The sequence below is a fragment of the Drosophila yakuba genome, chromosome 3R (assembly GCF_016746365.2).
Source record: "Drosophila yakuba strain Tai18E2 chromosome 3R, Prin_Dyak_Tai18E2_2.1, whole genome shotgun sequence".
Classification (NCBI taxonomy): domain Eukaryota; kingdom Metazoa; phylum Arthropoda; class Insecta; order Diptera; family Drosophilidae; genus Drosophila; species Drosophila yakuba.
Window position 1 is genome coordinate 24243958 of NC_052530.2, and position 144179 is coordinate 24388136.

General features: G+C 43.7%; 1 protein-coding gene and 1 long non-coding RNA gene across 5 annotated transcripts; one reads left to right on the forward strand and one right to left on the reverse strand.

Moving 5' to 3' along the window:
- Positions 1–6453: 6453 nt before the first annotated feature.
- Positions 6454–93109, reverse strand: LOC6538188 (nucleolysin TIA-1). 4 transcript variants are annotated; one of them, XM_039375357.1, is made up of 9 exons: positions 92962–93109; positions 91630–92260; positions 43043–43130; positions 17849–17924; positions 9285–9387; positions 8990–9182; positions 7000–7344; positions 6696–6864; positions 6454–6638 (listed from the first exon to the last, which is right to left on the reverse strand). In XM_039375357.1, the coding sequence occupies exons 2-9, from the start codon at positions 91931–91933 to the stop codon at positions 6597–6599; spliced, it is 1320 nt and encodes a 439-aa protein (XP_039231291.1). In that variant the 5' UTR covers positions 91934–92260; positions 92962–93109; the 3' UTR covers positions 6454–6596. The 4 variants fall into 4 exon arrangements, with proteins under 4 accessions (XP_039231291.1, XP_039231292.1, XP_039231293.1 ...); XM_039375358.1 differs by having other exon boundaries at positions 91630–92449; positions 92962–93080; XM_039375359.1 differs by having other exon boundaries at positions 91630–92245; positions 92962–93059.
- LOC120321731 lies at positions 12078–13277 on the forward strand. Its single transcript, XR_005561442.2, has 2 exons — positions 12078–12861; positions 12934–13277. It is a non-coding gene; the product is annotated as an uncharacterized LOC120321731 (long non-coding RNA).
- Positions 93110–144179: the final 51070 nt, after the last annotated feature.

The window sequence follows — 144179 nt, forward strand, 5'->3', positions numbered from 1 at the left end:
CTCAAAAGCAGCTTTAGTTTTTATTACCATTAAAAGTGGGCGGTGCCCCTGCTGCCCGCTGCTGCCACCAAAAAACAGAATGTCGCTCATAACTCAAAGGCATAAACACACAGAAACGGCACATGTGGGGGTGTGGGTGCACTCGGAAAAAATTAACCTTTTTATATTATCAGAATCTCATTAGAAACTTAATATTTCATATTGCTATGCCCAAATCTTGTGAATTCCACTGCCAGTCGCTTCTGTTTTGATTTGTTGTTTACCTACAGCTTCAGTGTTATTATGGGAATATATCGAATACATACGATTAATTTTCCCAGTGTAGCTGTGAGCCCCCAACTGGGTCTTTCGGGGCATCATGTATTTATCAATTTTGGCAATGCTCTTTGCTGGCATCACCTGAAATCCAGCCCCTGGCCCAGTGTCCTCAAGCGCCACTGCCCCTCCACTCGCGCATCCGTGACCTTATTGTCCACTCGCCGGTTCAACGGCGGCTTTGAAAGCCAAAACTGAAATCAACTAACAACATTAACATGGCAAAGCAATTTCCACGCATCCAGCGAGGATGCGAAGGAAGAGGAGGATGATCTGCCCCTGGACCTGGGGACCTACGGACGAGGACCTGGTTTTTGGGCCACACACAAAAGCAGACAATAAGCGAGCTCTCTACCATTTCTGATGACTGCACCGGTGGATGGGTGTCCGCGGTGGTGCTGGTGGTTATTGCATATGCACACACCATATACCGCGCACCACACCTTTTTCCCGCTCGCAGGACAACATGGGTTAAATAGGCGAAAGAGAGAGAGAGAGAGAGCCTGCAGAGAGTGTGCCAAAAAAGATGGGCATAGTTGCCACGGGCATCCTGGAGTTGGAGCTGCATTTAGGTACTCAAGCGCCGTTGTCATAGTCATTTGCCATGCGAACGGGTCTAGTCTGGTCTGGGTTGGTGTAGCGATGGTTTTAGGTGTGTTAGCCGTGCTACGGATCGGCCCTTTTGGCTTTCTATCCAACAGCGTCACATATGCTCCTAACGATAATAGTTTTCTGCGTAATTTGTTCGCAATTTTAGAGGAAGCTCCGTCGGATATCGCGCTAAAAACTTAGGCCACGCATCGGATCCGAGCCCAGCTTTTTGGGATGGCAGTTGGAGTTGGAGTGGTAGTGTGGCGACGTTGCGTATAATTTAGTAGCCCAGCGGAGGACCCAATGGGTGGGATATTGCACAGATAAATAGAAAGTGCACTGAGAAAGGTAACTGCAAGTGAAAAGGTTAAGTTAAATATAATGAGAATACTACAAAGCCGGAAAAAGAGTTTACATAGCTAAATCATACTAAATATAATTAGTTTGTAGTAAAATTCCCAAATGTATTTACCCAATCTTCAGGTGTACAGATAAGTAGCGCGCTGCACTTCTTTACTTGCCGACACTTTGCGCTGTGACTCGTTAAAATTCATTTCAATTTGGCCCTGCTGCACAACGCCTTCGGTCCGCGGCCACCAATGGGTTAAGATAGTGGAAATGGCAGGACTTTGTCTCTATCTCCGCACGTGTCACCGATGCCGCCGCCGTGGCCGTGGTCGCATCCTGCGTAGCTTTATAAACAATTTTGAATTTTGCGGTTGTGCGAAAATTAATGGATGCCTCGCTCTTGTGCGGTTTTTGGTCGCGCTTCCAGACACGCCCCCTTTTTGGGGCTCCACCGCCCTCCGGCAAATTTTAGCATTTTGTCATTAGCGTTTGCTTTCCGAAAACGAGATTGTTGTTTGTCGTTGCGGCGGTGGTGCAATGTTGGTGGTGCGATTTTGCAGCTTAATGGCGGGTGAACTTTACACTGAAAGAGCAGTTGAGTTAGATTCTGATCAAACTCAAAGTATATTTAATGAAATTTGATACTATTACTTGCTTACTTATATAGATACCGATATAAAGAAGTAGGACTTAAACAGATTCTGTGGTTTCATACATGGCCCCTGTGCTTATTTACCACAATCCGAGGGCAGCAGAGTGCAATCAATTAATGCAGCAGCCGACGCCGAAGATGGCTCACACACATAAAAATGTTTCCCCGGAGTTTTGATGGCGGTGGTGGTGCAGCACGACTGCAGCTTCCACATGTGACTCTATGTGTGTGTAACTGTGTGTGTGTGTGCTATGAATAAGACAGGACGAAAACTTGGGCTTTTGACTTTGGCAGCGCCATGGAGCCGAGTCAGGCAGCTAGGCAGCCAGGCACGGTTAATAAAACAGACAAACACTCAAACTTTTGCTATAAAAATATCCAGCTAGTGTGTGTGAGCGAGTTTTTTAAGTTGCCAGCGTTGTTTGCTTGCTAAACAAGTGCTATTAAAAGAGCATAAAAAGGTGGAAGGTGAATTGCGGGAATTGGGAAGTGGGGCATGGATGGGATGGGGCCAAAGACAAAGACAAAGGAAACCCACCCAGCATTCAGGCAACGTTAAGGTCCTGGCTGTCTGGTAGCAGGATGTGCCACTCCCTATGCCGTAATAAGCCCCGGCAAATCTTCATGCAAACTCAGAGTTTTTATATTTGGCAGCTTAGGTGCACTTCTGCAGTTGTCCTTTTGGCGCTCTTAATGCACTGCACAGTGAAAAAAACAAAATATATATAAAATGGAGAAACAAAAGCCGGAGCGGAGCCACTACATGATGCAGTGAAATTTTATGCGCTTAGTTTTTATTGCGGAATCTTTTGCATGGCAGGGCAGTATAAAGAATTATCCACTAAAACTGTTGTAAAGCGAGTCAAGTGTTTGTTAAGAAGCACAGCTTACAGCTCCACCTAACTCGAGAGCCCACCGAAACTTTGGCCCCCCGACCCCTTTTATGGTGCAACCAATTTCGAGCTCGATGCGTTCGCGTTTGTGCGGCCAACAGGGCGTATGAGTAACATGTGCACTTTATGGAGGGAAGGGGCCTATTTGTTTTATTTATATTTCGCCGCGCTGTGCCATTTTGAGCGCGCATATTAAACAGGACATGGCTGTTTGTGTGTGGCCATCGGGCATCGGGACTGGCAGGCCAGCGGGCAGGATAACACGGAGGCCCAGAGACACGGCCAAAGTGCAAAATGCAGTAAAATATTGAAATTGTACAGTTCCCGTTGTGCAATGAGCCGCAATGCCAGCGACGTTTCAGTGTTCTCTCTGCACTATTTTTGTTTTTTTTTTTTACTTTTTTGTGTGCACTCACATGTGGGGAAGAATTTTGATTTTACGTGACTGGCATGCGACGATTGCAGTGTGGGTGCGGTGGGGTTGGGTGGTAAGGGGTCACTTTCATACTGAAAAATAAAATAGTTCGAATCGAAACATTCGGGGCTCGATTATGGGTGGATGGGTGACTTTGGAGCAGATTTTCTCTTATTTCCAATTAGCATTGCAAATTCATTTGCAGTTTATCGGGCTGAAATAATTCCACAGAACTCTGGGTGGCATCACCAATAATTTGAAGTTCTGCAAATGCATCCATTCAGGCATTGATGTGTGATTCCTGCCAATAAATGCATTCTTCTATAGGCCATTACCCATTATTCAGGTTTTGAGCTGTCTTAAACTCATACTTGGTCTTAATAATGGGCCGGAAATCATAGAAATGTAAAAAATCAAAATGTAAATAAATTTTAAGTAATCTCACTAATTAAGATCAACAAATCCCTTCCAGTTTCCCAAGAAAATAAGAAGACGTCAAGGCATTTGTTTTTAATTTTGTTTTTCTGTTTTTTGATTAACATTTTTCCATTTTATTTGATTATTTCTCTCTTGCTCGGCTGCAATCGCTGGCAGCGCCTTTTTCTATGCATATATTAACGTGTTTGCAGCCACACACTCAAGTGTGCGTAAGTGTGGGCGTGTGTGTGTGTGTGAGTGTGATTGCGTGGGTATTGGTGTGGGCATTAATGTGTATTTGTGAGTTTGTTCCGGGGGCTTCGTTCGGTTTTGATTGAATTGGATAGGCTTTTGATAGGCGCTTAACATAATTATGGCATTTTGCTTGCACACTTTTCATAATTCTCTTTTTTATACTGTCTGTTTGTTTGTTTATTTTTCATTCTACGATTTTCCTGCTGCTGTCACAAATGCAATTATATAGGCGAGTTGCTGGGTTGGTTGTTGTTTGGATCTGATGGGCGCTATTTAATGATCTATCATATGTCTGCGCTGGGCCTTTGCAAAAACAGATGCTCTCCTGCAGCTTTGTTTGCACTCGGCTTTGTTTTTTGTTTTGTTTTTGTTTTTACATGTATATGCAAATATTAATACAATTTCCTTTTAGTTAGTTTGCCTTTGTTATGCGCACATATATCTTGCTTTTAATTATATGTTTTTTTTAGATATACGTTTTTCATATTTTTTTATGTACATACACAACATTGAATCATTTATTTATATTTCTTTTGCTTACACCATAACTATGTTTATATAATTAAATATAATTATGCTATTATGTATATGTCGTAGAGTATTTCTGATTTTTTCTTCCGTTTCATTAAATTTATTTCGTAATTTTACCATAATTTTCCAACATTTCCAACATACGTTCAGCTACAATTTTATTTAATTTTCATTGATTTTCCATATACTTTCATTATTTATATATTTATATTTATATTTACGCATAGCTTGCTCTGACACACAGTTTTCTTGTCTGCTCAAATAACATTTATCATTGTATATATATATTGGTGTATATATATAGATTTGTATATATGTAAAGTGATGCATCCGTCGATGCACAGTTTGTCGTTGGCTTTCAAAAACATGTTATGCCAAGTTGAAAAAATAAATCAGTTTCCTTTGTCCGTAACATCGATTTGCTCTCATCACAACTTATAGAAATTAGACTCGCTTCTTTTGGCTCCACTCCGATTATCCAATTGAAAGATTTCTAATTTTGATTTCTCCGTTTTTGCATTATGAATTACGTTTTTTTTCTCAATTTTCGTTTTCTTTGGTATGTAAAAAATAGTTTACAATTTGTATTCGCATTCGTTTTCCGTTTCCTAGCCGTTTTGCCTTTGTAAATACCATAAATAATTGTGTTTAGGTTTACATTTTAGTGTATAGTGTTACAGTTACTCTTACGATTCTTAGCTACACATTGACTACAATTTGTATTTTGCTTTTGCTACACGTTTTTCTTTCATATCCTTTTCTAAATATTTCGCTATTTCCTTAGTTTCTTATAGGTTACCTTAATACATTTACACGTTACACAAACACAGATACATGAATAAGGATCCTTACGTGTGAGTTTTGTGCGTGCCTGCGTATGCGTGTGCTTGTGTGTGTGTGTGTATGTGTATGTGTAGTAGCCTCTTCTATGGGTATTGTTTAGGATATATAGTTTGATCTAGTCATGGGTCCATCTACATATATATATTCTCTGGCTCAATCGATCCGTTCGGTTTTCAGTGCAATTATCTACGCGATTTCTGGTGTGTTCTTCATTTTCATTTTCATTTTCGGGTTCGGTTTAGTTGTCGGTGCTTAACTCAGTTAGTACATTTACTTTGATATTTCTCTAGATAATGCTGGATAACACTCATAGTCGTGACTCAACTGATCAATGCTAATGTTGGACCATTTGACTGGCCCTTGACTACTTGCTAATTCTTAGGCCTATGCACATCGATATATCGGTGAAATGATCATCGTAATGGAATCTATTGGAAAATCATAGGTTCTATGCATTTTATCCGTAGATGGGGTCAATTTTCCAAAATGAGTTCTCAGTCAACGAAACATATTTGTCTTAACCTTTTGTTTGTTTGCTTAGTCTACGCTTAAATATTACTTTCGGTTTGTTATGCTTTCTTTTGCTATCTGAAACGTAAGCCCTGGTAAATCATAACCACTTTCTTAGTAGCACCCACTCTATTCTTACTCTGGTATATACATACCTACATACTCGTCTATATGTTTATACCTACTAAAATACATTTAGAGCTTCTAGTGTTTTTTCATTATTAATATATTTTTCTTTTCGACTGAGGCGACTTCCTCGAACCGCAGGAAAGTCCCTCAAAAATAGACACAAATAACACACATTTAAACTTTGGTTTTCGGGTTAACCGGTTTTGGTTTTCGATTGATTAGATCAACTTTGGATTTCGACTATTGCACTTTCTGGCCTGTGTGGTTGCTGCTGTCGCCGTGGCGTATACTTAATCTACGGTAAGATTTCGTTTACGTGTTATGCTGCACCTTCCTACACATCGGACATGCCATAAACCTGAGCCTGTTGCTGCGCCTGCTACTCGTTGTTTGCGACCTGCTGCTGCTGCTGTTGCTGTTGCTGCTGCTGCTGCTGCTGCTGCACCCAGTGCGATGGATAGTACAGTTGGTGGATATAGTGTTGCTGCTGCTGCTGATGCTGGTTGTGTGTGTGCTGCTGCTGCAGTTGCTGGTGCTGCAGCTGCTGCGTTTGGTAGGGCGGCTCCTTCACATATTCCCCGGACGTCTGCTGCTCATGTTGCTGCTGCAGCATATGCTGCTGCTGTTGCTGCTGTTGCTGTTGCTGCTGCTGCTGCTGGTTCTGCTGTGTGGGATACATGGCCATCCCTCATGGCAGCTACACGAGCAGACTGGGCGCCAGCCACTCATCCTCCGCCAGCTAAACGATGTACAATCGTTAGGCACCGCCACATCATCGAAATCCTCGAGCACTCACCTGTGGACTGACCTGGAACTGCTGCATCGGATAGGCGACCACTCCGGCCGCCTGCGGCAATGCGCTGCCCACACTCTGTGTGATCTGCGGCGCAGTGGCAGCCGCTGCACTGGCCAGCTGAGGCTGGGGCGGCACACTCTGCCAGGTGCCAGGCAGCTGGACGCCCATTCTGAAGTGGCAAACAATGAACAGAACATAAATAAGGGGTATAACTAACACAAAATATTCAAAAGCAATTATATATGTCTTTGCTATAGTATTAACACTACTTTTCTGACCCCAAAAAACCAGATGACGAACTCACCCCATGTATCCTGCCTGCTGGTAGCCGGCGAATTGACCGTAGGTGAAACCCTGCATGCCCTGCAGGAACTGTCCTGGCTGTAGGGCACTGGCGGGTGCTGCCGCCGGATATGTGGGTGCCGGCGGGTACCAGTATCCGGCCACCTGCTGTCCGTAGGCAGCCGCTGCGGCCGCCGCAGCCGCCGAGCCGAAGGGGAATCCCTGGGCCAAGGCCCCACCGGCAATGGCCGACATGTGGTTGGGGTCGCCACTCTCCTTGCCCCACGCACACTTCACCGGCTGCTGGTTGATCTCCGTGTTGTTAACGGCCACGATGGCGTGTGTGGCCGCCTCCTTGGTGGAGAAGCTGAGAGGTAAGAGAACAAATTGGTATTTCTTATTGTTCATATATCATATAACTATTAATAACTATCTTAGATTGAAAAAACTAAATTAAAATAAAAATTAAAATTTGGTAACAACCAATAAAAATATTTAATTTATAATTAGCTATCAGATATTTCTTCAACATTTCCATTATTGGATTTTTGTTTTTTTAAAAGCAGGCAGCAGATTGGCCTGGTTTAATTTCCGCTTAACCCGCTGCGGCAACAAAGCGCAAAAGTGGTACAAGCGTCTGTGGAATTATTCCGTTGTTGCTGGATTGGTTATAATGATGCAGCAACTCTGCCACAGCTGCTGCTGCACTTGTAGTCCCCGAGCTCATTATGTTACAAAATGCCAAACAATGCCTCCGCTCCGCTCTGTTCCGCCTCCCGCCTCCTGCCTCCTGACTTCTGCTCCCTCCTCCGCCCTTTCACTCACTTTCTCCTCGACTTTCTTTTCCCCTTTGCCGTTTTTTTTTTGCATCACGTTTGCAACACACAAATGAGTTTTGGAGCAGTGCACAAAAGGCGTCCATGGACATGGCCAGTAACTGCAATGCGTTTGTTGCCCACCCCCCGCGCGCTCATCACACTTCACACGTACACTTCACAAAAAAGGCTACTAATACTACTGTATGTAGTAAATACTACTGTATGTAAAGTTTGTGTAATGAAAGCATTTCACTGCACTCGTTTAAACTTGATTGAATAAGATATTACATTTTAATGATTTTGTAATTTAAGTTCAAAATCTCAGTTCCAGCCATATTTTTTCTCAGTGACTGAATCCTATCCGTATCTGCCCTTTTGGTTGCGGTGGGGTGAACTCAGTCCGTCGTGGGCCAACGGCTGCCATTAAAACCCTATCAGCATTCGTGACGGCAGCTGCGATCTCCACCGCCGACACCACCAGCACCACCGGTACCCAACCTATCTGCCCCACCCTGCACCTCCTGCACCACCGACTCCTTGGCTGGGGGCTTATCCCCCCGCGTTTTTACTCTTTTTTTTTTTTGGTTTTTACTCTTTGCATGGCATCGTTGTCGTCGCTGTTATTGCGGTTCATTGTTCTGTTTGTAACTTCAAATTTGCCTCTCGATGTTGCTGTTGTTGCATGCCTTGTTATTGTTGTCGAGTGTAAAAGTGTTGTTGATTTATTAACGGCGAGCGGTTTGCATGGGGGCCACGCACACATTCATGTGGCGTGGTGTGTGTGTGCAACGGCGACGATGACAATGAGAATACACCGATGACACCGCAGACCGCAGCACACGCACACCCATGCAGGCGGCAAATCAAAATGGTGGCCCACAAAGGGTTAATGTAGCACACTTATAGGGGCACACAGAAAATGGGGGAAGATTGCTCCATTATTTGATCGATTGCCTGATCGCTCATTGTACGGCGGGGTACTTTGGAAATATGGAAGCACACAAAATATAAAATTATAAAAAGAACAAGAAATCATGTTTTACAAACAAATGATTTTTTTGTTAACATTTAAATGAAATATTTGTAATATTTGGTCTTAAAAAATATTTTAAAATAAGGTATTCCTAATAATATATATATAATAATAATTTAAATCGATTTTATATATATTTAAATATTTTCCATTCCACTTACCGCACGAATGCATATCCTTTGTCCTTGAAGACCCTTATCTCCTGTATTGTGCCGTACGGCGAGAAGGTCTTCTGCAGGATCTCCTCGTTGAGGAAACCGGAGAGGGCGCCGTTGATGCCGCCACAGTAGACAGTGCAATTGGTGGGGCTGCTCTGGTTGTAGACCTCGTCAAAGGTCAGCGGCTTGGCGTTCACTGAGGAAGAGCGAGATGTGACATTGAGATGCGGGATGTCTTGGTGGGTTGCAGTGGATGGTGCTTGATGTTGGGTGGTTCAGATGGGATGGGGATACTCACTGTCTGCCTTGGTTGCCGGCGGCTTTCGTGTGGCCCAATTTGTGCGTATCGAGCGCGAGCCCAGCCATTGGCCATTCATTGCAGTGATGGCGGTTTCCGCCTCCTGCAACGAGCCAAATTAAATGGAGAGCGCAATTAGCTAAGAGCCCATTCCATTTACGCGGGCTTGTCTAGCCGCCTAAGCCGCTTACGGCGGCTGCTAAGTCGCCTCGAAAGACTGCTCTTGGTTTTTAAGTAGAGATCCCAGCCCCAAATTTATAAACAAACAGCTCAGAAAGTGTTAGGGCAGAAGCAACAAAAGTAGCAAGCACTTGGAAAAATAAAATTATACTTTAATTAGTCGCAACCCTATCCATGTTAGCAGAACAAGATTAAATTCCTAACAATTTGATGAGATATAATCTCTATAAAATAATTAAAGTGTTTTACTTTTATAGCTTAAACTATGAAAATTTAAGAGTGATAATGATTTTTTTGAGTGCCTAAGCGGCGATGAAAAAATAAAAAAAGAACGTGGAAAAACAATCGCGTTGGAAAGTTGCTCCTTGTGGTTAGCAGGCGACATTGTTGCTGCTGCTCTTTGATTTTCCTTGGCTGCGTTTTGTGTAAAGTAAAGTAAAAGCGGGAGAAAGTGGGCGGTGGAAGAGGAAAAGGGCAGGCTATATACGTAGCATTTACAAGGCCGTGCACAAATTATAATTTCAATTTCGCATAAAAGGTAATTCGTGCGTATCAAACGTGATTCATGCCGAAATGATTGCAACTGCCAGGAGGTCTTGCATGCAGTCTGCTTTCCCTGTGTGTATTGTATGTGTATGTGTGTGTGTGTGTGAGTGTGCTTGAGAGTGTTTCCGTGTATGTGTGGTGGGCGTTTCATAGCAATTTACTTGCGGCACACCAAAAGACCGAAGACCGAAACCGAGCGGAGCCGGCTAAAGCAATGCAATGCAATAATGGCATTTGCGGCGCTGCAGACGCTGCAGCTGCTCATTGCACGTCCTTTAAATGGCGGCAAAGTCGAATCCGCATCCGGATACGACTGCGGCTGGCAGCAACTGTAACTAGGCACCTACAACAGCCCGCCCACAAACCCACCCACCTTCCATCCTTCGTCCTTTCTTTTTTTCCATTAATTTTCCTACTCTTTGTGGCGGCTACGTGCAGCGCTCGAAATCAGCGTTGACGTGCACCGGCTGAAAAACGACGTTTCCAAACCGAAAGTGGACTGGAACTTTAGAAGGGGAAAACTTTCGAGGGTTTTCAAGAGCAGATCTCATTCGAGGGGTCTGTAATTGCCAAGCGTTTATAGACCTTCTCCAATCCTTAAACATATTTGATCTTTGTTTTCTAGCTTCATTCTCATACAGTACTAGAGTCATAAAATGAATTCATTGATTTTCACAAAAGGTTACTCAGTTAAATGTATTAAAATGACGCATTGAAGTCGTTTGTTAAATAGCTCTTACATGGTACTTAAAATCCCTCAGCGTAAATTGCTGTGTATTGGTTTTCTTGGCCCTGTAATTTAACCATTTGAGTAAGAGTCAACAATTGAGTGCTTGCCCCGTCAGCGATAAACCACGCAACTGTCGCCCAACTTTGTCCGTAATTTAATGTCTGCATGTGTGAGTTTCAGGATGTGTGTGCGTGTGTGTGTGTGTGTGGACTCCTATGTTTGCCAGTGTGCGTTTGTTCCCGGGCAACGTCGCTCAGTTTGCGTGCGTGCGCATTTTTATGCATTGCCAGTTGCATTTTTCATATTTGCATAAACTATAAATTTTACATTTTTTAAGCGATACGCATCGTTGATTACATATATATATACACTCACGTGCCCTCACTGCAGAAACGGCAACAACAATAACGATAACAATGGCAACCACAACAAGAACAAGTCCTGCAAACAATACCACAATACCCTTCCCTCGTCCTGCGATTTTCTGCCGGGCATGAAATGTTATTTAAATATTTCACCAATGACTTTACGCCAGCTTAAAGCCTAGCCAGGCGTTTCGACCGATTGTTCGTCCTTTCGCAGCGGGATACATCCTTCAGGACTTATCAAAGGACAGACACTTCAAGTGCAGTTACAAGTGCAGTTGTGCCGCTTTCTTCTTTGCCAATTCCAATTGCAATCGCATGTGTCAATGAAAATTGTCTTGCCATGATTGTGTGTGGATTAGAGGAATGAGACGAAGAGTTTGTTAGAACAACTTTAGCCCCGGCTAATGCAATGGCCAAGACCAGACACACATACACGCACACGCAAAAACTTGTCCTAACTGCAACGGACATTTTCGGTCGAGTTTTCCAGTTTTTCCAGTTTTTCCCGTTTTCCCAGCTTTGACCAGTCTTTGAAGCCAGGAAACTTTATCAATCATTTTGGTGGCAAATTGCTTAGAAAACAGGAAGTGGATGCTAGTGAAAGAAGAAAGCAAGCTAACAGAATAATGGTTGAAAAAAATATATAAAATATTAATCCTTGAACATGGGCAATTTTGCATTGCATAAACTTCGAATGGCACCAAGTTATAGTTAAGTTAATCCACCTCGACACAGAAATCTTCAAGCACCCTTAATGAGTTGATTATAGCACAATTTCGGGCCTCAAGAGCCTCTCAAGTAATTTACCAATTCATCTTGCTCAAAATGGGAGGCCGACGACCGCAATATGGCACCCACTACGACTTGTCGAACTATTTATGAAAGTCCGACCCAAAAGCCAACCGAATCGAAACCAAAACTGTTGTTGGCTAGAATGCCTAGGCTAATTGCAAATCTACGGCATTGGCTCAAGACTCGAGACAGACGACAATGGAAACTGGCCTGGGTTTTGGGCCCATTTCGCATCATTGGCAGTTGGAGCGACACATTTTCTTTGTGTGCGGTTTTGGTTGTTGTTTGTTGACTGGGCGAAATTAATTAATGGTGAATGGCAAATTTGCAGCTAATAGGAGGAAAACTTGAATCGTTTTCTGGTCTGTCGCTGTGACAACTAACTTGTCGTGCACTGAACAGAAAAGAGCTTAACTAAGGTCATAAAGTCTTGAGCAATTCCTTTAACACTGTGATGCATATGGAATGGATACGTGCATATGTGAGATATTTTTCTGGATTTGTGAACCGTTCATTTTCTATACCGTTTCGAGTTTTAACTCGCCTTTGATTAAAACTTCAGGCCCGGTTCGAAGTTTTTCCTTGTCGCTGGAAAATTTCCTAAATGACAACTTCCGCCTTCGAGATAAGTTAATTAATTTTCATGGACATGGCTGGCTGAAAACTTTTCCCCTTCCGCGACACTCAAATTTAAGAACATTTTTCGTTGCGTACAGATTGAATTTTCAGCGAAACTTGTGTAAAGTCAACTGGGACCGAGAGTGAGAGGCCGGGTCTTTTGTAAATATTGATTACTTGATAAGGCGCAGAATCCTTTAATGCTGCGTACCGTTGACCATGGCTAACAACGGAAACGAGTTGGGATGGACCAAAGTTTGCCGGGGGGTGCGGAGTTGTGGGGCTTTGGAAACAAGACCAAAAAGGCGAAATACCTTCATTAAGCGAATGAAGAAAAGCAAAAGTAAGTTGAAGAATTTTTAAGTGGTTTAAAAGGGTTTTGTCATACTTTTCATGTGGATCTCGACGGGATCAGGAACCCTTTATCTAATGCCACAAAATGGGGGATGCCGCTGGTTGCGGCTGACGTTTCGTGTGTATACAAAAACACCGTAAGCCGAAAGCAAGACATTTTAAATGTTTATTAAAACAATAAGGAAATGGTTTGTGCCGAAAACGGAAAAAGGCCAGGCGGAAAAGGAAAAACTGTTGCGAAAGAAGGTGAAAAAAGGCCAGCTCGACACACACAAAAGGGGGATAATCCCACGCCCGCACATAGACGACACCCTTGCCACATGGACACATTCAGGAAAAATAAGAGGGTTCTGGCTTTTCTTACGGCGACCGTTTTGTCTTAAAAAAGGTAGCAGACGTCCAGTATTTAGTGTTGGCCAAGCCCATACCTTCTTATTTGTTTTTTTCATCGGCTAAAAGGTTTTCTTGCCTTCCCAGCTCCTAAGCTGGTTTAGCTTTGTTCTTCGGTCAGATTCATTAACGTGGCTATTTAGATAAGCGTGAATGTAACCAACCAACCAATCCCAATTCCAATCCGAGTCCCCAGTCCCAAGTTGAATATTAAAGCTGTCCAGATAACACAAAAAAAAAAAAGAAACCAAAAACACCAGCATCTCAGTTCACAACTCGCAGTTCCGATGATGATTTTTTGATATTTATAAAATAACTCAAGTGGCAAATCGTTTGCTCAGTGAAAATGCTCTTCCATTTGCGGACTTCTCGAACGATAATGATGGTCGGCATCCAGCATTATGATGTTCTGGCCATCGAAGGGCGCAGATAAGGCCCAGTCATCTTTGAATCTGTCTGGCCCAGTCAACGGTAAAAACTGTTTTCATTCCGCTTAGGCCCAAAACGCTTTTCGATTTTTGACCACACTCGCACACATCCAAGTTGGGAATGGGTGGGTAGATTGGGTGAAGTTGTGGGAGTTGTTGACCAAAAAATCAGTATTTCACGCTAGAACGCATTTTTGTCAAGGCATAATTCCATGGGATTTATTTATGTACGAGTATGTCAGCTCTGGCCGTTGTTTCCCCCATTCCATTTTTCCATCTAACATTTTTTTTATAGTTACTGCCTCCGAGGCTTGAGCTTATGCGTGTGTAGGCAGTTTGTAAGCCATGGTGTCCCTACATCGCCCTCAAATCACTAGTTCCTGAATTATTATGGAAAGCATAAAATGAATGTCCAGGCCATTTATATTTATAACCGAGTTTTGTACGCTTCAGCAAATTTATTGCCTGGCTTGAAATTAAATAAATTGAAAAGCACTGGGTCGGGGTAAAAACTTTAAAGGCAGGCAGAAATATCGGAAGAGTTTTCGGTTATTGGGTTGAAATCTGTTTGATAAATTAGCTGTGATTTCTGCATATGTCCTGCGATGAAAAAGTGTCCTTTTAAATCTAATTGATTTACGCTTGTTTGCAGATTTGTTTGCTAACGGGCTGCATATGCGTATGCACTTCAAATATGTGTAGATTAAACTCAATTTATTTAAAGAACACATAAATAGCTAGCCAAAAAATGAGTTAGCATCGAAGGGGTAATCAATCTCATGGTGGTTGCTGATATTTCTCATAATTTTGGCTCTGGCAAGACGGCACGTAGCGCAAATTAAGGCCAATGTATGCGGAATGCTTTTTAATTTAAGTGCACATGCACATGACAAGCAGGCAGCAGGAGCAACACGCAACGGAATCATAAAAGAAACATCGCCACTGCCATTCGAGTGGGTGGTTGGGTGGTGCGGGCTGTTTGGAGATTGGGTGGTTGGGTGGTTGGGTGGTGCGAGGTTAACCACAGGCATTCTGTGCGCCGCGACGACAACGGCAGCAGCGACAACAATAAGAACAAATGATAATAATGCAACAATGAACTGCACAAGAAGATGATGAAAAGAATGGGGGGCGTGGCCGGGAAGTCGACATTATATCTTGTTCGCTGCACACATTGTCAATTCGCTTGCCTCCTCCTCATCTTCCTCATCGTCCTCCTTCTCCTGCATGCATTTCTTTTATTTGTATTTTTGTGGCCCTGCTGCCATCTACGTCTTCTGTTGTGGCAACTTTTAAATAAATTTAAGTGCATTATACAACGAAAAATCTGTCGTCGAAAGCAAAACGAGGCAAAGGCGATGGGCGTAATGCGATTAAATGCATCTCGGGCCCTGAGCCTGCCTTTGTCTCCATAACGCTGGCAAATAAGTTTTGTGTCAAAATGAAAAGCCACTCAAGATGCAGCAGGCGGTGATTTCCTCTTCCTGAATGTGCTGATCGCCTTTTATTTTTGCCATGTGAGAGTATGCAATAATATGTTAATATGCCTCGGCTGTGTGACAATAACAGAAGCCGTCGGCAATGGCGAAAGGCATTAGCATTTCCGGTGGAGCAGGAAGTGCTGCACGGAAAAAAGAAATGTGTGCAAAAATAATGTAGTATTCCAATCACACTCGAAGACTCAAGACCTTAGAGTACAACATGAAAAGATACCTTTCTTCTTACAAGACAAACACAATATTTATATTAGAAAATGCCTGTAACAAGTGCACCTGACTGAGTGCTTATTTCTCTATGTGTATTCCACTCCTGCCATCGACATGTTTATTGCGTTTAATGCTAGCGTAAATTTTTTCGTACTCGCTGGCGTTGTTGTTGTGATTTATGATGCTAATGACACGCAGACAGGCATCGTCTTCCCGAGAAGAGCTCCCCATGCAAATGCTCAGCTTGCCTTGATGGTTATTAAATTATGGCAATTTGTATGCGTCGCGTGGAAAGGAGGGAAGGCAAAGGAGCTGGCGTGGGAGGAGAGGTAATGCTCTGGTGTTTATTTAAAACATGTTGCCAAACAATTTACGTTAAATATTTCTCGAGATGCTTGAGCAGATCTGGCATTTTGGCATTGGGTTTATGCAAAGCCATGGCGATTGGCAAAATTTCATGCGCCGGCAAACGGAAGTGCTGAATGAAAGAAAACTGTTTCTTCCTTTTCCGCTTGCAGTTGCCATTGCAATGTGCACACATGCGAGTGTGTGTGTGTGTGTGCAGTAAGCCATTCGAAAAATAACTTTTCAATTTCCGCAAAACCACAGAAAATATCAACTTTGTACAAAAATTTAATAAAACTTTTCGCATAAATAAAATTTGCATTAAATCAGCTGCAAGCGAAGCCGGGACTCAGGCACAAGGGGGCGTGGCGGCTTAGGGCGTTCCGACTGTGTACAAAACGCATGTCGAGAAACTTAATTTGAAATATTTGAGTTTGCTATTTGGTCTGTGAGTGTGTGCGCATGCATTTGTGTGTTTGCACTTCGTCCTCTTTTCGTTTGCATCGAAACTAATCGAGAAAGTTCGAAAATTGGCATCCCATTCCCCACTTGCAGCACAAAAAGTTAACTAGTTAGCTGGGGAAAAGCATTAAGTATACGCCGCATTGGCCATAATTCCAACTAAAACAAGTCAGTTGCCAAAAGGCTTCCAACGGAGTGTTCGCTTTTGGCTTAAATATATCTATACATATATCTGTGCACATATATCGCCGAATGACAGCTGGGCGGGCGATCGAAGGGGGCGTGGCAGCAGCCAAGTGTCAGAGATTATGTCGTATTTGCACACGAAACATTCCAACGCAAATCCGCGCTCATCTCTTCGATGTCAAACAAATCATTGGCTTGCCTGCCAAATCATTGGGCCATGTCGGCTGCACACTTGATGGCATTAGCATTAAAATTTAATTAATAATTCGGAACATTTTGCCGCCTAATTGACTAGCGGCACCTTTGGCTTTTACGCCTTCTCCGGCAACTGATTTGGCTTTTCGCAAAGTATGCTCGCATGTGAGCATAAATCTCCGTGTGTGCTTGGTTGGTTTCGGGTTCTAAGCCTTAAGCTACCGAATTTTTTCTGCTCCACTGACTGACACGCAATTCACTTGGCTTTAGTCAGCAGCCTTTGATGATTTAAACCATGTTTATGCCATGCGTTTTATGAATTTTCGTAATTTCCAACCCATGGTTATGCATCAGAGAGGCAATGGTTGTAAAAAATTAAAAACCCCATAGATTTTACCATCTTTTATAAAACTAGTCACGGAAAAATGGCATTTTCATGTAAAAATATTGGTTACTAAGAACAAGTTTTTAAAAATCTTAAAGTCTTGAATTTCAAAAGCTGAACAAGTTTCTTGACATGATTTAACCACAAGGACCTCCCATAAATTGGGTAAAATCTCCCTTCTCTCGATTTCTCTGCGTCTTTGTCGAATTTTCTACCTATTAGGCACATGAAATTCAATCACAACACACACACACAGGGATCTGGGGATATGGAGTCCTGCCAGCAGTTACTTGGACCCTTATCAGTTGCGGTTTAAACATATTGAATATGATGTGTAAATGTTTACAGTGCCCCAAGGGTGGTTTCTTTTCGGGTTATTCTTTCTAGCCTCGGGAGCCCGTGAGATTCGCTGCATCTGTGGCCATAAAAAAACATTACAGATTCGTGAGCCGCACGCTTTTGATATACGAGTGTGTCCATGAGGAAGAGAATAAAATCAAATACTCGCCCCTTTGGCAGTTAACCGAGAAAAGGAAAAGCTGAATGCATTAAATCTTAAAAATGTGTGCGCTTCGTTTGGCTTTTCTTTGGCTTATGTATATCTTGAGCAAAGTAAGGAGCGGGTTTTGGGAAAGGTAGACGAAGCCACAGGTGTCTTTTGATATGTTAAGTTGCTGGAACGTCAAATGGGATTCCAGCTAAAGTTTCCACTTGTTTTAATTAAGATTTCATTTGCCAAATTCCCCCTTTGTGTGCTTTTGTGTGTGTGCTTACTTAGAGAATTAAACTTGTGTAGCGACTAATGCGAGTTTGATTGAAACATTTCTAATTGCCAGCGAAGGAAGCCTTTGATGTTGCATATCTTCTGCGATAGCTTACCGATTTCTTGACAAAGCTGACAAAGCCATAGCCCTTTGATTTCAACGTCTGCGGATCGCGCACAACTCTGCAGTCTCTGCAAAAAAAGAACGGAAAATAAAAATATTTAATCTCGAGTAAAAACTTTTTCAAACGAGAGTGGGAAACAATTAAAAGGTAGCTTTACGTAATTTATTTGGGTAATTTAGAGTTATCTGCTTAATGTTTATACACTTCAGAGCCAGCACAAAGGTCCTGTAAAGATGGCAGGACCCCTTGAGCCAATTAAAAGGCAAACGCTTGGCCAAGTTGAAGTCGAGTAGCAAAAGGCAATGTCGACATTGGAAATCCAATGGAATTACGTGTGAGGAAATATGAGGCGTTGGGCGGAGAAAAAGGGATTTCGTAATGGAGGTGCAGAGATATAGAGTGCAAGCCACCGCCTTCGAGGGTGTTTAAGGGGGCGTGGCCAAGGGGATTTGCCACGGCCTCCATTCGCCATTCCCCATTCCCCAATCCCTATCTGCATCTCCATCCCCATTCCCATTCGCATTCTCAAACTGAATACCAATCCCATTCCGAAAACCCGTAACCCCGCCAAACCACCAAACCACGTGTCGTGCCATGTCGTGGACGCTGCTCGAGAATCGGGCGTCAGCATTCGGCTTAAATATGTTGGCCCGTCCAACCTAAGCCACGAAGAAATATTTAGCCCCCTTTTCGCTTCAACACCCATGTGTGTGTACGAGTATGTGTGTGTGGGCCAACCGCAACAGCAACAACAAGCTGGCGGAGCTACTAGGCAACCAGTTTAGGCCACTCCAAAAAAGTTTGGGTTCTCTGAAATTCAGCAAAGAAGTGAAATGCATTTTTTAAAGAAATGCTTATAATGGCTTTTATGTAAATGAAATGCCTTCAATTTCAATTTACATGTTTATCATGGCTATAAGGTTCTCACTAATAGTAACACATTAACTATCAGAATCTTTTTCCTTTGCAGCATTAGTTTTGTTACTTCCCAAAATATTCTATATAGTATCCTTTTTTCAAAGTGTACGGGGGCCAACAAGGCAAAACCCGCATGTCGACCACGGCATTTAAAAAAGGCCAACTTGATTGTAAATCACGATAAAAGTCAATTTTTAATATGAGTTTTAGTTAGTCCGTGTTACCCCCCCGTTTGCCCACCCACCATATTAAGTGGCTGGCGAAAAAAAAAGAAGAAGGAAACGTATTTTAATGGCCTTTGGCGCTTTGGCTTTGGTGGGCCGCTTCAAGGCTGTAAATTTATGGTTGGGCTGGCCAGAAGCGAAATTGCAATGCGATTGCCAGCCAGCGCGATGCGATGCAGTCGATGCACACATAAATATCGAACAAAAAACATATTTAATTAAAGTTTAATATTTATTAGCTACCAGTGGAATTCGGCTGCAATCGCCAGGGGCCGAGGTTTGTCTGGTTTGGTCAGGCGAAAGGTTTTCTGCCCGGCGCAAGCAAACACACAAACACGGCATTTTGGCCAACACCAATACAAGCATCAGGGCAAACACTTTCAGTGTATGTATTGATATACACTTACACAATGAGTGGGAGCAATTTTCCGAAGAGCTAAATTGAATTTAAGTAATTTTGTATATCGTCAAGTAAATACATTGCGACTAAATTCTATTTGGTCTCTTGCTAATACAGATTTTATATTGAAATCTGCGAAAGTTTTTTCTCAGTGCGAGAAGCACACACATCCTGGCTGCCTGTCAGCGGTGCTGACTGCCATTGGTAAGGATTGTGCTAACAAATTAAAGGCCAGGACAGTATGTGCACTCCCTTGGAGACCTCCACCACCTCCAGCTCCACCTCTACCCAACTAACCCACCCAGCGCCATCTCCCAGGAGTATATCATATTTCACAATCGATAAACATCACAGTTCATATTTTCATAACGTTTTTGTTTGAATATTTTAACATGCAGACACAACATCAGAGTGGAGCGGGGGAGGTGTACAATTTCCTGCTTGCATGTAAATACAAGTTCGAAAATGTCTGCAAGTGCTCTTCGCTCCGCACACATGTACATATAGTATAGTATGGTATAGTATAGTATAGTATATCCTCCATCTGAGGGGCTGCAATAATATATTTGAACATTTAACAGAAAACAAACACAACCTTTGTGCCCCGGGCCAAGAGATTTTCGTGGAGTAGCATCGATGGCCCTCGAACTGCGTTTGCCACACAGTTTGTTATCATGCACGAAATGCTTGCGAAATTTGCAGGCAACGGCTGCAGCCAATGGGGGCGGGCACATCGGCTTTTGGGGGCGTGGCACCAGCTGTGCCCAATGTTTGTCCAAAGAATTGAGCGACGAAGTCGTTGGGGAAAGTGTGAGACGCTCGGGAGATGCAAAAGACAACCACGAAAGTCTGATTTCAAAGTGATTGCAATATACCCTTTACTTGTTTTTTAAATATTGCAAAAAATATAAATAGTGCAACAAATATATATAATTTTGAAGCCAACTTTTATTTATTGTTGTGTAGTGTCATGTAACACACTCCAAAGTTTTAACAGTAATTTAAACATTGAGCCTACAGTCTCACGAACTCAGCCAGCTAATGATTCTCGAGTCGTAGCACTCAACAATGAAGAACAATTTGAATTCGAAAGTCAAAGGGTAAAAGTTCAAGAACACTTAGGGAAAGGGGATAAATGCATGTGCATAAGTAAGATCTGTATGCACATGTACGGCCATAAGCCTTTCCGTCTTACTGTTTCCCCTTCTTTTGCTCTCGACTATGGCCAATCAATATATTTTTTACAAATATTGGCAAAAGTTTTGCTTATGGCTTAAGCTCTGTGCCTGATACTCGAAAATAAATTTAAGCAGAGGAGAAGGAAAATATTTTGCTATCTTAAGTGCATAAAACTATAATCGTTAAACAAAATATTTCGCATACACGCACGCACTCATAGAAATGCGGTTATTTATACTGCATACATACATATATTTTTTTGGCTTTATTCCCAAAGCCTTTGGCCCGGGACTCGAGTAGCTTTTGGCCCGATCTATTTGTGGGGAATTTGTGAGCCGAAAGGACGAAGGAATGTTTGCGGTGCGCGCTGAGCGCATTAGTTGTGGAGTCCTCGCTATTTTGGCCTTTGCAATTGGTTTATGCCAGCAATGCAGCTGCAGCTCCCATTCCGGCCCCTTTGCCATGTGTTGGAAATTCTTTTGTATTTGAATTAAAATTGCATAGATGATTTATAGACGCTTCGAAGTTGGCCGGGTGAAATAAACTTATGCATGGGATTTTTGTGCACCACAATGGTGAAATGGATGAAATGGATAAAATGGGTAGAAGGGGAAGTGTAAGCCCATTGATAACTGCATGAGATATAGCTCTTGAGTTTGAGTGGGCTTTTCCCGGTGGCAAACACACAAAATATGAGTTTGATATCGAGAACATAGCATTTCTAGCAAGGCAACAAATAAGTACGGAAACAGTTGAATGTTGGCGTCCATAATTCTTCTGCATGTAGCCATTGGCTTTTCCTTATCAGCCATTCAAATATAGACATAAGAAAGGCCACAATGGCCAAGACATCGACTAGTAACACATTTATTAGGGCGTAACTTGCCTACGCAACTTAACCAGCAATTTGCAATTTCCTGGCCACTTTAAGAGCATTATCTGCACCCCATCGGCACACTTGGCAGACATATAATTTACAAATCGGTCGATTGGAAAGGAAAGGGGATAGGAATCGGGCTGGCAGGACATGCTGAACACATCAACAGCGATGGCAAACACAAATTACTCAGCAGTGCAAACAAATGAAAAGCGATAATATCGCGTACAGCACAAGGGAGAATATAGAATGGAGTATATATGTATATGTATGTATATATCTACAGGATTAGCTGAAGCCAAGTCAAAATCCCAGGCACTAAATCAATGAATGGCGGTTGTCCTTCAATTTCCTTTTTGGCCACGTTGGTGCAACGAGAAGAATGGAGAATGGGGAGCTCATCGCATCTCATCCAGCATCCAACATTGGCATCATCATCGACATTGAGTTGCGTGTTTGAAATATTGAAATATTTTTGTTGGCCATGTTTACACATCGGGCTATTGACTGCGCACAGTTATTCCGCATTTCGGTTTTTTTTAAATTTTTTTTTCGACTCCCGGTTTTGAATTTCCATAGCGAATTTTTTTTCGCCAAGCATTTTTATTCGATTTGTGTTTGTCTCGTGCTTGCATTTTATTGGCTTCCTCTGCGCCGATAACCCTGATGGCTGATGATGATGATGATGATTTCCATTTCCTTGTTCGATTGCAGATCGGGGGCGGCGTGGAACGGGGGGCGTGGCAGAGTTACTTCAGCGACCGTTCAAATACCGAATACAGTTGTAAATTCAAATGAAATGCAAGCGAGCGCATTGTTTGAGCACCGAAATGGGTACAAATCGGATGAGGGGTTGGTGGAGCTTCAATTCTGGCTTTTTGGTTAGCCAAATATTTAAAGTGGATTTCTTGGAGCATTTTATGAGCTTTCCATTGCGGCTGCCTTCTTTTATTTGATTTGATTTTCCGGCCAGTGGCATCTGACTTTCCCAGAGAATTAAGTAATAAATTCGGATTCGAGGCATCCGGTTGCCGAATCCAAATGGCGACCGTGCTGAATTGCTGTGAATTACAAATCCGTAAACGTCGCATCTTTGATGCGGCATGCACTCTGCGAAATGGCCAAAAGTGCCAGAGTCAAACCGAAGAAAAAATAAAACAAGCACAATCGGAATGAAAACAAAAAAAAAAGCGGAGAAAAGTCGAGCTCATCACGTCCTTGTCCTTGTTCCCTTGGCCAGGACATCTTTACATTTATTTACACCAGCATGCAAAACTCGCATTGAGACAATTTCATGCTCATCTGCATAAAATCAATTCCATTTTGGAGACAATTTGAAGATTGGAATACAAATTTCGAATTATCAACATGGGACCCGACGTCGGGGAGTCGTGGCCAAAATGGCCAAACCGGCAGCGATCGCAATCAGCATTGAGACCTGACCCCCAACTTCATCCATTCTCCATTTCTTTTCAATCCAGCACTGAGAGAAATAGCTAGCATCCTCTTGCTTGTGCTGAAAACTCTTTACTCTTTACGAAGAGTACGCAGAATCGTTGGTTTTAGTTTGGAAGAGCAAAGCTTTAGTGCCTTAACTAGTCTCTATTCACTGCGCCTCATTCAGTTTTAGTCATTTATTTTTTTTCCAGTGTATAGAAGGCCATCTATCGCTTGACTGGTGCGGATGCGACTGCTTGACTTGTGTTGCTAGTTTTCCTCTTATTTTCGGGAGGAGCAGAAGCAGAAGCATGCCTGTCCAGGCATTTACGCCATTCACGATGCGACGCGGCTGCTTTGGTGGGCTCCTCGTCCTTTTCGTCCTGCCAACGTCATGCATACGTAATGCGCCTGGGGATCCTGGCAGCAGCGACTGTCTCACTAATTCCAGGCCAGCCATTACGCGCGTGTGTGAGTGCGCGTTAGTGTGAGTGCGAGTGTGAGTGTGAGTGTGAGTGAGTGTGTCTCCAGTGCAGCGGGAAAATTATGTGGTGTGTGATTTGCCATGGACACTGAACGTTTCCCGTTTGCCTCTGCTCATCCCCCTGCAATCGCTTTTCCCGAGGTTTTCCCCGCTTTGCTATTGAAATTTCCTTTTGGAGAAGAGAAAGAGAGAGAAAGAGGCGGAGCTGATATTTCAGAGCACAAAACGAGAAACAAAAAGGAGAAATTTGCATGCAACTCGTTACGCTTGGCACTTGTGTGTTAAGCCCGCTCGCCCCTTAACCCATGGCACCCCAACTCTTTTCCCGAGCACGTAGCGCAAAGTGTCGGGGTGCGGGGAATGGGTAAGAGGGGGTAGAGGAGCAAAAAGCCATATCGATTTTGCAGTAAATAAAACATTCAAAGATTGAAGTTGCCGCTTTTGAGCTTAGCCGAATGGTGTGTGGCCTCCTTTTTTATGGAGTGCGCTTCCTTTTATGGCTTCCGTTTCTATAGCAGCTGCCGCTGCATGGTTATGGTGGCTCCACTGTGGTGATGGTGGCGGTTGTGGTGGCTGTGGCGGTGTTGGGGGTTCCACTGTGGCGCGCTGAAGGGACACTGCCGCTGCCAAATTGTAAATATTTTTGTCGGCCACGTAGCGGCGCAGGAGAAAATATTGCATTTCTCGCTTGGCATAATAAACGATGTGCCGGCAAAAAAATGAAAAGCATAAAAAAAAACACACAGAAACCGAAAGAGTACCGCCAAAAACCACGCAGAAATACCAACAGCTGCACCGCACAAAGAACACCACATGTACACATCGGACAATGCCAGGATCTTTGTAAAGGACGAAGGGTAAACAATATGCTTCGACGGTCAGCCGAAAAAATAAGAGGAAAAACAGCTTTATGAAAGCGATGAAATCTATTTTTCTGAGAAATGTATGGAAATGAAGCGGAATATTATTGCTTAAAGAGATTTATCCTCTACGGTTATGTAAATCCACAATCACTCTCAATTTTAAATAAAGTTATCGGTGGCATATTTAATTACTATGCATTTTAAGCATTGATGTCATTGTATCATATGTACTTAAACTTATTACCGACAAAGTGGAAATTGATTTGCCATTTGCCAAATTTCCGTTGCCTACATTTGGGCGCCAGCTCCTTTTGCCTGACATTCGGCCATTCTTTTTATTCAATTTGCGTCCGCTTAGTTGAATTCTCATCAGCTAAAATCCTTAAATGGTCAGTCCTGTCACATATGGCCAAAACGACGCCGGCGGCAGACAAAACGGGCTGAGCAGGAACCAAAAAAAAACTGGTAAAATCAAATTAAAATGGCGCCGTTGTCCCACAGACACACGCAAATCCAGCAACTCTCCTTTCGTGTGTGTGAGTGTTCAATAAATTATATAAGATATAGCTTTAGCCGCGCTCATCCTTTCGGCATTGATTTGACATGAATTATTGCGTTGCCTTCGTCCTTCGGGACAAGAGTGCCAGTACCAGTACCAGTACCAGTAGCAATTTCTGAAAATCTTGCTCGTAAACTTTAAGGCTTCCGTGAGAATGGATAAATTCCATTAACCGATGCCAGCCGCAGGCTAAACGCTGAAGTGCATTTACCTTCCAACCGACCGACTGAATGAATAGGGCGTTATTTATAACGCAATAGTGCACCTCCTGCCACACCCTACCTACACCCGCTTTATGTATCTCCTTGAATCCATGGATCCACGGAACCATGGAACCATGGATGCATGGATCCAGCCCCCACACGCCACCCCCCTTGTGGCCACGCCCGGACACACGTCAATAAAACTGCTTCAAACTGTCCACATTGAAGTTGTTGGCCGCTGCAAGTGAAGCTGATGCCGGGGCGATAAGGCTACTTTAACGCTGTCCCCGATTTCTGCATGATGCCACACACGGTCGGCCCCTTTCGTGTTTGCCCCCAATAGTGGTTGATGGCCAGTGAGTGAGTGAGGAGTGAGGAGTGAGTGGGGCAGCTGGCTGGTTGGGTGGTGCGCTGGTCTCTGGATGGTGCAATGGCCGGGTGGTGCGATGGTGCGATGGTGAATGGAATGGCGGTTTCAAACATGCAAATTGCTTGCGGTTCGCTTCGGTTTTCCCCGCCATCGCTTTTCCCATCCCCCCATCCCCCCATCCCCCCGCTCACACTCTCTCACCCCCCGCCGGCATTTTTCGCTTTCATTGAGTGCTCCGCTTACTGTTAACTCGACTTTATCCCGTGTGTGTATGAGTGTGTGCGAGTGTAAGTATGTGCATGTGTTTGTTTTATATGCACGAGTGCAAAATGCAACAACAAAAATCCATTTAGATTAATTAGTTTTCAAGCGAACCAAGGCGACTCTGAGTTCCTGCGGCAAAGCTTAAATTTAAACCAGAAAAGTGGTAACGATTTCCTTTGAACGCATACATCTACAATTCAATGCAAAGTAATCAATAAATCATTAGTGCACTTTCAGCAGTAAGTAGAATAATCTTGTTTTGGTTCCATTTAAGAATGCATAATTGTCTTTACACATAATGCCAATATTTATTCCCAAAATTAAAGCTTTTACAGCAGAAATTAGTTAAAAAGTGTGAGTTGCTCGGAGAACTCTTTTGTTACATCTCTTTCAGAAAGGACGTCTGGAAGTCATAAAAGCTGAAATATTCGCCTTTGTATCTTTCCGTTCCCCTCCGAGCAAGTTGAGACTCACTTTCTGCCCGACTGCACTTGGCTAACTCCACCTGCAGCCCCCAACTGCCCAACTGGCCAACTGGCGTCCGCAAAACGGCGCTTAATGATGCCAAAGATGAGCGACCCCATCGTGTCAATGGACTGGATGCGACCAGAGACCCCCGGACATCGGCTGCATCATCTACATCATCTACATGGCTAACTAAGCGTGGCCTGTTCGGCTGCTGTTCCCTTGGTGTTAAACTTGTCGTACATGCACCACTCAGCCGAGTGGATCCACAAAAAGAAAAAAAGTAGTAGGATGCGAAAGTAGTGAACTAAAGTTTGCTCAAAAGTTTGTTTATTACACCGACAACGGGCAGCAGCGGCACACAAAAAACTGGAGTGGCTTTCACTGCGGCCAACTTTATGGAGTCGTTTGTAAATTCATCATCTTTTCAGCAGTTTATGCGCCAGTTTGCTGCCTACTTTTGGAGTTCTAAAGTCTGGAATGCAGCTCCTTTGTTTCGCTCTATTAAAAACTTGTAGCAACTTGGCTCGTTATCCATTTTTTTTTTTTTTTGTTTTTTTGGTAAGCATAATTTCATCCGGCATTCCTTTGAATGTCACATCGCCGGCCATAGTTTTATTGATAGCCGAGCACTGGCGGCAATTAAGTGCCAGTTCGAAGAAGCCAAGACAAATGCCCCAGCCATTTACTTGAGCTGCGAAACTTTGATTGCTTCGGGCCTGAAAGGGCTAAAAAGCGGATAGCGGGGGATTCAAGAAAGTTTTCTCGGTAAGACTGTGACCCCGGTGACTGAGATAAAGCTACAGCTGCGGACATGGACAGTATGAGACTAGCAGATACCTCTTACTCAAAGATTTTCATCTTAAAGCGGTACTTAAGTAATCAATTACTTTATGCGCTGCAACTGCTGATTGATTTTATTTTATAAAATGTATACCTTTTATCTTCTCTAGATTTCAAAGAACACAATAAACTCGTTCTGGAAAGAGTACTTGGTACAAGAAGGACTTTTTACAGCATCATTAAGGATAAGCATCGCTTGCTGGCGTTGGAATTTGTTTGTTGCCATTCTGCACATTGTGCTATTCACTCTCTTGAGTTAGCTCTTCTCTATCTTTTTAGATAAAGGCAGCTTTAATTTTGAATTCAACACCAATCGCAGTGGGTGTTTATTTGGCATACTCCTGCTGCTGGGCCAAGCCAAGCCAATTAAGAAATAATTTAGAACGCCAACAAGTTAACAAGTGTGGCCTTTCAGTGCCACCTGCCACTCGATGGCCACCTTTTGCTGGCCATGTGGATGGCCAAAAGTCCGTAAATAAAACCTGAGATCTCCAAGCTGACCTGGGCCGTGAAATCCTAGCAAAATCCTTGGAAATGTTTTATTAGCCCTACGTACGCTTGAATAAGCCAGCTTAGCGGAAGCTATCGGATTTTATGCTTTTGACTTTTGCAACGAGTGCAGCGGCGTTCTTCGCCCTCTCAGCTGACCTGGGAGTTGCATTTCCCTCGCTTTTCCGACCCCGCTTTTCCTGTCTGTCTTGGCCAGTCGCCAGTCCATCGCCGCTTAAGCTGTGTGCCTTGCAGCAGCTTTTTCTTGCCGCTTGTTGGTTTTTGTGGCTCTTTGTTTTTCGTTTCATTTTATGTGTTTGGTGGCGAGTGCACCTTTGGGTGCTGATTATCTGTACGTGGCTAATGTTTGGTTTTCTTGTCCTACACATTGAGAAAACAAGTCGTAATATACGTATATGTCTTAAGTTTTTAGCTACAATAGACTCAATGAATTTGAAACAGATAATGCTGTCTGCTCGCAAAATAAATGGTACGCTCTTGCGAACGATTAATTAATATAAAGTCATTATTTCCACATGTGCAGCTATTGCATTTGACAATCTTTTCAGCTCCTTTTGGTCATTGTCGATCATTAAGTTGATGGCAGCCTGAAGAACATTCCACTGCGGCGAGGATTCCCAACGTGAATTCCAGTTGGAATTTCAGAGCAATGAGGGCCATAATGTTATGGCAAACATTACTGCATTGGCCAAATATTTATTTCGTGAGAGCACTGGCCGTGCATCAATTTTCGATATTTTGCGATATTGAAAGGAATTTCAGTGCACTCAGCAACATGTGCTGTAAAATACACGCATCCTGGCTGGCATTCCCATCGTCCTGAAATGCGAGTACAACACAACAAAGAGCAAAAGAGCCGGAGCTGGAGCCGGGTTAATCCAGCCAGTAGCAACGGCAATGCCCACGATGATGGAGATGGAGCTCCACACTCCCACTTTTGCGCCGATTTGAGACTTTGCTCCTGGCCAGGCTTATTGCGTTCGCCCGTTAGATGGTGGGTGGTTAAGTTGGAAATATTGAAAATTTTTTTATTGAAGCACGATATATGAATGGCAGACGCAGACTGCACAAACACAAACACATAAACCAATGGGCATAAAGAAAACAAAACGTGAAATCAAATTCCATGGCAAAGGAGTAAGCTGTGCGACCGCCGCTGCCTTTGCTTTTGCCTTTGTTGGCAAATATTTTAGATACCCAACAGATGTTCTCATTCGTAAACAGATTTTTAGAAATCGTCTCGGGCCGTGATTTGCATAATACTCGTGGTGAAAGAAGAGCTTTTCACGCGTTATTGAGAACACGGAATCGATTCAAGTCCTTGCCGTTTTCAAGAGCCATGTTTATGAGTTTTCTCCCCCAGAGAGTGTTTTGCATATCCCGTCGCAGCGGATGTTGCCATTGTCCTTGTCATTAATTATTCACTCGCTGGCAGTGGGAGGGATTTGGGGCGAGGGCTTACCAAATCATGAGGTGGGCTCTCGCATGTGCTCTCAACGCTCAACGCTCATCTCAGCAACAAAATAAAGATACAACGCAGACAAAAATTTTACTTCCGGTGGCCATAATTGATGATGTGCTGCCACAGATAAATACAGTGGGGCCAGATGGCGAGCCAAGGCAGTGGATGCCAGGGCTGGGGGAGGGAAATTTAATATTGACCCCACTGTTTCGGCAACAAACAGGAAGCAGCCAGTCCATAGACATAAATATTCCTCAGCTAATAACACACACAAAAGCGTACACTTCCGCTTACCAGATGTAAACTTGAGGGTAAACTTTTCCTCCGATTTCCCAGCTGATTGAAGACCGATTTTGTGTGTGCCTGTGTGCTATACACAATATATAAATCCAGCTCTTATGTTTTTTTTTTCCTTTTTTGCTTAGCGTGCTGCTGGTGTTAGCTAGACAAACATCAGCTTCATCATATTTATAAATTAAACGTCATCGATACGATACATCGATTGCGGTTGGCATGTGTGTTATATGGAGAGCCTGCCAGACCAAAACATAAAAATGAAATATTTATCATCCGAGGCGGTATCACTCGACGTCCCAATAACAATTCTCGATTGCGAACGTGCGTTGGCATCTGCCGATTGCCGGCAATCAGCGCCAAAAAGGACGAATCCCGACAAATACGAGTGTGTGGCTGTCTGGCTGCCTGGCTGACTGGGAGTTGCAGATACCACTGCTCGTGTTTCCTTTCAAATTTGTCATCATTTTGTCATTGCTTTATCGGCAAGGGGTCTGCTTAATTTCCTTTCGAGTGGCTGTGATTCGGCAAAAGTTGAGGCCATCAAATAGGCAGCCATCGATGGTCATTTCCAATCAATTTCGATTCTCTATACAGCGAAAAAAATGTTAATTAAATGGGAAATTTATTCTTAAAGGTTAAAGGAGTAGTTTTTCTATTTAGCCATAAAGAGAACATTCTCCGAAGTATTTTCTAGTTTCGTCATCACTTATTTTTAATTTAATCAAACTATTTCGTTTTTTATGGCGTAATAAAAATAATTATTATCAAATATGAGCTGCTCAATTCCCCAGTGAAGAAAACAATAAGCTGTCACCCAAAACGAGAAAAACATATTTGAAGAGTTTAAAAATTTCATGCACAACACGAAAATTTGTTGAAATGGCATCAACTTTTTTACGGCAATCAATACGAAGAGGCAGCCAGAAAAAAAGGCAGAATAAACAACTTGTACCAATTTGGAGTTTTGTCATAAAAAATTGAAAATGTCAAAAACAACGTGGACGTTTTGCCAGTTTGCTACCACCACACATACAGGATGTGTTTTAATGTGTGTGTGTGTGTATGCCAGTGGATGTCGATGTGTGTGTTGCCAGCATGTAGTTGACATCATTGATTGATTTAGCTGTCAATTGCATAATCACTCAAGCGTTATTGTTCGACCGCTGGGTTGTAGGCAGCCTCTCGCTCGCTTTCAGTTTTGGTTGCTTTCCCTGCCACGCCCACTTTTCCGGCGCCACCGCCCTCCGTCAGCAGCCAACCCAACCCACCCCCTGGTCTCCTGGGTTCTGTTTGTCTGACTTGGCCGGGCCAAATCAATGCGACACCGGGGGTATGAGTTTGCCCACGTGTGCGGCGCAAATAAAGCAGCTGCCCAGTGTCAGGCAATTGTCAGCAAGCCGCCGGCGCTCTAGAAACCACCCACCACCACCCACTGGAACACCACCCACCCAGCAAGTTGCCTTGCGAATTGTTGCTGTTGCCTTGCCGTTGTAATAGTTGTAGCTGCAAACCGCAACAGCGTCAGCTGTCGGTGAGATTGTTGCACAAGCATCCTGAGTCCAGAGTCGTGAAGGGTGTCTATGTGTGTGTACACGGAGGAAAACTACTCAATATAACTTTGTTCATGATCTTTTTGGGAGTACCTATAAAAATGAGGGAATGCTCAATCCAATTCTCTAAGAATTTTTATTTCTCAAACATTTTGAGCGACTTAACTTCTCTTGCATTTCTCTCAGTGCACGGGTGCGCCTTTGATTGCGAGCGCGCCGTATGTTTGTGCATGCGCCTCGCATATTGGCAACGGCAATTGATGTGGCAACAAATTAACATGCCGCAAATGGAAGTAATGGCCAAGTGTTAATTGTTGTGTGAGTGCAGCACACACACACACACACACACACTTACCCAGCATTCATTCAGCCAAACAAAGCATGGGCCCATTTATAGCCATTTAATAATGACGTGATTTAAAATTGATTTATTTCTATTTGCGGAGGTGAAAGACAGGAATTGACCCACAAAACAGAAAAATCAAGTCACAAAAAAATAATAAATTACCTTCATGGCAGCCCGATTGTCGTTGTTGTTATTTGCGTTGCCTTTGGCCAATGGCATTGTTATTCCTATAATACACAAATACACAAGCATACAAACACACAGAAACGCAGGCAGTGTGGAAGTGGGACGGACCAGCATAAGTCCTGTCCTGGCAAATAGAAAAAGAATGACCAGGCAGCCGGAGGGGCCACTGGGCTTGTCTAGGCTTGTAAAAAATGGATATGTCAACGTCCGGCATGTCAACAAGATAACATGACCATGCCCACATCGGCTGCCCCTTGTCAAAGAAAAAAGGAAAAAGATGAACAAAAGTTCAAATCAACAAAAGCCAAGTCTCAACTCGCAGCAACAATTGTGGGCAGAGGCATTCAGCATTCAGCATTCAGCTCTTAGCTTTCAGTTTCCATTCCCTTTTTTTATGGCATCTCTGCTGTTGTATTGCTTACCGAAAATCCAACTCAAAGTCAGCCGAAAGGCTGCTGAAAGCATCCTGAGTGGGTGGCCTGAATGAAGCCAAGATTAAGCAGCCAGCGGGATAGTTGGATGCAGCGAGGACTACGAGTGCACCGGGAACAGTAAACAGGACCTTCAAACTAAATGTGGCTCGGCTGAGCTTTAACATTTATGGGTTTCAATGCGTTTGATTTCAGTCTTGAGCAGGGGATTTATTAATAGTTCAGTTACTCCTGTTCGACACCCCTTTTCACAGTGTACAATTATGGTCACAGAGGCGCAGTAGGATGTCCTCGAAGTGGACATAAAGCCTCTACTTCGGCCCCGGCCCAAAGTAATCGTTCGCTGCCAAGTATCCGTTAACGGCCAATGCATTTCGGCTGCTTGTCGTGTCATTCCGGATATCCGGCGGAGTTGCAAGTGCACGGCGCGGACCATAAATCTTTGAGGAGCCAGCGAGCGAGCGGCAAAAGAACAGCGTCCTTGAGTCGGCCAGTCCACGAGTCCTTTAATCGTGTCACAACAACACAACAGCACAAACAGCACAACAGCACGACAACTCAGCAAGCAGAGGACAACACACTAAACAGCTTTCGCCGAATTGCAGTGTCATAAAAGTGGCAGCGCTTTCCATCCACTAGCCACTCGTTTTTGGCCGTTTTGCCGCCTTTCCTTTCCTTTTCTCTTCTGGCCAAAAGCATTTTATCGCTCGCTTTGACTGCTGATGGGCTCTTGTTAAGTCGACCGGCGGAAGCGCCTAAGCAGCTCGCATTTCTGGCGTGTTTTTTTTTAACTGCCAGCCGCATGCAAAATAAATTCGCAACGCGAGCTGCTGATGTGTGGGTGGTGGCATGGTGCGGCAATTGCAGCCAATGGAGGCTTGTTGCATATACGAGTATGCGTTGCAATTGCACGTCAGTGGCATGTTTGCACTTGACAATTCATTTCATTGTTTGTAGATTGCATTTGTCGCCCCACCCCCCCCCTACGCCCACGCTGAAAATTGTTAACGCAGTTTGGTGGAAAGGGGCGTGGTCGTGCAGCAGCTCCGAAATTGCATTCGCAGCACGCGATGCGCGCATTTCACTCGGCCATCCCCTTCAATGATTCCCTTTTTACTCCCACCACTTGCAAGTGCACTCAACAAATTTTTATAATATTTGCAAGGTTTAAGGAACGTATGCCTAAATGAAACTATTTGACAGCTGTTTTCGGAATATATAAATTATTATTTGTAATAAAAGTGTTTTGTTATGTATACCCTATATAATTGATTGAGTATTGAACCTTAGAAGTTAACTATTTTCACGTAAATTAATCCCAAAATTACTCTGAATTATTTTTGAGTGTGCCCTTTGCAATGCCTATTCCCGACAAACACAAAACGCCGGAGTTTATTTCCCAGCTGCCTTTTACTTTATTTTGCACTGTCGCCAGTCGAGGTTGCTACCTTTTCCATGTTTCTCCTGCTCCAGCGAAATGCAATTTTCTTGGCATTTTCGGCAAAACTTGAGCAGGGTTCTTTGAATTGCAGTATGCACGTGGTCAACAGGTTATCCTGTCCGGGGAACGGGTCCTTGGTCCTTGTTGCTTGGTCCTTGTACTCCTTGGCTGCCTGCCTGCAACGTTTATTTCCGCTTTTGTACCTTTTTGGCATTTTTGCCTCGGCTTGCTTTCTTTCATTTTTTTTTGTATGTTTTGTAGATATTTTTGTGTTTTGTCGGTTGCTGTTGCATTGTGGTTTTCTCATTTATTTTGCGCTGCACTATGCCGCAACATATTGTTGTTGCAAACAGGAAATGGCTTCAATTTGCTGTTAACAAGTTTAAAATTTCGCAATTGCAACGGAAATACACAACATGATTTCCACCTGAGCACGAGCATTGGCACACATAATTACTCAGCCAGCAGTTCAGTTGAGGTGTGTTGGCGAATTAATATCACCGACTGCATTTGGAAGGAGCTTTGAGCTGGGGAAAGCTGAAACTAACTAATCTGATGACTTCATCTTCTTCCCGTCTGCTTTCTCAAAGGAGCAAGTAATCAGTCGGTCTGAAAGCTTAGCATCTTGGCCGGCTCATCCGCTTTTGGCCAAAGTCCGAAGACTTTACACTGCAGCAGCTGTTACACGATGCCAATGAACTCCGCACTTCACATCTGCTTACATCTGGAAAATAAATTCACGCCATTTGGCAAAATCCTCGCAACGTGCACAGCCAGCTCTTTGTGGACATAGTATTTATGTATGTATATACGAGTATAGTATATACTACATGCATATATAGGATATATTCATATGCCGTGTCTGGGATTCCTTGGGGTGCGTAGGTGTGGGTGGGTTGAGATGACTGTGATAAATCAACAAATTCATCAGGCCGAGACTGGCAGCAGATGGCGACACTTTGGTAGTGAAGAAGACATTTAAGTCTTGGAGAAACTTTTTCAGATTTCGTTATTATCTAGAGATGTTTTCATATACAGATAAACTAGACAGAAAGTCCTTTTTATTCCAAAAAAATATTAGCTTAAGAGTAATGTTACCAAATTAATGTTTTTAAAGTTATACAACATAATCTTCTAATTAGTAAATTCCCAAAATTAATTAGAGCTTCTTCTGCTGAATATGTTAGCCTTTTAAGCTTCTTAATGAACACAACTTTCTGAGAAAATAGAAACATGGTAGAAGCCATTCCAATGAAAATCAAATTAACATTTTTAATTTAACCTGCTTCGCCACCTTTGCGTCATTTCAATCATTTCGGGAATTGTCGCCGCGTGCTTCATATGAATTGTCAACGTTTTTATTTAATTTGTTGTGGCTTTGCGCTTCAGTTTTTCTATTTGGTTTAATTAATTTAAGCACCTCCCCCACCAAACGAACTGTCTCATCGCACGATGACAGTGTCGAGAGGCCCACACACACTCACATGCACAATTTTATTACCTATTTTAATCATAAAAAGCGCGTGGCCATGTGGCACAGACAAATTGACATTATCATGGCCAGGAGTGGAAGTGGGAGTGGCCACCTCCCAGCCACGCACGCATTATCCTTCCATGTACGTGTACTTCTCTGTGAGTGTGTGTGTGTGTGTGCTTCGCTGCAGATGCGTAAGTTGATTATTAAGTGGTGTGAGTGGGTGACGAAGTGGCTGATGGTTTGGTGTCGGCGGAAGGGGGAGGGGGAAGGTCCTGGCTGGGTATGTAGCTTCTATAATTACGAGCGTGCCCAGAACCAGACTTTGCCCACGGTTCATGCCCAGTTAAATACAGACATTAGGCATGCATAGCTATTTAGCTATACAAACACATCTCACTCCCCCATTTGCCAGTACACGGCGGCGAAATATATCATTATTTTAATAATGTATTTGGCGGATTGATTGATGTTGTGTAGAAATCAGAAACGAACCACATATATCCGTAGAACTACTTAGGATACTCACTAATTTAATTATATTGCTGAACAATGATAGATGGCTTTATCTTCGCCTTATATAATAATTTATTAAGTAGCATTTCTCTCACTGTAACTGTTGATTTTATAAGAGCGCGTGCGTTCGAGGATTTCAATGCGGCCGGGTCTCAATTATAATTTTGCTTGATGGTCGCCCAGAAACGTTATGTCCTTCGTGCGTATTGCAATAACAACAAAGAAATGAAATTACCTCAAGGCACAAATTAAGCGCCCCCTCCCCACATATGCACTCTATGTGTCTGTGTGTGCGTGTGCATGTGTATGTGTGTGCGTGCGGAGCGGATAATCTAACGCAATTAATCGACTCGTCACTACGCACACACACACATGTCACAGTCACAGTCGTTTCGCCGTAGCTGGAAATGTCAGCGGTCTAATATGCAAATTAATCTGAAATTACAGCGCATTGCGAATAGAAGGGGCGTCGACATTTCAGTGAAGGCCCTACCTATTCTTTTCGGGGGCGTGGCAGTGTCCGCTATTCACGTGTTTTAATTAATTTTAATTGCAGTCTAACGCAGTGGAGTGGTGCTGGGCCGGGGCTTTTGCGGCTTTCGATGGGAAAAGATTAATTTGAAATGCATTCAATTCGCCATTGTGCTGCTGGTTTTTAAACAAATTGATAGACCCTTGAAACTAAAGGGAAATCAAAAAGACATTATGCAAATGGTTTGCTGGCCCCAAAAACACATTAAATTGATATCAATCTACAAGGAAATAATCTAAATATTAAATATGTATGGCTTCTGGACCCGGAGCGTTTCACTTTGCCCATTATTCCGGATGACGAATCCCTGGAACCCATGAAACCCCTGAACTCCCGAACCAACGACCTCCAATGAGCAATCCCAGACAAATTCAATCAATCAAACAAGGACGAGGCCAAAGGCAAAGGCAGAAGCAAAAGCAATGCCAATGCCGTTAGGTGCCCGTAATGAAGTCCTGTCCAAATTTGCCTTTTTCTAAATTAGCACAAATGTTCTTTTTACGACGGCGAACGAGGACCTGGAAGTGGCAATGGTCCTGCCATCGGTTCCGGCTCCTATCTGCGCCACTGTGGCTCCGACTCCTGCATTGTCTCTAATTTCTCATTAATTTGCAAGCGAAATCAGTGAACACGGTGCGGCGCTACCGAAATGACAACAGGCGAGGAGCCTGCACTCAGCGAAAAGCCAACTTATTTGTTCGGAAAACCACTGAAATTGGAAAAGTGCTGGCTTTTGTTAGGCTGCTATCCCATTTTATAGTATTGCCATAAGCACTCCATATAAAAAAGCTATCTTTTAATAGCTAAAAATCCATTATATATTCGTTCCCAATTTATCCGAGTGCAAAACGACAGGTTCAAAATGTAACGACAAAAGCGAAGCGAGGCAACAGGGCGTATGAGCGCTCTGTGCAAACGGCGGTTGTGGGTGGTCGAAAAGGGGGAAAGGTCGAAAAGGGGGAAAGGTGGAGAGGGAGAGCTAGGCGCAGGACAAGGAGTGCGAGAGGGATGGCCAGCTCGGGGCAGGTGGCATCGAATGAATGCTCGTCAGGTGTTTGCGGTGGTTTTTCGAGTATTTTGGCAGAGACCAATGCCAACGAACGCTGTCAGCGGCACAGCCACTGCCAAAGTCAATAAGAGGCTACGGACGGGCAGCTGCCGCTCCGGCTTTCGACTTAATTGAAAGGCGTTTATTTGGCTTTAAAAACGTAAATCAAATTCATTTAATTCACCCATCTCCCCGATCTTCTTTGCCCTTATCTTTTCTACTTTGAGAACCGCCCCTTCGGGCGTTTACCTCTGTCCGGCAATTACAGGGCACTCGACACTTGGATGGCTCTGTGGCAGATCTGCATGGTCGTCCGGCATCCGCCATTCGCCATTCGTATCCGCCACATCCGCATCCTCATCCGCATCCGGCAGCTCATTTTATAGCTTGTATTTTAAATAAATGTCTACCATCGTCGGGGCCCTTGAGTCTGGCCAAGCAAATTTCCGCGCTTACGCCACTTGGGGCAAACAAAAGGCGCTTGACATTGCCCCGGCATTCGCTTTTGTTGGATTAGCTTTGATTAGATTTCTCTTGTTTGCAGCTCCTTCTGCGCCATCCTGCCGCAGAGTGTCACTCAAGTGGGCGGGGCACCTGTACAGGCGGCACACTAAGCGAAAAACCACGAGCCAACTAATGAACAACTAATTGATTTCATACAAACCAGTCATAATGGTAACATAGCGAAATAGAGTCTTGGGGCAACAATAATGTAATTCTATTAATAATGAATAGGTATACATCTTATTCCTTAGTGTATAGACCGACTTTATTGGTCCATGATTACACAATTTTGTGCCCCTCCGCTAATTTTTGTGAGGCCCAAACTTTAGTAGGCTGGCCCAGAGGTCGTTGAGTGTTTTAAAATTACATTTCCGTGTCGAAATTGCACCTGTGACTTCGGCGCAGAGCCGGGGGCACATAAAATGGGCCACTCAATCTGTGTGACTCATTTTGTCAAATTATTTGGGGGATTTATGCGTTGGCAGCCATTTTTTATTCGCTTACTTTAATGGCAGTCAATTTATTGCCAATAAATTTGTAGCCAAAAGTTTAGAGCAAGGCCGTGGAGTGGCAAACTCGGCCCGAGTAGCAAATTTTTATTTGGCCAAGTGATAAACTTTCAACATATGTGCGGGCCCCTCAGCCATCGCCATCGTCGCCGTTGACTTGTTTTTTTTTTTATTATTTTTTTTTTGTTTTTTTTTTGGCAGCGGCTCAATTCCGGGCAGAGCCGAGATGCGAAGGACCAAAGAACCAGAGGCCCAGAAACTGCAGTTAAATTCAATTTGTGCCGCGCTGCCTGCAAATGACAGGCAGCCAAAGTGCCATTTTCAGCGGCAGCCAAAAATTGTCGCCCCTCGTCGTCCAAGGACGAAAAGGACTACACTCGTTGTCGTCTTCATTGCAGCATAATTTCTGGCGCGGCTTTGTTGGCGCGATAAAAAAGTTTGCGCTGCTGCCCTTACATCCCTTGTTGTCCCTTTTATTTCCGTTGATTTAATTTTAAAAGGCGCCGCCGCTCTGAAGCACTTTTATTTATATACATTTAGCCGCTGTGGGGCGCCGTTTTGCAAACTGTTTTGGCTCCGTTTAGTTGGCCCCAAAAACGCATGACATTGTCAGCCAGCCAGCCAGTCAGTCACTCAGTCATTCATTCACTCAGTCGCCGAGCATTTGGCAACAGACACTGTCCAAAAGGCAGCCAACCGTGCTTGGCACTCGTGTTTCGCCTTTGTCAATTTTAATGAATTAATGCGTATTTTATGGGAAAAGTTGCCTGGCCGCGGCATGAAAGTAAATTAAATAAATTTATGCCCAAGGATCCAAGGACGATGCTGCTATTTGCCACAGCCTGGCTCTCTGTCTATTATCTAAGCATTAAACCTGAGTGTGTATATTGATACACAATCTGTACAAATTGAAAATGAAATTTGTTTGCCATTTAATGATTGTGCAAACTTTGCTGGCCATTAAAATTATATTAAAAAGTTTACACAGCTGAATGTACTCCGGGTTTTTGGGCTGGTTTCAATTTTCTTTAATTTGCATTGAGTGGCGCTTTAAAGTCGCAGAACTTGTTCCAACTTTTGACACTTGCCACAAATATAAATCGTCGCAGGCGGCATGAAAAAGTGTCAGGCTTTTGCGGCTGCAACACAAACTGCCAAGACTCATTTTTCACACTACGCACAAACAGAGCGAAGGATTGCGAGAAAATCCGGGAAAGGCACATAGAAAAAAAATGCAATATAAAATAAAGAAAATGTTGTATTTTATACCTAAAAATAAAATCAAGAAATCCTTGCTTCTTTGTATTTTAATAGATCATTTAAAATAACAGCTCTTACATTTTTAAGTTAGTTTATACACTGTTAGTTAGTATGTTTTTATAAATTGAAGGGTTAATTTTATTTCCAAGTGCAGGGAAAATCGCTAAGAGTGCCAAGGAGATGATGCTTGACTGATTGTGCGCGTTTTGGGGCAAAAGTTTTTCGCATTAACTTCCGCTGCACGCCGCGTCGCATTTGAATGCGATTTTGATTTGTCACTCGCCGCCTCGCAACAAAAGCCGCCGCCTACTTAACAGCACAGTTAGATGGCGCGGGCCGCTCAACTTTTTGCGCCATTTCCGCCGCCCACTTGTCGCCGATCATTGGTTTCCGTTTCCGTTTCCCCAATCCCCAGCTGCAACTGAAAAGTCGAACGAACTGTAGAACTGTGGAACTGCAGAAAGGAGCCAAGTTAACTTGACGACGTGCACAAGCGCATTTTGAAGTTTATGAAAAGGGCTGAGGACGAAGCTGAATCCATCGCTGAAGCTGGGCAACTTTCTGAATAGATTAAGTTGAAAGTTTTGCTCATTTTCAGCAACGTCCCCATCGTCCCAATCGACGACTGTCGACTGTCGCTGAAACGGAAGGCGACAAAAATTATATGCCCCTCTGAAAAAAAAAATTGAAATGGATAGAAGGAATATCAGCGTAATGACGTCGTGGCCAGGTGGCAATGGAGTCTGCAGTCTGGAGTCTGAAGATGGTAGACAGCAAACCAAAATCAAAACTTTTCCAAGTGTCATTAAAAGTAACCGAAAAAAGCAAACGAGATACCGAGTGAGTTTATTTCCCTTTCGCGTTCCCAGTCGCAACTATCAACTATTATCTTGTTGATTTCTTTGCTTTTTTTTCGGGAAACCTCTTTAGGACTTTTACACGTTAGTTCAGCATAAGTTTTGTGTAGATGCACGGGAAAAAAAGTTTTGCCAAATGGTGAAAGAAGGATTACAGAAAGAAAAACGACTTTCTGAACCAAACTTTTGTATTGCTTATAAATTTAAAGCTTTAACTGGAACTCATTGAAATATGTTGAAAGATTAATTGCACTATGAACAGTTTTTTTTTTTCGAAGAAATTTTGAAATTTGTACAGACCAAGCTTGAGCACAAAGGCCAAGTTAAGCCCTTTGTGGCCGACAATGAATGGCGGCAAACAGCAAGAAGCAAGAAGGGCTGCCAATTACAGGCCGAGAAGGCCTCGTTAGCCATGCAGCACAAAAATGTAATTGAATTATGAGAGGCGGCAACAATATCGAGGAAACTAATCAGCCAAGGACCCACAGTAGTGCTCCTGCCAAATGGCCAGGACGTGTCCATGTCCCGCTCGCTCGCTAATCAATTTGCCCATTGTGCCGTAGTCCTTTGTTTCTCTGTCTCTATGTTACTGGTACTAGGACTGCTTCTAATTCCGATTCCCATTCCCATTTCCATTCTCATGCTCATTCTGAATCTGAATCTGAATCTGATTCTGGTTTTATTTATGAATGCGCCTCGTGAAACGAGTTCGAATCCGAGGCCCGAACATATTGCATGTGATTAATCAGGAGCATTGGTATCTGGTTATGGTTTTGGGCTGCCGCGACTGCAGGCGGGTAATTGAATTTCAGTTTTGTGCCCGGTCACGAATATAGTATTATAACCATATACTATACGAGTATATATAGCATATCTCGAGTCCCTTGAACTGCCCGTCATCGTCTTAGCTGCTAATGTTACTGCTACTGCCGCTGCAGTCGATTGGTTTCTGCGAATTCGCCTAATTGGCCAACTTGAAGTGGTCCTGGGTTTTATGTAGATCCTTTCGACCAGTCGAATAATTAATTAGCTGCATTAAAGCAAACACACTCGAGGCGTTGTGTTTTATGGGCCGACCTCGTAAGAATGAGGGGCTTCGCATTATATTGTCTAATCAGATTTTTGCTGGCTGCCAGTCCATTAAGCATCTGCGATAGGAAAACTACTTATTAGTGCTGCCCCCGAAGGCAAATTGTGTGCTGGGAAAGTGGACAAATGCTGGGTACTGGGTGCTCGGTGGTTTTGATTAAGAACAAGGTGTTGATTGATTTGGCAACTCAAAGAGACTTAATTATTTTGAAGGGATTATGAGTGCGATTACGTTTGCCGCTTGCAATTGTATTGCAAAAGGGAAGCAATTAATTGAGGGATTAAGTTCCTTTTGTTTCCTTTGCCTTTCAATAATTTCTCATCGACTGCCATAACGAGCTCTGTCTGGTGGAACGGTCTCCGAAACTAAAACCACAAAAAGTTTTCCGTAATGTCGAATTTTCCACACATATTACTTGGCAAAGTTTGCACAGTTCACCGCAGTTGAAAAGTTAGGCCAGTTAATTAAAAACGAGCTCAAGTCTGGTGGCGAATTTGTTGTATAAATTTAGCGTCCTAAATGAAAAATCCACCCATGAGTGCTGTTAACCTGATGATGAAAAGTAGGTAAAGCCAGAGACGACAACATATTTGCGATTATTTCCCACGCGGGCACTTAAGGCATAAAGAGCAATAAATTAAGAGACGAAGGCAGCTGCGAAGGCGAAGGATGTCCTGGTAGGAGGATGTCTTTGAAGCCGGCTGCTGGGATCCTTGAATCCGTGGACCCCGAAGGCAGCGCAGAACCACTTCAGGTGTAGATGGAAAATGTAATTATTTCGTAGATTTGCTCCTGCCATAAAATAAACATGCGGAAGAACGCTTTTTGCAGATCCGCAGCCGCGGGATAAAATTCGACGAGCACTTCAAAAGGACAAGCCCCCGAAATATTAAACGAACGTTTGGCGTTGCACAAGGAAAATTTTGGTGTATTATTGGAACAAAAGCTTGTTTAAAGAAAGCGAGCATGATGATTATCTATAAACCATTAGAGTTTGTTAAAGTTTGACACGTATAAAGTTGAAATTTAGCAATGAATTGCAAACTAAAATATATGGTCTCAATGTTTTTCTGAGTGTTCACTCTCGAATAAATAGTTTCTGGCAAAATGAGTTCAACGTTTCTCAAAAGAACTGCGAGCAAATAGCGAGGGGCGAATGGAAGATGGAAGATGGAGACGCAGACGGAGGCTGATGCTCATTAATTAAGGAAGTGGCAAATGAAAAGCCTGCGAAAAACGCTCCCAGGACGTCTTTTTTTGGTTACTGACCTGATGAGCAGACGCAACATTTCTGAGCCGGGCACAAGAATATATATTTGTACCCCATATATACATATATATAAATATATGTAAGTTTGTAGGGTAAGGTAAGGTAAGCCCACTTGAATCAGGCAGGGGTGTATAGTATGTATATAAATCAGTTTTATTTGCTTTCACTTGTTCTGCTCTAATATTTTTTTGGGCCACTCGCCCGGCATCATTTGTTTGCCTCGGCGTCGACAGCGGCTTGTGGCTTTCAACTGGTCCCTGGTCCCGGTCCCCGATGCAGTTTGTTTTTCCCCCTTTTTTTTGCTGCTCAAACAAAAACGTCGAAAATTAAATTATTAATTTATTGCCCGTTGCCTGGGAGCCACAGCCCCAGCCGCAGTTTCTATGGACCATTCACTCGTGATTTCCAGAAAACCAGCCGGCAAAAAAAAAAAAAATACAAAAAACAAAAGCAAAACCAGAACCAGAAATAAGAGAAATTCACATTGCTGTGGCACAACATTTCGCGGTTTCCTTCGACATGCACCCTCGGCTCGCTAATTATTCATAAATTAGGCGCAGAAAGACGGGGGACTTCATTTGCCGCTTGTTTGTTTATTTAACAATTTGCTCGGCCGGCACAAGTGCGGCAAAATGTTCTTTGATTGGAGTTAATGTGCCGGCAGCAAGATGAATCGATGCTAGCAAAGTTTTTTGCAGTGGGTAAAGTTCTAATAATTATGAAATAGTAACCCAGGCGATTACCAGATTGTTAGATGTCTGATACATACTTGCTTATATTATATTTACTAAATTTAGTTTATTTAAAGTTACTTACGATATTTCTCCGAATGGGGTGAATGCATCTTTTAGCTGTTGCGTTTCGATTTCGGCACTCAGATCGCCCACAAAAATGTGAAACTGTTCTGTAAAGACAACAAAAAGAAAGACAAATTCAGCGGCAATTACGGTCTGGGCAAGAGTTAAACTATAGTTGCTTAGTCTAGCCATCGGGCGACCAGACATAACAGACTTTCCCACTCGACGAGTGGCCCAGACAGACACTTGAGATGGCCAAGATGGCCATGTGTGCCCGACCAAGTGGCGACTGGCTGTAATCGCAACGTGCAATTGTCCACCCACGACGAGTTTCGAGCTCCCCCAGTTGGCCGGTGTCTGTTGCTGATTTGGGGCTTGACATTATCAAATGCCCACTGTCAGCCGGGCTGCCTAGTATCTCGCCCCCGAATCCTAGCCCGGAATCATTTCCCTGAGACCCGGAGCCGTAGCCCGTCACTCCGGTTGCCACTTTGCTTGCCGGTTGTTGTCGTCTATTTTCGGCACTCCTGCTCCAGCTTTAGCTGCAGCTCAGAGCCCAGATACAGATACAGATGCAGAGTTTCTGGTTCCGCATCCGGTTGCAGCTGCAATCGCTGGGTGAAAAGTGCCAGGAGCCGGCTGCCAGGTGGACACGAGTGCCATCACAAGTGCGCCAACGTGTCATGTTTGCATGCACGCGCTGCCAACAAACACGGGTCAACATCTATAAATAGGTTTGCTCGAAATTGCACTATGTACATTCACTTTCACCATAATCATTGTGCTAAAATTATGTTTAAGCTTTAAAGTACAAAATATTATTATTACACAAAACATTACGAAAGTGATTTATGCAAAGTATTTAGCTTTGTTGATTAAATGAACAGTTTTGTTGATTTTATGAGGCTTGCCTGTACCCACAGACCAGCACAGACCATCCGGGATCCTGAAACTGCTTTTCGGCTCGCGTCCGTGCCAAAATGACATAGTTTCGCATTACAAGGAAATTGCACTTGAATGTGCCACATCCACATCCACACACACACCTACACCTACACCCACACCCATAGCAACACCAACACTAACACCCCACGCCCTACCTCATCATGTGTGCAGTGGAAACAGAGTTGACAAATATGCCAAAAAAGAAAACTCCCCCAGCGACATGAATTACAATTCGAGTGGGTGGTGCTAGGTGGGTGGTGCTAGATGGGTGGTGCTTGGTGGCTGGTGCTTGGTGGCTGGGCGGTGGTGGTGCTGCGCGTCGTCCCGTAGCTGTGGTACTTTCATTTGTCCGTCCGTTTGTCCGCCGGAGCGGCAGGAAGTTGTGCTAAGCGTCATTTCCGTTGTTTTGAGTGATTGCAATTGAGATACGGTTTTTGCGGTTTCTTTTTTCGAGCACCGCTGGGGATCGCTGTCTCCCTGTGTCTGGCCAATGGAGCACGTGTCGACGCTTCTCTTTTCACTTAAGCGGTTTAAATTCCACTCGAAACGGATGTCTGCCTAATGTGCTGTAAAATGTGACCTTAAAGATTCACTCAGCAAAAAAGCGAGGGCCGGGAAATTGTATTTTAAAGTAAAAATAATTAATATTTGGCACACTATTTCACTTCAGTTTATTACTCTCGTCACTCATGGTAATGAACGTAGAGTAATCAATAGTTTTGAAATTAATTTTCTTTTATCAGATTGTATGTGTCTCGAAACAGTTACTAATATAGTAAAAGTCTGATAAAGTGCAACCCCAAAACCCCATCAGTCACAAACAACATTGGTTGCCGTGTAGGTCACGCAAAAAGGATTAAAGGGAAAATATTTGACTGGGTCGGTCATTCGACTGGAATGGAATGTTGCCATTTTGATGTTGACACTCAAATGCCTTTATCTCGGTGGTAATAAATTGTTCGGCAAATCCCCCAAATCAATCGCTGACCAATTTATTTTATGCAATCTCTGCATCTGACACAACCCCAACCCCACTATACCCCTCCATTCCCGTCCGAAGCGAGCCAACAATTTATTGCCCTAACTAACAAAACTGCAGCTGCAATCGCTGCGTTTACAAACCTTCCCCTGACCTTTCACCCATTCAGCTTCACCCCGCACGAAACAAAAACACAACCGCGCCGAAAACAAATGCACATTAAATCTGCACCAGTTACAAATTCTTGTTGGTTTTAGTCAACTGGTCAGTCGCAAAACAATTTGGACAGGGCATTTTATTTGCCAGCGGCAGATTTTTCAGCGCTTTTTCCGCGCTCTGTGTGGGCCATTCAACGGGTCCGGGGCCAATTAAGTTCCAGTCCATAAAATTTGCATCAAAAGGCGACCATTGACCTTTGGGCGTGTCCATAATTAAGAGTCTAAAAATATACCCATCCGGTGCGGCCTGCATTACGCACACAGTTCGGTTCCACAATTAAAGACTCCGCCACTCGCGTCTCCATTAAAAGCCGGGCCAACTTCCCAGCGAGCGGGCATAAAGCAGCTGGCCAAAAGGAATTCACAGCCAAACACCAGAGCACGAAAATGAGCGAACATCAACGACTTGGGAGGGAAATGCCGGTTGGTACGTAATTCGACATAAAAATATCGTAAATCTTAAATTAGAAATTTCGCACATTAAAAACTTGGAAATTGCATTTGGCTTTCTGGCTTCAACTTGGTCGTAAGCTCGCATTCGGGCAAAAGGCGGGAAATTCAAGCAGAAAACATCCTAAAATCTACATGAGAAAAAATAAAGTGCTTACAATTAAGAAAGCTAGCAAATAATACAGTGAAAATCAAAGTAAATTGATCATAAATAAGGTTACTTTTTCTTATAAAAAAGAGTTTATTTTCAATGGGATTTAAGCCATTTATTAGTTATACAATTTCTTGAACAAGCAGCCTGTTATTTCAAGTGTAGAAATATTTTGGCCCGATTCTGTTTATATTCCTATGTGTTTGTGTGGCAAACAAACGAAGCTTGAGCCAAAGTCGGCGTGGAATCAAGGATGCCCGGACTGGCCTGCATAATGCCCATTGGCGCACATTTTTAATGAGTTGGACATAAAAAAGTTTTAGCTTTTGAAAAGCTGCTGTTGAAATGAAGCCAATGAAACCCTCACAAACACCCAAAGCTCGAGGGAAAATGAGGAAAAGGACGCTGATGAACTGAGGCCTGGTCTGCGGACCATTGTCTCTGCGGGGATTTGAGTGTTGTCCTGCATGTCGTCTGCTGTTTTATTGCATAATCGTGAGTCAATCAGCGGCCAGAGGGAATCCTTGCCGGTTCCTCCAGCTCCAGCTCCACCTCCTTATCCTGCACCACCCACCTCCAACTTCCAACTTCCACCCTCCTTCAATATTCATCCCCTGTTCCAGTTGATCACGCATTCGACGCTAGTTCGACCTTCATCAATGCACGTCAGCTAATAAATACGTGCTGCATTTTGCCCTGACCTCCCAAGAGAAAAAGAGCCAGTGAACAAAAGGGGAATTGTTCCCCCATGCAATTAAATTTCACTTCAGCTATACCAGTTCGCTTTAATTTGCCGAATTTAATTGAATTGCGAGCACATCAAATTGCGCATACGCCCCGTGGTACGCAAACACACACACACACACACACACACCGTGACGAGCGGATGGAAAAAGTTGAAAAACATTGGTTTGCGATAAAAGTACACTAAATTCGTTGAAATTATAGATTTGTATGGTAATGCGTTTCAATTTGCCAGCATTTCTAATTCATTTCCGCCGCTCTCTCGATTATCGAACCAAATTCAAATGATGAGGCATTAAATGAGAAGTGGCTATCTAAACGGCTTTGTCCTCAATTTGGCTAAAATTTGGTAAATTGGCAGTTCGCGGTCGATCAATGGAGAATCAATGCAGTTCTATGTTACTATATGAACTTGTAATGGTACTGGATGTTATTTATAAATCTTTATGAATTTGTGTTATAAGAAATGAGATGATATCTTATTTAATTTAAGGTTTTCCTTCAATCATTTTGAAAATAGCATGAATGAGCACGGACAGAAGTATCCGAGTTGCATGATCATAGTATTGCAAGGTGTTGCATAAGCTGTAGTCATGTTTTTTGTTGGCTTTTCTTCCTTCGCGTACTTGAACTGTTTTTTCTCGGCTCGTTTTTTTTGGCGGTTGTCCAAACCGGAGTGACTACAAATGTGGTTGAAATGTGCGCGAAAAGCGGCAAACCGCAAAAGTAGCTGAACAAACACAAATGTGCCAGGCCAAATCGACAGAGAAAAAGCGATAAATTGGGTTGTGGAACGGAGGTAAACACTACTACATGTTCACCGACAAATGTGACGGACATGGACATGTGTATGCCCCCACACACACCACACACCCCTCACCCACCACCCCCAATCGTCGGCAGAAAATGCAAAATGCAAACACAAATATAAACACAGATGCTAACTAACCACATCAACATATCTGCCTGTGTGAAGTTTAGACTGTTGTGCAAACATATGAAAATGGAGATTTTCACAATGGTCCATTTTGATGTATTTTGCTCGAAAATTATGTTACAATGCCACTTGTATTTGCATCGCTCGAAAAGCCCAGCAATTATATTGCAAAAAAGAAGGCTAACGCTCCTGCGAATCGCTGTACATTTTTCATTGCAAACCCTCGACATTGCAAATGCATGGCCTCTTGAATTAAATCAACAGCAGCTCAAGCTGAAATTGCCGTGTAAACGAAATGGGAGTACATCCCGGTTTTTCCCGATCCATTTTCGAGTGCCCCCGGCCATATTATAGCCATGGGCAACGCAGCTGCTGAAGAGTCCTTGCCGTCCATTGTTGTCCGAATATAATTCATGGCTCAGCCAGACAACTCGCATCGTCAAGCTTTTCGGCTATAATACATGCGGAATAGCAGATAAGCAGGGGAAAAGGCATACATATAAAGGTGTAGCCCCCAGGCTACAGTTTAAATTTAATGAACAGCTGTGAAATTCTGCAGAAGTAGACTAAAGAAGGAGACTTTAAATTTGGTTTATGCATCGTAATTCAATGGTACTTTAAGTCAAGTTCTTCCTTAAACAGACTTTCGTTTAATATATAATTTAAGTTAAGCTCTTCACAGATTGTTGCCAAGATACTGATACATTTGTATCAAACGTCGCAAACGAGTTATTAAAGCGCTTTAAATGCTTCCAACTCCCAATGGTTTTCCGGCGGAACCACTACTTCTGTTTATCGAAGTGAACTATGCATTTTGGGAACCAAGTTTCCCTTTGTTGTTTACATTGTCAAATGGATTTGGTTTGGAGCCGCCGTTTGCACTGCCGCCGTTAAAAGCGAAGCGTAAAAGTGCCACAAAAGTTGAGAGCGCGGGTTGGGGGCTAAAAGCGAATGGATTAAAACACGTGAAGCACGCGACCTCAAAGCGCATTATTTGTTGTAAAAAAAAAAAGTATTACACACACTCGCACACACACAAATTCCAGTGCTGAAACGAAATGGCAGTCACACACATACACATTCAGAGGGAAAACGAGTGAAACGAACGGCAGGGAAAACCTAATAAGCTTTTGTGCAATTGCAAGCCATTGTGCTGCAGCTAAAGCCCGGCCAACCAACAGAAAGCTAATTCAAACACCTGCCACAAAAGGTAGGAAAAAGCCGAGTGTGAGTGTGTGTGTGTGTGTGAGTGAGAGCTGAGAATATGCAAACGTCGAATAAAACGTCGAGAAAAAAAAAGGGAAAAAAGCGAAAGGATTTTGCCAGCCACAAATGCATGCAGCGCGTAACATTTAGCCTGCCGGCGCGCTGCAGCGGTGGTTTGGCGGTTCGGTGGTGCGATGCCTGTGGTGGTGCATTAACACATGCGCCAATAAGTATGCAATGCGCTGTGACATTTTTAACGCGCCCCACAAAGACAGCAGCAGGGCGACAACAATGCTTCTATCTCCGCGCCTTTCGCTCACCCTGTCGCCTTCTCGTTTGCCGTCTGTTGCACAGGAAATCACGATTACAGCGAGTCGAAAGCAGCGCTACACTGGGCGAAAATCAACTTAATTGGTTATGATATAGGGTTATAATAACTAAGGTAAAGTAAAGCTTAAAAGTCTACTTTAGTTTCATTTAAATAGCTTTTTATATATTTTGGCGATGCTAAGGCATTCTATGCTATGTAACATCTCATATGCTTAAATTAGTTTTATTGGCATTTAATAGTATGCAGTTCTAAGCAGACATCTTTATCACCGATTTAAAACCACTTGACGAACTATTTTTTTCGCTCTGCATAAGCAGCATCAGTTGCATGTGGAATATGTGAGCGTGTCGCTGTTTGTTGAGTGACAAAATTAGATTTAAATATGCCCGCCCGCAAACGCCTCTTGGCGAAATGTCACCGCATGTCCTGCGCTTTCTCCTGCTTCGCTCCTGCTCCTGCTACTGCTCCTGGCAACTCTCATCCCGATGAAAATGAGCTGTCGGCGGAGTGAAGTGTTTTTGGCGCGCATATGGGACGCCAGCATTTTGCTGATTGTTTTTTATTTTTATTTTTATTTTATACAACGAAAGCGGCCGAAAGTTTTCACTAGGGCTTATAGAAAAATCAATTCCCTAGCCATATACACGCTTATGCGAAAAGTTTTCCCATGAAACTTGAGTCGTTTTCCCCTCACCCACAATTGCACAATGGCTGTAAGCCACGAGGGGATTACATATTTCCAATATGATTATTTACGTTTGATAATTACTATAAAAGCTCTGTAAGCTATTATGAAATATTGATCTGACCTTAGGGCTTAGCGCTCATTAAAAAACACTTGGTTGGATTTCTTTGTTTCATTGTTTAATTTTTTTTTTGTTTTTTGGCAACAGCTCCTTTCATTTCCGCCCATTGTCTGTCAATCGGCTGGAATCGCCTTGGCTTGAATCCGCTGCCACTGTCTTTGTCATTATGAAACGTAAAACGAAAACGATTTACAGTAATGCCAACACTTTGCCGCCCTGCCAGTGTCTTGTCGCTACCACCTTCCCATCGTCCTTGTCGCCGCCCGACATTGTTGTTAAATGAAGAAAGTATTTTTCAAATGCGAATTTCCGTTATGCTCCTCGTTCTCGACATGAAGACATTTTTGACTATTGTCTGGCAGAGCAGCGAGCTGAAAGTAGAATCTCTGAAGCAGCCGAAAACAGCAACAAAGTCGGTGCACTTCAAAAAAAATGTGCACCTTTTAAACAGTTTGTTTGCTTTTTGTTTGCATAAGTTAGTTTTCTTGTTTCGTAGACTTCTTAGAATGTGTTTAACTAGTTTGAGCTTTGAGCTTACATTTTGTTGAATTAGCACTGAATATATGTTCGAACAGTGTACAAAACTATTGCCAATGACAACGAGAGCGACAACGAAAGACGATGAGCACGACGGCACGACGCTGATGATGGCAAGCGTTTCCGCTTTTGTTGTTGTCACCGTTGTCGCTGCCTCAGTTGTTGTTGTTTTTGTTGTTGTCCTGGTTGCTGTGCGCGGGACACACAAAACATTGAATGACATTATCCTTTATTGCTTATCCCACGCCTTGTTCCGAGTCCTGTGGCCCGCGTTAGCAGCTGCCACGCAAAATGGACGAAGAAAGTCTTCTCGGGTTGAGGGGCGTGGGGCAAAAAGTCAAAAGGGCATACGCGGCGTATGCGTAATATTAACTAGAACTTGCAGGACAAGTGGTGTGGTATGGTGTGTGTGTGTGTGTGAGAGCGTGTGTATAGTGGGGTGAAAAGATCGAGGGCAGCCGCATTGTGTCCACCAGGACAAACTTTTTCATTTCCCCGCGGAAAAATTTTCAAAAAAATTTCATTTCCCAACGACTGAAGGAAAACTTTGCACCAAAGACATAGAAACTAGTTAGGAGTGCGGATACAAGAGGGGGCTTTAGTGGAAAGTGGGGCCAACAAAGCTGAAAAAGTCATGTCGTTTCATTCCCCCTCATACCCGACCATCCACTCATTCACTTACACACACACACACACACACAAATACAAACGCATTTCACGAAATAAAGTATTCAAATAAAATATGCTAAAATCTTTGAAGTACTTCAAATAGCAAAACGTAGAAAAAGAACCCAAACGAAACGAACAAAAAGAATACGCCACACAGAAACAGTCAAAAACTTTTCATACGAAAAGGGATATAGAATCGCAGTGAGAGGAGCGGTGCTGGTAGCGGAGGAAAATGGGAAAGCCAGGGAAAGCAAACGCGGCATAAAAGGCATCGAGAGAAATAAAGAAATGGCAGGCGAAATGGCAATAGCCAGGCACAAAAAGTAAATATCGTTTATGTTGTCATAACGCGCAATGCCCTGCAGCCAACACTACCACCACTACCACCACTAGCACCACCGCCCAAAAATCCACTCACTTTTAAGAGGCCCGCACCACCCAACCACCCACAGATGGAGCTCGGTGCGCCACAGCCTTATCATTTGAATTTTCCGGCGACGTGTTTGTCGAGCTGGAGCCGATAAAGATGCGATAAAGTGAGAACAAGTTGTCGGGCAGCCGGAGAAAAGTTTTGACCGAATTCTGACTTTTGCCCGGCTTGACTTGACTGACATTATTCGGCCAGCAGAATTGGCAATTTGTGTAAATTATTGCCTCAACTTTTTTGCCGACAAAACTTTCCCTCAAATTAATATGACGTTATAAGAATTTATTTGATTATTTCAATCGTTTGACGACTTACTGCATACGTCCTCCTTTGCCGCATACTTAATTAAGCAGAAACGTTGCACAAAAGTTTACCGAAAATTGTATTAAAAATTCATATTTGCCTCGAAATGTGTTCGCAGTCGTCCGCACACATGTAAAACTCACAGCTGTTAGATTTAATTTGACTGCAAATAATATATGAACAAAGCGGGTATTTGCCTTGTGCTGGTGGGAAAACTCGGCTCAAACTCAAACACTCGACACTTTGGCAACGAAAACTGTTAACGGAAAATGTGTGTAATGCCCGGCAGGCGGCTGAATTTATGCATTTTAAATGATATGTGAGAGTTTTGGGTTCCGGGTGAGGCGGCTGCAACAATATTTGGATTTGCCAATGTGTCGGCGCTCTAGCGGAATAACCAGCCATGTTTGCATTTCAACAAAATGCAGCCAACTTTTAGGCGCAAATTGTCGGCAGATTATATTGTCCTGCCTGTCAGGATATCGTATATGTGTGATTGTCTATACGAGCGTGTGTGTATGTGTGCGTATGTCTGTGCACTAATGCAGCGGCAAGTCTGCTGGAAATTATCCACATGCCAGACGATTTTCCATTGCAGTCTCTGATATTTGTTTTTAATTTTTCCACGCATTTCTTTTCGCTCTGTGTGCTTTCAATTATCATTGTTTTGATTATTATTTTAATGCTTTGCACAAACATTTAGCTCATCCCAATCCCGCGACACATCTGCATCTGCTGTCACATTTGTCTGTGCTCCCCTTTCATATCGTGATGTTGTTCGTTAGCCGCTTTTGTTTCGTTGTTATTTATAATATTCGTTTGTTTTTGGGGGACACGAACTTTATCAGTGATTTAGAGTTGAGTTTATTTATAATTAAGATCTGTAACACATGTTCTTCACTTTTAAAGACCACTTATGTGTCTACCTTTTTTATTTGTTTGTGTGAGCAATTCTTTTAGCACCTGTGTCAAATCCCTTGAAGCGTTATGTAACTCAATCATCTGTGCATGCCCAGCAGTTGTGAGCTTGATTTTCAATAAAAAATATCCCTTTTTCTTGGTTCTTACCTATTCTCGCTTTAAACGTGTCATTCGATTTTTCCTCGCCCACGGATTACTTTGCGAAGGGACTCACATTTCCAGCATTTGCTTCGTCAAATTGTCATATCGAATTAAGCTGGTCAACAAACTGCATTGATTTTGACTGTCCGAGCAATGTCCTGGTCACGTTTATTGTGCAATCCTGGCAATAACGTTCAATTTGCCCAAGACCCAACAATACTGAAAGAAATCAAGTCAATGGCGGAGTACACCGCAAATGCAGTTCAATTCGGGCAATTAGAACAAAGACAATCACAATTTGATTTGTGCTATACCTGCAGAAAATCAGTGATGGCAAAAAACTATGTTTTACCTTTGTAAATTCAGAAGTTTCTGGCTAGGAGTCTTTAGAAAAAGTAATGCTTTTAAGTTTCGGGTTAAATATGGAATGAAACCAAGTCCCATGCCATTTCATTTACTTTCAGACTAACAAATTCAATAATAATGCAAAACTTATATTGACAAATATGTGGATACACAGCAATCTATGGGGCTTCTCATCACTGCAGACAACGTGTCGTATGCGCAACGCAAACGCATGCAACTGCAACTCTTTTTCTGCATATGACTCCATTCACGTCGCCCCTTCTCCTGGCAGGCAACTTAAAGCGAGCCAAGGCAAGCCACATTTATTGATGTCTCAATTTCCTTCGCCAAATCACCTATTACAAATCGACAGCCAGCTTTGTTGGTTCTTACAACTGGTCGTGATGGTGGTATTGGTGGTGCTGCAGCAATTCGTACAAATTTGGCTGGCAAATAAAGCGCCTGGAAAAGCTGGAAATGTAAAAATTACCCTTCTGGCTGGTAATGGTTGGCAATTTGTTTGGCTCTTGCCGTTGCCATTTTGGCCATTGCACAAACTGCAGATACGTGTGGGTGGAATGGGCGGTGTGGGTGGTATGTTATGGTATGGTGGTTGTAGCTACACTCATTTGAGGTGAAATTGATAAGAGTGGTGCCTTTTATGCCTCCTTTCCAATAGTTGGTAAGACCTGCGCGCACTGATAGCAGTTTGATCATTCCATTACAGCTCGCTGCTGCTTGAAGCAATTTGCCACAAATTTCAATCAAACGTGCTCGCTAAAAAGTTGCCATAAGTTGCACCACCCACTCAGGTGGCGGTGCCACGCCCCACCGCCCACTCCCACCACTTACAGCTAACAAACTTTTACATTAAGACATTAGCGAAAAACTTATTTTTTCCCTTCATTTTTTTTCTGCCCTTTCCAGCGCTCTTTGCGATTTTTCTCTCATTCGGTTGCAGCTGCAACAACTTTCGCTCGAACTAATTTCTTATTTGTTTGGCTCTTGCGGTGCAGCGTGGAAAGCTGCGAGGAACTGTGGAAAAGTGCGGGGGAAAACTGTGGGGAAAACTGGGATTGCCATGTGGCAGCGACTGGCCGGCAAATGGAGTGCTCCATTTTCATTTGCTCGCCCTCTCACTTTTGCCGGCCAGCGGGATATTGCACATGAAAAACTTTTCGTATTTTCATTGGCTTTGATTCGGTTTTGCAAATGGCTTAGCATTGTTGAGGAGTCGAGAGTTAAGTGCTGATTGGATGATCTTTCGATGGCCGTGCAGTCGTAATGGCGAATAATGCTAATGAAGGCAGCTGCGCAACGAATTAAATTTAAGTTTTTGCCTAATTATGCGGATTTGTATGCATAACAAACAGCTGCTTTTAACTGCAGTAATTCTTAAAATTGTAGCTTTACAATCTCTTAAATGCAAGCAGCTCAGAATGATGAAATCATTGCCTTTCAACCTCCTAAGCTGCACTGTCTGATCCATTTCATCCGCAGATATTATTTCCTCTCCATTTCCCGGCCACCGCAGCCTTGACATTTTCCCCACCCCGCAGCACTTAAAAAATGCAAAACGCGTTAATGGCAGCCTGGGCAGCACCTGTGCCACATTGGGTGGTGGTGCATCGGTGGCACGGGGAGTGGGTGATGGAGTGCAGAGTGATGGTGTCCACGTTATGGCTCGTTGCCGTTTTTGCACCACAGCAACGCACTTGGCTGCGCTACGCAATTTCCGTTTCCGGTTGCGCAGAACCAGGGCCAAAGGCAGACAACTGCAGGACAACATCCCGGCCTCATCCTTGGCAGCCATTTGGCGCACAAACAATCCGTTAACACTTTTCTGCGCTGCTCTTTTCTCTTTATACCCAACCACCACCACCGCCATCACCACCAGCACCACCCCTTTTGTCTTTTGCAACTTTGTGGCCCTTGTTTCGGGGTTTCCGGACTGGGAAAACTCCTGTTGCTGTCGCTGACGCGACTCCAGGTTGTAAATTTCCATTAAATGTGCATTTTTGTACAAGTTTTTGAATTAAACTTTTTTCGCCTTGGCCATAGCTCAGCTGAGCTGCCTGGCTGGCTGGGTGGCTGTAAAAGCGACTGTCGGGCTTTTAGCCCGCTGCGCCATTGCTTGGCCATCTTGGCCAACAGCTCGGGCGAAAAGTTTGCATCGAAGTGAAACAAGTTCATTTCCGTGGCTCTCATTATTTTGCCAAGTGCAGCAGATACGTTACGCGTAACTACAGCCAAAGTAAAATGTGGGTTGGATTAAATGAAAAATGTGTTAGATGTGAACGATATTAAACATTTTTACTAAAATATAATGCATTCCGTAGCTGTAGCTAATTGTATTCCTTTTGCACTAATTTAAGTGCACCGCCACCTAATTTCTGTCCCACGGGTCCCATTGCTCAGTGGTCGTTTTCTCGCCATGCTTAATCGCTGGTCCAAAATTTGTTAAGCTTTCGCTTTCAGTTGCAGGCGAATGTTATAATTTTGCACCCGCCCACCATTTTTCTGGCCACCACATGCACATCCGGATCCGTATCCGCATCCTCAACCTCAGCCATATCCACATGCTGCATCTGACGCTGACTGGGCGAGTCATAAAAATCTCCCGAAGGGTCAGGCTAAGTGGGGCACTTGACCGGGGTTCAGGGGATTCCCAGAGCAGTGGTGGCATGCTATTACTTTTAGAATATGACCGAAACATGCAAAAGATTTCTCGCTAGCAGTTTTGCCAAAGGGCCGGGTGCGAAAGAAGCAGAGACAATGCAGCCATGGCTTGACACTGAAAAATGTGAAAATTATGCAGCAAACATTAAAGAAACTATGTAAATTGGCTGCTCCTTCTTCTGCTGCAACTGCTGCTACTGCCGGGGGGCGTGGCTGATTTCCACTCCTAACACCGCCACCAACTTTACTACCCTAACCCGATGCCATCAAATTTTATTCCCCTGGCAAGTTTGACTCACGCCTAATGGTTTTAATTAAGCGACTGCAACTCCGACTCGTGAGTTGCATGTCATGCATGAAATTCATTAGGTTCTGCCGACGTCTGCTTAGTGTCTTACTCGAGAGTCGCGCTTTTCCAGCTTCCTTTGATATACTTATACTTGGCATTTTCTTAAGCAAAAACTTTGCTGGCAACTAAAACCAAACTTGACATAGTTTCGGCAAAAATTGCAGCTAAAAACTTACTTAATTTCTACCAACTGCACTTACTCTGCACCAACTGTCGCCGTTGGGGTGGTTATACTACTTATTTCCCTTACCCTACACAGAGAGAAAAAACGTTAAAAAAGTAACTATTTTGGGCCATACCGATTGACAAAATTATCAAAACGTGGAGAGTTATTGCTTGCTGATCTCGTAGCTTAATTTCCTATTGTTTGATGTCATTCGCATTAAAATCGGACAACTTTGATTTTTTGACCATTTTTGCTAAATTTGATGATGGTACCCCTTATAAAAAATGAAAAATTGAAATAAAAATTTGTTTTCTATATCATTAAAAAATTGATATGGATCATTAACCTTGGTTGTCCGCTGCATAAAACAGTCCATATCTTGAGTCTGCGACCTAATTTGATCAAGTTACAGGTAAATCCCGTCTTAAAAAATTTAGTTTTTTCTTATGCGCATTGCCATTAATTTGCGTTCATAAAATAATTGGTATTTTAGCGATAGCAACCGACAAAATTAACCAAATGTCGAATGCCATACCTTTATTTGCTCGCAGCTTAATTTCCTATCGAATGGCACCATTGTCATTAAATTCAGAACAAATTAATTTTTCGATCAATTTTTGCAAATTTTGATGATGGTACCCCTTACAAAAAAATTAAAAATTCTAAAAATTTTTTTTTTTGCTTAAGATTAAAGAAGTGATATGGGTTTTTAGTTTGGCTTATAAGCAACACAAAACAGCATCTTTTTTGACTCTGCGACTAAAATTGACCAAGTTTCAGCCATTTAACCACAAAAAATACATGTTGTTTTTTGGGAATTTTACTGTTTTTTTTACTGTTTGCAATGAATGAATAGAAATTTTTGGTCAGTGCACCCGCAGTCCTGGAGGTACAGAGGCGCACACAGAAACACAGACACACATGGCACTCTTATTTGCATAGTTAGTCAAGTTTTCTTTGGCCCAATGGGAATGGCCAAGAACGGGGTCGGGCGTTTGAGCCAAGACAGTGGCAACTGCTTCCCGCATGTGAAGAGTCCACTCACTTTGACACTATTTCAACAGGCAAATAAACATGGGGTAGCGGGGGTGCGGCCGTCTTTTATTTATCTTTGACACTTGCTAATTTTTGCTGAGTTGTTGATGAAAATATTTTGCCTGGCAAGTGTCAACTTCTTAAGTTGTTTAGCAACCAAATACAACGAATTTAACTTGACTGTCGACGGGGGGCTTGCGAACTCCACTGACAGTCGCATTTCGCAACAGAAATTAGACCGTCTAAGAGCGGAGATGGCATGGCCAAGGAATTTTCGCTAAGCAACACACACAGTGGATGAAATGATGCTGAAATCTGTGCGACGCTCTAATGATTGTTCATGTCAACAATTTGCAAAACTAAATGAACACATTTCGCAGTCATAAATTATGCAATAGAACGTAGCAGCCACCAGCTAGCATTTGGCCACACAAACACATGTGTGTGCCAGTTGCCAGTTACCAGTTACCAGTTGGCAGTTGCCAGTTGGCAGCAACTTGTTAGCCAACTAGGAGACTGAGCTGAAACTCGGCTGGCCATAAAACACAAAATACGAAACGGAAAGCGACGGCAAGACACGGAGCCTGTTGAGGCCAACATGGCATACTGACAACATGTGTTCTGAGGTGAAGCTTATAAATAAATTATTGATAAGCATCTGGCATAGAGGAAACGTCAAAAGTTGTATGCTTAAATAAGCAAGGAATGAGAACGGGAACGGGAACGGGAGCGGGAGTGACGTGGCAAACTTGTTGTGCTGGCTTTTGAATTTTTAAATGCATTGAAATTACTGCGGGAAAATCTAGACTAAGTAGGATGAAAATTTAAATTGCACACCATCGCCATAGCCATCGCCATCGTCATCGCCATCGCCATCGCAGAGGAACACAAGGCGAAACGAGGGCAAACTTTTAGCAAGTTTGTTGCGCATTTTTAATTAATTTTCTTGCCTTCCTCGCTGCGCCCAAAGGCATGCTATATAATTTTTTCGCGTCGGCTTTTAGCCATATTTAAACGGCTCACACTGCAGTGTGCCTATGTGTGCATGCCTATGTGTGTGTGTGTGTGGTGCATTGACATGTCAATAAGAAATGAAAATGAATATGAAGACGTGTGCGAGCTGCCCGCTTGCCTGCCAGCCTCCTGAACATCGACGGCGTTGCAATTAAAATTGTAAGACAAATTAAAAACCCGGAGCACACTGCGAAAAAACTTGTGTTGTTCTAAACAACAAATGCAACACAAATAAGAGATGTGTTAAAGATTTCACAAAAGCGATTGTTAAATCTTCGGAGCATGCAACACCTTTATTTGTGATTTCCCGATTGTCTGGCTCATTTTTATTCCAGTGCACACACGTAACACTTGCAAATTCTGCAGAAATAAGCCAAGAAGCGGTGGGAGTGAAAAGATTTGCACTTGGCTGCTGATTGCAGTTCCCGACTCGTGTCCCCAATTTGACATTTATGCGAGCGCAGGCAAGCGATCCTTAATCGAAGCAACTGCGATTCCTTTCTTGCCAATTGTATGCACGCCTACACACGCATGAGTTCGTGTATGTGTTAGCCAGTATACACGTGTACACTTGTATTGGAGGCCAGAGGCCATGGCAAAGTTTGACATCCTCCTTCGTACGCAACTGAAACTTTTAATTAATTTATTTTGCCCAGCACTCGCTTTGTCTCGCTGACGTTGTCTGTTTGCCGTTTACCCGGCAGAGCCTCAATAAATGTTTTTGCCCTGACCATAAATGATTTATTTGTTATTTATGCGTGCCATGTTGGACAAGTGATGGCTCCTTCCTTCGACGGCACAATCAGTCCAGTCAAACAACTTTATTTAATGTCAAAGTAAACACGCCGTCACAGCCTCTTCACTCTGTAGATGGTGCACTCAAAAAAGTGTTTTCCAGTTCTTAAATGTGTATTACTTTTATTACAATTTGAGTACATGAAGTTACTGCAGTTAACTTGATAACTTCTTGCTACTTGATTAGCTTTAATAGAAAGATATTATATTCTTTGTTCAGTTGAAGCAAATTTGAATAGTGTAGCGCTTGTCACCTGGAAATTTCGCTTCATTTTCCCCACTTTCCTCATTTTCCCCAAACCCATTTGCCAAACAGCCGCTGCTGTGTTTTTAATTTGCACATTGCGGTCGGCGGGGCGGATTGCGCGCGCATTTAAACGATTTTCGGTTAATTATACGCCGTTACATAATGACATTTGCGCAAAGCCACGCCCCCAGCGAGCGCCCACTTACCCACTTGCCCACTTGCCGCCATTGGGCTGTTAACCGAGCTTCCTGACGGCCAACCGACCGGCTTCCATTTCATTTCGAGTGTCTTGCGCTGTTTGTTCAGGCCCAGGTTTGCATTCCTCGCGGTTTCATTACCCAGCCACTGTTGCCGTTGACAGTTAGCCACCCACTCGCATCTGCCACCACCACCACCAGCACCACCACTCACATCCGCCGCCCACTGCCAGTTCATATGCAGCAGCGTGTCCTGCTCTTCATCAGTGTGACTGCAATGGAGCCAAAGCCTCAAAAGACAATCGCTGGCGATGGAATGCATGTGTCAGATTGCAGAACATACCAGAAAAGAGTGGCTGGCAGTGCATTAATGCGGTGAAATTCCAAACAATGTGCGGATATCGCTTTTCCTGGCCCGGCTTCCGATCATATTTCTTGTTTACCGACACCAACTTACTAAATCAAAGTTTCTCAGTTACACATTCCTCACGCAGAAACAAATTTCGAACATATATTCATAACACGAAACGCCATCTGATGCCCCGAAATGAATGGGAAGTAGATAAATAATTTGAACTTATTCAATTAATATCATATAGCCAAGTAAGTTTGTGTCAAAGAATGTGGTATGCTCAAATTGAAACTTAGTTTTTAGGTATTTCCATATCAGAAGCAAAGTTTTAAATCCAAGTTACTCATTGCTTTAGTTTGTTGTACACACATGTTTTCAATGGAGCTCCATAGTTCATTTGGGTTTAGAGTTTCCTTGCTTGTTTGTAATCGAATTATATATTGTAAAGTTTTTAAATTACAATTACATACATGTCGGTTTTCTGTACAATCGAAAAAAAGTCAGACTCCCCCCTTCGATGAACATTCGATATCCATTGTTAAGCGAACATAACCGCAGAAACCATAAAACTAACGAAAATTCAACTTAAATACAAATTAAATGCACGAGGGAATCGATGGGTAAAAAAAAATGGGTAAAAAATTACGCCAGCAGCTAACAAAACTTTGTGTTGGTCAATTGTATTCGTTTTATCTTGTAATGTTGGCGGAAAAAATTGTAAATTACAAAAGCGCACAAACAAAAGCAAAGACAATAACACCAGCAACTATTTACCATATTTTCCCCGCGCGATGAAAAGATGGAATTATTGTTTGTATATGGCTGGGATGATGCTGATGCTGATGCTGATGCGCATACAAACACACACATAAGGGCATGTGGCTGGATGCGTATTTATGTATTTAAATTCAATTAATAATTAAGGTGTAAATGCATTTGCATGCTGGTTAATTAAATTTGTGCGGCTTTATTAAAGGAAATTACGTATTTTAATGCGGCAAGCACCGCAGAACCACCACCACTCGCAATAACAGCGACAGGATGCCCGAAAGCCCCGATCAAAGGATGCTGAATGGCTGTGGGATAATGTAAATTCCGGATTCCCGCCAGCTGTTTGCCAGCGAGCTTAAAGCCAGTTCGAGCAAACACTTAAAGCCTCGAGTGGATGGTTGAAGCCGGGATGCAGTAATACGGATACACAGGCGCATCTATAAATATTTCATGCGTTGCACTGCAGTCATTATGGCATTCATTAAATATAGAGTGCACGACATCCATACCCCCGACTTCCATACAATCCGCATCCATACAACCCACTACATGCGACCCACTCCACCCGCAGATAGGGAGCGTCAACTAAAACCGCCTCGCATCCATAAATCTCTACCAGCCTCATCGTTCCCATCGTCCTCATGGCCATGCCACCACTTTTGTCAGTAGTTATTCATATAAATACACAGTGGGTACTGTGGGTACAGTGGGGCCACAATGCCACTGACTCACTGACTCAGGCGTGGTGTTAGTGTATTTCTGATTTGTGGTCTGACAGTTTAACCAAAACTGCATGCATGTAAATTTATTTGTGCTCATTTTTGCCGGCGAACTGGGTACAGACCACCGCCTTTCCCGCCTCGCTTACATATGTCAAAATATTCAATTTATGCAGCGGCAGAAACAAAATGAGCCCAGATGAACGCCAAGGATATGGAATAGAGGGCGGGGGATTTGGCAGGATTTGCTACAAAAGCAATGAGCTCCGAGTGTCAGCCATTATTTGGCGTGTTCCTATTTCGGTTCCCATTTCACTTGCGCAGCTTTCATAACAGTGGAGCTTGGGTTAGAGTATGCCAAAGGAATGTGCATTCATACATTATGGTTTTGTAATTTAAATAATATTTCTATTTATTACATTTTATATAACCTTGAAATGAAAAATCTTCTATATTTTTGAGATAATTTAAGGAACAGCCCGAAGCTGAAAGCATTCGATTTGTCCTGGTTGGAGGCCTTTGGGAACACCCACTCCCGGCAGGACCTCTGTTCCTTCCTGTGTGCCCCATTTTGAGCTCTATTATATATATATATATATGCATATATATACTTTGCATGTGTGACATTTATTTTTGCATGCTGCTGGCCACTGACAATGGGTCAGTTCAGTTTCCAGTTGCCGGCGCCATTGTTCCGACCAGGCCCAAAAGCGAAGCCAACCGCTGCCGTTGGTGGCTTGACATTTCTGACATTTGCAACATTTATGGCCCTCTGCTGATACCCATGGGTGTGGCACGCCCCTCCCTCCCCCCCTTTCCGAGACCGCACGCATAAATGGATTGCAATTTCGCCACTCTTTACGGCAATTTGTATGCCAAAGTGCTGCATTCGATCAACTTATTAGTGAGCAGTCTTGAAGAGTGATCTTTTTTTGATACACTGTTGCAATTGACCCCTACCTTCTGCTTATTTGTTATTGCCGATGCCGCCATATTTTTATGGCGGCCATAGCGTTTTATGCACTTTGGGTGCACTACCAGCTGAACGGGAAAACAACAGGCAGCAAGTTGAGAACCTAACGTGCTACTTTATTTGCAACTTATTCACTTCCCCCCAAACTCTGTGGCCATGCAGATGTAGTTATTATTTGAAATTTCATAATACTTTTACAACTTTATGCAACTGCTTCGCTGGCGGGCTGCCTTAACGCCGCTTTCATGCTTTATTTTTTGCGGTTGGCCAAAAAAACCCATCCGACAACCAACCCAGATCCACCCACAACATCACCACCCAGCCACCCACTTGGGTTGTTTACTTTTGCAATTTTCAACGCTCCAACTGCATGCCATTTATTTCAGCTTTCGCTCCCCGTTCCCCATTCGCTCCTCAAACTCAACTCTGTTTATTTAGCCGGGCTTTTTGCTTCTGCTTCTGCTTTTGCTTTTGTTTCGCTCGGTAGCTCCATTTTTATGTAAAACATATTTTTCTTAAATAATTTATTTTTGGTTTTTGTTTTCCTTCTTCAGTCCTGCTACTTTTCTGCTCCTTGAGCAATCTAAAATGAAGCTTTTATTGAGTTCAGGTGCGCGCTGCCTTTCCCACTCCTTTTGGCTCCGCTGATGGCCAAGTCTACATTCTACATCGAAAGAATATTATATAGTACTTCTTATTAAAATGGGAAATAAAACACCTGATTGGAAGATTATAACATAACTATTACCATTTACCTTTTACACATTTACAGTGTGAATTACTCACTCTGAAATACAATTAATGAAAAGGTTTATGTCCTTAGATGTATTTCTAATTTAAGTTAATTTAAGTTCCATGACCACTAGATTAATCACTTTTTACAGTGTACTAGTCTGCCGGCATACTTTAGGGTTTTGATTTCGCCTCTTTGCTTCTTTTTCAATTTGTGGCCACATTAACGTTAGAAAAGCAGAAAAAATATGAATGCACACGAAAAGTGTAAAGAAATGGCCTGGCCTGTCGTGAATGCAGAATTTGGGGTGGCTCGCAGGTCCTTTTTAGGGTGGCCCACAGTGGGTTAGCGGCGGTGTTAAGCCGGAGTCTTCGCGTGCACGGAAACGTTTAGCTGCCGCATATTGCCGGGCTCCGGTGGCCGAAAAGCTTCTGCTTTTATTTTTAGAAAATATTGGCACTATTTACCCCACTCCCAGTCGCCAGATTCAGTTCACATTTTCCCCGTTCGCCACTCGAGTTGGAGCCATTCGAGCCATTCGCTCCCGGGGCTTTGTTCTTCGGGCCAAATGGGGCCAAAGTGGAAACGTTTGCTTATGCATGGCGGGAAAGTGGCTCTGCTTACCTGAAATGGAGAAAACAAGAGAAATGGATATTAATTAGAGTGCAAGTCGTCGTTCTGTATGTTGTGTTGGTGTTTTGTATTTGCCTGCTTATTATTTGTGAGCCACGATATCGCACACAACGTAGAGACTTTTACGAAAACTTAATTTATTATTTCGTGCTTATGCAAACACATCAATTTGTCGCAAGTAAACACTTCAAGCGCTTTTCGTTATCTTTGGCCAACAGTTGAGGCAGAGCCAAATTCATTAGAAATCCCACAGCAAATAGCAGCAAAAATGGACAAAAAAAAAAAACAAAAATATAGATATGTTTCGGGCGGGTCAAATGTTTGTTTAGGACCTGACGACCGACCGAAATAACTTTTCGACTTTTGGGCTAGAAAAGCGAACCCTAAAAAGCCACCTGGCCATCCAATGGCTTTCATAATTTTTCAATAAATTCGAAGACCATTCTATCGAACTAAGTGAGGGCTTCCTATTCAATAAAGTCGACATTACGTTTTGGCAACCCTAACTAGCCGGGTTCACCGCCTGATTGCTCCTGTCCCGCAGCCATTTTGCCACTTTTCTACTTGGCTGCTGTTTAACCGCAATTGAAATTACGCGCTCGCTTCCGTGACGACGAAGGCCGCTTGAAAAATTTATGCAAATTGCGTCACGTGCCCCGATGATTTCTTTCGAGGCAAAGGAGAGCGGAGGTCGCAGTTCCAGGATCTGAGCCACCTTTCCATCGGCACTCCTTTCGTGCCGCTGCCAATGCCGCTGTGTTGGCAAGTGAATCATTATTTAATTTAATGTAAAATAATTAGCATGAGCCGGAGCTCTCGGAACATTCAGAGCAGTCCTTGGCTGACAGTGATGAATACTTGAGGTCCTCCACACTTGCTGCTACCGCTCTGACACATTTTTTCAGCCACCACCACCACCCGCATCCATCCGAGTCCCATTTGCGGTCAGTCGATGATATATTACACACTGAGATACCCACACTCGAGGCCCGATTACAATTGAAGTCCCCTCGACTGCCGCACACTTGTCTTATGGTATTCTTTCGGAAAGAAACTTTTTCCGCTGTTAACATAATTTCCGCAGTTGATTGATTCACTCGGTTCGGCAGGACGAAGGACGCAGGACGCAAGGACTACGCAGGATACGGGCGACCATCTATCCGGCTGGAGCACTTAAGCTGCCTGCCTGCCTGCCAGCTCACAAGTCCACATCCGTCGACTGGCGCTTAGACAAATTGTACTTTAATGTAATTTTATTGCAAAACTTTTCGATTTGCATATTAAAGGACGAGAAGCGAGCACAATAAAAATTTCATAAGCGGTCGGCAAGGACTTTGACACGTGCCAAAGAAGAGATGTGGGCGGAAAGCTTGGGATATATTTTACATGTGCGCACAAAGGCGTTGAAAATATATTTCAAAATCGAATTAGAAAGGGATGTAATTGCAGCTGCGTTGGTAAATAATTTAATAGAAAACCTTTTTTGGAAATAGATTCTGAGGAACCTATTACCTTATTAAATCATATATATAGAACACAAATCAAAACGGTTGTTGACACAAAAATAACCTAATTGAATGCTCGTTTGCTCCTTCAGGACTGGACAACAATGGCGCTTGGGCTAAACAGGTAATTACGGGCTAGGAACACAACTTAACGCAATGCAAACACATATATATCACATGGCCCCTCCGAAAAGCAGCAGTAAAAAAAAGGTCAAGCCCATACTAGCACACTCACAAAATTGATGCAAAGAAGTCAACCTTGGGGTCATCGATGCGATTGCTTAACAAAGCCAACGTCTGGCGGGCTCAACTTTCGGGCATTAGCTCAAATTGGCAAAAGGGAGAGGGAGACCCTTGAAGGGAAAGTGAAAGGGTCCTCATTTTTTATTCATAAACATTCATATTTTCCCATTCATGCAGCAGCAGCAGCTGCTGCTTCCTTTTGCCTTTGTCCTGTCAGTAACTTTGCCTTTTTTTCTATTCCAATTTTGCTGATTTCATATCCACAATTTGTGTTGATTGATAAGCAATAAGCGGAAGCTTTGAAGTGCGGCCCAAAGTGCAGATACCCCAAATGGGACACACTTCTATTATATTACATATTCGTTCTGGAGTTCCTGAATTTCGCTAATTTAATGAGTACTTCCCAGTGTATGCCTGATAACTCGAGACAAAGGGAGCTGAGCTTGTAATTTAAGCCTTTGGAGGTTCGCCGTTGTGTGCATGTATAATCGCATCTTACTGCCCCCCATCTTAATCGGTGTTAATTGTGTGTACTCGCATATATGTATTTATATAGCCTGTGCCTATATATTTATATATGTATGTATGTCGGATCAGGCAGGACCTGTTCCAGCACCTTGTGGCGTTCATTGGCATTGTTGCAACGACAACTTCAATTTACACGCCTCGTCGGACGCTCATTCCCTTTGTTTTCCCGGCGAGGCGGCTGCCTTCTTGTTGTGCTCCAGTAGCTCTATATAATTAGAGCTGCCATACATATAAATATATATATTTGTATTTGTGCGTGGCTGGAACAACAATTATCCACCCACCGACACACACACATGGCAAGGAGCAGCAGTGCCAATAGACATTTTCATAAATTGTTAACAATTATTGCCGTGCGGCAACAAAGCGAAAGTCCGCCTGTGTCTAGCCAGCCCGAGACTCATCCTCTATGCTCAGTTTTCCCTTTTCCCGTTTGCCATTTCCCATTTTCCCATTTCCCCACTGCACTGTCTGCCTAATACAATTTCAATATTTGCCGGGGCAACGTGGCGTATACGTTATGCTTACATACACACAAATATGCCGCTGCTGCCGTTGCACTCATGTCTGATTAAATTAAATTTACAATTCATACGTCTGCTCGGCATTATTACAGAGTACCATGTGTACGAGTATGTGTGTGTTTGTGTGTGTGTGTGAGGGAAAGAAACTTTCAGAGAGATTGGTAAGCCAGACAACAATGTTGTTGTTTAATTGTTGGCTTCGTTTTTGCCATATGGGCGAGCCACGCCCCCTTTAATTACCAGACGCACACCCCGCCCCCATTAAGAAATGACATGTGAATATATATAATACAACAAACAAAAAAAAGTTGCTACTTTCCACACCATGGAAAATGATTATGTACATTTTACAATCATTTGGACATTTGGCTGATATTAAAATAAATCCTTTCGATGGCATCGCGAGGCGTAATATTAAATAGCAATATGATCAGCAACATGACAGTAAAATTGAACAGTAAACGCATGACAGCAATTCCAGAAAAGTGTAACCAATATTATCATACTTAACGATTAAGATAACTCTGGTAATTCAAAGAGCAGTTAAATATGTAATGCTAAAGTGCTGGTAATTTGGATTTAGCCACAATGGCCCACTCATCTAATTTTAATGCGTTGCTAAGTCAATTTGAAGGTGAATCTGACACTCTCAACAAGCCGTCGTTAATTGCCACAAAAGTAAGGGCAGCGGTGAAAACTCCTGCTCGCAGTTGAGCAATTGAGAAATGACCCGAGAAACGATTACAACAAAAAGTAATGGTCAAACATTAGCAGGAACACGCTCTACATTTTGCATTTGCCATTTTCCATTTTCCATTTTCTATTTTCCACTCTGCATTTGGCCACAACAGAGACGTCGACGAATCCGGCCCGAGCATAATTGCATTTGCGTTAAAACGCAAGCAAACAATTCACTTAAAGTGCAAATAAGTGAGGAGAGAAACCACTCTGCCCATATCCTTTATATATGCGAGTGTATAAATATCAGTGAGTGGGTGGGCCGAAACCGAAATGGCCAAACTGACAAACTGACAAACGTGGACAACGGAAGTCAATCAGACGGAGACGACAGACTTTGATACGCAAGCGCAGCGGAAGTTCAATTGCAATGAGCCGGCCACCGAGGACCAAGGACGAAGGACGAATGACGAAGGAGGTGGCAATGTCCTGGCGACAGGCCAACAACAGCTGGCGATTAGACGAAGGAAGCAGCCAGTGGAGTGAAGAGGAGTGGGGAGCACAGGAGAACAGGATGACCGACCACGGCAAACGCTGTTTAACTTAATTCAATAATCATTGGCAATTGCAATTTGCGGTCTGGCGACGTCCGGGCGACATTTGTGCAAATACAGAAATTATAATAATGACAGACTGCAGGCATGGGATTGGAGGTCCTTGCCCGTCTTGGCCGACTTGTGCAGTGTCCTGTGAGCGGGACGGCATTAAGTGGCCGAAAGTCAGGCACATCGATCCCAGGGACCCAGTTTTTGCGGTTCACATGGGCAATTACCATGTCGAGATCCCAAACCGAAGCGAACCGAACCGATTCCTGAAACAATTCTACGCAATCGGACGGATGACAGTGTCGATGGGTACGTGACATTTGGACCAAAACAAATTTCACTTATTGCCCGATAATGTTTCCAGCTTATATTAAATAATCATTTGGGTAATTTCGAATTATTGCTAGGTGGTCGGTCGATTGCGAGTGCACAGGCCGAGAATTGTGTTCGATGCACTAATTGCTGAATGTGCAGCTGCTCGAAATGGGAAATTTGGGGGGTTTTGGATTTCGAGGTACTGATAAGGGGTGTTCGAGCATTAGCAGGGCATAACCGCAATATTGAATTGAAATTTCATTAACGTATTAGTGTGTGTGTGCGCAGACAAATGGGGTACGAGATTAAATGGACACAATTGTATTTGGAATACAATGGGTGTAGCATTTTTGTTGCAGGCACCAACAGCTTAAAATATCGCAGCAATAATATAACTAACAATACCATATTATCAGAAAAATTGCTATATTATTCAGAGGCCTCTATTTCCACTTCATTACAACTTACACCATGTTTATTTGTGTATTACAACCGCTCAACACAACCTCATAAGCAAGATAAAGATGCTGCAACTTGGGTTGATTTTCATTCGATTCGCTGTAAGTGGCTTCTACCGCCACTCACCTCACACGTGTATAATTAAAATAATAGCAGCAAAAGCCTAGTTTTATTATTAATTATGCAAGAACACACAAACACACAGAACGCGTCACGCCCCCTCATTAATTAAACATGGGCGTTCATGATGGTGATGGTGAATGGTGAATGGTGGAGTGGAAAAGTGGGGCAACCGCGGCGCATGTGGCTTATTCAATATGGAAGTTGGCCAGGACTATTTTCTTTTTTGTTTTTGGTAACTCCCAGCCAGCGTTGTGTTTGGCTTTTAATGCCGATTAATTACATAATATTTAATACACATGTTTCACTTGGCATTGTCTGGGCAAACTTGGTTTTGCAACAATTTGTTGCTAATTTATTCATAAGATGTTTATTAGTTGGGCTCTTCTATGGAGGCGAGAAGCAACATCTTTTTTTCTGTTCGAACGAAAGCAATCTGGGAAATTAAAAGCCTGAAGCGTGGAAAATTACACAAAAATCAACATGGCGCAAAATATGCTTTTCCGTTTGCAGAACTAAAGCCGTCATTACCATGACAGCATATTTCTGGCGTCCTCAGCAACTTTAACCATAAATTTATGAGCGATTTTAAATGCTTTAAAAATGAGAATGAAAATCTCGGCGGGCGAGGAAAGAAATGAGATGGGTGGGGCGAATGAAATGCGGCAATGAATTGGACGGCATTGGGATGGAAAGAAAGATGGAAAGAAATCCGGGTCCCGGGTTTGGGTTTGGGTTTGGGTTTGAGTTCCGGGTCCATCGGCCGTAGCGCAATAAAACTGCGTCATTTTGGGCGGCATAAAAAATCGTTTTTGTGTGTCCTGACAGTGTGGCATCAGTTTGAAGGGGCAGAGCATGGGGCATGGGCACAAAAAATCATGTCATGTCATTGTCGGCATCGTAAAAATGTTATCAGCCATAATAACGAGCCACGATTTTCGGTGGGGGGCGGTGGTGGTAGAAGCAGGATAGCATGGCGAGCAGAATTTTCGAGGCTGCGGGGGTGTCGCCAGCGCTAATGGTGCGCAGCTAATGACTGGGTGAGGGGTGTCCTCGTGTACTGGTGTCCTAGTGTCCTGGCTGAAATGGCCGTTGCCCCGAATGATGATATAGTACCGAGAGTACCGAGCTACAGAGCGCTCCGGAGAGCTTTAAATTCCAATACCCAATACTGGGCTGGATATTAAATTGCCGCATTCGCAGTTCCACTCGCCAACTTACGCTTAATGGTAATAAAAAGTAAATCAAATCAGTGTCCTTAATCCCTGAATTGATGTGGGGCTTCCTCGATTGCGACACAGACGACACAGACTCCTCGCATCCTTCGTCCTCTGTCCTCTGCCTCTGAATACAGGAGTCCCCTACTTTCGTCTCGTATTTATGCGAAGGCATTTCTTTTTTTGCCGGCTGTCCTTACTTACAATTCAATTTCTGAACCGACTTTGACTGAGGCCACATCGTTGGCTGCCGGCTGCCTTTTGTGCCGGCTGCGGTGCAATGGAAGCACTTTGACCGGTCCTAAAGCCGCCATATTATGGCAGATGCATTGAGCTCTTGCGGTTTTGCCGATTGAGCCTTCAGCGGTGCGTGAACTTAATATATTCTGAGGTCGCTTTAAGAGGTTTCAAATGTACCTTGTAGCTTTTAATTTCTCTTAAGGAAATATCTAGTTAAGATGACTATTAACCATTGTAGGAAATTTAAATCCCCTTTGCCAATCAGTGATAGAAAAATGACCTCTCGAAGCGGCCATCACCCAGTTTGGCTTACTTAAAGCCAATCGTTGTTGGCATAATGCTCGTACTGCCAGTCGACTTGAATGGATGGCGGCCAATGCTGCGTATGCGCAATATTCGGGGCAACTGCCTGAAGCCGCCAAAAATGAACTGCCAGCTCGAGTTGCACTCATTAATCAAATGTTAAGGAAGAGAGGTCTTCCGCCTGCAGCCCAAACGAAGTAAAAAAATGTATGGGAAGAGGGGCGACTTTGGCAAGATTTTTTTCCCACTTGCAGGATTTCGGGTGAGGAGTGGGTGAAACTGGCAGTGTTTGTGCAAGCTGAAAATGCATTTAAAATACACAGAAATCCGCAGCGAGAAGCTAAGTGAAAAACCGAGCGGAGCGAGTGAGATGGTGATAGAGCTAAGAGCTTGAGGAGGCGCCTCGGCATTGTGTTCCATGCTATTTGCATTTTCTCTCCGCTTTTCCCCCAGTTTTCATTTTTCCCTTCTTTTTTTTTGGCAAGGCAAATAGCAGCGAGTACATAAAAAACAAGTTGAGAGGGGCCAACACACACCATCACACACCCATTTATGGTGGGGCGAAAGAGAGATAGATATAAATAATAAGTCCATGGGCGAGTGTGTGCAAAAAATGGGCGTGCCGCCCCCGTCGAAACAAAACCAACCAAAAAAGTGAAAAAGAAATGCTGGGGAAAAAAAAATGCATTTTATATGCAGATGCATGGCGTAAATTGTAGTTACGTACTAAATAAGTAAAATAGCGCTGAGTATTTTTCACTTAAAATGCAGCAAGGCAAAAAGCAAAGGGGCCAGAAAAAAAGGGGGCGGGAGGGGGCGTGGAGACGAACCTCTTAATTGGATGCATGCAGGCAAAATAACATGCGAGGCGTGCGCAAATTGTTCGGGGTTGAATTAAAGTGGAGGCTAAGTTAACTAGCCGCCGGCTAATTAAAACCTGAAAAGTTCGCCACACTTGAATATCCAACTTGGGCGTACTTCTGCAGCTCTATGCTCTATGTGTGTGTGTGTGTGTGTATCTGTGTGTTTGAATGGAATTTGCATTGGGAATTGGACTAAGACAAGAGCCGGCTTTTGTGAAAGTTGCTAAAGTCGAATTGGCTCTGAGACTTGCACAGTTTTCCTTGCCCTGCTTTGCTTCTCTGCTCGCATTAACAGCTGCTCAATGGAAATGGGAATGTCGCTTGTGCTCTCATTTTCCGCATAGACACACACACACACACACACACACTCAAAACTCTATTTGCATAAGCATTTTGTGTGGCTGTCTTTGTACACATGTTGGCAATAAAACCAGAAACAGCAGCAGCAACCACAAGAGCGTCAAAATTAAACACAATCAGAGCAGAAACTCATTTAAGGCGCTAAGCATTCGCAACAATTTCGCCAACAACATAAATTACACTTTACTCGTGGGCCGCAGGATAACCGAAAGCAAAAAAGAAAAGGAGAGAAGAGGGAATTGAAATTCCTGGAACGCCTCTAATGAAAGGATTAGCTTAGATTGCTATCAAAATATGAAAATTTATTCCAGCTGGAAAAGCCTGCCGCCCATTTTTACGAGACACCCAGGCCGAGAAATCCTTTTCTGGCTGAGAAAATCTTTGAGTTGCCGCCGCATTAAATGAAACATTGCCGTCCCTTTATTTTATTTAAATTTATTTTTGCTTTTTTTTTGTTTTTTTTTTGTTTTTGCTTTTCTTAGCGCCGGTCTGTGTTTTTTAATTTCATGCTGAAGGACACGCCTTGGAGCTTCTTCATTTTGTCAAGTTAATGGAGAATAATAAAGCGCAAAAGTAAATAAGTAAACAGAGCGGAGACGCAAAACTACAACAATAAAAGGGGGCAGGCGCAGAAAAGCAAAAAGCTGAGACGGCAAACGGCCGGAAAATAAAAGCGGACGACCAAAGCCACGCCAAAGGACCTCCTGCTCCCCATCCCCCCTCCCCTTCTCTTTTAGCATAAGGTGCGGGGAGGGGAATGGGGGCCCAGCACCAAGCACAGCAAGGCATCTTTTTGTTTTATGCGAAATGCACTAAAAATATATTTAAATTTATTTCATTTTCCCCCAAATGAACTGCGCAGGACATGGCCAAAGTGCAGCCTTGCCGTTTTCGCTTGGTAAATGTAAATGGTGGGGGGTCCTCGTCGTCGGACGTGGAGCTGCCATGACGCCAGCCAGGCGACAAGGACGATTACCCCGCTACCCCCGCTCTGCCTGCTGAGGGGCTACACAGAGAGAAAAGTACAGAAACAACATGAGCGTTGTGCTAGTAAAATGATCGTATATATTATTGCGAAACATAAAATATTTGTTGCCTAAACTGAAAATTATTGTCATTTGTTATGTATCTATATCCTTTTACTCTGTTTTGTAAGTTCTGATATTATGAATTATTTATATAATTATATACAAAGTCATCTCTGCCTGAAGTCAATTTACTGAGCCCTCTGTTTGCTGTAATAAACTTGATTGCGCATCCCTATGCTCTACATCCTCGTACCCCCCTCTGGTGTAGTTGTTGTTGCTGCTGGTTTTTAAATAAAATTTTTATGAAATTTTTGGCAATTGAACTCAAGTTTTAATGGAACGCCATAAATTAGTGGCGCTGTCCTTCTTCTCGGCCACTTGAGTCCCGCTGCGAAATTGGATACAAGCGCTTAATAAAGCACTCGAGAGGCTGAGCGGCGTCGTCTGACCGCTCCAGACCCCTCCAAATCCCCCCAGATCCCCTCCAGATCCGACCAAATCCCACCCTGATGTCACATCCATTTCATTTGCGCTTGGCAACCGACATCAATTCATTTTGTGCGCAATTAGATTGTTGTTGCCGCGGCGCACACACACGCGAGACTAAACTTTCCAATATGATCCGATCTGTTGTGTTTGTTGTATTTGATTTTTATGTCCTTTTGCAGCGCCGTCCAACTTTTGGCCATTCAGCGAACACTTTGCCACTGGCCATGGCAACGATTGACTGGGCCCCCGAATGGTTTTCAATGTATTTCGCACTCGAAACTTTTCACATTCATGCACAAGAGATGGCAAGATGGATGGATGGACAAATCAAAGCGGCAACTAAAAAATTTGAATGGCCAATGGGAAAAAAAGGGAGAATTTCCCGGAAGTGGAGAAACAAAAGCGGAAGTTCTAATTAGTTTAACTTCGCAATGGGATTACCCTGTTCGTGGAGAAAGTATTTATGACATATAAATAAATATTAAGTCCTAGAGGTTAAAAGGGTTTATATAAAAGGTGTAGCTGATTTTATTAATATTATCTGTGCAGAATAAGTATTCTTTTAATTTTATAAGCGCAGTAATTACAGAACGATTAGTAATCGAAACCATTTTCTGTAAAGGCTTTTTCATTTATTTAACATTTTGTTGTTATTTTGGCATTTGCATTGTGCATCTACTGTGTGCACTCTGATGCTTCATTAGTTGAACTGCAGAACGAAAGTTTGTGGTTTTTCGTCTCCACCGCCCTACCGCCCAGGACCTTTAGTTTTCCCCCATTTCCCTGGAACTTTACCCCATCAGCTATTCACCCCAATGCCGGCAATATATTTCAGCTGCTGGATCCATTGGGGCAGTTGTAAAGTTTGTCTTGCAGTTTGTCGGGAATGGATTGCAAAAGGGGTCAGAATGGAGTCAGTGCGATGGGGATTTATGGGAGCTGCTGGCTGCTGGCTGGTGGCTGGTCATTGGCCAAACGCGTTGATGTGTAATTGAGGACCAGGAATGCAACGTTAGATTTGTGAGATACAAACCCATTGCCATTCCCCTCGAAACCTTGAAAGTTGCGGTATAAACATATCATCTGATGCAAAGAAACCTCGAAAATAAATTAGAAAAAAAACGAAGCTTATTTATATATTTATTCGCAGTGCCTAAGTACACAAACAGAAATAAATCTCCGCTTTTTCTAGATGGTTAAACATAAACTAAACTCTTTAAGCACTCCCACACTCAAAAGACAACTGGGGCTAAAATGCAGCTGCCATGTGCCATGTTCCATGTTCCATGTGCCAGACGTGACTGAAAAGTTGCTGCTATCATTTTTGCTCGCAATAGTTTGCACTGCCGGCAATTAATTTATGTGACAAACTGTTTAAAAAGTTAAAGCCGCTGCCCAAGCAGCCGGAAATAGATTCAACTAAATCTGCTGCATCTGATTCCAACTGGAGCAACAGCCACTTGACTGCAATGGGAATGGATGCTGTGGGTGGAAAGTTGAGTGCAAAAACGGCGATGAAATAATCATGTTTTGGCTTCGAGCGTATTTTATCTTATTTAAGGTCAGTCGTGGAAATGTGATGAAATTTATTATAACTCGAGTTTGGCCACTGCAAAGTTTGCACAATCAACGAAATGGCCAGATATAGCGCCAAGATAATGGCAAGACAAAGAAAGGCCGTCCAAGGAGCTGAAAACACAGGGTCTAAATTACGGAATCCTTCTTGCATTATCCTGCCGCTAGATTAAAATGAACTATTGCATGACAACAACACCACAACAATGGCAGTGGCAATAATAATACAAGCAAACGATAAGCAACACGAAGCAGGGCGAAGCAACTTGGCTCGCAAGTGCTAAAGAATGAATGAATAAAAGAAAAAGCCTGGCCCAAGGAAATCTGTGAAAGACGCCGGGTGAAAGCGGCAATGGAGAAAGCAGCAACAACAACGGCCATAATAATGGCTGGGATAATAATAAGAATTAAGCAAGAAAACACCTCAGACAGACATCCGAGCCATAGCCATCGTTGTAGCCATAGCTTTGGCCAGGGATTGGGATTTGGATTCGGATTCGGATTCGCATTCGACTCTGCGCTCTTTTTTGGTACCCAGATTGGGGCTGTGAACAGGGAGCTGAGCACAACACAACACACGGCTTCCGTTTCCGCAGCCATTTTCGTGGGGATTTATTAGTTTTTGCTCGTTAGAACTGCGCACAGCTGCCGGGCCATGTTGAGAAGTGTTTAAGCAGGGCTACACGGCGAGAAAATAATACCAACATCTGAGTGTTCACTCACAGGGATGCATGCATAAGCAGAGCTGCATACTTAGCTTCTTGATAATGACACGTTTGCGTACTTAAACTTGGTTTTTTCTCTCTCTGTACCAATAGGGAAAAGGAGCTCGAGCAGCTAGAAAGCTCTAGCTGGAGAAGACGACTTCATGAACCAACAAAAATTAACACCCAGTGCAAAAAGTAGAAAACGAACGACTGAAACACACATAAGCTGCTTGTTTATAGTTACAGCTTATGCTGCCACCTAACCCCCATCCCCTTGGTACCCCATTTCCCGCTTTTCCCAGCTTTCCCGCTTTTCCAGTGACCAAGCCATTTCGCCTATGAACCATTTTCTTTGGCTAAAACTGCAGTCGAGGCAACGACGGCAGCTTCTGTTGCTGATGTGCATCAAAGTGAGAATGATTGATTCAATTTTAAAGTTGTTGCTATGTGTGTATTGGTGGGTTAAGCTCCTGCGTCCGTGTGTGTGTGTGTGTGTGTGGGTGGTGTGTTTCCGGTTATGTGTGTGTGTGTGTTTCAGTGTGTTTTAAGCACAGTCTGCTGCTCAGTTGCCAGTTTTAACAAATAATCTCGCTAGCGTCCATTCGTTTTGAGTCCTTGCTGCTTTTAATGCACCTAGGAAAATACAAGGACCTTCGATAACTAAAACTTGCTATTAAGTTTTACATTCTCAACTCCTGTTATCAATGCACGAAAATCGTTCAGTATTTCTATTTAGAAATGTTTATAGAAATTACATATGCCTAATCCTTAGATTTGTGGTCTCAGCCACTCCGCTTTGATTTTAAATTTATTGCGTTTCAGTGTAAGGACATGAGTGGGTGCACAGGATCTAGAGGGGTTTTGGGGTGGAGCAGGAGGAGCGAGAGGAGCTGCTGCCATGATGGAGTTCGGTCAGAGCCAGCAGTCGTTGGCTGACTTTTCTCCGCTTGTTACCTCAGCTACTAATACCAGAAATAATTACAAAAGTGAATTTATGTTGCTGCGGCGATAACAAATGCTTTTTGGCACCATCCCCTTCCGGACCCCCGACCCCTTTGATCCCTGGCCCCATTGCAGTACAAACACACTAAAGTCGAAGATTTATTTTTTCCCCCAAGAGGTTTTTGGGGGAAGGGGAGGGGGGCTTTGAAATGCGCGTAACTTTTGCCAATGACGCAGAGGAATTTTCAGCCAGAGCAGAGAGCAGATGTATGAATCGCCATAGATGGGGGATTGCGATGTCAGAGTGAAGTATGGCCTGCAAAGTGCAGCAATCCCACTGCAATACCACTGCAATCCCCCCGTCCAGAAGGAACCCTGGCGAACCTCCCAATGGCAGGCACCCAATGATCCACTGGGTGTGGCATCCATCTAAGCATGTGGCATACAAGACTGAACTTTCTTTATCAAGTTTTGGCAACATCACAGATTAAAATTTGGCTTTCTGACACTGCCGAAGCGACAGACTCTGGAATTAGTTCTGCTTCGTAAGGGGGCGGACGAAGGATGAAGGACGATGGGCGTGGCTGTTGCAGTAGCAGTGGCAGTGGCAGTGGCAGTGTTGTGAATTAAGCTGAGTGACTTTCAAATGAGTGGATGCGCCCAGAAGTTCATTAGTAAAAGCCAAAAGTTGCTTGATTGACGCCCGGCATTGACTGCAGTTTAGCTTGCTGAAGTTGCATGATTTCTGCTCAGGCTCTTGACAGTTACTTTTGGCTGGAAAAACATTTTCCCCACACAGTGGGAAAGCTACCCAATCTATACCAAACTATTAGTACTTAAATAGTATTTATTGGTACACACAGCCAACATTTCTCTCTCTTCATAATTAAATTTTTAAAAATCTAAGTTTCCTTGTCGTAAACCCAATTAAATTCTTGTCAGCCAACTCTTTGCCCTTCGCCTCGACCCTCGTGCCATAATTATTTTTCGTGTCCGTAATTACGTTTTCCATTTTCCATTTACATAACCTTTTGCCGCGGCCACCGAAGGCAATCACTTAAGTGGCGCTAAAAAATTATCTAACCAAATTATTTCAAGCGAAAACCGAAAAGAGCGCCGCAACGAGTAACAATCGATGCGAAATACTTGGATAATTGGCGCTTATTGATACTTGAGCGCCACATAATCGTCTTAATTACTTTGCAAACTAACTTTAATTGGCCCGAACGGTGGACGAGATAAAAGGGCCCAATTACAAACGCCCGTACGGCTGAGATCCCGGGGCTGATTGCATGTCTGCTTGCCATTTGAGGCCAAAAAAGGCAAAAAAAAAAAAAAAAAAGGGAAAAAAGGAGAAGAATCCAAAGGAGAAAAACTAGAGTAGAGCATGGAAAAAAAATGAGCGGAAAAGATGCCGATGCCACCATTCATTATCTGGGGCCCCAATCTCTGGTGCAGCAGCCAACACTTGAGCCGGACCCTTTCAATAAATAATATAATAATAATCCAATCATATTGTTACATCCGCGACTGCCAGTCATCAGGATGCAGAAGGAGCCGGAGAAATTCCAGCTGCACTGCCACTGCTCAGAGCTGTCCGGATCTGGCTACTTTGTTCTTGCGCTTCCGCCGTAACGCTTCCGTCGCCTGTCCACCCGGAATCCTCAGTCCAGGGTCCAGAGTCCCGATGTCCCGATGTCCTGATGTCCTGAATCCACTGGCAGCCAGCTAATATGCGTCCCGCCGGCGCAGCGGAAATTGCAAGCCAAGCCGTGGGATGCGGGTGCTGTGGGGATGTGGGGATGTGGGGCAGAAGGCGTGGGGCATCAGGATGCGGACAGAGACTAAGCAGCTTAAAGGCGCATCATCGATGCCAACGCTTCCAGCTGAAGATTTATCGTCCTGTTCGGGTTCAGTTTGGGTTTTGCCACGTGAGATGTGTTTTGGTCCGGGTATCCGGGCACCCGTTGCCCAGGGACACGTTGCTTTTCATTTGAGTGGCAGCCACAAGATGCAGGCGAATGGATAGCAAATGCTGGTATGCATCTATTAGCCAAATTGTTTTCCCTTTTGCACGTATGCAGATTAAGTGCGCTTAACCATTTGTTTTAATTTCATAGAAGTTTGCTTATATGATTGAATAAATATCACTTTAAATATCTCTCTTGATAAAATTGCATACAACGTTTTTAATTAAAGTCCTTTAACACTTAGTGAGCAGTTAATGACAAGTTTGCTCCCAGTGAGCAGCAATTTGCAACATTAATTTGGGTCATCCGGCTCCACGGCATTGGCGGCATTCGATTTGGCAAGATGCAATTTCAGATTGCGATCGTTTGTAGTTTGTAGTTTGTAGGGCGGCCTACAAACCCATGCCAGCCACCCGTGTGCCTATTTATTTATGCCAAGGGGATGTATCAGATTTACTGCAGCCGCTTGCCAAATGGCAGAGCCAAGAACAGCATCCATTATCATCAGCGGCAGCCAAGCATTACGACGACGGCCTCGTCTCAGCTCAACTGAGCTGCCTTTAATGTCATTGGTATGGAGCGCCACTGATTTGTCAACCCAGCCAACCCACGACCCACGACCCACTCGCAATTCTGATAATGGTCTAGCCCTCAACGATTTCCTTCCCGCGACTTTGCCACTGCCTCGCTGGGCGATGGGGCAAGGTGAAAATTGCAAATTACAGCCGAGCAAATAAAGCAGGCGACATACTCGTAGACCTAGGAGGAACTTTGCGAAATTACCAGTGGAATGAGCCTTGGCTTCCCTTCTAAAAACCAAATTGAATTCAGGGCTTTGATGGCAGACGACGTTTTGCGGGGGCGGACATTTTTTTTAGGCAGCGGCATTTCAAAGAAATTGTCATGACAAATTGAAACAATTTCTTTGGCTTTTGTGGCTTGCCAACATGCTACCGAACCCCGAAAACATTTTATGCAATAAATTAAAAAATTTGCGTACAAAAACCTCTTCGTCGGCTTATTCCACTCCAGCTTTTTGGCCTTTGTTTGTTGTTTAATGGAGCGTGTGCGAGACCCGAAAAACTCGAAAAACCCGAAAACGTAAATTTCAAATTGAGTGATTTTTGAAGGGAAAGACGTGTTTAATTGCATTTGCCGTTGGTCGTGACAAATGTATGGTCATGACATTCCCCCGAACTGGTAATAAATATAATTCGAAGCTGGTAATCCGAAATTCCCGCCTTACATAAGAGTTCAGTGTCGCAAATATCTTATTTCCAATTCCGAGCAATTGTCAACGCAAATGTCTCAACTTGGGCGCTAAGCGTCCAGCTCCCTGTTCCCTGCTCCCTGGTTCCCTGCCATCCGTGTCACTTTCGCTTCGTCCGGACAATGCGCAAAATTTCAGGAATGTCGACAGAACCCGTAGACAGAAGCAAGACATTTGCTATAACACAAATAGGGAGAAGGACGAAACAAAAACGAAGAAGGCAAAACGAGCAATGGTCACACGGCACAGGACATTTAATGTAAACGTTTTGTCGACAAATGTCAAATGGCCACTCTCCAGGACAACTGGAAACCAACAAATGGGATGGTTGAATGGGTGGATGGGTGGATGGTGGCCCACCGCCGAGCACCCGAAATTAATTCGATTTAATGCTCACCTTAGTGCGACGGTCAGGCGGATTAAGCAACAAAATCAATGATAATTTGCCAGGGCAATGAATAAGAGAACAAAGGCTGCCCTAACAAGTTCATTTCATTACGGAAATGAAAATGGCATAATTAAATGTTAACGATGCTGTCGTTGGTTGTACCGTGCTGGCCTTTTTTTTTTTTTGCTTCTTTCATTTCACTTTCTTGGCGCCCCCGGGTGCATCCACGTGCCCGAATAAATCAAATTTACCAGTCGGTATGCGGCTGGTTTTTTTGCAACTCACCGTTGCGACCTTCAAAATTACCGACTTCCAATCATGGCTCCCTTCTTGTTTTTTTTTTTGGCAAATGAACTCGCGGTCGAGACGGTTTCTTGGCTTACCTGTAACGAGAAAAATGGAAGGGGAAAGCGATGAGCATTAAGTACGACTTAGAAAATAATAATAAAAAGTGCGCTTTGGCTGCGGGCACGCACACTTTCATTAGCCGCATTCATAAGGCATTCATAAGGCATTAAAAACGACGGCGGGATATCAATTTGGCCAGACACGAGACCCATTAACACCGACGCACACACACATAGGCAAAGATCTCCGGCTAAATAGAAAATATAAAGAACGAAAATTAAAAAAGGCAGCCACGCCTTCGACTTCCTTTTTTTCCCCCTTTTTTCCCTCAGCCATTAAAGTGTAAATCCTTGCAAGGCATCGAAAATGAAGAGATTCCCCCAGCGCCACCCAGCAACATTATGATCACCAGACGCACACATGTGCATTACGTGTATACTCGGTGGTATGTGTGTATGCTTAAATAATTTTTATGATTATTTCTTCCTTCCGCTGCTGGCTCATCCACAGCCCAGCCAGCGAAAGCCAGCAAAACCCAGTGAAACCCAGAGCAAACCAAACCAGACCAGAAGCTCAGCCCAGTTGAGCTGCTAAAAGTATATCTGCTGCGCTCCTCTATTTCCTCGTGCGCCATTTAAGTGCGCCAAAGCCAGGACTCTGACTTCGACTCTTACTCCGACTCTGACTCTGGCCAGATAAGCACAGTGGAAATAAACATTACAAGTTGCCACGGGGTCCGAGTTTAGTGGCCGCATTTACTTACTGCTCAGATTACGCCATGATCGTCCAGGCATTAGCCATCAGGCAGATGGTGGGTGCAATCTTGTAATAGGACTTTTGCCAAAATGCACAGGTGTTACGGGGCAGTTCAAAAGGACATGCGGAGTGCAAATAAGTTCGGGTTTAATAACATAGCTTAAGAAAGTTATCTGCCTTCAAAAGAAATACTAAAAAAGTGTAGCTTGATTTAGCTAGTTTATGAAGTTTGGATTACTTGATTGTAGTTTTTAACGCAAGCTGAGCTAATGAAATACTCATTTCTTTTCTTATTTAGAGCACCTAAACTGATAATTCTAGCGGTCCTTCTAGGGTTACACCTATGTTTGTTCAACCACATCCAACCATCCTACTGTCGAGAGCCGACAAAATCCAACTTTGCTTCACGGTGGCAACCGTTTGCCTTCGCCTGGCTTCCCCACTGGCGGCGATATGGAATTCCTTGGATTAAATGTTATGTTGGCATTATATTTCTTTCTCTTCACGCCCATGTCTGGCAATCTGTGTGTCTCTGTGTGTGTGTGTTAGTAACGCATGCTGGGCCTTAATGTCTTCATCCTTATAGCCAGGCTGTGTGGCATTGTTGTTGCCATTTCTGCGCTGCCTGTGTGCCTCTGCTGATGTCGCTGCTGCACTAATAGCTGCGCCCACAAAAGTAGACTTGACTTTTTGGAGCGGCTAAAATAGAGCAGAGCCGAGTTAAGTAAATAATGCCAACACATGTAATACATCAAGGCGGCCATGTGTGCGTCGCTGTTTATTTATGATGTTTTGCGGTTGGCTGTGGCGGCGTGAAGCTTTAAGAATCTGGGCATTCAATTTGCACGCCCGCCACTCGTTCCTCTTTTCCCATCCATTTCATTTAATTTAAAAGCAAATGAAAAAATAGCAAAAATGGCAAAAATTGCCAGAGCACATAGAAGAAAGTATAATAATATTAAAGCGTTTTTTTGCGACATAGAACTAAGCACTTGTAAATCCCCATGGAGGATGTGCCATCAAGTTAGTCTCAAACACAAACACACACACACGCACACCCGCTGCACTTTTATCCACATGCAAACATGAGTGAGCTTCCACCCCGGCCATGGATATGCATACTCGTATACGTATATATACTTCCTTATGTGTGTGTGTGAGTGTGTGGCCAAACTCATAGGAACTTATGCATAAGTGACATTAAGAAAAAGCTCTTCAAATGCAAGAGAAACACTTTGGCCACCGCCACCGCAGCCGACAAGGAAAATAGGAAAAACCCAAGTAAAAGTTTTCTCAGCTGAAAGCATCACAGGCAAAGAAAAAAAAGAAAAAAAAAACAAGGAAAAAGGGATAGCGAAAAATGCATGGCAGGAAGTGGGAGGAAACCGGCGGGACTCCGGCTGGCATGCAGCAGCCAAATGAACGCAAACTTTCGGCGGCATTAGGGATATGGCAGCGTCTCTGGCGAAGGATATGCAATCATCATGCGGATTTCCATAAGCAGCCAGCGAGCAGCGAGTCGAAGGCAAATAGAAAACCAACAGAGGACACCACCACCAGCTCATGAGCAAACACACACAGCACACTCGAACAAAATCAGTGGCACTTACGATCCAGCTGTAAATAATATATGAAGTCCCTTCACTGTCCGATACCAAAAAGGGCTCTCCTTGCGAAGGACTTGTACGAAACTCTGTGTACTTTGAGGTCACAAATGTTTGCAGTGTAGGAACGCGCACACACTCGCCGCCTTGTAAGCTGCAACTGGCTTAGCTCAATATCCTTTTTGGTGCAACTTTAAACTATTTTCAATGGCATTTCCGACTGCATCTCCGCTTCGTTTTGACTTTGCCATTGCCTCTCCGGCGGAGTCAAATGTTTGTACAGTCTACGGGTTCGCCCCTCCCCTCCCATTGGGAATCTCCTTTAAGTGGGTTTGAGCATGGAAAAATTGATAAGTTGCCGGGGATGTACGGTGTGCGTGCTTATTGACATATCTAACTCCAGTGCGCCATGACTTTTGCGTTGAAAAGTGCGATGAAAATGTTTAAAGTTTGCCTTCTGCAAAAGCAGGAGACATGAGTAAAGGCCACCGCAGATCCTGCAGATCCTGCAAAGTTTTGAAAATTGTTTTCTGCGGCTACACCATTCAACTCTTGGCCATGCAACGAATGTGAAACGGTCATGGCAACAGATATTTATAATTAGAGAAACTTTTTGCAGCTAGCACAAAGCGTGCTCCTGGCGTGGTTTATGGCAGCACCATATCTGAATAATAGGGATTGTTACGGATTAGTTGCTTTGAGGCTTCAACTTTGCATCGACTCAGTAATCCCATTTTAACTGTGGCCAGAAGACAAACCTTTTAACGTTTGCCATATGCAATTCGTAGCGCAGTTGGCCACAGCCCTCGGCCCAAGAGGTGGGTACACAAAAAAAGGCTGGCTAAAATCACTCTTGTTGGCCAAGAAAAAAGGTCCTGGTACCGAGCAGTGTCAGCTGGCAGCAAACGCAAGTATGCAAAAATAGCAGCGGGACACGCATCCTGCCGAAAAAGGGCAGCAGTTGCTCTTTTCCCAATCGCCAATTGGCAGTAGTTAGCGGCAGTCAGACACATGCACTTTGCGAAAAAAATACACTTGAAAAAATACACGCGAAAAAATACACGCGAAAATATACACTTACAGCTAAAGAAATCAAAAGTACTGGCATGACAGCAGAGTGAAGAAAACTCCATTAAGCTTATACAATTTGCTTGAATTTGCTTGAAGAATCCACTTAACCCAACCAGTTTTTCTCTCAGTGCGAGCACCCACACACGCAAAATCACAGCGAGCAATACCAACGCACTTGTCGCCGTTTATTGATTCAATCATTGGAAATGTGTGTTAAGGTTTTTAAAGCAGTCTCTCTATTTGCTTGAAGTTTTTTGCAGGACACCCCCCAGCTGGGCACCATCACTACCCTCACCCTTAACCCTTAACCGGCCACCCTGTGCCCATTGGACCCTCGCCGCCCTTTTCCGCTTTCCGGCGAGTTGCCTTTTTGCTGTGTTTGTTTTCTGTTTGCATTTTTTTGTTTGTTTCGAGCTCTGCAGCAACTCAACTGTCGACTGTTTGCTTTGCGTTGCTTTAACGCTATTTTCGCTCAGTTTTATTTTGTTTTGCCTTGTTTTGTTGCGTTGAGCACTTTTGTACAGTGTGTTGTTGCTGGCTGACCCACCAACACACCAACACACCCACACACCATTTTCCCAACAGTCGTTGATTTTCCCCATTTTTTGTCGTCTATTTTTTTTTTGGGCCGTAAATTTATGCTAACAGCTCTCCATTGAAAATGCATAAATTTATGTGTTTACACTATGTGCAGGCATTTGCTTTGCGGGTGCGGATGTGCGGAAGTGCGGATGTGCAAAGAGCGGGGATGCCGGGCACATGTGTTTACTTAGCACTTTTTATGGCCTGGCCAAGCCGGAAACCCTGGCCAGCCCGCAGTCCATGTTTTATTTACCTACAGTTTGTTTTATTTAGACCGAACTGTTTTTATTTTCGGCTAAGCCCTCTTTTGCCCCGGGATAACTATGCGAAATTTTATAAATTATTATTTGCATAAATTGCCGTATTTGCCAGCGCAAATGAGACCAAAGTCAAACAGAAGTTCGCACGCACAGCTCATAAAACTTAGCTCAAGACTAAACGATTTTGCCTGCCGATCGGCGATGGGAGGTCCGTTCAAAAATTCCATCAACGCCCCAAATGACTTTATGCAAAAGTTTGGACCGGGCATAAAAAACAAAGGCACCGAAAGCCGAGGAGCCGTGGAGCCGAGAAGCCGGAATGCCAAACGAGCAAAACAATGCGGACATGGCGGTAAAGGGTTAAGGAAAAGGACTCACACGTTTGCTTTACACAGTAAGAAAACCAAAAATGCATAACGGTTATTTAATCTCTTTTTGAAACGACAGCAATATTGCCAAAAATCCAACCGTTGGTTACTACAGTTTGTATCATAAATGCAAAAATAGTCAATTAATGGTGGACCGCACATTTATGCTCGGTGTATATTTGGATCCAGTTTGTGGCCAATACATTAAAATCGTGCCAAACTCAGAAGAACTGAAAAGTGTGAGGACAAAGTCTGGGCCGGGCACATAAATGCGAAATAAAAACCATTTGAATGGCAGGCGACACTCAAAATCGATACGAACCGAACTACAGGATGGCACTGCTACTGGCTTCGAAGGATGTGCTTCGAAGGATGTGAACCTTTGGACGCTGGACATTGCAAAAGTACGAAAATGTAAATGGGCCTTGGTTCTCGGGCTCGAAGTGCTTCTGTGTGTTTATTTGGTATATGGGGCTGCAGCAGTAAAATAGATGGGCATTTAAGATGAGCCAACTTCCCGTTCGGCCCTCCGATTCTCAGTCTCAGTCTCTTAATCCACACTTGCGGTCATCAGATCAGTTGGCCAATTCATTGCAAAGTCATTTGAAAAGCGTTTTCCTTTTATTTCCCTTGGGCGGTACACTTTGTTTAGTTGCGAGCTTAAGGTCTTTAAAAATGTTTCTGAATATGAAAATGGTTTATAAACATCTTGGTAGATGGGAAACTAGAAAGTTGTATCAACGTTTTTTAACCCCTTTTGAATATAATTTAAATTTGTTAAAATATTTTTAAAATCGCTACCACCTTGTCCGCTGCTGTGGCACTCGTTCTTGAAACAGTTCACGTCCTTGGCGCCGGGTAATGGAGGACCTCAGTCGAGTGGTCGCCTCCTTTTCGGCGTTAATGAAAAATGCATGAAATTTAAATTGCGCCAAAGTGTTGACCAGTGGCTGGACCCACACCTTTGCCACCATTGAAATCCACTTTGCTCGGATGCGATGTGGGCATGAGCAATTTGTTACACCGTGCAACAAGCGAATGGTCCGCAGACACTTTTATTACACGGCGCCAACAAAACAAGAAGAAGGCGAAAAAAATCGACAGACAAAAAGCGACAAATGCGATGACAAACAATACGAGCAACAAGAAAAACAATGACGCCGCTGTCAATTGTCTGAATTTTGAAAACCGAAAGCAAGAAAATAAAGGCAACGAAATGAAAACACTGAAAATCGGAGACTGTGAAAAAAACTGAACCTCATTTTCTATGCCACTGCCACTGTCGCTGCCGCTGCCAAATGTCAAATGTCGAATTGAGCAAAGAAATGTAAACTTTTCATTTGCCGCCACCAACAGGAAACAAAACGAGGCACAAAAGAAATTGCAGTGTAAAAAATGGACAGTCAAAAATGTTACCAATCAAATGAAATGTAATCAAACGGAATGAACAGGACAGCGGGCAGACATCAAATCAAGCAGCGATTTTTATGTTTCAATCGAATGATAAGTGTGCTATTATTAGGACAAAGATACGCATTTCTGTTTTAATGTACAGACATTTGAATAGTCTATTATTATTAACATATATTTAAAACGCAAATAGAAGCTGAAGACAGCAATTTGGTTTTGTGTTTTGTACAAACAGTAGAAATTGCAATAATGATACAAAACCTGAATTTTCTTAGCAGCCAACAACACTGAATTTTCCAATACAACACAAATATTCCGACACGCTTTCCTTAAACATTTTATCGCATCCTCCACTTTGTACCCAATTCAAGTGGAATTTATTGAGAGTCTTTAAGCACGGGCACTCCACACCAACACCAGGGCGGATGGCAATTCAAATGGCTCACACAGACACGAGCACATAGCAGCTATGGCCAAAGCTACTCAATTGTAATGGCCGCTGGCATAAAATAAAGCTCACAACGAGCAGCGCCCACAAACGGCCACGCCCACAAGGCCAACCAACACCTTTTTTATGCGTTTTCATTTGCGAAAGCGTAGGAAATATCTTGCCCACGGGGCGTATTAAAATCAATTCATTTAATTTTGATCAAAGCGAAATAAATCTTTGCGCTTTTTGCTTAATTTCCTTCGCTTTTCGAGATGGGAAAACTCGCAGGGAAAATCCACAACAACGTCAGTGAGTAATTCGGTTTCAGTCTGTATTGGTGTGTAGCGTGGGTGTGGGTGTGTGTGTGCTGTAAAACGCAAAGTAAGACAAAAAGCACGGGTAAGAGAGAGAAATACCGTAAGCGAAATGAGAAATCATTAGTAAGTAAAAAGCTTGTCAATGTGTGTGTAAGTACACACACACACACACACACACAGACGAAGCGAAGATAAAGACACACATAAAAGGAAAGCGGCGTGTAAAAGTTTCTCCAGTTCCCTGTACTTTCCTTATCAATGCCAGCGACGGCAACTGAATTAATTTTTCAATTCGCCAAACGAATTCATTGACTTTTTGTGTTCGCCACCCATGCACCCACACACCCACACACCCGCACAACCATCTCCTTGCACACACCCACACACTGACACTCACACACACACATTTACCAGCGCAGTCAAAGATTCTGATGCAGACTCCACGTTTCTGCTGGGGTATTAAAATCCTTTAAACAGATTTCATTTCGAACGCTTTGCGGTCGATAAATGCATTTCACTTTGGTGGTTTTTTACCCACACAAACTCTCTCCCGTCCACACAAACACAAACACACACACACACACACATTACGTGCTTATCCTTACGTTTCTGTGTGTGTTTCATTTGGCGTTGCATACTTTTCGGCTGCTGCTATCCTCTTCGGTTTTTCCGCCTTCGCAACTGACTCCTTTCAATGATTTGCTGGCAAATTACTTTGAGGTGTTGCCTGCTGTCTCTCGCCTCACTTTGCCACCTTGCCCGAACCTTGCTGCTGTACAAAAATTGCCAAATTCATTTCCAAAACAAACATTTAGTATGTGTGTTTGTCCGTATGCGGGTGTGTGTGAGTGTGTATGTGTATGTTGACTGCAAGTGTTGCCAACCAATTTAAAAGTTTTGCTGTCGCCGTTGCCTGAGCGAAAGTAAAGCGCGCTCGCCGTTGTTGTTGCATCATTTGGGGGCAAGGAAAAACAGCCAAGTGCAGGCGGATCACAGATGGAGATAATACACCGGAATACAGTGGAAATGATGTTGGCAAATCACATTACCAATTAAATCTGGCCAAGGATATAATTTCAGTGTCCTTGCTGGCAACTGAGACTAAGCAGTGGCAAGTAAAATAATTGTTTTATATTATTTATAGCATAAGCTACTTTTAGAACCAACATCCTTTCATTAAGGCATTAAATTGAAATAAAACACCAAACTAGAAACTTCTATGAACTGAATTGCAGCTGAATTTAAGGTGAGTTGTTCAGCATATGGACCATCCATTACGGGTAGCTGCCACTGTAGTTGAACCTCCATTAGGAGGTGGCTGCCGTTGTGATGCTGCGGATGGGACTCCGCCCACAGCCAACTACTGTGGCACTTGTTGGCTTGGCTGCTGCTGCTGCTGCTGTTGCAGTTGCGACACTTGGGAAACTCGCAGTCGCTGTTTGTTTTTGCAACAGCGGCATGTAGGTGTAACCCACCCCTTGTGTGTGTGTGTGTGTGTGTGTAAGTGCTGCTCGAAAGTTCATGCACCGTGTGGCAGTGCAGCTGTGTGGGTGTGCACACTGTGTGTCCTTAGTGCATATATAAATTTATATGCATGTGCCTGTTACGCTCTGCTCCTTTCGGTTTGCCGGCAGTTTGGCCGACTCTCTCGCATTTGAATTGGAAATTCAGCGGCGTGCTTAATTTTCAATTTGCAATCATTTGGCCTGGTAATCAATGTTTGCTTTGTCGGTTGCGGTTGTCGACTTTTTCTAGTCCTCTGCTAATTAGTAACTAAGTGTGGCTCATCACAAAGTCAATTGTCCCTCTTGCCTTCTCCCAATTGGTTTATTTTGATTGAATAACTACAGGAGAACCCATACAGAAACCCAACTGCATTGCAATTTAAAAATTAGGGTTTTACACTTTGAACTAGTAATACAACTGAGAATACTAAAAATATCTGAAGAAAACAAACAGAAACGAAGCAGGTTTAAATAGCTACGCTTATTGAAAACACTTTCATTCACAGTAATTATTTCTACCTATTGAAAAATGTCTATTTGCAAGGGAAAATGATCTAGATTTCAATTAGTGAACACTTGGCTTTGTCGCTGTGCTGCCATCGACTCTTTTCATATGCCCGCTAATTAGTGGATAAGTGTGGATCATCGCAAAGTCAATTGTCCTGGAAATGACTCTCCATCTATATTTTTCTTTTTTGTGCCGGTTAAGAACTAGCGAATTTGCTCCACTTTCGCACTCATTTCCCAGGGTGTTTTCCCCCCCACGATTTTCCGGACTTCTAGTAAGCCTGGCCGCATTAAGCCAACTTACACAATGCCCGGAACCGGCGGACTCTTCACTTTCGCCCCGGCTTCTATTTATGTGCCCATGCCCGCCAGTTGGTGTTGTTTTGTCTTGTCTAGTAATTTTCTCACACTTTGCAGCCGCTCATCAACGCTCCGGCGGCCAAAGGGAAAGGCAAACTTCGCAGACTCAAGTGTGGAAATTTTCACTTTTTTGCCATAATTAAATTCATTTTCAAGTTGCTCTTGCTGCCTAGCTGCCTAGCTGCCTTTCTGCCGGCTTTCGACTCAACGAGATGCCACACCGACGCACACTCAACTTTTCACTATTTTTAGTCGTCCTAGTCGTCGCAGTAGACATTTTCCATTTTTCATTACAGCCCAAAGTCAGGATGCCTGGCAAAGGCCGCCTGGCCGCCTGGCCGCTTTTCCTCGTTTCATTTTCATGCAGCTTCCTGTGCCGTTGTTTCCGGTTTTATGCCTGCCAGTGTCTATTTGTGTATAGTTTTTGCCATTAGCAACCGTCGTTGGTTTGAGGGACTTAGGGGCTGCAGATGGCAATGGGAATGGGAATGGGAATGGTAGAGCCAACAAATTGGAGAATAGTCCCAGTTGCTGTCTCTATCGCCGCTGCCTTTGTTTCCAAGTTTCGGCTTAAGTTGTTTTTAAGTTGTAAATCTCTACGGGCATGCAATTTCCCTTGCCTGCCCGCCCGAGCTGTATCAAATTTTTCATTTGTGGTTAAAAATATGAAAATTGTAACTGATATTTATTCTTGTAATGCCTACGCTTGACATTTTTCAGCCCAGAGGGTTGGTGTCCACAATAATTCATCTCTGAAATGCGTGTTCGAGTTTTGTTATTTTTCGGATTACGTGTGCGAATTTGGCCCCTTGGAATTTTACTCATTTAAAACTGTGGCCGAAAGTGATACGTGTGCTCAATTGGTATTTTTGAAATCTACCTCCTTGACTTTCTGACTTGACTGTCTGGGCCACGTTTAATTGAATGTGTTGCCAGTATGATTTTGGCCATCTGACGCATACGAAATTTCTATAAATATGAAATACGTTATCGTGCCCAGATATCGATCGCCTGAAGTGTTTTTTGGCTTGAATTGTAATTGCTCAGACATTTCTCTGAATACGTAAGCTGTTGTTATTTCTCAAGAGGTTCTTGTTAACTGAGGATTTTGCTTGAGGTTTTTGCTGCACTTGAACTCTTGTTGATTTTAAAGTCTCGGATTTTATTATTATTTTTAGTTTGTATACTCTAATTTATTGCATTTTTAGATAAATGCACAAATTTGACAAATAGAACACATTTTAGCACAAACAGCATTTTATTGCGATACAACTAATAGGATAAATTATTTTTTTGCCATGGACGTGTTTGAATGATTTGCTAACTTTTTAAGCCCGCACAAATCCTTGACTGAAAATGAAATGCAATTATATCGCAAAATAAAACTCTTTCAATTAAATCCCAACTGAAAGCCAATCTGAATATGTTTAGAATTGCAAATGACTATGCTGATGGTTTTTTTTTTAAATGAAACTAATACTTGATTTATTGGTCTTTACATGGTATTAAACGGTTGCTATTTAACAGAGTTTTTATTTAAGGAATTTAAATAAATAAGGCAAAAAAATTTGTTCATGTTTATAGACTTTTCTAGATAAGACTACATTCCTTAGTTTGATTATTTTGTTTCTGCCCACTTTTTTAGGGGACATTCAATTAAGAATTAATATTGCATCTATATTCAGCAGTTTGTTCGATGAATAAAAACGTTTTCCATTGAAAATTTATTACAGTTGTTGATGTGAAAAGCACTCCTCAGAACGAAACGGAGCTCGTTGTCTGCCGCATTCGAAACACGTCTCAGGGGCAAAATGCAGCGACATTTCGCAATTTATGCAACACCTTTTTGCCGGTGGAAATGGCGCCGAAACCGAAATCGAAATCGAAACCAAGAACAAGAACAGGACCAGAACCAGGACCAGAACCAGAACCGAAACCGAAACAAGGCAAGGACATTCACCCCGGGAAACTCGCTTTTGCACTCACCTGGCTTGGAGTTGCTGCCCACGAGCTGCTGCTGCTGCTGTTGCTGTTGCTGTTGCGACATTTGCTGCTGCTGTTGCTGCTGCGAGTGCTGCTGCTGGCCATTGTGCTGCAAATGAGCAGCTGTCACCGCCGACTGCTGCTGCTGCTGTTGCTGCTGCTGCTGCTGGGCGGCTGCTGCGGCCGCTGCAGCGGGATGGATGGCCAGCAGCTTCGTTTCCGGCGGCTTGTGCGGACCCATTGTGATCTGCGGGGCACCCATGGCTATGGTCGGTGCTGGCATCATCAGGGTCGACATGGTCAGCATAATTTGCGAGTGAATTTTGGTCGCTTGGACTCGATGTGGACGCGAAGTGTGTTGGTGTTTTTGGTGTTTTTGGTGTATTTGGGGATGCAGTTGCTCTGGCTTTGTCTTTGTCTTTATTGATTCGCTGCTGACCCCTCCGCAGGATGTGAACTCGGTGCCAAAGGTCGTGCGTTAGCCTTTGTCGCCAGCTTTCTCTGGCTCTCGCCGCTGCTTTCTATGTGTGCGGAGTGCAAACTTATGAAATATGCTCTCGCCTCGCTTTGCCTCTATGTATTTTCACTTTTCGTGCTGGCTGGTTACTCTATTTATGTACTACACATACATATGCTACATATATATATAGATATATATATTGACATAAGTATGGGGGGGGGGGCATGTGGAAAATGTGTAAGTATATATATTTTTTTTCGCCTTTCTTTTATGTTTCGCTTATGTGTTTGTTCAACCGGAAATACACGAACTCAAGCGCACTTGGCTTGTAATATCGTTTCAGGGATTTCCTTCGCCTTCTGCCTGCCAGTAATCGCAAATTATTCTTTCTTTTCTGTTGTGTCTGCTGGCAGCGGAAATTATAAATATTCCTGTCATGCGAGTAGTACTACCGAGTTCTCTGCCTGCCAGACGTCTTCTGTTTTAATATCAATGTCTGGTATGTAAAATGTCAGGCCAAAAAAAATACAACAAAGATATGGAAAAAAATAATGAAAATATGTGGAGAAAACAACAGGGGAAAATGCCAAACGGAAAAGTGAAGCCCTGCTCAGACGGCTCAAAGTCGCAGGGAAAGTTTCAAGCAGCTGGCTGCAATGGCAATTATTATTTTGCCGGCAGCTTCTGAGTTTTTGTCGCGCGCGAATTTGCTGGCGACTTTCGAAGTCAGTGACTCCCAAGTGCGTGATAAATATCGTATTTAGGTTTAGGTGATCTTTTGGCAAAATTAAAAAGTTCAAGTCCCAGGCCCAGAATAATTTGCCACTACTAGGCAAGGCGAGTTGTGAAGTCTATGTTTCGAACTACGCACGAACCAGGCAGACGTGATCAATCGCACACACAGGATATAATTTACAGGATATACAAAGCGTTCGGTATACGTTCGTACTAGACCGCTGGGCGACGCTTTTCTTACTGAACGCCAGGAGCACACGCATTGGCCAAAATTCGGAGGCGCTGCTGCCACTGCAACGACGGCAGAAAGGCTGCCGATTTTCCTGCTGCCGATTTTCCCGCTGCCGCTGCTGCTAGGAAAATCGCTGTCGCCGCTGCCGATGCCGCTGCTGCTTCAGCTGCCTCTGCCGCCGATGACGACGACGGGATGCGTTTCCCTACATTTCTCTTCGGCGGCGTGGAGCTCGGTTAAACGGCGGCACGAAGCTGGCTGCCATCGCTGCCATCGTTCATGAAATATTCACGAATGGCTCGCTCTCACTCGCGCCGCCTGCTCCTTGCTGAATCCTTGCTCTCCTGGCCCTCTCTCCGTCCCTCTCGCCATACCAACTGGCTCGTTTCCTTGCTCCGGGCGCCATTCACAAGTCGCAAGCCTCGTCCTTTCAGGTCCTTTCGGCTCCCGTCGCCACAGAGCGCAGAATCCGAGCAGCCGAGAGCTCTGGCTTTTCGAAAGCGCCAGCCACATTTGAAATTGACTGGGAAGGCTTTTTTGTGATTTATAATTTAAATCATAATATGTAACAAATATTTCTATATAATCTAAATAGAATATAAATATCTACATTTAAAACTGCAGTTTTCAATTTAATCAGAGCATTTTTATAGACTTTAAATGTCACTTATTGCTCTAAAAAAGGAACCTTAGAAATGTCCTTTTGCCGCCTTTCATCGAAAATACCAGTATTTTTATGGCACGGCACTGAAAACTGTTATACGCTTGATGGCTAAGGCAAATGTTAATAACATCCAGCAGATGCCAATGTTTTTCAATCTTTTCACAGCATTATCCATCCTTTTGTCCAAATTGCTCCAATATATTATCATATAAAACTAGTAGAACACTAGCTAACTAGTCATAAAGATCTACAGCTTTTGAGTGATTGTGATAAGTGTCAGTCAGAGCCAAATGCCAAATATTGTGAAGAGGGTCAGATGAAAGCAACTTCCTTTAAACAGTGAAGTTCTTCATTCAGTATCCTTTATATGAAATGTAGTATTGTATGAACTGTAAACCATGAATCGCATGCGAAGTTCAGCTTCACCTGCTGCCGTTGCTTTGCGTTAATTGTAGTCCTGGAACGAAATCCAAGCAGGACAGCAAAAAGGATGCAATTTAAGGTGCATCTCCCTATTATTGCACTCTTTCCACCTCGTTATTACTCCACTTTTTTTTTTTTTGTTATTAACATACTTGCTGGTGTCGACGGCAGTGACAGAGACAGCGACCGAAAGGACGACGGTACTCACAGAGGTAATGTTGCAAAGAGCAGTGCTCGAAAAAGTGTCTGGGCTGGGGGAGAAGCCATCAGCGAAATGGGGAAATGTGGGGAAAATACATAATTACATGTAATTTACCATGCGACATTATCATTGTTCTGCTGGTATTTAGCATAGAATCAACGTCGCAAGGCTCAGACGTCGAGTGTCCATGGAATAGCTCATGTGGCGGACAACGGGAGGGTCCTGAATGCGCTGTCCCTGCTCCCTAACTCACTTGTATGTACTTGGAAAAAGAATATAACTTGGTTTTTAATTAATCATTTCAGCGGATAAATAGTAGTAGTTTAAAATATTCAAGTCAAAGAAAAAATCGGTTTGGTTTGATTATAGAAAACTTTTTAACTACCAAACATGATAATATATCGCCTTACAATTTCTTCAAGTGCATATTGCATGTGCTTAAATGCAACAAAAAACAGCAGCAACTTCACGTTATAACAAAAGTGAAGTAAACAATAAGAAGAGGCCGTTAGAGCGATGCAAAAGACGAGTTTCTTTCTTTTTGGCCCACTCTTTCTGCATGTCCTTCTGCCGCTCTCACCGATTCTATGCACTTGTGTGTGTGTGTGTGACAATTGCCCTTTGAATTTTTAAATCCCTTTAAATGAAAACAACAACTGGAATCCCCCCGCCTTTTGGCCTTTTGTTCTTCGAGTTGCGCTTGTTAGGTAAATCAGCGCCAGTTTGCATGAGTGTGTGTTGGTTAGTGAGTGTACGAGTGTGCGTGTGTGCGATTGTGTGAATGAGTGAGCCTTTGCAGCAAAAACAGCGAGAAAACAACAACAATATCATCGTGCGGAAAGTTATAACGTGCTTAAGCGTCTTTAGCTGAAATGAGGCTAAAAATATTTGCTTATAATGAAGTGCAGGGGTGTGTGAGTGTAAATGTGACCTGTGACCATGCACAAGTACACCCATACAATTGTATGTTTGCTTGTTTGTCATTGTGTGTGTGCCTGTGTGTGTGTGGCGACATAACAATAGCGCATCGGGTACTATTGTTGTTGTTTCACTAGAGGAGGGGCCTTTGCACCCCTCCCTTCCTTACAAGCACAAAATTAAGGCATTGTTAAAGCCAATTAGGGTATTTAGTCGAGAGTCCCGGCGCGAAGGCAGTGTGGACACAACACGGCGTATGCGTGATATTTCATGGCGGATGACAGCTGCCAAGGATAATGGCGCGAAGCTGAAGGGGAAAACTTCACAGGGATTTTCTTGACAATTATGAAAAGGGCAGATGCATTTCGGGCATGCATGTGGGAAAATGTGCAGACGAATAACTACAACTTGAGTGCACAGCGAGAACTTGATCCATATTTACTTTATTGTACTTTTCAAGTGTATCGATTTATTTAATAAAATTAAATACTTATTGCAAATTACAAGATGAGTAAAATTATGTATCGTCCTTTAAGCAATTAGGCCTCGCTCAAAATATAGTTTCTGAGAGGATTTTCATTCACGGACAAAAGCTCTTAAGTCTTTAAAACCAAAGTTTTACCATAAGTGCAAATTAATAGGGTTCGAGCCAAATCAAACTAAGCCACAACAAACATGCTACTTCTTGACACAACCAATTGCCTCGGCTGAAGCCAAATAGCCCGCCGGCAGATCCTTGAAGGACAATGGGATAGACAGAAAAGGAAAAGGGAAAGGGACAGCCAACACGAGCTAGCAAACTGAGGAGTGGGATGATGGGCCAAGGTTGATGGAGAATTCGCTGGTGATGCTTTTGGGGCCCCAAAACAACTAAGCACCTTTTGCCGAAAGACTTGCCACACTGATGGCTCAGCAAGGAATTTGCAATTTGGGGTGCCGGCACCCTTAAACTGCCACTAAATAAATACACGTTCGCATGCTCAAGACGACGATGAACCCAAAATAAGTGAATTATTTATGCGGGCCCTATTCCGGTCTTAGGTGCCACCTAATGGGGGTCACACTTGGAGATTTAAATTTTTAAATAGGTGTGTCAGATAATGAAAATAAGTACCCGACGGGGGAGTTTTAGCTGGCAAAAAGTACAAGCGTTTTTTGGGGCGCTGCCGTGTGTCACAGTTTAGTATTTTTGAAGGCTCCCATTTTCCCGACCGACTGATGTGGACATGGCTTGAAGGCCATCGCCGTTGTGCCGTTTAACTTGGCTAACGATAATTTGTTTGGCAACTGGCGGCGCTGGCTGGCGCTGCGTAATGAATTTTTATGCCCCTTTAATGTACTTTACGCAGATATGAAATTATGTGACCAAAGCAACTCCAGCAAATCCACAACTCGGCCCGCCCTTCAGTTGAGCCCCGCAGTTGGAGCGCCTAGTTGGACCGCCTGCCATGTTAATTATTAATATTTTTTAATTAAAATGTGCACTAGCCACGAAAACACAAACACGCCTGTTAGGCAAACACGAACGGGTGCTAAAGTGTTCACAGAAAGCAAGTCAAACACAAATAAAATCCCACACACTGCCATAAAGAGAAATAAAGAATAAGCAAGCACTAAATCAACACACACACACACACACACAACTTTTGGTGAGGCAAAAAAAATTTTGGAATTTTAAAATGGAGCGAGTGCCAGCTCGTCAGTCTGCGGTCTGCCAGATAAATCTCCAGTGGGTCTGGGGCCTTGGTCTGGGTATGAAACTGGTTTTGAATCTCGGTCTGAAACTGAATCGGTTGAGGAAAATGCCCGCATGAATTATCGCATTCAAATATAAAGTCCTCTGGCCAAGAACGAGCCGTATTCGCCGGCTTAATGTAGCGCGAAATAACTGGAATATTTCAAATGTGAAACTGTAGCAAATCGTGGTGTTCATATATCCAGCCTGTCCCATTATGCATGACCAAATTATGACTGCCAATAATCAAGGGCGAAGGCGCGAACATTTACAGTCAGTTCCGCTGGCAAAAGAGTTACGCACCCTTCGTGCGATTATACATATATAATTTTTATTTTGAGCTGAGTTAGTGGGGCCATTAAAGTGAAATGGTATCTATAAGTCACGTTCTGGGCACTGATTTGAATACGAGCTGTGTGGCAAAGTGTATATAATGGGTATTGAGCTGTCCCAAGTGCTTGACAAATGCAAGTGTATTTTGTTCATAATAAAACCACAATGAGTTTTAAGGAAACAAAAATTGCAAGAGATTTGACCACTGCTGAGCTGTCACTGTGCGTGTCAAAGTGTCGGAAGCACGTACAGTGCATTTTAACCAGTTTTAAATATATATAATTGACATTTTAACTTGACACTTTACACCTTAAATATATGGTATTTAAATAAATAGTTGAATTACCTTGCTAGCCTGCAGAATAATACCTACGACCATTAGTTTACAAGTATCTGTGCGTTATTTGATATTTTTTGTGGCAGCTTCAATTGCAGCTTCTTGTGGCAATTTTCGGTTTCAACGGCTTTCGCAGTAATTGTCACCGGACTATTACCACCACCCTGGGCCACAGCCACCGATGGCATTTCCAACCGGAAGCGCGTCCCATCGATTTGTCTCTGTCGCTGTCCTTCACTGGCTGCTCTTCCGTTCTGAGCTGGCACAATTTAGTGTTTAAGTAATATTTTGTTACTTCGGTGAGAGAGAGTTACACTGGCTGGCTGCACATAACTGGGTAATTTATATTGGCCATTTCGCTTTGAGTCGCACACACTCACGGTCGCAAAGTGCTTCTGCGACAAAGTAAATTGTAAAATGTCACCCATAAAGCGTAAATTGTAACAAAAAGCACTCGAGGCCACGCAGTGATTTAAATTTTGTCGTCTGTAGGCTCTGGCTGTAAAGTTATGTGTATCTGCGGCGTTGTACCCCGAACGCCGAAAAGCACATCCCCTTTTCCCAATTTTCCCCTGCATCCGCATCCTTTCGTCCTGCAGTTCCAGGACGACGCAGCTGGCAAGGCCTTTCGTCCTTTTGGTTTTCGGTCGGGACACTGGCACTTGGCAGCACTGGCGACAAGTTTTTTGGCCCGATGCGAGCGCACACACAGTGTCCACAATTTACACAATTCATAATTCATGCGCAAATACTGCTCATACAATATATGGATCGTCGGGCGATTTCAGCATTTCGCAGTCGCAGCTGCAGCTGTAAACTTTAATTATATCTGGAAATGTATCTGTATCTATGCGTGTGCGTTTTAATTGAGTTTTGGTATGCAAAACACTGGGCCAAAGTGACAAATTGATTATCAATTCGCATGTTTTATGAACACGGATGGAGGGCTTTATGTAAAAAAATAAATATATTGTATGTATGACTGGGTATGTGATGAATTTAAAGTGCACATAATCGTGAGCTCAGAGAAATAATTTCAATATGCGATACCGTTTGCCTGTGCTGGTGAATTAAAAGCGGAAACAATTCATTTCACGCACTATTGAGCCTGAGAACAAACCATTTTTCTTCGCCGCAATTTGAGCAAATATTAATTTTTGCCCGCTCTTATTCATGAACCTGTCCGCCAAGTCTGGGAATTTTCCTCTCCTTCGAAACTCCGTCTGTGACTGTGGCGGCAGAGTTTTCCCGCTGGTCGTTCGTTGCTCGCTTTTCGTTTGGCGAGGTCCAAAAGGACGACGACGACAATCAATTTTTCTTCATCACAAAATTGCATTCTTCAAACAGATGGAGGAAATGGAGGAATGGCGGGGAAGAACACAAAAATTCGCACTTTATTCATTTCCGTCCGACATCAAATGCTTTCCATCTGCCGACGAGGCCAACGATCTCTCTCCACTCTTGATTCTCTGGACTCAGTACGGTGGACTGTGGATTGCCGACTCCGTATTTTCGTATTTCCGCATTTTGTATTCATTAATCAACTTTCAAATCTTTCCACAACAAAGAAGAGGCTGGAGTTCTGGGCGAAATCCTCGCCGTATCCTCCCAACCCTGGTGGCACTTTGCACTAATTTGCGGCTGCATCTCCCGACAGTCGCAACAAGCAGCGACAAGCTGTCCACTCGGCAGCAGGCTTTTTGAAACTCGCACCACCCAACCACCCAACCACCGGATAACCCAACCACCGGGGAACCCACCCATTGGCCCACCCACCTGCACGGCTTGTTTGTATCATTTACGCGCCGTGCATCGAATCGAGTCGCGGCTCACACGGCATATGCGTGCTGGCCCATCACTCAATGGCAGCTGCAGAGTCGCAGTTAGCGGGCGTCAGTTTTCATTTGCGTCAATTGTTTGCAACTGGTTAAGGATTCAGGATGTCAGCTGGAGAGAAATGCGGATGCACGCCGTCTTGCAGAGGCAAAAATGTGTGTTTACAAGTCTGCAACATTCATGTATTGATGTCATTGTAATCATAGGATAATATTGGGTATTATAAATATTCATTTGATTGTTTTCCTTTAGATTATTTTATCAACAGTTATGTAACTTATTTCTTATATAATTTTCTTGCCGTGCTGCCCTTTGAACATCTTTGGATGCTTGAGCATATTACGTTGCTTGTCTTCCAGTGGCAGGCAGCAGTCATTAACAACCGGAGATGAGTTTGGTTTAATGCGGTTGCCGTTTACAAATGGAATTTTTTAGTGGCCCAACAGCCTGACAGTCGACGAACGAAACGCCGAGTCAAAACGCCAGGCGGCGCAAGGATGTGCAGGATGACTGAAGGATGCAGGATTTGGCAACGGAAGTCACTTTTGCGGGAGTGCGTGAGCACTGAATTTGTGCATTTCTGGAAATTTAATGCCGAGGGCCAATGAAAACTCGACTCAGTCAGTCATCAACAACGGCATCGTCATTATCAGCAAAACGAAAAGTGCGCCCAGACTTGGCATATTTACTCTTAGAATATTCCATCTGCCGGTCTGCCAAACGGTCAAGGTGCAGCTGCAATTGCATAGAGTGGTGTGGAAAACGTGAGGAAACATGGAAAATTCGCCCCTAATACTGCCCGGTCATTTTTCCATGCGCATTTGGGCGAGCATTTAATCCATCTCCATCAAAACGAATCTGAATCTCTGAATCATTTTATTTGCCCGGCAAGAACAAGTGCTATTGCAGTTGATAAAGCTGCTTATAATTGTGAGTGTGTCTGTGTGTTTTTCAGGGGTTTTCCACCAGGGGGCTTATCATATCCTGCTTTTATTTGGATGTAAGTTACTTGCTCGGCTCCGGTCTGCTGATCAGCAATGCAAATGCCTGAAAATCGATCTAAAATGAAAGCTGAAAATCAAAAATCTCTGCATTAATGAGCTGCCAGAAAGGGGGCTTATGTTTTGGCTGGCTGCTACATTTTTCGGCTTCATTTCCAAAACCCTTAAAAAGTTGTTTTTACATATTCTTTTTAATCAATCAAGCCCTCAAGATGTGCTAAAGAAAAACAGAAAGTAAATATGTGTGTAATAATCACAATGAAAAAACAACCTTAAAATTACAAACCATTTTATACCTTTCATTGTTTTTAAATAGTTTAAACAGCTTGTTTTTGTGGCTTTCGTTTGATGAAATCGTGGCCGGAAATCTTTGCAGCTCATAAAGTCGTGTATGTGTCAAGTCGCCAAACCGAAAAACTAATTAAAAACCTTCAGGATTCTGGTCCTTTATGCATTTCTAAAGTGGATGGCAATCTGCACTTCTGGACTTGACTGGTCCGCTGGGTAAACTTTTCATTAGCCACATTTGGGTGGAAAAGTTTCGGTCCGAATCTTTTACACTTGCATGCCAAGCATCGTCGCCTACTTATGCGCAATTTTTCGACAACTATTTATGCAGTGAAAACTTTATGTTTGCCACCCCTCCCCTCTCCCCCCAGCAACGCCCACCCATTGCCACCATGGCCACGCCCCCTCATTCACTTGGCTTCGAGTCCGAGTCAGAGTGCTCAACTATTTATGTTAGAACTGCAAAGCGTAGAGCCGAAACCAATGAAATTTCCTGGAAATACTTGGGACAACGGGCAAAGTGCAGCCTATACACGGCGAAAAAAATGTGGATACATTTCAGGATTATTTTGTAAAAAATCTGTTTATATACTTGCTCGATCCTTGCTCTATGTGCACTTGATTATTTGCTTTAGTTACTACAAAACTAAACTCTTACTACATTAATTATTAACTGACAAGCCTTTCTCGCCGTGTATGCACTGCCAGTGGGCGTGGGGCGTGGCCAGGTTATACACTTTGACTTTACTTAGTTGGCTTTTACCTTGCCGGTGATTTTAGCCAGCTGCCTGGAAAGTGGCGAGCAGTCAGGCAGCATATTTTTCTTAGCCACTCGGCCCGTTCTTATGATTTGGCGTGGGCGTGTGGTGCTGGTGGTGCGGGTGGTGCAGGGTGGTGCAGGGTGGTGTAAGTGGATCAGGTGAGTGGGTGGAGGCATGAAATCCTCGTGTATGCGCATACATTAGAAGCGTTAAGCTTCAGAAGCGGCGTGTTTGCACAAGTGCTGGTAACTAAACGCCCTGCAAAGTTTTGCGACTTGCTGAGTTTATGGGCAGAGTCAATGGTCAATTTGTTTGAGATTTGAGATTCGAGAATTTGTGCTGCCCCAGGGTCTTGGCCTAATTAAAATTGCATTAAAGCCCTGCCCCGGCCATGTGTCCTTTAAAGGGGACGCGCGAGTGGCCTCCGCCCATGTGATCTGCTGCCGAATGCCTGAGAGCCATCTAACCAAGCGAAACGCGGCCCGTGCCCCATACAAATTGCAGTCAACATGGCGCGTAAGTCAACCGGAACTGGCAAACGCCAGCAATGAAATACACATGGGCCGCTTCGAAATTCTCATGAGCTGGCGAGCTGGTTGAGCTGTATGGCATTCGATATAGTAAGAGTATATGTGGTGTGCGGGGTCGTGGAGGCATTAGGCCAGGCAGTGACAAATAAACAGTGACAGGAGGCAAACAAACAGACGAACAATCGACATGGGAACGGGACGAGGAGCAGGACAATGAAGCAGCGGCAGACGAGGACAATTCGTCGTCATCAGGAGCCTCATTTTGGACTTAATATAATACGCAGCGACGCGTCAAGGGACCGAAGATGAGGATGAGAATGTGAATGTAGATGGATGTGACTGACTCTGTGGACTGCGGAGCTGGAAAGGCGTAGAAAATCATTGCAGACATATGAAATATTAAATATGTATGACCGCAAGCTCACACAAAAACATGCAGAAAGTATGGCGTGCACTTAACAAATTCTGTAAAATAAATACTTCACAAACTTTTTGTCTATCTCAAATTTTAGATGATTAAGATGAAAAAAAGATGTAACAATACGATACTTAGGGAATAACAAACAATTTGTTAAATTATAATACTCCTAACCTGAGTTCTTCACTTTTGTCAAACAAAATTCATTTAAAACTAAATTATTCTCATAAGTACTCGAAAGTACGTTTCAAATGACAACTTTGCTGAAGTGTAGCGTGTACACATAAACAATCATTTGGCCCCAAATGTCTGGGGCCGTTGTCTAGTGGAGCAGAGCACCGAGGAAATGGCAGGCTGATGATCCCATTTCCGAGAGGTAAGTGATGCCAGTCAGCTTCGCCTCGGAAAATGTGGATTGGTGGTGGAGGTGGTGCTGTTGGTGGTGGTGGTGGTGGTGGTGGTGACTGTGGGGTTGCGAAACTGAGCAGTCCGAGCTGGGGGAAAATGTGCGGAACGGAACGGTACGGAAAGGAAAACTCACACAGCGACTGAAAAACAACCTTCAATGAGACAAAATCGACTTGTGCATTCGCCGTTGCACGGAGGAGAAAGGCGAATCGAGAATGTAGAAAGGAGAAAGGAGAAAGGCGAAGGAAATAAGGTTACACAGCCAATGCGCTAGTGTGTGTGTGTATGTGTGCGTGAGCAGCCTGCTTCTGGCCCGAGTCCTTTTCATTATAATTTAAGCATGGCAACATGACAACGTGGTTAACTTTTGCTTTTTTTCCACATTTCGTTACTTTGTTGCCGTGATCAGTGACTGTGGGGATTTTGATGCTGCTGCTGCTGCTTTTGCTGCTGTTGCTGCTGCTGCCGCTTCGGGGGAAATGAAATTGCCTCAAAATGTTTGCCACTTTTATTCTCTGCTCCTCCACTTTTTGTGGCCTTTGACGGGTACGTGTGTGGGTGGTTTTGTGTGCAGCTAAGGTTGAAGTATTTAATGAGCTGAAATTCGGAACGTGTGTCCTTGGCATGGATGGATGGCGAACGGCAGAATGGCTGAACGCTAGAACGCTAGAACGGGAAATACGACAAAAATCTGTTACACAAAACGGTGACTTTGGCGAGAGCGTTCTCTAATGAGGAGTACTCAAAAGATGCGATTACGTTGCGATTCAATGGCGAATTTTTCAAGGCATTTTTCACTCACAATAATGGCAATTAAATGGCTCAATCACGCAACATGACTGTCCAACGGCAAACATGTTAATTAAATGCCTGCCGCGGCCCAAATTTGCATACAATCAAATTTAAGAAGCGAACAAGAAAATCCATTTTTACCATTTCCCCGAACATTTCTCAATGGGTGACATGTGCGCGCCATTTGTATGCGGAAAACAAACACAGATGCACTGAGAAAAGTGCCTATTCATAAGTATATCAATACTTATATATTATAATTATTAATTAATGTAATAAGGAAGCTCTTTCCAGGTTCTACGATTGACAAACTAGAGCTATAAAACTATGAGAATAAGCAGAAAGTGAGACTCTTTGTTAAAGAACATTATATAATTAGTCATGGGTATTTTCCCGAGTGCTTAAACAATCACTTTCTTATACACGCGTACGGCATTATTATTTATTTTTATGCTTTACAATATTTATGCTCTTTGTCAGTGACCGGCATACGAAACAACTCCGATGGACAACGCATTTAATTAATGAAGAAACCGCCGGCCAACCGCGATCATGGGTGGAGCAAAGGGGTTTTGGGGCTGGGAACGAACTGGATCGGCCTTTTAATAAAGCTGAGTAAATAGATGGTCAGAGAAGCGGATTGGAACGCTGGGAGGCCAGGCATTAAGCCTTTGACATGCGCCAATCGTAAATCTTGGCCAACATATCTGAGCAATGTTTGTCCAATGTCCAGAGTGTCCAGTGAGTCCAGTGTGTCCAGTGTGTCCAGAGGGGGTTAAGGCTGAATCCAGGACTCCTAGCACGCATGGCCAAAAAGACAAAAAAGAGGCAAATACAAAAAAATGGCCGACGGCGTCGCTTTGTCCGCTCAAACGCTCGAGAGCCAAAAGAACGAACCAGCAGCATTGACAAGGCCGCCTATGCAAATATTTAGTAAATGAATCAGCGCTTTGCGACTGTTATCATTTATGTCCCCCAGAATTTCCAGCTTGGCCGGAAATTCTCATCCCCGAGGAAACACAAAGCAGTGCGTAGTTACGACTACAATGTACCCGCTTCTTTTGCAATCAGTGTGGGTTAAGGAAGTTAATTACTTGTGGAAAATGTTACGGAAGTCAATGAATTCATTTGGTTATTGCTTACTTAAAGACACTGTTTCATTTAATTTTATATATTTTTGTTAGTAACTTCTTTGATCCTTTAGACGAATGCCACATACTCAAACTTATCGACATTGCAGGGTATCCAAAGCGGGTGACAGGCGACAGCGAATTTGTCAATTTGTAGCAATGACTGTAAACAGACTGGCCCAAAGAGAGGAGGATAGGAGCACGAGGTTGTGGAAGGATATGGAAGGATATGGGGGGCAGAGAGTGACCCCTGCACATGCGGGCCTGAATTTATGGCCCAGCTCATGACGCACTTGTCCAGCCAAAAGTCCGGGAAAGGGTAAAAGGGACATCGGGTGGGATTGGCCGAAAGTGGAGCTGGTAGATGGTAGCTGGTAGCTGGTAACTGCCAACGGCTATGCATACAAAACGCTGCGGCAATTATCTGAAATGCAAATGCTTTGCTTGGCTCGAATCCGAGGGGAGATGGCCATGGCTAAGCATGTAATGAATTGTCTTTTTGGCCATTCGATAAATTTGCAACTCTATGAAGTTGCCCAGCTGCAGTGGAGCTCAGCTCAGTTCAGCTTGGTTGCTGTTACAGTTTCTGTTTCAGTTTCAGTTGCAGTGCCCAGATTCGGCATCGAAATCCCCAGTCCCTGCAGCGCCGTAAAGTATGCAACGTTTTATGGGCGAAAAAGGAAGGGCCTGGGAATCGGGGCTTGAATCGGGGGGCGTAATTAAAAATCATAAGAAATGGAATACAAACAGAAATAAACATGCCATAGCCGAGAGCATAAAAGCAGCTGCAGCTCTCCATCTCTGTAGCTGTACAGCTGTATCTGTATCTGTATCTCTATCTGTATCTGTATCTGCATCTGTAGGTTGTAGATGTAGATGTAGCTGCTCTGTGCTGTGCGAGTGCCATAAAAATATGCCAAAAGGAAAGCGAGCCAAAGCGAAAGAGGAAATAAAAATAAAAGCGCTGAAATAAAATAAATTGCACTCAAAAATCCTTTTTCCGTGCCTGCAACTCATTACAAATTTTATTACAGATACTTGCCCGGCACTCACCCAACAGCAAGGCTGCGGGCCTGCTATTCTGCTATTCTGGTATTCCCGTACCCTGGTCTTCTGGCATTCGGGTGGCTAAAACACACACACTCACACACACTTGTGCTGCCACCCACTAGCAAGATAGAGATACTGCACATAAGCACAGAACTGACATTTAATACAACACTTGATGTCGCTCATTAAGAAGAATTCAGCGCACGAGCGCCGCAGCTTCTGGCTAGCTGAGGCATCCAAAAAAAAAAAAACAAAAAAAAAAATGAGGCAAGTGGAACTTGTTGCCGAATAAGCAGCTGCCATTACGTATACATATGTCTGCCGCTTTGGAGGAAAAACTACACCTAAATTGATTTAGTACTTGAAGAAAACCAGCAATGTAAATCACAATAGTTTCAAGATTAATTTAAAAGTACGCCACGATTTATGCTCAATTGGAACAACTTGGTGTAGCAAAATGTAGTTTTAAAATTATCCTTTATATTATTTCCCATTCAGCCCCAAGTTTTTGGCAGCACACACTGCAGCAGACATAATGAACAGACACTGCCAAAGACAAGACAAGACAACGAACGCAATGCCTGCCGGGCGACAAGTGAAAGCATGTGTGATTGCGCCCCTTTCGCCGCTCGGCAGACAGACGGCAGTTGCACTTGCAGCCAGGACTTTGGGTACTTTCGTACTGGGTACTGGTACTACTGGATGTTGGATGGTGGATGGTGGGCTCTGGTGCGATCCTGGGATTCTTGGCGGCGCAGATTCTCATCCTTCAGCTGGGGAATCTGAGCTACTGCCTATGGCAAGGCGTCGGTTGTCACCTGCCGCCGGCGTCGCCATTCTGCAAAGGATGCCAACATGACGACAACTTGTCTACATTTCGTCTTCTTGTCTGCAGTTGCATTTGCAGTTGCCGGGGATGTACCCAGACATGTGTAGCTGACATGTCCTCATCTACTTACACACACACACACACACACATGTGTGCAAGGGACAACGGTGCGTATGCGCCTCATTTATACATTTCACACACTTTTTCCACTTACTTAGCACATCACGTCGAGATTGAATAAGGTGGAAGGCGTCGGGAAGTGCAAATAAAATGCAAACTTATTTATTCAACTAATTTACAAAGTTTAAGTTAATATTATAATCAAAAATACAAGTTTCAATAAAGAATTATAATGGGAATCAATGGGAATTACTATTAAGTTTTTATTTTGGTTGGCAGTTTGTTTTATGGCTAGCAGTCTGATTTAATGAGCAGATTGTTTTATGACTAACAGTTTGCTTTTAACAGTGGTTTGCTTAAGTTTACAATATGGACTGTCAGTGTTTTATCTCAGTGATCTCGGGCATTTCTTGCTCCGAATGCCAATCGGCGACAAGTAACTACTACACCCGTTTTATTGGATCCTTTTTGGCGAAGCTGGAGGACGAGCGACCACAGTGATTATGCATTCTGATATCCCATTTGGGCGAGTATGGGAAATGCTTTTGGTGCTGTCATGCGTCTAACTTATCGCTCTCATTGTGCGGCGGCACTACAAAAGTTTTTATTCATATTTTATATGGGCCTTTTATGTGGCAATCAAAGCCTGTACAAACAGGCCGGAGTCAAGTGATACAGTGGCGGCGGTGGGATACAAGGGGGTTTTCGCAGTGCGAGAAGCGAGAAGCGAGAAAGAAACCCAAGTATGTCAAATTAACAATGTCATCAAAGCGATTTAGCATGTTGGCGCGCCATGTCCTGCCCGTGTCCCTCTGCCGCATGCGATTACATGGCAAATCTTTTCAAAGCTTTTAACAAACACGCTCAACCGCACACAAAATGGCGAACGCAAACACACGAGCATGGGTTAAGGCGGGCGGCCGGGGGTTAAGGGTTCCATGGTTCCATGGATCCGACGGCCATGTCCCTCCCGCACAAAGGACAAGCCAAAAACTTTGAATTAAAATGCGTTTATTTGAGCTCTTCACACACCAGCAAATGGCAATTGGGCCCAGGCATATATACTCGCATGTATGGGTATTTTTGGGCCAGCTTTTCGGGGGCGGGGTGGAGGGGCGTGGCGAAAAAATCTTAACCCAAATAACTTGGCGGATAACTATTCAAAACATTTACTTAATATTCGCATCTCGGGCAAGCGGCGCCTGGCGAGGCAATGAAAGCGTTTTGTATGCCTTTGTTATCTTGATCTCGCTCATCCTGCCTCCTGCCCGCCGATGTTTAATATTAAATCATATTAAAATATTCAAAGGACTCTCCGCCACGCAGCATTTATAAACATTAGCACGCCGACATGGACGCGAAACCGAAAAACACGTTGGCAAACATGGTGGAGGCTGCACTGTAAAATGAGTCAGTTGGAAAGGATATTCCATTGTAATTCAAACATTACACTTAGAAATTAAAATAAACAGCGCAGGGCTCGTAAATTTAATACAGATTTCACATTTTCTGCGTGTGCATTTCCAAATGTATGCTAGCATAGCATAATGTTTAAAAAGCGTCACCCACAAAGTCAGCAAGTTGCCAAACGCACACACTCGACGAAAAGGATGTTCCAAGTGGTGGCAAGGATCTGGCCCAGTTCTACGAAGTTGTGTGCAAGAATTTTAGAATAATTTTTTTGCTGCCTTCAAAGTGAGTTTGCAATTGTGTGTGCGTGTTTCTCTTAGCCATAAACTGCATGAGTTGTGCTTAGAAAGTGTTTAGAACGCGCTTAAAAATTTATCAGCCGCATGACGAGTGTGGCCCCAAGGCAACCCTTGAATTTGCCACCATAAAAAAAATTGCCACTGTTTGCGGCATCCTTTTTCCAGGGTTTTTCACGTCTATTGATTCGAAACGGCCTGGTGGCAACTTTTGCCCAAAGTCATGCCAAGACAAATAGTTTAGTTTGTCAAAGCATATTTGCGCCAGCAGGTGGGTTCGTTTACGAACTGAAAAATCATACATTTTAGCCATGTTTAGCTATTTCAGTCAATGTCTTGGAAAGATCAAAAAAGAATAGACAGCCGATAGCTGAGCTAAAAAAATATTTGAGGGGCAGACACTGTGGGGGAGAAATAAGGAAAAACTTCTTCAAATTCCCAGAAGTTGGTATTTAAATATGAATATTTGAAATACTTTCTAAAATAGGTGAGAGCTTATATGTATATACAAAAATCGCAAAAATGCTGCAGATAACTGGCAACCAAAAAGATAGATTGCCATTTTGGATGCTTTTACTAACTGTTTTTCCTTAGCATTCGATCGAAGCGCCTGCAATTAGCTGCACATTTCACGTTGCGCCTCCCAGTGGCAACTTTATCGGCAAAAAGGAAGGCAAAAGGAGGCAACGGAACGGCCATCTACGAACATGGAACCGGCAATCCCGAGTTCGCTTAACACGCTCCAAATGGAAACAGGCAGCATAAATTTACTGCCAGCCACTGCAGCAAAAGTTGCTTTCGCCATTGTTGCCTTGGGGACACACGCAGGCGGCATCAGGTGCACCAGAAGCAGCAAATGCAGCATCAGGAGGAGCAGAAGGAGCAGGAGGAGGAGAAGCAGGAGCAGGAGCAGGAGGAGCAGGAGGAGGAGCAACAACAAGGACATCGAACAGACAGAAAGAAAGCAGCGCAAGATGCATTTAATTAAACTTAAACATTTTCATTGTCAAGCGAAAAATAATTAGTTGTGTGGCAAAGAGAAGGAAACAGGCAGCGGAACATTTGGCGTATACGTTACGTGCACCGGAAGTAATATGGATGGCACACACACACTCACACACACAAACATCCACACAGAACAGAAAGGCAGAGCCTTTGCGTGTGTCTGTGAGGAATGCCGGGAAGTACAAGTTTCAAAATTAAAATGAATGCACGGAGCTGAAAGAAGGGATACAAGACTTTTGCACCAGCAGACATTTACAAGCGCCATCTTACACACACACTTAAGCGCCGAGGCAGAGGATGCCAATACATGTGCACGGCGGATGGCAGTTATAAACGACAAAGTCACATGCATGAGCTTGTCAAAAAACCTAGTTAGTCCTTCTGGCAGCGACAGGAGCTCCGGAGAAGAAGCAGCAGCAGGAGGAGCAGCAGCAGAAGCAGAAGCGGCGGCAGCCAAAGAAAACTGCCAAGAAAAAAGTCGCCGAGATTGTTGTTCTTGTCGAAATAATGTGCAGCATTAACTAACTGCGCCTGCAAGCGACACCGCAGCAACAACGACAAGGACACGAGGCAGGACGCCAGGCAAGCTCAGCTCTCAAGTTTACCCAGGATCGCGGCCAGAGGCGGCTGCAACATTATATATTTAGTTAAGGTATTAGCAGCCGCCACATCAACGGCAGCCACACTATGCAACCAGGCCGAGTTGCTTGCCAAAGGGGCAAGGATTTTCTCTTCTAATGTTATCCTGCTGAATTTGTGGCAATGAAATCGTTCACTTTCTCTTGGGCTACTTATAAAATATTATTCATATTTAATTCTTATAACAATTACCTAGCAGACCAGTGTAACTGTGCGTCTCCTTAGGGATTAATTAAATTAGAAAGCTGTCGCGCTGCTTTTCTTCCGTTGAACCCTTTGCCCGGCCATCGATATGTTGTCTGGATTTTCTTGACGCGCTTTTCCACCGACTGACGGCAATCGACAGCAATGACACCTTTCGCTGTGCGTGGCCAGCTAATAAATTAAGGCTAATTATGTTTTCAATTAGGCAACAATGGCCAATTTAATATTTTACCCAGCCGCCGCTTCTCGTCGTCGTCCTTGTTCCTTTGTCCCCTGATTGATGTGCGTCGCAATTTTTCGCGCGATTTGCAATTGCAAAAACACAATTGAGGGAGCGCCGAAGTGGAGGGGCGGCTGCATCGCTTCTAATGGCAAATGCCTGTAAAGCTTCCCTATTTCCACGACCCCCTCTCCTTCGTATCTTGCTGTTTTATATTTTACCCCCTCCCCATCGTACTTTGCTGTTATATTTTTTTTTTTGCTGTTTTTCGTTGTTGTTGTGCCGGCAGGCTTATAGGCTATCGCCGATGGTGGTATATGCTCGCCGACCTTTTGGGAGGCGAATTTAATGGAAATTCTCGACATAGCCGGGGCATCAAATCAATATGTCATGAGAGGAGCTGCCCCCGTGCCGCCAATTCCACGATGCTGCGGCAACGGAAACAGTATCATGCTGATGTGTTGACGGTGTTGCCTCCTGTATGCCTGTATGTGTGCGCGTGTGTGTGAATAACGCGTTATTGCGTATACGCAATGTTGTGCTTCCTGCAAATGAGCAATCGCTTAGGTCTGCAGTGGCGCTGTAATGAGCTTCCCAAACTAGTTATTATTATTCCATTTTTGTTCTACCTAAATGTAAAATTAGCTGGAGTAAACAACACAAAGAGGTAATTAGAAGCTAAATAAAATATTATGTTATTTTATGTCATAGATTCTGTGATATAAATGTATTGAAGAGATACATGTTTGTAAAGATTTTTATTTAAGATCAAAATAGATCGCAGCTTATTGCAGGGCATTGCCAACTGCAATAGCCTCAATTGCAGAGAGGCCAAAAATGTCAGATGGCGAGAAGGGCGACGGAGGACAAAAAAATGGTTAAAAAATTTCCCTCAGTCGCTGCATGTGCGCCTAAATCGTTGATTTACGATTCACGCCACACTGAGGAGCCGCTGGATGAATACGCCGGCACTACAAGCCTCTGCGAGTGTGTGCGTTAGTGAGGATATATGTGTTTGTGCGTATGTGTGTACGTATGTGTGTGTGTATGTGTGTGTGTGTGTGGTGAGGACACGCATGACAGACGCGCAGGCAGCCGTGCAAACCACTTTGGCGGCAATGCGTTGGCTTGTCCCCTGCCAACTTGCCCGCATTTTTGCTGCAGCGCATAATAAAAAATTTTAAAATTTATTACATGTCTCCAGCCAATATTTCACTTTGACATGCAGTGTCGCGAAATGAAGCTGTCCAGTGCGGCATGTCCTGTGCCCGCTTCGTCCGCTTTCATACGGTTTCGTCCGCTTTCGTTCTGTTTCGTCCTGGCGCGACTCATCCTGGAGTCCGGAGTAAATTTGCTTGCAATGAAGTGCGGCACTGCTGCTTGGGCTGCCAATTAAAATTACCAGCCAAAGCTTGCACCGCTTGCGATATTGCACCATGTTCGAGCAATCAATACTTCCGGTCGCTTCCTTTAATTAATTCCATGCGTTTGACATGGAAAATGTTGCTTGGCTTCAGTATCATCATTTGCCAGTATCTCGTATTAGCCCGTCTGGGCCGAAAGGCATCAGTCTTCGAGTGTTGCGTTGCGTTCATGATGGGTTCACTGGAATTTTATGCGTGCGCAAATGAAAAGGAAATGTTATCGTTTAATTTTATTTTCGCCATTGGCGCCACTGCATAATAACTGCGAGCGTGCAACGTGTGGAGCACAAGGAACTGCTGCACTCACACAAAACGCATCTGATTTTCTTTCTGCGAATATGAGCCCATCAATTTTGTGCGGCAGCAAATCTGAAAAGTCTGTTGGGCTTTGCTCACACTTTCATAGTAATGCAGGTCTTTGGAATTTAGTTGAAATATAAATGAAATTCTATATTCAATTTGTTAAATTCATAAATACGTATTGAATAAGAAGGCAATTAATACTTTTCTCTACATCTTTAGTTATACCTTACCGATGTTAGTTTAGGATTATAAATTATTGGATGTTTCCGCACAGTTCTTGCTGTGAATTTCGCCAAGTGTGGGAACAGGAGTGGAAACGACGGGACAACGCTTCACTCCGCTTGGCTGCTTGGCAGGCTCGGGATGCACATAAGTAGGTCCTGGGCAGCGCAAAAATGGCATCGCGTCCAAACATAATTAAAGACAAACAACTGCACGCAGCATCAGCATCCCGATCCCGCTCCCCCTTCCACTTTCCCATCCCCTTGTCTTGTTGTTCTTGCCGCTGACGGAGGCACGATAAACGCATGAAGGCAAATAAAGGCAATGGACGGATCGGAACACATAACTCACGCACACACATTTGGCCCAGGATACGTACATGGGGCTTTTACGCCGCACACACATACCGCACTCTTGACACTGCAACGCCGAACATCCTTGGAAGCCTGCCACATGCGGCACACCCAACGCCCCCTTCCTGCTGCTGCCCCCCCTTCTGCCACATTCCCCGTTACACGCTACCGAAAAATATGGCGAAATAAAAGCCAAAAACGAAAAATGCCGACCCAAAGTGTTGCGGCATATTTTTATGTAATTAATTTGCAGAAGGACGAGGCAAGAGGCGAGTTGCAGTTACCAGATTTAATTGGGAGTGACCGTAGTTCGTTTCGCAATGATTTCGCCATTAGTCCGGCAGTTGAGTTACTTACCTGTAGCTAAATGGGTAGCTTTAAAGCTGAGTTCTTTGAAATGGTTTCTAAACTTAAGCTAGAAACATTGAGTATGTAACTATGCACTGAACAAACAAGTTATATGGCTTGAAGCAAAATTCAGGTTTTGCAGTTCAGTATACTCGATTCAGATTTTGCAGTTCAGTATACTCGATTCAGATTTTGCAGTTCAGTATACTCGATTACCATTCGCTTAATCAAAAACAATGTAAGTTGGTCAGTAGACGACACCTTGGGAAACAGCGACCTCGCCACCCACTTTCTCCTGCTTTGGGAGAAACCCCACCCCCTTTGATGGCATTGCGAATGTGTGACGATATTGCTCGCTGTTTCCCCCTTTTCCGCTGCCAACGAAGCGCATTTTTTCCTCATTGGACCAGCAGGGGCAACAATTTTGTACATCATTTTACTTTCATTATGGCTTAACCTTGCAGTTTGATAGCCGCCTGCAACGCCCATGTACATATATACGGCTTGAGTGTGTGTGTGTGTGTGGCAAGAGGAAAAGGAAAACACTGCGTGGAAAACTGGGCTGAGGTACAGGCACAGGCACATCCACTGTGGACTTCCGCTCGCTCGGGCAGCAAAACGAGCAGAAGTTGTTGTTCAATTTTCCATTTTTAGTTGCCGAAGGAGGGGGGGAAGGGGAGGAAGGTCCTGGCGCGGGGAGGGGGTGGCAACGGCACGGCGGGCAAAAAGAAGTGCTGAGGACCCAGCGCTATGTAAGATAATGGCAAACATCAGGAGAATGAGCTGCGTACGTGTGTGAGTGCGAGTGTTGTGTGAGTGTGTGTGCGTGTGTTGAAAGCCATGCAAAAACTGTAAACAAACAGAATGCGGCTAAACACAAACACCTTTGAGAGATGCACACACACACACACAGTCGCTCACTCACGCAGACACCGACTTAGTGCACACTGGCGAGTGTGTGTGTGTGAGTGACTGTATTTATAAAAGTCAGGCACAGGTATGGTGCACTGAGAAAAATAATTCGAGTAAGCAATACACAGCTTTCACTTTAAGCTGCTGTAATTATCGTTAATTACGTCTCCTAAATGTATAGAAACATTTAAATGTTTTACTTTTCTCACAGTGTACAGTGGCAAAACACTTTGCGCGCCCCCAATACAGAACCCAAACTAGTTTTTTTTGTTCAACATCTGCCACGCCCCGAATGTTCAAAGTGAAAAATATCCTACCCTTTGCCTTCGTCCTGTACGGTTTCCCCCCCTTAAAACACTTTCCCCTGCTCGCACCATCGACTTGTGGAACTGTGCCAGAAAAACATAATTAATATGCAATTTTTTGTGTTTTTTCCCTGCTTTTACATTTCTTTTGCAAACATTTTGCTCCTGTTCTGTTTTATAGTTGGAATTTCCAAAGGATCGGTCGCCCCACTGACTTTTCTTTGATGCGTTTGTATGCTCGTGCTGCTGTGTGTGTGTGGGTGGTATGTGTGTGCCTGTGTGTGTGTGGGTGGAGTGTATTTCTGTTTGTGTTTATATTTATGGTACAATGCATTCAGCATAACTCAAACATGCTAAAAAGCTTCGAGGGTTTCGGTTTGATTTTCAATCAATCCCTCCTGACATAAGCTTAACTTTTCCGAAATGAAAAAAATCATTAAGCAGAAGATGGCAGTGGATGAATTCCAATCGAGATGTAATGAATTTTATTTTAATTACTTATGAATGTATATTGCTGGCATTCAGGTTGAAACTTAGATATTGATTCTGTTTAAAGTGAATCATTACCGAGCAAATCAAGAGCTGCAATCAATGAAGTTCGCAGGCCATTGCTTACTTGGGTTTTAAGTTATGGCAGCACACTCTTTGTGCCCCACGGCATTGTTCGCGGCAAACAGAAAAATCGCTGCATACGCCAAGGCGGCGAACGCAAATTAAAGGCAAACATAAACCGCTTTGTATGGACATGAACGCAGCTCCTGCTGATGCTCCTCCTCCTGCTGATGCTCCTGCTCCTGCTGATGCTGATGCTGTTGTTCTTGTTGCTGCTGCTGCTGTTATTGGCAAGGCAGGCTGCATAAGCGCTGCAAACACACAGAAAACCGAGTCAACAAGCGGCTGATGCTGCTGCTGCAGCTGCAGCAGGAAGTCCAAAAGCAGCAGCAACAACAGCAGCTGAGGCAGCGGCAGCGCCATGAACAAACATTGGCGGTTGCACGTGTGGTCATGGTAGGATCCCAATACCAACACGAAAACCATTGCCACTGGCAGGACATCACGGGGAAGAACGAGATGCGCAAATAGAGCCGCAACAACAATTGCTGACTGACCTTTGCACGATGTGCGATTTTCAATACACATACACATCCACAACAACAGCAGCAACAGCAACAGCAGCAACATCAATTGCACTTGCAGTTGAGGAACAACAATAACCATAATTTATATTTTTTATTGATAGAGCCATAAACAATGGAGCAAGAATGCAAGTTCGAAATGCCATATGCACGAAACTCGACTCGTCGCTGCGTCTGTCGTACATAATCAAAAGATTAGAAACTGCTGTGTGGCTGCTGACTGTGAAGTAGTGACCAACTTGCTGGCGAGCGCAGCAATAAAATGCGAGCAGGGAAAGTGGAGCACTTGGACAGGCATCAAGAAAAATGCCAGAGGATGTGCGCCCAGATCCCTTTGAGCTGCTGCGTCTGCCACAAACTGATGCAGCAATAAAATTTGAAACAATAAAGGACGCAGCGCAGCCAAGGAGACGATGCCCGAAAGTTGCCAGTGCAGCAAGTGGAAATTGCCGAGTGAAGACGCAAATGGCAGCGTAGCTGAAGATGAGCCAAGCTGCTGGGATGCGACAGCAACTAAAGAACTAGCAGCAGGGTGCCTCTTCTGGGGCAGATCCTGCTTGTCGCCTTGCCACACAAATTGCATACTCACTACAAAAATAATAAGAGTGCTTTTGGAGAAAATATCGATTTGTGATATAAACATATTTTCAAAGAAAACATTTGAGAGCAAACAGAGAAATCGCCATGAAAACATATTGGTAATCCCCATATTTGAGAGTATATTTAAGTATTTTTCTCTGTGCCTATGTGGCATGGATACGACACCAAAACACGTGCAACGCAGCCACTTTGCCGTTTGCCGCTTGCCATGAAATGCGTTGCCAAGTGTTGCATTATTTTTGTGAGTTTCCGCTTGCCAGCTGGACTCCTTCTGCCGCAAATCTAAGAATAAAGAAGACATCTAACTTGCCTGCAGAAGCCAAGTGGCATTGGTTAAAGTTGCTCATAAGGAGAAAATCCAAGGAGGCAACTGCACTTGATAAGTAGAGCTTGCAAAATGTTGCTGAAATCAAACAAATGAATAGTTATGTACTGGAGTGAGGCAGGCGACTTTGTACTGCCAAAAACCAAGTAAAATGCAATGAAAATTCCAGCGTTGACAATGCAGCAGCAATAGAAACAACAAATTGAAAGCGAACAGCGGAAAATTTATAGCGCCTGTTGAGAAAGACAGTTGGAAAACTCAACTAGCTACTGGAGTTTTCCACTTGCTCCAATCGCCACAGACAATTGCTGGCCACGTGTCCAACTAGATAAGTAAATGTCTAACCGAATTTCGGATGAAGTTCAGCTGCGAAGTTACGCAGCCAAAGTTATGGTTATGCCAAAGTTATGGTTATGGAGTCACCATCCTCCTCGAAATGAAACGCCCATCCTGCCAGGGACTCTACCCACAAGTTCATCAAACGCTGCGCCTTGACCCTGATGTTACAACTGCGACACTTGGAAACTGCCTCGCCGTTGCTAACTCCACTTTACACAGAGAGAAATAGTACATCAGTATAGCATAACATCAAGTTATAAGCAACGTATAACTAACAATAATATCTATAATAATCATAGAGTTTCCTTAATTTATTTTGTATAAATAATGTCAGCTGAACATGCACAACATAATTACATATTTTTTTTCCAGTGTCCTTTCAGTAGGGTAATCGTTTTCTGCACTTAATTTGCGACGCCTTAGTTTCCCGCTGGGGCAGAGACAATTACAGTAAGTGGCCAAAGTGCGTGTGGGTGGGTGGGTGGTTCTAGTAACACCACCCACTCGTCCTCAAGTAGCTCACTTTGCCGAAATTCCAGCCGCTCGCTTAACCCTTCGAAGGCCACTTGACCATCCTAAACCACATGTGCTTCGCCCAGCCTTTCGCTTGGGAAACTCCTTGCCCCGGAAAAGCGACCGTTGTTTGTCGGTGGCCCAAATGGGGGAAATGGGGAAAATCGAAAGCGAAGGGGAGGTTGGGTGTCTGGGTTTCGGAGCGGAGCTCTCACTAACTTAACTGGCAGCATCTGGACCAAATGACTTTGTTAAGAGTTTTCGTTGCGCAATTTTCCTTATTCAGCCTGCCAACCCAGCGATAGCCCACCCACAGGACAATGGCAGCAGGATGACGAATAAAAGTGTCACTTTCTATGGCAATTTCATAATTGCATAAGTGTGGAAGTGGTCAAGTGTCTGGCCACCACCCTCCCCCTCTCGTTGCCCATAAATTTTTATTTAGTAGCGCACTTGCTAGACTTTGCCCAAAACTTACTTACAAAGTGAAGTTTCAGCTGCAGCAGCAGCAGCAGTGTGGCACTCACATGTGGGAACTCGACTCACTAACACATTCTGTGGTCAATGCCATAAATTTGCTGTCCTGCCTCTGTCAAGTGTACCCCGCCGCCCACCTCCCTCCCCCCCCCCAGTGCCACCCTGCACATCCTGCAGGATATATCCGCAAGTTTGGCCTCATCTTTCAAGCCGGCAAAGTGCTCGAAAGTTTGCATGCGAGGTGAGTCTCGTCTTTTCTTATTTGAAAAAGTGTTCCACACTTATTATGGTTCTTCCTGCCATGGCTTTCAATTAACCTCCGGTACTTCTTTTTGTTTTCACTCCAGTTTCGAAGGCCTGCAATTAGGCAAATGGGAAGCTGCAATCCCGGTGTATCCAGCAAACTCAGTGGCAAACAGTTTAACTGGTGGTCGATTGGTAGATTTGCGTGGCGGTTGAAATTAATTGATCCTTTTGGCCAGGCGCTTATGAAATATTTCTGCTGCAGACGCTGGTTCAAAATCCATTTCGGAATGCAAACACTGTTCAAAGTGTTCGCCAAAAACACGAATACCAAGGCAAATTGCAATTAACACTGCTTCTTCCCGCCCACTCCCCAACATTTTTTTCGCACTGACCCAACCCCAAAAAGTGTCCACTCATCGTCAAAGGACTTTGAGTCCTTGCGCTCGAGCGCCCGTCAACGCTGAAAGCGATAAGGCAATTAGAAAATACATCGCATCGTCCGCTGACGCAGCGCCGGTGCACCGAAAAAAACAGAATTACCCCGACCCCTAACCTCTAACCCCTGACCCATGTAACCCCTTTGAAGCCTTCAGATCAGACAGCGCTGTTGGTGTCAATTATTTCGAATTTCCTTTTTTCTTCCCTTTTCCCAATGCGGCGCAGATCCTTTGGGACGACAAGGCGGCCCCTTAATGGGCCACTTTCATTGACTGGAGTTAGCTCGCTGCCACGCCCCCTGGACAACCTGCTCCAGCGCCCACGCACCAAACACTCAAAAAAAGGTATTTGCTTTGGCCTAAAAAATGTCATTTATAATTTGCCTTTCAACGTTTTCCGCTGCACAAAACTGTCTTAAGTCTGCGACTTAATTGCTCAAGTTACAGGTAAATCCTGCATTAAAAAGTATAGTTTTTCTTTATGCTCATTGTTCTAATTTTTATCAATAAAATATTTAGTATGTTAGCTATAGCAACCGATAAAATTAACCAAATGTGGAATGTCATACCTTTTTATGCTCGTGGAATAATTTCCAATCGAATGGCATCAATGGCAATCAATTCTGGAAAAAAAAATTGTTTGTCAATTTTTTCAAAATTTGATATTGGTACCCCTTACAAAAAATGAAAAAATTGAAAAAAAAATTATTTTTCTATATCATTAAAAAATTGATATGGGTCATTAGCCTTGGTTGTCCGCTGCATAAAACAGTCTTTATCTTTAGTCTGCGACCTAATTTGATCAAGTTACAGTCAATTCCCGCCTTAAAAAATGTAGTTTTTTTTTTATGCGCATTGCCAATTATTTGCGTCCATAAAATAATTGGTATTTTAGCGATAGCAGCCGACAAAATTAACCAAATGTCGAATGTCATATTTTTTTATGCCCGCAGCTTAATTTCCTATCGAATGGCACCATTGTCATTAAATTCAGAACAAATAAATTTTTTGATCAGTTTTTGAAAATTTTGATGATGGTACCCCTTACAAAAAAATTAAAAATTCTAAAAATTTTTTTTTTTGCTTAACATTAAAAAAGTAATATGGGCTTTTAGTTTGGCTTATAAGCAACACAAAACAGCATCTTTTTTGACTCCACGACTTAATTTGACCAAGTTGCAGCTAAAAAACCTCACTAAGTATAGTGGTTTTTTGATGGACTCTTTTTTGGCAAAAAAATAAAAAGTATTTTGGCCATGCAAACTAATAGCTTTATACAAATGTGCAATGCTATGCTTTGCTGAGATCGTAGAATAATCTTATAATAATCGTATATAAGTATAATAAGATGTTTTAGTTGTAGGATTTAAGTTAACCAAGCAAGAACTTACAAACCTCCTTTAAAAATCGGATTTTTGCTATATTTCCCTATGCAATTTACGATTTTGAGACTCATGTCTGATTTTTCTGAGTGGCCATATATACATTACATGATAGTGACTTTATTTATAATGACTTTAAATGTTTATTTCCAGTGCAGCACTCTGGTCATGGCCATGTTGGCCATTAAACTTTGCTCCTTCCTGCTGCTGCGGCTGCCGCTTTCTTCTTTCAAATGTTTATTTTATTTTTTATGCCATTTGTAGTTTGCCGTTTGTCTTTTCTCGGCTGGAAGTTGGTGTTTTGTTTTTGAGATGAATATGCAAATATTTTTCGGTGAAAGAAAAACAAAGGGGAGGGGTGGCCATTTTGTGGCCAGGATGTGATGCCGCAGGATGCGCATCATTTCCGCTTAAAATGCAGCACAATTTGCCGTAAAAAGGTTTTTTCCACGACACTCGCCGAGGCGGGCAAAAATAAGAAAATGGAAAACCCCCACACATAATGACAACGGAGTGGATGGAATGGAATGGAGTTGCAGTTGCAGTTGAAAAGCCAGCAAGCTCGGTAGCTGGGAAGCTGCTTTTCGTAATGCCCTGCACTTGCTGCATTGACCATTTAAAATGCAGTGCATCATTAAGCGAAAAATCAATAGGATTGCAAAATATTTCAATTTCAATTGACGTCCTCAAGCACTCGGCTCCACTCACGACCTGCGACTGTAGCGCTTTTATGACCCCTACGGAATTGAAGTGCTGACCAAGCGGCACCTTCTGCCCAGTTGCCCAGTTGCCCAACTTTTTTGGGAGCTTCTGTTGTTCTTGTTGCTATCGCTGTTGGCGAGCGAATTAAATGGACGCTTTGAATTTTTTACGATGCGCACTAAAAATCCAATTTAATGAACATTTAAGAGACACACTCGCTTTCTCGCAAGACATCGTCCTCGTTCTTCTGCAGCAGCGGCGGCACGTAAGCGGGCATTGCGATTACGTATACGTAATGTGAGCAGCCAGCCAGCGAGCCAGCAGAAAAAAGGGCTGCCACAAGCATATCCTTTTTAATGTAATTGCTTTTTTAAGAAGTGCGGCGGCGGCTGCTGCTGCTGCTGCTGCTGCTGCTACTGCTGCTGCTCCTGATGATGATGCTGCCATCTAAGACATTCGCAGATACCCACAATCCTGCCACACACAAGGACGCGTAAATCACACCCACATGGCAGGGGAGGACGGAAAACAAATGAGGGGATTCCATCGGGAGAATCGACTGCAAAGTACCTGTCAAGAAACTTATTAGGGACTTTCAAGAGTTTCGCTAACTAAGCCACATGAATGTAGGTTTCTATCCTATTTAATTTATAGAAGTCAAACAATTATTCTTTATGCAAACAATAGTTTTTCTTAGCAAAACTTTGGCTGCAAAGTGTATTACTGAATGAATCTTCGTACTCAGGGAAATGCTTATTTTCGAGCAAATAGCAAATACCCGAATCCACACAAGAGAGGTACAAAATCCCATCACATGCAGCGGAGGAAAGCGCAAAAGTTTTGATAATGATAATGGAAATGAATTGCCATAGCGATGCAATTGCCAGCAGTTAGCAGCTGTTGCCAGTGGAAATTCTTGCGAGCACTTGGGAGCCCGAGAGGCCATCAAATGCCAACGCACGAGAATTTAGGGGGCAGTGCACTTGATGTGGCGCCCAATAATTATGAGCGGCAATCGGGCACAATTATCAGCGCTTGCCACACGCAATTAGTTGACAGTGGGGCAGCTTGAGTTGCAGTTGTGAGCTGCACGTGTGCGTCATTTGGCATTTAAAAACAAAAAAAAATAGTTGTGCACTTTAAGTGTGGTCAAATTATGTAGGCCTGGGCAAACTGCTAACTGCAAACCGCAAATGGTATTTACCCACTGGCAGGTGACAAGGGTCGAGTGGGTGGCTATGGGGGACCTTCAACCTTCGAAAGTCAAAGGTCTCGACATAGGCCAGTCAATTAGCAGTTGCCTGGCTGATATTTGCTGTCACTGGCGTAACTAGAAGTCAGCTTTCCAAATGAGATAAAATAAAACCCGAAATTGCTATTTTCTCCGAGCATTGCAGTGCCGAATGTGTGTGTGTGCATGTGCATCACCAAATGTGAGGGCTTCACGTATTTACATGCAAATATGCAAAGCCTACACTGCGAAAAATTAAAGCAATCAATGATATGGCAGTTACCACAAGCATAGGGTACTTTACATTAGGATCATGCATCATGCTATTCTAAACTTAACACTCACAATTGAAAACCGCATGTTACATTAAACGTAGTTTCCAGCTCGCACTAGATGAATTTGTTTCAGTGTAAGGGCATCTGGCAAGTGTGTACCATTTACGGTTGTCAATGTGCTTGCTTAGCTGAAATTAAAGCTTAAGCCGGTGCCCATTGCTGACCCAGTGAGGATTGGGCAGAGTGAAAGGGTCGATCCCTTTGTGGTTCTGTGTTTTTGGACCTCGAGCTGATAACATCCCGTAATGACAGAGAGGAATATCGAAATGGAATTTCATTGCTTACTTTTGCTAATATTGATTGACGACCCAGTCAGTTCCGGAGGCGTCTCTTTAATGGGCATCCTCTGGCGCCCTCTGTTCCCAGATAGGCAACTTTTTTAAGTAGAAATTACAATTCCACTCCACTTAACCATTACGCTTTACAACAGACTCGCACACCACTTAATGATTTGCATAAAAGCGAAACACACACACACACACACACGTGTGACGGCAAATCGATGGCGATGAATATCCTGCTCTTTTCCCTCGTTTTTTTTTTACTTTGGCCACCCCTCATCACCCAGCAACAATGGCGAAATTAGCATGAGTTACTTTGTATATCCTTTGCGCAAATTTTGACACGTGCAGCCACCAATCCCGGAGTTGCCATTGATACAATACACCACAGGACTCGCTTCCCCATCGCTCGCAATGCCACCCATTTCATTCCATTACCAAACCTGTTTGTATGTACACGGCTGCACTGAGAGAAACATGTCCTAAATAAAGGACAGTCATATTATTTTATTTTTAAATATTTCCATTTCTTGAGTATTTCGATTTCTTAAAAGTTTGTCACTTAAATAGTAACATTTTTGGCGAACATTATATCAGTATCATAGCCACTTTTGATTTCAGTGCACTGAGTGAAAAAGGGACGAAGGAGTCTGAGTCTGAGACGCTGAGTCTACCGCATATCCTTGCGGTTCCCCCGCCATTTACACTCCCAAGCTCCCAACCAGCCGCCTTATCCTTTCTCTCTCTGTGCTTTCCATGTTTGTATGTAATTTAAAACTTCGTAATGTACACTTTTACCCAAGGCATTTTACTTACAATACACATGTAAACATCGCACTCGCACGCACACACACACACACACACGCACACACACAATCCTATTTGGTGGCAGGTGGATAGGCTCTGCCACTTTCACCACCCACTCACTGTATGCAAAGTGTCAGCTAACCGTTAAGCTTTGCTTACCGAAAAATGAGAGACAGCCTCGGCCAAAAGTAAACTGTACGGATTTCACCTCTTTATCAGGCAGTACTTGCCAGTAAGTGCACTGAGAGAAATATTTGATACAGCAAATAGAAAATAAAAATCCAAGTATAAGCGAATTTGATTGATAGGTTAACCTAACACATTAAATGTAGGTATAAATAATCTTTAATGCTTTTATGTGAAGCGGACATATTTCAGAAATGTTTTTAGTTGTAGTTATGGGCTGTTACTGTGCTCTATGGTTATACTATATTTCTAATATTTTTCCATGTGCAATAGGCTGGCAGCTTCTTCACCACTTGCATGCTGGAAAAGTGTCAGTTTCATCGACTGCGCCTCCGTGGCGCTTAGTCAAACACTGGCAGCGACATCGACACCAAGCAACACGACCCAAGGCACACTCACACCAAGGCGTCAGATACTCACGCGGATGCACACAGACACAGACAGACAGACACACACACACACACACACACACACACAGAGAGAGACACACGCCCACGCCACAGACACACCACGCACACAGCTGCAAAGACTGGCCCCAACTGAAAGCTAAGTGACGGCAAATATTCAAATATGTTTTTGATGTGATTTGTTGCCTTTCCCACTCAATTTGCAGCGACACTTTTAGCCAGCTTTGTCCTCGCGCGTTCCGGGAGTTGTTGTGCCCATTGTTGTTGTCAGCGGCAACACTTCATCTGCCCCACTGCCGCACCACCACACCACTCAGCTCCAAGCCGCTCCGCTTCGCACCGCACCACACCGCACCACACCGCACCACACCGCACCACACCGCACCACCATTAGTGGCTGCAGCCACCGCAGTGCGAGCAGCACTTTGAAATCGAAGACATTTCGCTAGGCCTGCGGCCATGCACTGCAAACAAATGTGTTTTCGTAACATGTGCAAATTATTTTTAAGTGCTTTCAACTTTTTTACAAAATTTGCTATGGCAAAAAATGTATTATGAGAAACATACACACGACATATGATTTAACTGCTAACGAATCATATGCACAGTATAGAAAGCATGTGTGTGTGGATTACTAATTTTTTCTCAGTGTCAGAGCTGGCTTGTGCCAAGCGTAAATTGCCAACAGGATATTTCGCGGTTTGCCCGCTTTTTTTATTATTATTATACGTACTCCCATTTTTATTCGTCTTCCATCGATGGGTCTGGATCTGGTTACAGCTCCCTGCTCCCTGCTCCCTGCTCCCCTTTTCCATTTCCTTTGGCCTTGTTTCTGTTGCTGTTTATTTGGCCCCCTGATCAAACACTTTTCCCCTTTGCCAGCCCCCTCCACCACCACTCCCCTCACCGCTTGGCTGTCATTGGCTTGGCAGCCTTTTTATTTTGTGGTTTTCACTCGATTTTTCCAGGGTTTTGTTTTTCTGTGCTGTTCGGTTCGGTTCTGTTCTGTTCTGTTCTGTTTCGGTTTCAAAGTGTTTGTTTTCCTCAACTTTTTGGGAGAACAAGCGCTTTTGCCTGCTGGCTTTTAATTTGCACGCCACAATTGCCATGGCCACCCAGAAATGCAGCGGCCGCAATTAATTACAGCGCTGATATCATGGCACTGCCTTCGCCACTGCCGCAGCTGCGATAAAACTTTGGCAAATGTAATTTTAACAAAACCGCATCGCCGCCTGCTCAAGACAAGACAAGGAGCGCCAAGGATCACAAGGAGCACGGGCACAGGAACAGGGCAAGGGAGGGGAACGGGGGACAGTCAGCGGATCCAGCAAAACCGCCGACCTCAGTGGAACATCTTGGCTAAATCAACGCTAGTTAGTTTTAATTATAGCAATCGGGCTCATGCAATTTCCGGCCAAATGCAATTCGATGCGAGTCGATTCAAATGGGAATGGGATTGCGTTTCGGATGGGGATTGGGATTGGAATTGGGATTGGGATTGGGATTGGCCATGCGGTTGCATTGGCGGCTCAAGCGATAAATGACTGGACGCGCGGACAGATGGACGAACTGATGGATGGATGGATGGATGGCAGGCTGGCTAAATGCCTGAATGGCTCACTATGGAGTGTTATCCTCGGGCTGGCTACTCACGAACATTCAATGACTATTCGGCGGGATAAGCTGCTTAAGATTGTCAAACTTATCGAGGGCATGAAATCTTGGTGGCCTATATTAGGGAAGTCCACTTTCACTTTCCTAAATAGCTAACGGAATATACTTTGATGGTCTAGATATGTTTGAGCTTTTAACTTGCCACCAGCTTTATTAATTCTCAACATTTGACAGTCGATTTGAGGACCTTTGGCACCTGAAGAGCCGAGATTCCGGTGTGAAAGGTCAAATCACTACCAGCACTGGGCTAATGCTCTTTGCAATACTTTACGAGCGACTGAGGTAAGGTATTTCCCAGGATATCTGCCGGCTAATGGCCGCCGCTTGTTGTTCGGCACTTGCAGTTTATGTATTTATTACTGACATTTCGTAGCTCGGCCAGCAAATCCTGCTGGCAAATCCTGGACAGGAAGGGGCAAGGATCTGGTTGCCAGTCAGAAATGGATAGCGAAGTGGGGGGGTAAACGAGCAGGACAATCCGTAATAATCGTAATACAGAAAGCACTTTTAGCTTTTAACTTATTATTAGCTTTATTTTACAGTTGTCAGCCAGAGCAACGCCCCTGGCATTTGCAAGGACTTGTTGTGTGTCCTAGTTAACCCCCAACTAATACCTAGCGGCGTGGAAGGTGTGTTTTGTGCGGGGTCACGCCCACTTTTTACTGCATTTAATTCTCCAGTGAAGTATTTAATTTTATGACACGAGATCCTTTTGGAGCAGCAGGTCACAGACGGGAACGGAGAGTGTGCGGCCCTTGGAGGACAACAAATATGAAATGACTGTCATTTCTTGCATTTAGGGGCACTTTGGGGAGTACTTGGCAGCATGTAACACCCAATACTTACACCCACACACGCACACCTGATCCACTCACCCACACACCCACCTTTGTTGCCTTTTTGCTGTTGTTGTGCTGCTTTGCTGTTACCCCGTTTTGCTGGGGCATCATTAGCGTTAACGCCGTGTAGCGTTATGTTATGTTTTGCCATATTCCGTGGGAGACGAAAGAGTGGAGCAGAGATCCTTGCCACCCGCCCACTCGCAGCCGGGTTATCGCATAATTATGCAGCATATTAATGTGCTCTACCCCGAAGTCACCCCTTTTTATTATCATTCATATGCAAAGTTTCCCAACAATGTGGTGGCAACCGCCTCGTCCTCGAACCTCCAACCAGTAACCTCCTTTCCTTTCCATTCCAGCCAGTCCCTCATTAGCCGAACTCTCACTCTGAGGCTGAGGTCGGGAATTGTTCCATTTCCTTGCCATAATTCGTTTCAGGCTCGTAAATTTATTTCAATAATTGCCGGCTGCTCGCGAGTTTCATTCCATGGAGGTGCAAATAATGTTGCTCACAACCAGACACTCGCTTTCCCTTTTACCATTTACCATTTAGCAGCGAACAAAAATGTGTGAAAATATTAAAATAATAGTTGTAATTTATAACCAAATTGCCGGGAACATTACAGTTTTCAGCTACTACTACTGCTACTGCTACTGCTGGTGCCATTAAAAATGTTTGCTAATTAAGTTTTCGCGTTTCAGCAGTCGGGGTTCACTAATGTGAACACTCTCTTAAATAGTTTAACCTCTTATATAGAGGATATATACGTATATATCCCGAGATATTCAGAGTTGGCAATTTCTTGAGTCTGCAGAAAAAAAAAGATTGCTACACCCCTCTAATTTGCACTTAATTAAAACTTGAAAGAGCAGCAAAAGAAATATCCACTCTTCAAGGGGCACAAATAGAATTTCATTGCACTTGGCCGGCATCCAATCTCCTGGCAAGAATGCCACGCCCCCCCTGGCTCGTCATAAAAATATATGTGCAAGTCCTGCCAACTGCAGTGAAGGCAGTACAATCCGATCAAATCGCAGGAGTCGCAGGAAAAACGGCAGGAAACGTAAATGAAACTAGAATCAATTTGGTGGCTGATGATAGCCATCACTTGGATTGAGATTAAGGCAACGTTCTCGACTGCGGCCAAAAACAATGATATTTCCAAAAGCCAAATACTTGCCAAGAATTGGAGGTGGAAAAAGCAAAAAGTGAGCTTTCAATTTCGAATACAGCGAAATCTATCTGTATTTGGCGGCGTGAAAATGAAAGCCGGCAAAAAGCAAAATAACACAAAAACAAAAGCTGCCATATTTACCGCCCCAGCTGCCGAGATAATGCATAAAATTATGTAAATATTCCTAAATTATCATTTAATTTCTAAAATTGTTTATGTTTATGCACGGTAATAAGCAACCTACAAAAACCGGCAGCCGCTTTGGTCCACCCCAAAAATACCGACCCATCCACGCACTTTTGGCGCACTTCAACTTAATTAAAAATTACTTTACAGACGCCAAATACTTTTAATTATTTTGGGTTCAGCGGTCGAATGGAAAGCGAGCCAAAACCAAACGACTACCCCCAACCACCCGCTCCGGGAAAATGTTTTTCCGCCCATTTTCCCGCACACCTCCCCTCCCCACCCCTCCACCCAACCAAACACTCACTCGCTTTTATGGCACCGCCATTGTTGATTTTGCATAAAGTACCCGGAGCTGATGCGATGATGCCCCATGCAGCCCAATTAAAAGCGTTCGGAAAACGTTTCGAAATAAAAATAATAATTCGAGGGCTGCATTTTCGGGCACAGGATGCCTGTGTATCCTGTATCCTTTCGGCCCGCCGGCGGAACGGAGCGGAATTTATGCAAACCGCGGGTGACGCGGCCCAAAAAACAAAAAAAACAAAAAAAAAAAAAAACCACCCGGAACGCAATTGATGGCTGGCTTCATTGATTTTCCATTTGATTTTACTCATTCGTTTTTATGATTTGCCTGCGAATCGAAATGTTCTCGTGCCCAACTCGAATCGCGTTCGGTAATGGTTGATTGTGCGATAGGATCCCTGCTCTCTGCACTCATTGTACTCCAAAAAAAAAGAACAGAAACAAAATCCAACCCACCCAAAAAACACACACTTCCCACTGCTTTTTTGTGCCTTGGGTCACAGTGAGCCACGTGATTCGCATTATTTGCAATTTTGGGTTTTTACGCGGCCCTCATAAAGTGCGTTTACGCGAATAGGATGGGTTGCTGCCTGCCTGCCATTCGATATTGTTTTTATTTAAACCACAGAATCGGAGGGCGAACCTCTAACATCCTTTTGCTGCTTTGAGAACTCAGAAATCCTGTCTTATTGCAATTTCAGTATGTGATCTTTGGCTTTGCAATTTATGTACTCGCAAAAGTATGAAAGCCACTGGACCTTTGATAAAGTCTGCAGAAAGCCATCTTGCCATTTAATTACACTCGAAGAAAGTTTGTGTGTAGAACTTGCTAATATCATAACTAAATATCATAGATTTATGTGTTCATATTATTTTGAAATTTTCGTCCTTTAAAAGTGAAATTTTATGGTTTATATTTAGGCTTAAATATTATTTAATATGTCTGAGGTTGCCAATCTCTTTTCAAGTATGAGCATTTCTGTTCAATAGGTTCTTTGTATTTCAGTGACAAAAAAGAACTTATGTCTTGTTGCTAAAACTTTTTACTTTATTTCAAGCTTTTGGACGTAATTTTGTTCAATTCATAAATGAGATAGGGCACACACATGCGACATCCTCGACCTGGTTTATCCGCTAAACTCCTGATTTATCTGCCATCCACTCGCCGGGCGCTGCTCTTGTAATTGCGTTGGACCAGGATGTGGATAAGGACGAGTTCGAGTTCTATATTTGTGCCAGCGCTTGACCATTTTCCTTGATTGCAATTGAATTGCATGCAATTTCCGCTGCTGCTCTCAGATTTAATACAATTGATAAATACGTTGTCCCAGTGTTGAGTGTTGAGTGTTGAGCTTCTTTGTGACTTGGCAGCTGTCTAACAATGAGTGCTGCTGGCTCGGCTTAACCCCTTGATGCCAAATGTCCAATGCCCAATGCTCAATGTCCGGTGTCCGGTGTCCGCTGTCCAGTGTCCGCTGTCCAATGTCCAATGTCCACTGGCCGTCGTCCCAAATGGAAAACACTTCACACCTAGCTGCCAAAATAAGAGTGAGAGAGGAAAAGCCTTTTCACCGAGCGTCAGGGACTGAAAGCCTGGCACTCAACTGGCTGGCTGGCCAAAAATGTTTTGCGCTTTTAATTAAAAGTAATGTCATACAATTCCATTACACTCGGCCCGAAAATGTGTGCGCTGCTACACATTTACATATCCTGGCTAGCAAGAAGCATGGCGTCCTTCGTCCGGCGTCCTTCGTCTCTCATTCACACTTTTGGGCCACCTTTTCCGAGTGTCCTGCTCCATCTTTCAGCCAGGACTCTGTCTCGGCTTTGTCATTTGTATTTGTTTTATTTCCATGCCGGCAGCGCACTTCGAATGTGGCCCACTGGCAAAGTGACAACAAAAGTAAATTAATGTGCGTACATCTCTGCCCCAAAAACCCCATCCACATCCACATCCTGTATCCTTTTACTCCCCGTGCACAAGTGTGTATGTGTGTGTGTGTGTGTGTGGTTTTTGCCTCTGCTTCTACAGGTAATTTATTGCATTCAAACATAATGGAAAATATTTTTGCTACCCCTCCATTAGACGGGGACTCGACGATGACGAGGACAAGACATTAGCATTAAGTTTATATCCACACATCAACTGTCTCCATGATACAGCCTGATCACCTGCTCACTCCTGCTCACTTCCTTCCACCTGGCATATTGGGTATATTAGTGGTGACCCCCCTTCACCCTCCCCAAATATAGACAAATTGCTCGGCCCATATGTTCTCATTTCGTTGGATGCGTTCGGTTGTTAGCCATCTGAAGGAGAGTGGGGGCGGCACTTCGACCTGCTATCGATATCTTACTTAAAAACGAATTGACATTAATTGAAGGCATGCCAACGGCAAACAAAACTAAATAAATAACAACGACTGGCCAAGGAATGTGCGGCCAGGCATGTGGAATGCTGCATGTCCTGGCTGGAGTTCCTGCTTCGGTGCTCGTCCAGGCACTGCAAAAATATATTAAAATATATTAATATATATGAAAATTATAAAATATATTTAGGAAACTGATTGTAAAATGTAACTGCTGTTTGAGTGCCTTTTTGCAAGGGCAAACCATGCTCTCCTTATCATTTAGTTTTGGTAAAGACAGCTAACTTTTCTTGCAGTGCACCTGCACCGTGAGTGCGGGAACCTTGTTGGCTTCGAGTCGATATTGTGGCGTCGGCCGACCAAGTTTTCAACATGGCAAATTCAATTGTCGTTTGATGCGGCGACAGCCCAGCCGCAGCAAACCGAAGTCAGCCACATCAAGGCGCACCAGGGGCACCAGGGGCGTAGTGGCCCGGCCTTGAGGAGGGGGGAGTGGGGGCTGCCAGCGGAGCAGCATATTTGCGCCATGCCTCGGCATTCACCTGATGAATTTATCACAGCTGGGAATGAGTACTCTGCCGGGTAGCAAAATCCAGAGAAGGAGTAGAAGGAGGAGCTGTGGCAGCCAACACAACCACAACAGTTGTCGTTGTCTGCTAAATTGGTTTTCTTTTTGTCAATTGGGGATTTCGATTGTTGCAAGAGGCCAAAGCGACGACACTGCCGGGCGAATCTAGAATCGGGAATGGAAAAAAGCTGCCAGGATAAGTAGTAAGTAAAATAAAGTAGCAGGAGATACGACGTCGCTCGGAAAGATTCACCCCACGACAGAGGCCCGCTGAGACAAACTGCCGGCAAGAAGTTAAGCGCACAAACATCAATGGGGTCAGCTAATGCTCCATGCCCATCTCAATCGCGTATTGATAAAGTCGAGGAAGGCCAGAGCTTGTTTTCCCTCAGCTTTCCCTTGGCTTTCCCTTGGCTTTTCCCCCTTGTGGCACCGCGTTTGGGAGCCCCCGCGGGCAATGAGTAAACAATGACATAATGACAAGTGCCGGAGAGTTTAAGTGATAAATAATTAATTGATTTTTGTTGCAACAAAAGCAAAGATAGCTGGACGCTCTCGAGTCCCGAGGAAGGAAGATAGAAGTAAGAAGAAGTTCAAGAACAGCCAACGAGATAAGTTAAAAGGTAGATTAAGATAAATGGCGACTCGTTCTTCGGCTGTCGCAGCTGCCACGCCCCCTGCCACCCCCTGGCCGCCTCCATAGCATCCAGCACAGTTCCTGTGTAGTTGTTATTTTTTAAACACGAATTTGCCGGCATTCCTCTTGTTTGTTCCTTCGCTTGTTTCGCATAATAAAACAACGGTGGGTTGGCCAAGAAGCGGGCGTAATCGGTCCATCCTCCAGCCTCCTGGGGGCGTTTGGCCAGTTGTGTCCTTTTTATTGGCCCATCAGCGGCACTCGGCCCCCGGAAGTTGTGCTGTCTATTTCCGCCAGCGTTTGATTTCCGAATTGTTATTTTTATGAGCCAGCCCACTGTGGTGCTACCTTTTTTTTTCCTGGCAAAACTCGAACGAACGGATTTAAGTGCTGTGCTGGTGGCAATAGCTTCAGCATCGAAAACTCTAGTGGCTTGGCAAAAACTCCATATGTATGTATATACCGAAATCGATTTTAACTGCGCTCCTTGAATTGCTTTCAATTTACAGTTATCCTAATGTTATTTATCTGTGGAATTGTCCATTAACCCAACTTCATCTATAACAATATACTATATCACATGGCTGGACAATCATTTTTCGGCCAGGAAATGCCTTTTACTTAATTGATATTTAATGTAGCAATTAATTTTAAGGCCTCATGGCCCTTTCCTTGCATTGAAAACATTATGATAGGCCGCCCTTTAACATGTCAACTCTTTCGATTCATGTTTGCTTGGCCCCGAGTATGCGAGTATTTATATTTTCATACCAGTCGATATATTGATTGTGGCGTAATCAGCGAATCTGTCCGGCATATTGCCCAGTTACGCACTCAACGAGGTCCTTTCGTATGCCACATTCTCAATGGCCACGCTGCGTATGCATAATGCCGTTGCCTAATGCCACTAAAAAGTCGCTGATTGTTATCACAATGTCACCGGGAGCCAAAACAAAAAGCAAAATCGAATATACAAAAAGCAAACACAAATAGGCAACGTCAGCGGCGTCGCTGGTGGCTTTTCATTAATTTTCGGCACGCAGGGTCGCAGGAGGAGAGGGAGCGGGAGGGGGAGCAGGGGGTTCTGACCGGAAGGGGGCGGTAGGCGTGAGTACATACTGTTAGAGCGGCTCGAAAGTCCTCCCAAGCCAATGGGCTCATGTAATCCTGGCCAAAACCCACGCGTCTCCAGTGCCCGTAGGTGTGTTGCTTGTGTGTGTGTTTGTGTGTGTGTGTGTGTGGGCTCGAGTGCGAGTTTGAGTTCGAGTGTGTGAGTATGAGTATGAGTGTGTGTTTGCCAAAGTCGGCTGGAGTGTGCTCCCAAGTGAATAATTTGTTATCAGCGCATAATCAACGAGACAGCCGCAATACACACTCACACCCCCGAAAGATGGGCGGGCAGGGGGGCGGTGGGTCACCGAAGGAAAGGTGAGGTCCTGACCATTTTACTTAACGCTGCCACACATTCAGGCCACTAAACACAGTTGCGGTGAAGCAACTAGGATTTTTTACTTAATATTAGATAAAATAATGGGAAGATACACAATAAAACTTTACTTCATTAAGATCTAATGTCTATCTCAAACATAAATTATTTAAGCTTTTTTGTTTATACTTAAGATGTAGATTTTTTTTGTTGTACCCCTAATTGTGTATGAATGTTTGTGGGTAAAAAAGGTTGCCGCCATCAAAATAATTACGATACAGGGCTCGACATGCATGTTGTTGCCGCACTGAGTGCGTTTGTGTGTAGCAATGCGTGTGCACAACAACAAAAAGTCATTTAGTTAAAAACCTGACTTTTTATTTGCGCCGCGGGTTGTCCCCCTTTGCAGCACCTCGCCACCCCTTTAACCCCTACCCGGTGCCCCCTTAACCCACTGCCGCCCATTCTGTGTGTCCCGTGGAGCCAGCCAGGCGTTGAACACTTCATCAACTCATCAGAGCGCGCCCTTTTTGCATGTCCTTAACCGTTTAACGGCGCCCGGCTCACCCACACCAACGCATCATTTATTGCTGCGGTTGCTCCTCGTACGTATTTTTGTATTTTTTGTATTTTTGTTTGTTTGTCTTGGCCCGACTCGCAGGCTCACACTTACAAACACACACTGTCACACGCACACACATCAAACATAAAATACACAAAATTACTCTTATGAAAATTAATAAGTTAACTTTTTCTACGCCCGACTCTTCCCTTAGTACATTTTTTATTGCGCTCATGTGTAAAAGTACGAAAGTGTGTATATGTACCTATAATATTCCGGGGAATATTTATATTTTCACTTTTTCATATTTTGTTGCCTTCCCCTCGCCTGTTTTGCTTCATTTGAACGCATTTGCCTCGCGTAATGAAAGTAATTGAAATTAAAAGTAAAGAAACGTGTTGCACGTAATACATGTAAATATCTGCGAGAGTGTGAGTGCCCGTCTGTGTGTATCGCTGTGCACATGTATGTGTGTGCACTTTGCTGGCTGTTCCAAATTAATCCCTAAAGTAATTAGAAAAAAAAGTGCCAAATGAGTTCGAGTAGCACGAATGTCTGAGCGAGTTGGGATCGCAGAAAGGTTCGTGCCGAGTGCATATTTTGCAGGCAAATTCCGAACTTTGCCACCACGACAACCGCGAGATAATGTGGCAATGTGGCAATGTGGAGGAGTGGCCCACAAAAGTGTGATTCTCAAAATGTGTGTCAGCCCCACAACGACTGGAATATCAAAGCAAGAAGTTAATACTCCTTCAAGCTGTCAAGGAAAAAATGTCAATTAAATGTAATTAAATACATTTCTTTTGATTGAGGGCAAAGGTTGCAAAAGGGATGATACGCTCAAATCCGAAAGGGTTAATAAGTCGTTAGCAAGGTTTCTGCGTTCAAAAAATCAAAAGGTGAAGTTTTAAGTGCACCCAAAACTTTCTTTTCTTCAAATTAAATTAAGTGGCAACACAGCTATGCAATTAAAATGTCTGCGAATAATATACAAAATAAATTGAGCACGGAAGTCTAATTAATTCGTAATATTTTGTTATACCAGTTATTTATTTTTTATAATATTCGATAGTACAGCTCCTGCTGCGGAGTGAAACTGCGGTGTGGCCGCCTGTTTCCGGCTTGTTTGTCCTGGCTGCAGGATGTTGTTTGCTGGCTGAACTGCCAGGGAAAGTTGCATTACGCCAGTCGCGGGATTTCTGTTTCTGGCCAGTCGCCGAAATGTCAACGCTTCTGGGCGAGCGTGAAAACTTTTCAGTCCTTCAAAAAAAGGGAAAAAAAAACAAGGATATGTGTGTCCACACAAAGTTGCTGTTGAGACTGCCGGCGGAAACGGAAACGTTTTGGCAGCGTGTGAAAAGCCCAAAACCAAGTAACGACTGCTGGCTGGATAGCTGCATGCCAGGCTCATTATGATTCAATTTCGCCGCTGCAGGCGCGTCTTTAATTTACCACCCACACAGGCACACTCCTCACACACACACACATATGCTGAGGCCACCCGTTGTGACAAATAACCGAAGATTTTCATGGCATTTGGCAGTGTTTATCTGCTGCATTAGCACACGCACAATGCCAGTGGCCGAGATGGCAGAATCCTGGCCCATAGATTCCGCAATTGCAACACTAGCGAAATTCCGCCGCCATTCACCGATGGCTCGCATATTCGCGTATCGACATTGCCCACTTGGCCATCCTGGGGTTAAGGTGGTTGGTCATGGGATGGAATGGGTTGGGATGGGGAGGTGCTGCCTGTGCCTGTCTGTTGGTTTGTCGGTCGCCAGCTTCCGCACAACATTTATCAAATTCGTGGATGCCTGCTGCAACGTTACGCGCCAGTTCAAAGTCCAACATTAAGTTCCAGGTATTTGCAACTTTTCGACAAAGGATTTTTGGCTGCAATCGCGGCCATAAATTACGACTATCCCCCTAAAATTCGCACAACTTGTGTTGTTGCTGTATTCTGTGTGTTACGCTGTGTCTACTTAGCGCATAATTAGCTGCATGAAGTTTGACAGAGGGGCTAGGACGAAGTCGAGGTGGCCAAATTAGTGTTCGAGAGAAAAATGTCTGCGATGATAAATGTGGAAATAATGTTCCTACTTCCACTGTTGCTGCTGGGGAATTAGCATTTCAGAGGAAGCCTCATTTCTTAAAGCAACCGAATACCCATTAAGTTATCCCACACCTCGCCAATTGCCACACCAGAGCCGCAACAGGGAAACGAATAAATAAATCAGAAATCGTTAAGTAAATAAATAAAAAATCATTTAAGCAAATACAAATCACAGAGCGGGCGCAAGCGGTGAAAGGAAAACGGAATAAAAAAAAAGGAAAAAGAAAAAAATGTTGCGACCTTTGTTGTTGTCAACTGTATAAGTATGCGTATACGTATATGTATCTGTGTGTGTTTGGGGGTGTCTGTGTGCTTTCATCGCTCGGTTGTTTGCACTTGAAGGCATTAAAAAGTTTTTCTTGTGAATAAACGTGAATGAAGTCGTGTGAAATCAATTGTAAACAGGGTATCAATACCAAACCAAACACTCGTACCCGTACCACATGTGTTTTGCTGGCAAACAGTGACGGGATAAAGAGGCGATAATCATAATCAGCTTGCCACACACACATACACACACAGGAATTTGTATGTGTTTGGGCAACCAAAAGGTGTACCACCTGCCATTCGCCATTGGGTATTTGCAGAATTTTCCCAGTGGTTCTGTGGGCTGCATGGAATGCAATTGCAGAAGGGAATCCGGCAAACGAATAAATAAAATGCATGCAACCATAATTTAAAAGACAAAGGCCATGGCCATTGCTGGACGTACGGTGTTGGAAGGAGGGGGGGGAAGAAAAGATTCACTGCGACATACTAATATTGTAATCATAAATTTTCATAAACAATTTTACTTGCCTGCAGTCCGACTCTTGCTTCCTCCGCTGACTCTACGAATTCCGGCTTGTGTTTCCCGGCGACCACGACATTTATAATAATTAATTGTGCGCAAATATATGCCCGCAAATGGTCAGCGGAGGCAGGCCAAAGTCAGTTTCAGTTCCACTGCCACTTCCATTTCCGTCTAATGAAAGGTCCCTGTTCGGGCGCCACTATAGCGCGGCCAGTGCAAACTGTGAGTTATTTGTGTCGCCCCGAAACACACACATACATACACACACTTGCACATAGAGAGCAATAGAATTTACAGCCCTCGTTTTGGGGTCGCAGCCCCGACGACCCGCGGTCAGCAAAGCTTTGCAAAGGTGCGACACATAAACTCGAGCGGATGGGCAAGCCGAATAAAAAACGTAGCATACTGTTGTGCGTAGCGAGGAGCGGGGGCAAGGCGGACTTTATGCTCGGCGTGCGATTGGGCTATCTGGTGGGGTCCATCTTCATTCGGGTGCGCCGGGTACACCAAGCAGAAGCCAACAAATTGCAACATTTATTCTGCAAGATGAATGGTCGCTTGACAATTTATATGTGTGGCCATAATTTTGAACTGCCTGCCGCCAGCCAGGGACTGAAACTGGGACTGGAATTGGTACCACCATCAGAATACCGGATACGGAGGGCATAGCTTCTCGATCTCCTTACGGCCGTTCGCTCATAATGGCCAAAAATTAAAAACAGTAACCACCACAAGACGAAGCGACCGCTAGGGAAATGGCAATGTGTGAAATAAATTGCTAAATAAAATAAACGAGCAAACACACGGCGACAAATGAGCAAACCGCAAAACGGGCGCAAGTTAAATGGAAAATAGACAATGCCCAAGGAGCGACGGGCGAAAATAAATGCAATTAAAAGCGATAAAAATAAAGGAAAGCGACTTTAATGGCGCAGGGCATTTAGTGGACTGTCGCTAAGATAAGTCATAAAAAATGTTTTAGAGGGAATTTTTAAATAAAGTACGCTTTAAGTCTTTACGGCGGTTTTTCAGAAAATTACAGAAAAAATATATGTTTCCTTTACATATATACTTTTGCATATTATTAACTTCAGAAACCTATTAAGCAAAATATTAGACTTACTACTATGCATAATATTAACATAAGTTTCTTAAGTGGTTTATTTGACTCAAAATGCATATCTAAATGCATAATATTAACATATATTTTTTAAGTGGTTTATTTGCGTACAAAATGCATATCTAAGTGCATTCTGCTATATCTGAAAATAAAGCTTTATCAATAATAATTATCAAACTTATTGCGAAATTTCCTGAGGGTCGCTGCGTGGCAAAGTCGCACTTCCGCTGGCTCACTTTTGCCAGCGGCTTTTTGGCCTTATTTATGCGTTTGCCGCTCCGTTTCATTATGCGCTGCTTTTCCAGCCACTTGGACAGTTAATTTTGAATTGTCACCGAGCACGTTAGCCTCGAATCGCCTGGAATCGCAGCGGGTGGTTCAGTGTGGTTCAGGGTGGAAAAGTAGCTCGAGGAGTTCATTGTTATCGCCGTGTTATGCACATTCCCCGACAATTAACACGCGAGCCACTTGAGCAAACAGCGGCAATGGCGATGGCGATGGTGATGGCAATGGCGATGGCGACGACCAAGTGGTTGCATAAGCGATAAAACGTTCGATACACAATGTCCTGCGAGTCCTGGGCTACTGGGCTACTGGGCTACTTACTAACACAAAATTCCTGCGGATTATGCTGGCGGTTTGAGGAGTGCGTGAGCGCGCCTGTCTGCCTTCAGTTTGATTTATTTGGTTTTGTTTTGTTCCTTCTCGTTTTCTCTTTAGTTTGTTTTTTTGTTTTTTTTGTTTTGTACGTTTAGGTTTTTATTTTGTTATTGCTGCTTTTGTTGGGCAAGCCAACCCTGTAAACCTGAACACCTGTTGTTGTCCTTAGCGAGCTACTTTGCGACATCGTCCTGCTTGGCCCGCAATTTAATTGCCCTTTGTTGTCGCTTTCGTCGTTGTCGTTTGTACGGCTCATTTATTTACATTTTGTTAACATAAACAATGCGTAAAAGTTCGATGGCTTTGCCCTGGCAAAGTGGGCGTGGTGGGTTGGTTGGGATAATTTTGATTGCCTGCGCTTTTTGGCCACTTCGAATGTGCGTGCGTGTTGGCCTGTTAATAAGCTGGCCAACTATATCGTATATACTCCTGGCCTGGGCAGCGGGTCAGTCGGCAGCTCGCCTCGGAAATTGGCCATTGTGGTGGCTAATGCGTGTGCCTAAATGTGTAGATAATTTATGCGTGGCATGTAAATATTGACATGGCCCAGTGCCACCAGCCCCCGCACCCTCACCCTCACTCACCCCCCCATCCAGCAGCGCCCACTCGCTCAGCGAAAGTCAATTAAAATTAATTTTCATTGAATGCCAAGCGAGGCGGAGGTGAGACGCACTGAGGCGTAAGTCCTGCTGCCCGTGGACTGCAAGACAAAAGAGCCGAAAAAGGAGATGCAAAAAAGGAAAATTCGGAAAAATTTCTGGGTGAAAACATCTAGAAAATTGCGCAATTTCCTGCGCCTGCAGATACGAGAAACACGAATCTATGCACAATACTCTCTCACTCACTCTATCACTCTCGCACATTCATTAAAAGTCGAGTCCTGGCCAGCAGGACATTGGGGAATCGCAACCAAATTAGTTGCACAGCCAGTTATTATTACTGCAGTGCTGAGCCGCTTACACCGACTAAACCAAAAGCGGAAAGGAAACGAAACGAAACGAGTCTGAATGTGAATGTGAATCTGATTCTGAGTCTGATTCTGAGTTGAACATGGCCAGAGTTCGCTTTTTGGCCCTGGCCAATTTAAAGTTATTTGTAAATGCAACTAATTTGGCATAGACAAAGGGGACTTCTTCAGGCCTTAATTATCAGCATGGTTCTGCTTCGGGTCTCTTGTTGTTGTGTCAACCCTTTGTTGTTGGCTTTTCCCCACTGCCCCGTCCGCACCGGAAAAATGTACTTAATTAACATGCAACTGGATCATGGAGACTCAGTTTTGAGTTTCGTTTGAAAGGCGAGTGCCCAGCTGCCTCGATGCCTCGCTGCCTCGCTGCCACTTTTGTTCCCGGTTCAGTTGGATCTGACAAGTATCGATGGAATTTTCATCTCGACTGGCGCTCCAGTTGCCTTTTGTGCAAATGATAGCATTATGCTAACTAATAAGCTCTTGCCGTTTGCTCACCAATCCGCTTGTAATTAAAACTCCACGCCAGCCTGATGAGCGCGACATTTCTGAGAGCTACTACTTCTGCATATATATAGAGAAGTTATTTTTGAGCTCAGCTTTAAACGATTTAAGATATTCGCAGGTGTAGATGTCAGAGATTGCGCACACTTACGCTTGGTGTGAGCCGGCTGAATGATTTGACATGATTGGCAAGAATGTTGCCATAGTAGCTGGGGATAGGACATGGCGCAAGCGTCGCTGTGACGCTGTGACGATGTGGCAGCGGTAACCACAACAAGCGGAGCAGGCGGTGTCCTTGTTCCGTTTTTCGTCCTCGTTGTCGCTGTCGTCGTCAATAAGTCAAAAGTTGGAATTTCATTATGCCAGGCCCAGGAAAGTAGGCAACGCATTTTGGCACACAAACGGAGGGTAACTGAAACTAAAACCCACTGCCGCGCCATTGGCTGATGTCCTGATGTCCTGGTGTCCTTACCATCCACGGCCTACGCCTCGGATCCCTCACCCTTCCTCTGGCATTCCTCATGCCATCGCCGCCCCTTGTGAGAGACAACATGCGCTGCAAATTTGTCATTTTGCCAAACGTCTAGGCGATGTGAGTTAGTAACCGACGACATCGACGAGGACGAGTTTTAGCAGCCGACTCAGGCCGGAAAAACCCAAAAAAAAGAAAAAATCAGCTGAGAACCAAAACCAACTACCAGAACGGGAAGCAAATAAAAATTGAATAGCGAGCGGAACAGCCTGACATTGGCGGGGCATTGTGGGTTCCGGGGTTCAGGGGTTCGGGGGTTCGGTTTTGGGTTGCAAGTTCCGGGAGGCTTTCATGTTGCTAGCACAAGTAGAAAATTAAATTCTTGTTTCGCACGTCATTTAAATTCGACATTGTCAGTGTATTGCGGTACAGTGAACACTCGCAATGTGCAAGCTGTTTGCATAATAAATCGAACTGGTAAATAAGATAGGAAGGTGTCTGCAAGTACATACTTATATAGTAAGAATCTGATCTTTATTCCAATTGACTTTAAATGAACTTTAAGCACTTTCATAATTATTTTAGAAACCCTTTAATTTTCGGAGGTTTATTCCCGATTTTTGGATACGTTTTATTAGTTTCTTATGGTACTACTTTATATGTTTTTTTATATATATATGTATTGAGTTCACTGTACTTGGGTATCCCGCCCGCGGATAAGACATCGACAGCTGCGGTGGTGGCAATGCGTTTAATTTCATTTGCGGCTCTGGCTGCTTGGCAACCACAGTTCCAAGCCAGTTCCAAGCCAGCTCCAAGCTCCAAACCGGCAGCTACCATAAAAAGCAGTCGAGGCAGCCGCCAATCGTGTCCGCTTGATTTGACTCGACTGGGGCGAAGTTGGCCCGTTCCATTTGCAGTTGTTATTGAGACTGAGACTGGCGACAAGGCGCTGAGCCATCCTCGTGCCATCAGAGTAAATGCAATCAGGCATAAGCTGGGCACAAACAACTTCTGAGTGCGAGTGCGAGTGCGAACCCACTCTATGTGCTGTCTGTGCAGGGGGTATAATGATCATGATCTACACTTGCCACCTAATGCCGTGGGAAATGACGCTAAGGGTTTAAGTGGGGACGACACGCCGCCAACCTTGAGGACACCGCCCGTGGCGCAGAAGTGTGCGACACTTTTAGCGGCAATCGAATGATGCCACGTTTTTCGCAGTTGGCCAAAAGACAACAATTATCCGGCGAAAAAAAATGGGGGCGCTTGGTCACTGGCAATGAAGTCGCAAAGTCGTAAAAATTATTTTGTGACAAATCGTCCGCGTACGTGAGCCTCATTTAAATGCGTGAGTCCCAAAATGTTATTAACAATTCAACGGGGCCATCTCATCCCCTGCATAGAAAAGAAATGACTTTGGGCAGGGTTCAAAGGCCAAGCCCAATACGAAACCGCTGAAAAGTGCGCATCAACTATTTCAACTATTTTGCCACGCACAAGTCTTGAAAGCAAAAGCTTCCACAGCGAAAAGCTGATAACTACAATATAAATATACAAATCATATAGCTTGTTTCTACCCTACTAAAGATATGCAGTGCACTTTTTTGAACCCATTTCTTATTTTATACTAAACACTTTAAATAGAGGACAAGGCAGTGATCGATTTGGCAAAGTTTTTCGCACAGTGCAGCTGTGCCCCAGCCCTCGCACATTGGGAATGCTAACAACAACGTGACATGGCTAAAGAGAAGGGCAAGTGGGATGAACTGGATTGGGTTCAGTCACTCGGCGAGTGATGTAATATGTAATATGTAATATGTGCGACTATGACGAGGACTTGCTTAGCGCTCTCGCTAAGCTGTCGCCTGCATGTGTCGCCGTGCATGTGTGATGAGGGGCCACTGTACTTGCTAGCAGTGAACGGGGGGCTGTTAGGGAGCGTTTTAAAATAGTAAAACGCCGCTGCCATGCTGCCATAAGCGGCAAATTGCGTGCCATGGAAAATTGTGCGTGAAATGTAAAATACACCATCCAAAGGCTCGGACAGTTGCCCCCTTCCTTGCCATATATCCTATCCATATGCTCGTACTTATCCTGCCATTGCATTGCGTGCGTGTCCTGGTCGGATCGAGAGTCGCCCCATCCTTATGCCTAAGTCATAACTGTTTTGGGGTGCGTCGTCCTGAACGTTTCCTCCGCCATTTCCTATGTGCCCCCCCAGAAACAGCCATGTATCAGTGCACTTTGGCTCCGAGTTGCGAGTTGCAGGCCGTCCTTTTAAGTAAATTAAGCATAAAAACGCAAAGTGGACGCCATTATGTCGCAGTGCGTCGGCATCGTTGTTGTTTTCACTCGCCCCATATTCGTGCCCATATTGGTGGCAGTGTGAAAACGAGCTCGAGAATGAAAGCTGCTCCGTCGACTTGGCTGACATTTCAACGTTTTTCGCTTTTGCCACTTTCTAATTTATTTATGGACTACGCACACCACACCGCATACACGCGCCCAGCAGTTTCCCTGTATTCTGTATCCTGTATATGCATCGGAATTTCCTCGCTTTTACTTCCTTTAATTGCAGTTGAAGTGCGTGTAACAGTGCTCTTGGCTCTTATGGATATTGTTGCTATTAGATTCGCTAAGGGGACTCATATTTCTGTTGATTCTCGCAAAGAATAAACAATCAGCAAGTCCTCATATGATTGTTATGATCCCTTATCGGGGGAATATAAAAAAATAAAAGTGAAAAACCGCCTTTGCCCCTTTAATTTATATAGAAAAACGGAATACTATCATTTAAAATATTATTACAGATTTGAGAGGCATTTTACTTGCTCTTGATCGACCTCAAAAAGCCATAAACTATTTTAACAAGTAATTTGCATACCAATAAGAGGCAAGCAATAAAACTCACAAGTTTCCCCGAGTTTAATGGACTTTGAATAAAATTGAACTAATTTCGGTGGCATATTCTCGTGCGGTAATCATCCATGGCTGCTACGTAAATAGACATGATTTCATAAACTATTTGAATTTAATGGTTGTGTCATTTCACAGTCTCCCGAAAATTGATTACTGCCTTCACCCAATAAAAGTTGACTGATCCTTGGCCGAGGGCTGTGTCGGTCGTAAAATTGTCCATAAACTTTTTTTTTTTCCACTTGTTTGGCAATTGTCTCGTTGCTCGTTTAATTTTTCAACACGACTACGACTTTCCATATCGTGGCAAATGACTATTAGCCAATGTAACGAGTGTAACGACGAGTGCCAGTGCCCCATTGTCCTGGCAAACAGTGCGTAACGGAAGTTTGTCGTCCTTCCAAAAAAAAAAATGAAAAAAAAAACCAAAATGCCAAAGACGATGTGGGTGGCGTAGCAGCGAGTTGACGACGCATTGATTAGCGCGTGCCATTTGCCTATCATAAATGCCATAAATTGATTGTCGTAAAGAAATGTCAACGAGGAAGTTTATTTGTTTTACGAGCCCGGCTACGAAACGTTTTACAGTCGGTAAAACTGATATAGAATTTCTCTCGGGGGGCGCCGTTTGCGTAATGAGTAAGTGACGTCGGTCCATAAAAAGGGTTCCTTGTGCCGCGTTAAAGACTGGCACGCCTACGTCGCGTATACGCAATTTAATAGCCGCAAATATTGGTCACAAAAATGGGATTGATTGACGCGCTCGACAAAGGTGGCTTTTCAGAGGTTCCGTTCGTTTCGGCATTTTCAAATTGTCACGCTAATTGTGGAACATGTGGGCGTGGCCGAGGGCCTTTTGGTATGATTGTTTTTCTGTTTTTTGGAAGGGGGAGAGGCGAACGAGCGTGTTTCGTGCAGACAATTCGACATTGCTGTCATGTTAAATTCATGACACTTTGTGACTGGGCTCGTAATTGATTAACTTTGATTTGAAATTGTTTTCGACTGGCCAA

Bases quoted from the DNA above. Each gene is read 5' to 3' on its own strand.
- LOC6538188 (XM_039375357.1), bottom strand. From the start codon at position 91,933: ATGCTGACCATGTCGACCCTGATGATGCCAGCACCGACCATAGCCATG. The intron at 43,131-91,629 runs GTGAGTGCAAAA...TTGTCTTTACAG, and splicing joins GGGCAGCAACTCCAAGCCAG to AACAGTTTCACATTTTTGTG. The intron at 6,865-6,999 runs GTGAGTTCGTCA...TTGCCACTTCAG, and splicing joins CAGCAGGCAGGATACATGGG to AATGGGCGTCCAGCTGCCTG.